Genomic DNA, 142810 nt, shown 5'->3' with positions numbered 1-142810 from the left:
CAGCGTGCAAAAAAGCTCTGTACAGATGCAGAGCACATGGCTCCCTTTTCACATAACCCGTTGAGTTGAATGCAATGGTACAGTGCCAGCACACATTTCCTGCTGGGAAACATACTTGTTTCGTTCTAAACCCCCAAACAATTAGTTTCCAGCTGGGGATTGGCCCGTGGACCATTCACAGATCGAACCAAAAACAAACTACGTATTTAAACCATAAAACTATGCAAAGTTAAAGAAACTCCAATCAAGTAGACAGTTTCATCTAACATCTTGTTTGTCAATATACTGCATTACCGTACAACACATGCAGTGCAGCAGATCATGGAGCAAGTCACTGAACCTCCTTGTGCTCCGTCTTTCGTGTGAGATTATTGTAAGTGATGCATAGTTCACACACCCTAGTCTCTGTAAGTCGCCTTGGATAAAGACGTCTGCTAAATAAACTAATAATAATAATAATAATAATAATAATAATAATAATAATAACTCTGCGAGGTAAAGCCAAACAGGATGGGGTCTGTGTTATAATAACATGTCTCTCTCTCTCTCTCTCTTCTTCAAAAATGTGAAATGTTTCCAATTTCAAAGCTGAAGAGGTTTTGGAGAATCTATAATTAATTTAACATAAACCCAGACTACATTTCAACTCTGTGGTTCACTTCAGTGTTCAGGGAGAATTATAGTCACTAAAGTTGACAGTCTAGTATCATTCACTGGTATCTCAATGTCATTTTATTTCCTGCTGACTCACTCAACTGTTCCTGATTAGAAAGATATTACTTCTCACAGTACAACTGGCTGTTATAAAAATGGAAGAGAGGATAAAAAATAAAAAAACCTGCTGTACTTAATAGCCATAGGAAGAATCTCTGAAGGGACAAGCAGACTATTCAGTGAAACCACAACTGTTCACATAAAAATAAACATTCAAATCAATTTTTTATATATGTGTAAGGAGGCCTACATTAACAATCTGCAGATAAGGATCTCTTGCCTTGAAATAAAACCTTTTAAAACACTAAAATCTCAAATAAAACCAGGCTTCTGAAAATAGATGTTTTAAAACTGGGAAAGTAACTTGGATGAGGCCGAGGGCAGACAGTCTTGTTATTTATGATACAGTAGCTAATCGCTTTAACTAACATTGAATTCCCTTTGCACTGGTGTAGCTCTCAACAGGCAATTAGACCGGCAGAATTACATTACATGCTCCAGTCTATCCAGATGAGGGAACTCACATAAAAAGGGTCTTTTTATGGTGATCCAACAAAGCAATAGTTCTCCATTACATGTACATTTACAAAACTCCTGACATGCAATTAACATCTTCGATTTCTTTTTCTATATGTTCTTGCTTCCTGGTGCTAGTGAAACGTTTCCCTTCTCGGTATCCAGCGTTGAAAGCCTGTGTGCGGACGCCGCTGCTGTCCTGCTTACCTGTGGTTAAAGGCAGGTGAGAGCCGCTGTCTGGGAGGCAGGTGAGGGTGAGCCAGGTAGACGACAGAGTGGCTCCGGAGAACATCAGCAGCAAGATGAGCTTCAGCATGCCCCTCATAGAGTCTGCAAACCTGAGCCAGGGAAAAACACAACCCAAAAAATAATCTGGCAGCAAAAAAAATAACAGCTCCCAAACAAGAAGAGTTTAATATGCTGGACCGCCAAGTTGTAATTTTTATATTTCTAAAAATCATTTCACCACAAAACAGATCAGATGACAGACAGGATTCAACAGTGGCAGTGGTAAGTAAATTATCATCATGTTCACATCACTGCAGGTCAAAATAATTGGTTCTCCTGCACAGATTTCACAGCATTCACTTTTTCTGCTTTTAATGTGTTTCTAAATAACGAAAACTCAAGCCACAGCAAACCACAGAACCCAGCGCTGAGAAACCTCCAATTACAACCCAACAGGTGAACAGAGACCTGTGGCGGCAGATTCTGAGGACACATTTCAGTTTAACGCTTTCTTCAGTGTACTGAGCGCAACTGGTTAATGGCAGTGGTGGGGTTTCTAAAGCATTGGACATGTATTTGGATTGGACCCTCCCAAGTAAAGACAAGGTAGGGAGTGGGGTGGAGAATAACAATGTATTTGACATCGCTGACTGGATGTTAAGTCCACTGTGCCACCCAAACGCCTGCACTAAGCCACCTGTTACAGCCTATCTTTCAAAGATATAAATGAATAATAATAATAATCCTGGCAGCTGAAGATGACATCGATTAGTGGTGCTGATGTGGATGCCATTGTAATTCCGCAGCTTCAATCACAGGCTTTGCCTAGCTGGTGGAAGGATGAGGTGCTGTACATTGTTAAACTGAAGACAGGATTTCAGGCTTATCAGGACATCGCGACACAAGAAACATTATGCAAGGTCTCCAAAACACTGCAACAGGCATACTCGTCAGAAACCACTGCAACAGGCGTACTCGTCAGAAACCACTGCAACAGGCATACTCGTCAGAAACCACTGCAACAGGCATACTCGTCAGAAACCACTGCAACAGGCATACTCGTCAGAAACCACTGCAACAGGCATACTCGTCAGAAACCACTGCAACAGGCATACTCGTCAGCTGGAGGCTTTAGTGAGAAATGTCCTCGGAATGAAATCTCCTGCTGATAATACATCTATTGGTATCAAACCCGTGGCTCTCTCTATCCTACTGAAAACCTCATTATGGACAATGTTGCTCTAAACCTCTATATGAGAAGTACAGCCATTCTTCTTGGAAAGCTGCTGTGAATGTTTAGGTAAAAATCGTGGAAGACTTGTTCCATTTGTTAAAACCTGAAAAGTCTTGTTTATGAAACAGATATCAGATTCAAAGCTGCATTCATTTTAATGCTTTATTGTGTTATTTTAATAAACAGATTATTGTTTGTGTGTAGAGCGTCATGCTGGGGTTAATTTATTACTACCTGGGCTGCATGTGACGAGTCTCATCCCTGCACTATTTGTTTAACTGTTTTTATCGTAATTCACCACATAGGTTATTATTTTTGAAGTGATATACAATAAAAGCTTTTTTTTTTATATCCTCATGAAGACATAAGACCTCTGTGGTTCTGCAGGGTGTCAGCAGTGAAACAAACAGGTGTACCAGTCTTCAGAACAGACACACAGTCTATGCAGTCATCACTTTAAGAGAATGTATACTCCGGGGTACAGAGGCGCCAATCAAACCAGAGCAACCTACATTAATTAAACTTACAGGAGGCACAAAAAAGTCACAGCTGTCAAGAGGGATGAAAACTGTTGACTCTGGACCCTTCTAGCACGTAAATTTACAATGACACTCAGTGCTGGAAAAAATGACAGCTAAAAAATTGGCTTCCTGCTTCCACAAGACTCCTAAATAACACTGCAGTTTATCAAGCCATCACATTTAACAAGAATTATTACTAATTTTCCTAATTAAAACTTCAGCAGATTAAAGCAAGAGATGTCATTGATTCAACCATGGCTTGAAACTGCTGAGCAGACCCAACAATGAACCTCCATCCATCAGAAGTGACAAAGAGCTCATTTTGCAAAGTACACAGTTTAATACATGCTACTTGTACAGTGGCATGGAAAACTATTCAAACAATACTGTATTTTTAATGTCCACAGGTATTCTGTAAAGATGGATTCAGTGAGTTACAGGAAAATAATTCCATCTCGGGTTTCTGAGACCTAACACATAAACACGAGATGGGATTATTTTCCTGTAACGCACTTAAGCCTACCTATTATTTTTTATAATACTTGGTTATTAGTCTCTGTAATAAAAAAAGACAAACGGGTGTTAAGGTTCAAATTGCAACTGAATTTAATGAATAATAATAATGTAAATTAAGTCAATAATGAAGAATCTTAAATGTAATTTTCTTTTTGATAATTCAGGACCAGTGAATGCGGTATGTTTTTTGTTTTTTTTGTTTTTTCTTAGTCGCTGTCAGAGTAGAAGATTATTTGTCTCGCTTGCTTGTTTGGTGCTCCCGTTGGTGGAGGATGACTGTAAATCTTCACAGGAGACAGGTTTGTTAAAAGTGCCTAAAAACCACAAATTGTGGGTGTTGTCGAGTGATTGAAAACGAGACATTTTGTGTTTGAAAGTGGTCTCAGGGTGCACAGGAGTCATATGGTTCAAAGGGCAAGGATAATGCCATTTTGAAGTCACTACTGTGGTATTATGCCTTTTTTTCAAATGGCTCAGGATGGAAATATAGCCTTCATCCATGTATTTTTATATATATATATATATATATATATATATATATATATATATATTAGCTCAACGAGCCAGCTGCCCTGTCAAATTTACAATCGGGTAATATTTTCAATAAATTATTCAAGTTTAATTAAACACACTTTACATCTGGCTTGGAGAAGCTTCAAAGTATTTGAACTAAAAATCCAGTGGTTAAAGAAAAGGGCTTGTTACCAGGAGGTTCCAAGTTCAAATCCCAGCTCAGCCACTGACTCACTGTGTGTGACCCTGAGCAAGTCACTTAACCTCCTTGTGCTCTGTCCTTCGGATGAGACGTAAAATCAAGGTCTTATTGTAAGTGACTCTGCAGCAGCAGTTGTTGATGCATAGTTCACCCCCTAGTCTCTAAGTCGCTTTGGATAAAAGCGTCTGCTAAAGGACTCATTAATTAATAACTAATTAAAAAATAATTGTGTTTACTGGGGTGTTTTATTAATGGCTAATAAAATACAGTATACTGCAGTAAACAGGTTTTCAACAAGACAAAGAACAAGAATAGTATATTTTCCACATTTTGTATATAAAATAAATGTGTGTATATGTACATTATATATATATATATATATATATATATATATATATATATATATATATATATATATATATATATATATATATATATATATATATATATATGAAGTGCATGAGACTTACCTGGCAACTCCAATACCAACAACACAGCCTCCGACTGTAGACCAGAATCCGATCCAACCAGCATCCACCTGCAACCCCACACAGGAGAGCATGTATTATTACAGACCACTACTTTACATAACCGATCCAACCAGCATGCGCCTGCAAACCCTCGCATGAGAATTGCTATGAGTTTAGGCTTCCTTACCTGGCTGACTTTGGCAGGTGTCAAAATCATGTCCAGGACTCCTGACCATCCGGCTAATATACCAAGCGGCACGGAATAAGCCAGAGCGATCATCAGAAAGCGGAAATTGCTGAAAAGCAAAGATTAAAAAAGCAGCAACTTGTCAGACAAATCCTGCTTTTATTTTCTTCTTCTTCATGCTTTCTTGATCAAATAAAATAAACACAGGACAGCAAACCATCCTGTTACTCCATGTTCTAACCAAAGGTTTTAAATACATTCCTTATTAACACAAGCATCCTTTGTTTTTTTTCTTGTGGCAGTAACACTCCTATTGCATAACAGTGTCACCCATTCCAGGTTTAACTACGAGCTTGATTAGCAACAGTGTGTAGGTAACAAGCTCAGGTGCATCTTACTAAATGTTTGTCAACTTGTTTTATTATTATTTATTTTTTTATCCTGGACTAAAGGTTTTTAGAATTGGGATGATCATTTAAAAAACAAGAAGCTTTCTTGCAGCAGAGCATTGCAAGGGCAGCAGTGTACAGCAGCAGGGCCAGCAGCTTTCAAAGGATTATTAAAGCTGCAAGGGAGCATTTGCTGGTAATGGATTAGTATTAACTTTAGGAAGTGTAAGTGTAACTGCAGGTGAGAATTTGATGGAGGGAATCTAATTTATGGTAATAATTAAAGGATTACACTGTTGTTGGTTCCCAGTTTTATTAAGATGCAATTGTAATATATTCAGTGTGTTTGTTAAGAAGATGGAAATAAGTGGGACTTCTCTCTACAGTGCTGTTTTGAGAAATATATTACACCAAGCATATTTCCATTTGAATGCATGAATTCTGGTACTGCACTGCACGGCACTGTTCACTTGCCTTACCTGCATGGAAGTCCATTGCTGTTTCACTTCAGCAACGATTTCTGAGCAAGACATTTTTCTGCCGGCAAAGCATGTCAGTTAATAGAGAACCCAACCGATTGGACTGATTGGACAACAGGAAAGAATAATATTGTAATCTGCCAAGTGTTTAACCTGTAGTATTTTGTACTTAATCATATCCTGATGTAACTATCACTATTTAATCATATCCTGATGTAAATATCACTATTATCTGCTGTATTATTGAATTGTGGTTTGTCACACTTGAACAAAAATTATTGTATTTCTTGCTCTTATTGTATTACTTGTATTGTAACACTTGAATGTATTTGTATTTGCTTGCGATTGTAAGTCGCCCTGGATAATGGCGTCTGCTAAGAAATAAATAATAATAAATAATAATAATAAAGAAAGCCTTTCTTGCAGAACTGCACATTTGAGACCAGCAGTATATAGCCAATGGGTTATTATTTACAGCAGCTGTTCAAACCACTTTCGGAGTTGCCCTGGGCTTGCTTTTTGGCTAGGATGGCAGTTAGTCCTTGCAGGAGCACATTTCCCTGGGACACATTTTTCCATTAACCTTGCTGCAGTGTAAAATCGATATTAATGCACCTTTCAAACAGAAATCTGCTCTGTGTATTAGAGTAAATAAGTAAGCAGGTCTTTGTAAAAATATTCCTGAAAGCCACAGCAGCAGCAGCCGCATGATCAGCTAAGTGCCGCTTGTCCATGGCAGGTGGGACTCCTGTGGTGCTCAATACTTCATAATAGCACAGTTTCTGGGGTATGATGTCACTGAGGCAGCCCCCAATCTCCATATGCTATACAAAAACCAATCTCCTTCAAAGATGTCAGCTGTTTTTTCGTTTTTTTTTTCAATTTTCACAGGTTTAACCTTCTTCTCCATGTCCGTCAGCTTCACAGAGCTTTATGGACAACCTGTCTCGGGACTCTTCAAACACATTTAAAAAAAAAAAAAAAACTTCAGATCGGCAGCTGAGCAAAATATAAATAAAAAAAGAGTTTTAGGCCTAGGTTTACAATATTGATTATTGATGTCATTTTAATTCCCTTCCATTACTGGCCTTTTAATCTTCAGGTTATCAAGAGAAGATCATTTGCTTATCTCAAAGTACAGGCTGAGACTTTAGAAATGCATGTGTGATACAGATTAAGAGGCGGGGAGAGCTAAAGACTGTCCTCACCAAGTTTCCTAACAGGGTAAGCGGTTCACAAGGATATATGTAATGTAAAGTAGGACTACACTATTATCTGAGGGGATAACAAACTCGAGGCATATGAACTCCATCCAAATAGGGATCTACTTGTGTTCTGGTGGCAGTTCCCTCCAAATCACACGTCTTAGAACAGGGGCGGTCCCAAGCTGGCCCTTCCTCTCCTCAACTCACACGTCTTAGAACAGGGGCGGTCCCAAGCTGGCCCTTCCACTCCTCAACTCGCACGTCTTAGAACAGGGGCGGTCTCAAGCTGGCCCTTCCTCTCCTCAACTCACACGTCTTAGAACAGGGGCGGTCCCAAGCTGGCCCTTCCGCTCCTGGCCTTTGTTCCACCCACACGTTATAAATTATTATTATTATTATTATTATTATTATTATTTATTTCTTAGCAGACGCCCTTATCCAGGGCGACTTACAATTGTTACAAGATATCACATTATTTTTACATACAATTACATTATTTTTTACAAATTATTTTTACATATAATTACCCATTTATACAGTTGGGTTTTTACTGGAGCAATCTAGGTAAAGTACCTTGCTCAAGGGTACAGCAGCAGTGTCCCCCACCTGGGATTGAACCCACAACCCTCCGGTCAAGAGTCCAGAGCCCCAACCACTACTCCACATGACTGCACTGAACCAATTAAACATGCATCCAGTCCCTAAAGTAGTTCATTCTATCACTGTACCAGTTAAACCTGCAGTGGAAAGGCTCCCAGGACCGTGATTGGACACCCCTGTCTTAGACCATGAACAGTATCAAAAGAGCATTTTATCTGGGTGTTGGATAGCAGAGGGAACCTCACACTCACCTGAGGAGTCGGCAAAAGCTGCTTCGATAGCTCAGTCTCTGGCTGGCTGCAGCCACACTGGGGGGGAGAGGGGGCCGAGACGGGAAATAGGCCACCACCGCGGCAAACAGCAGGAAGACCATGGCAAACTCTGGAAGAGAGACGCATACAAAGAGCAATCACACAGCAGGAAGACCATGGCAAACTCTGGAAGAGATACGCACACATAGAGCAATCAAACAGCAGGAAGACCGTGGCAAACTCTGGAAGAGAGACGCATACATAGAGCAATCGAACAGCAGGAAGACCGTGGCAAACTCTGGAAGAGAGACGTGTACAAAGAGCAATCAATCAAAGAGAGGTTAACCAGAGCCGTGTCCACATGCAATAATAACACTTCAACACAACACGTGAGAAAAAGAGGCCAACCCACACCATGTGCACGCTTCTCAGGGGACACTAGAGACAATATCCGGGAGCATCTAATCTCCATCACCCAGAATCCAGAAAGTCAAGAGACCAACAGAATCAATACACTTAAATGACCGAAACACATAATTAGACGTCTTGAAAACAAAACAGCTACCGGAATGCTAGAAGATAGATACTGGGTGAGAGTAATTCTTTCATGACCTCTAAAGCCTTCAGATCAGAACTCTGTCACACAGTTCACTCCTAGGAATTAAAACCAAGATCCCAAATGCAAAAAGACAACTCCGGAGCTTAATCTATTATTAAAGGAGTTTAAGACTACTTTAATTTTCTGAATCAGTTAACCAGAACATGCCTAACGTAGCTCAGCAGTTTTAAAGCAGCTGCATCTTTTAAAGCTGCACTGTCAGGGCACACTTCATCTTCCACTGTTTGAGGAGACTGGATGTACAGAACGTTTATAGCTCAGGTTTTTTTGTTGGCATTAAATATTTTATTTTATTTTTTGGAAACAAAACTTTATGCTCCTTGTATGCCTTTTTTATCCAAGTAAATGTCTTAAACATATTCTAATGCAATAGATTATAAATAGATACAGGGATGGAAATGAGTCTCCCATTGCATAGCTGTTGAACCATTCCTGGTTTTGCTAGGAGTTTAATAAGACACACCTGAGCCTTATTCCCATCCCTACGGCCATGTCATATTACAGTGCTTGACATTATAAAATGAAATAAAGAACTGGCTTTTGGTAGCAATGGCTGTAAATTATGAAATCAACAGCCCTGCATTAGCACACGCAGTCAGACGAAGTCATGAGGAATTGTTAATTTCCCATCAGACCTTGACACTGCTAAAAGGCCTTCTCACAGTGTATGCCCTGTCTTAGAAATAGGCTATTATTAGTAGGAAATTAACTGCCGTCATTAACCTTTAAAAGGACCATAATCATTTAGACTTGCAGCAAGGAAAAATTACACTACACAGAACTTATATATTATTTAAATCAATAGAGAATTTTCTGTTACATATTTTAATAATACGTTAGTCAGAACCGGTATATTTAAACACTCAGTCGTAAATTTTGAAGTGAAACTATCACAAAACGTCAGTCAAGTTGTAAAATGCCTTTTTCAGTCTATTTAATTACCAAAGAGGAGGCGGTTCCATTGATTCTCTGTTCTAACCTCGTGCCTGGTCTTCTCCAAGGACACAGGTGTTGCGTGCAATGGGTGTGTCTCACAATGGTTAGCAACATACAACATTCTGCCTCATGAGTGATTGGCACAATCCATGCTTTGCACAATACTGTAAGCATTTTGCACAATACATGCTTTGCTCCAAAGCTGATTAGCTTATTATTATCATTTTTTTAATCTTTTAAGAACACCAAACATTTTCATAACAGCCTTGAATTTTGGTACAAGTTATATTTTTTCAGGACATCTCATCACTGTTCCAGTGGTTCAGATACATTCATGTTTTCTGTGTAATCCTGTACTCCAATCAGGGAAGCATGTCACACCAATGGAGTTTACAGCAGTCTTTTTTATACCGAGACCTCCTGGGTGAGGGATGCATTTGTAGAATTATTCACAATTAAAAAGTATTTGAACAGAACATTGTATACAACAAGTAGCTCATTTTATCAGCAGAGTCTACAGTACCTGCATACAGTACAATCTGAACACGATCCCTTATATGGGCACTGCTCTTGTCTGCCGAACTATGCGGCAGTGCTGTCTGATTGGGCGCCGGCACCACTAGGGGACCAATCAGAAACGAGCATGCACCTCCCAGGTAGCTGAGCAGAGCTGCAACAGCAGTGGCCGTGGCCCTTTGATCAGGAGCGAACCACGTTGTGGAGAGCAAAGGGGGAGCACTCATAACAGTTGGGCCGGCCAAACCATTCAGTAGCTGTCCCCCATGGATCAACCTGTGAGGAGAGATAGAGGGAAAGGAAAACAGCAATTAATTATGAACCCCCTGTCTCTGAACTGAATACTTACAGGGGTCTACTTCATAATGATGGGCAGTGAGCAGCGGTGAAGCTACATACATTCAACCCCAGTGGTGTCTTATTGGCCCCTGCATTATTAAAATTCCTGAATACAATAAAGACAGAGAGAAAAGGCAGAAGTTAGAGCAGGCTTCGGACCTTAGGGGTACTGCATCTTTATACTCAACTGTTTAGATTACAAGAGAGTCTACTATTGGAGCAATTCTATGACTACAACACACACCCTTTGTATAACATGCACCCTGTTTAATGTGCACTATTGAGCAGCTTTGGGTTAAATCACTTGTATAATGTGCATCTCTTGTATAAAGCACACCTATAGAATGCTGTCCTACCAAAAACTGTATACTGTATACACAGCGGACGCAATCTGTAGAGAACACACTGAAATTCTGCCAATACTGGTAAAACATGCTTATACTCTGAAAATTACAGTACTATTACTTATGCGACAAAAATAAATAAATAAATCTAAACGTTCTTCACGCAGCAGGACTGAAATGAAATGAGAATGAGCCTGAATTTTCAAATACAGTGTAGCTGTCAAAAAGTAATCTATTGGCCATCTCTATATTAGACAGCATATTATCTTACTGACATATAAATATGTATATATATATTTGGGATTGATGCTTGGTGCCTTAACTTACATAATACACAACACCAGTCACTGATTAGAAAGGGGTTAGTCAGGTTTAGAGAACAGCCTTTCAGAAAATGATTTTGCTTCAGCTGGATTATGGAGAAAGTAATCCAAATTGTATACAAAAACAGGCAGACTATATACAGTACAACAGACTGACTTGCTTTGTTTTGACCTGTGCCGAAGGATCTCTTTCTTTGATAAAAGTTTTATGCTGTAGGGTTTCCGTCTCCATATTGCCAGTCTCTATTGTCCCTGTTTATGTCTCATACAATCACTGACACACAGTGCCTCAGTCTCTATTGTCCCTGTGTATATCTCATACAATCACTGACACACAGTGCCTCAGTCTCTATTGTCCCTGTGTATATCTCATACAATCATTGACACACAGCGCCTGGGATTCATTCTACAATGTGTAAAGCCTCACTCTACTGTTCGCCAGTACATTTTGAAATGTTTTTTCAATGTATTATGTCAGAATACAATTATATAAATCAGAGTGGAAGGTGGCACTGGAGTATTGAAGAGAAAGCAAACCCACGTCACAGAGTGTGAAGCAAACCCACCATCAGAGTGTGAAGCAAACCCATCATCACAGAGTGTGAATCAAAGCCATCATCACAGAGTTTGAATCAAAGCCATCGCCACAGAGTTTGAAGCAAACCATCACAGAGTGTGAAGCAAACCCACCATCACAGAGTGTGAAGCAAACCCACCATCACAGAGTGTGAAGCAAACCCACCATCACAGAGTGTGAAGCAAACCCACCATCACAGAGTGTGAATCAAAGCCATCATCACAGAGTGTGAATCAAAGCCATCATCACAGAGTGTGAATCAAAGCCATCATCAGAGTGTGAATCAAAGCCATCATCAGAGTGTGAATCAAAGCCATCATCACAGAGTGTGAATCAAAGCCATCATCACAGAGTGTGAATCAAAGCCATCGCCACAGAGTTTGAAGCAAACCCACCATCACAGAGTGTGAATCAAAGCCATCATCACAGAGTGTGAATCAAAGCCATCGCCACAGAGTTTGAAGCAAACCATCACAGAGTGTGAAGCAAACCCACCATCACAGAGTGTGAAGCAAACCCACCATCACAGAGTGTGAATCAAAGCCATCATCACAGAGTGTGAATCAAAGCCATCATCACAGAGTGTGAATCAAAGCCATCATCACAGAGTGTGAATCAAAGCCATCATCACAGAGTGTGAATCAAAGCCATCATCACAGAGTGTGAATCAAAGCCATCATCACAGAGTGTGAATCAAAGCCATCATCACAGAGTGTGAATCAAAGCCATCATCACAGAGTGTGAATCAAAGCCATCATCACAGTGTGAATCAAAGCCATCATCACAGAGTGTGAATCAAAGCCATCATCACAGAGTGTGAATCAAAGCCATCGCCACAGAGTTTGAAGCAAACCATCACAGAGTGTGAAGCAAACCCACCATCACAGAGTGTGAAGCAAACCCACCATCAGAGTGTGAAGCAAACCCGCCATCACAGAGTGTGAAGCAAACCCGCCATCACAGAGTGTGAATCAAACCCACCATCACAGAGTGTGAATCAAAGCCATCATCACAGAGTGTGAATCAAAGCCATCATCACAGAGTGTGAATCAAAGCCATCATCACAGAGTGTGAATCAAAGCCATCATCACAGAGTGTGAATCAAAGCCATCATCACAGAGTGTGAATCAAACCCATCGCCACAGAGTGTGAATCAAACCCATCGCCACAGAGTTTGAAGCAAACCCATCAACAAAGTGTGAAGCAAACCCACCATCACAGAGTGTGAAGCAAACCCACCATCACAGAGTGTGAATCAAAGCCATCGCCACAGAGTGTGAAGCAAACCCACCATCACAGAGTGTGAAGCAAACCCGCCATCACAGTGTGAAGCAAACCCACCATCACAGAGTGTGAATCAAACCCACCATCACAGAGTGTGAATCAAAGCCATCATCACAGAGTGTGAATCAAAGCCATCATCACAGAGTGTGAATCAAAGCCATCATCACAGAGTGTGAATCAAAGCCATCATCACAGAGTGTGAATCAAAGCCATCATCACAGAGTGTGAATCAAAGCCATCATCACAGAGTGTGAATCAAAGCCATCATCACAGAGTGTGAATCAAAGCCATCATCACAGAGTGTGAATCAAACCCATCGCCACAGAGTGTGAAGCAAACCCATCAACAAAGTGTGAAGCAAACCCACCATCACAGAGTGTGAAGCAAACCCACCATCACAGAGTGTGAATCAAAGCCATCACCACAGAGTGTGAAGCAAACCCACCATCACAGAGTGTGAAGCAAACCCACCATCACAGAGTGTGAAGCAAACCCACCATCACAGAGTGTGAAGCAAGCCCATCATCACAGAGTTTGAAGCAAACCCATCAACAAAGTGTGAAGCAAACCCACCATCACAGAGTTTGAAGCAAACCCACCATCACAGAGTGTGAAGCAAACCCATCATCACAGAGTGTGAAGCAAACCCATCATCACAGAGTTTGTCCCGATAGAATAACTGGAGGTAATTTCATGGAGTTCTCGATTGTTGTGACCAGCATACTGACAGGGTGAGGATGATTCTGTGCTGCTTCTATCCAACCAATGACTAGAAACTCAAAACGTGAGCATTGATGAGTTAAATCTTGCAGATTTCTCACGTATAATATTTCAATAGTTATGAATATCAAACTGTATTTTATTCATAAAAACAGAATCCCTATGTAAAAACTTGCAGGTTAAAGCCGTGTGAACAGGGCTCAGATTGTTTACTATCCAGAGTTTATATTTGGATAAATACACAGAACAAGCTCACATTGTAATGTAACCCCTCACACAGCCAAAGACTGTTCACTGCACATCTACTGCAACAGGGCACACTGCACAGCTACTGCAACAGGGCACACTGCACAGCTACTGCAACAGGGCACACTGCACAGCTACTGCAACAGGGCACACTGCACAGCTACTGCAACAGGGCGCACTGCACAGCTACTGCAACAGGGCACACTGCACAGCTACTGCAACAGGGCACACTGCAATCAAAAGACATCCTTACCATTTCTTTATTGACAGATCCGTAAGGGGGATGCTCCGCACCCCAGTCCCAACAACCATCAGGAACGCAGACAGCAGCATTGTAACACGGAGACCTAGGAAGAGGACAAGCATTTGTTTTCAAATCTAAGAGGCACGTTATACCCCTTAAGCAAGTCATCAACACAACAGAGTACTGAGCAGTTCAGTTCAATTACAATGGGCTACAGAGGCGACATACATCATCTAAGAAGTTAACATCTTGAAATAATTAAAAAAATTATTTTATTTATTTTTTAATTAAACATTAATCTCTAAACGCTACATAATGCGATACAGATGCTATTACAGTGGGAACCTTTATGTAATAATAACATAATCATTGTGAAGCCCTTGTAAAAGCTGGTCCTACTGCACCCCTCAGCATGCACTGCTGTGCAGGATCTCCGTGTACATCAGCTGCAACAATCAAAGGCCCACTGTTTAATTATGGAAATATCATTAGCAATGATGGGCTTTAAGAGGAGTTGCGCTCTGCTTTTTTATATTTCATTTCTCCAGCCTCCGATTACAGGACACCTGTAATAATAATAAACAACAATAACAATAATGTCTGTATTTACTGCTTCCTTTTTAAAAATACACTGGGGGGCGCTGGAAACTGGCAAATTCCATGGTGGTCAGTTTGAAGACCCCAATTCATTTCAGCGCTGAATCTGGACATGCATCAGGAACAAACTGGTGTTGCCTCTGCTCCCTGGCTTCTCCAGAACGTGTCAAGCTACTGCAGTTTCAGAATAATGTCATTTTTTGACATGGAGTGTTATAGTATTTATTAGATTTGAGGTAGTCAAAGTGCTTTTTAGTTGCATGAAAATGACAATATCGATAATCAGTTTTATTTTATTTTGAATTTCAGGTACAGTATCCTAAATGCTGAAGTTATTTTGGTTTCACAAAAAGTCTCCATGTGTCCTGTACTTCACAAATGAACGACAGACTGAAGCGGTGTGTCTTTTTCAAGTTACGTCAGTCGCAAGACTCAAGCCTAACAGTAAGCACAAGGAATGTACTGTGTGGGTATTGTGAGGGCAGTACAGATCTCCCCTGTTATTTCACAGGGTACTGTGTGGGTATTGTGAGGGCAGTACAGATCTCCCCTGTTATTTCACAGGGTACTGTGTGGGTATTGTGAGGGCAGTACAGATCTCCCCTGTTATTTCACAGGTACTGTGTGGGTATTGTGAGGGCAGTACAGATCTCCCCTGTTATTTCACAGGGTACTGTGTGGGTATTGTGGGGGCAGTACAGATCTCCCGTTATTTCACAGGTACTGTGTGGGTATTGTGAGGGCAGTACAGATCTCCCCTGTTATTTCACAGGGTACTGTGTGGGTATTGTGGGGGCAGTACAGATCTCCCGTTATTTCACAGGGTACTGTGTGGGTATTGTGAGGGCAGTACAGATCTCCCCTGTTATTTCACAGGGTACTGTGTGGGTATTGTGGGGGCAGTACAGATCTCCCGTTATTTCACAGGTACTGTGTGGGTATTGTGAGGGCAGTACAGATCTCCCCTGTTATTTCACAGGTACTGTGTGGGTATTGTGAGGGCAGTACAGATCTCCCCTGTTATTTCACAGGTACTGTGTGGGTATTGTGAGGGCAGTACAGATCTCCCGTTATTTCACGGGTACTGTGTGGGTATTGTGAGGGCAGTAGAGATCTCCCCTGTTATTTCACAGGGTACTGTGTGGGTATTGTGAGGGCAGTACAGATCTCCCCTGTTATTTCACAGGTACTGTGGGGGTATTGTGAGGGCAGTACAGATCTCCCCTGTTATTTCACAGGTACTGTGTGGGTATTGTGAGGGCAGTAGAGATCTCCCCTGTTATTTCACAGGGTACTGTGTGGGTATTGCGAGGGCAGTACAGATCTCCCCTGTTATTTCACAGGTACTGTGGGGGTATTGTGAGGGCAGTACAGATCTCCCCTGTTATTTCACAGGTACTGTGTGGGTATTGTGAGGGCAGTACAGATTTCCCCTGTTATTTCACAGGGTACTGTGTGGGTATTGTGAGGGCAGTAGAGATCTCCCCTGTTATTTCACAGGTACTGTGTGGGTATTGTGAGGGCAGTACAGATCTCCCCTGTTATTTCACGGGTACTGTGTGGGTATTGTGAGGGCAGTACAGATCTCCCCTGTTATTTCAAGGGTCCAGCACGTTGACATGTACACGCTCCTCTTGCCTAATTCACTGATTCCAATGTTTCACAATTGTTTATGATGTGGAGCAATACGACGGAAACCCTGTATAGCAAGTTTCAGGAAGTTGAAAAAAGACAGAAAGCGAGAACTGGGTGAGCTCTGTGGAGCTCTGGATGGTACGTCAGTTACAGCAGAGCTGTCATTTAAAAATGCCAAACTGTTTCACTATACATTACGCACAAAAAATTATTTTTTATTAATGACATTGTATGCATGCATGCATGCCTATATCTGCCTACAGCTAAGACACAGTATGTCCAGGTTTGATAACCCTAACCCTGCAGCTCACACAGCATGTCCAGATTTGATATTGCACGATTGCGCTTTTGTATCAGAGGCACCTTTTGGTGAAACTAATCAAATTTCATTGAGAAGAAAGAAAGGTTCCTTCATTATTTCCCCCTCTGCATGCAGTTGTAGGTTTTGCATTAAACTGCTCTCCAGTACATTAAGCAGGCATACGGCATGCCTTTGCTTCAGGTTTCCCATTACAACAAGTGAAGGCTGAATAGCTCTGTTCTCTCCGGTTAAATTCACTGAAGTGCCATGAAAGGAGCAGCAGAAAAATGATTTTCACAACTTTTCTTAGCTATTTAACAGTCTCAAAATATTACCTTTTTTTTTTTTTTTTTTTAAATCCTGCTACCACGCTACAAAAGTGACTTCCTGTGAATCCCAGCTGAGCAGCACAGGTATAATGCACAGGAAGTGAATTTATAGTGAAAATAAAGTCTGAAAACCAACAAGCTATAGAATCAGAGCTAATGAGGGGCAGCAACAAACATCTCGCTGGAGACTTGATTTTGAACAAATGATTCGTTGACAGAAAAATAAATGCATTTGTTCCATTTCACCAGAGATTGTGTTAAGATGCGAACCTGGTTCTAAGAGAGCTCTTTGTTGACCACACACCACCTGGTGGACATCTGTCGCTACTACATCTAAAGAAGGGTAAATTCCAATTCCATTTCCAATTCCTTTTTAAAATCAATTTACAATTCCAATTCCTTCCATGGAATTGGAATAAATATTTTAGAAACATAATAGTTATTGTGATTGTTCAACTGTTTTCATTTGAAGCCAACTTAACTGACTAACAGTGACTTCAATTTAAATGATTTGTTGCCACTGTGAGAAGCTAATTTTATTATTATTATTATTATTATTATTATTATTATTATTATTATTATTTATTTCTTAGCAGACACCCTTATCCAGGGCGACTTACAGTCATAAACAAATACATTTCAAGAATTTTTAACAGAATACTGCTAATTGCAATTTTGATTAATGATGTGTTTGGATTGTTAAAATGGAATTGAAATTGGAATTGGAAGTAGAACTGGAATGGAATGGAAATACATGAATTGACCCCAACCCTGGTTTTAGGGTACCTGCTGGACAAGATGAAATGTGGAGTGCGAAAACAGTTTCTACTTAATGGGAAGTCAGGGTTAAAATGTAAATCATCTTGATATTTGCAAATCAATCCATAATTGAGGTTGTAGGTTGCAGTGGATAATAAATGCATTGTGTCTAAAATTCAATTACCGTACATGTCATGTTGAGCTCATATCGGCTTGGGTGACTTTATCAGTGCAGAGAGTTACTGCAATAACTCATGTACAAAATAAGCAAGCGCTGCATTTCCAACATACTGCAGTGAGTCATTAGAAAAGCATGACAACACTGATACGCAGTGAATCTGTTAATAAAGCAGAACATGGTTTGGGCAATATTACCTGAAACAACATCACTTACTGAGAAAAATGAAAACAGATTTAACCTACAGTTTCACGTTAAACGTTAAAAATGCCAAGATCCTTGTAGGACCGAAATATATTGAACTGCGACAAAGAGGAAAATAAGAAAAAGATGTGATTCATTTACTGTATACCCCTTTGACTTTGTCCTGTCTGGTGTATTTATCATTGATAATACATTTCAGGCAGGTATATCTATAAATTGTAATTCATTCAACAGCCTTCTCATTTCCAGCTGGCGGCCAGCTAAATTGCCGTCTACTTTACCAGATGAGCCGCCTGAAATTATTTCAAAGAAAAAGAAAAAAAAAAGTTTTTACAGTGCTCGTATGTTCCAGTGAATAGTATTCAAATTGTTTATTTTCTTCCAGTAAAATAGTGGCAATACGAACTCAACTTTTGAGAGGTTAACAGTTCTCGGTAGCGTTTACACAAGCGAAATGCAATGTAATCGTAACGCTTGTCCTCTCGTTGCGGAATATATGTGCAAGTGTAAACACACCTATTCAAATTGAAATTTATGTTCAAACTTTGTACAGTACGAATCTCTTCTTCCTCTGTCTCCACTGTCTACTGCGCGTCGAAGAAAAAAATAGGGAAGCACTGTTGTGTCCAGGCCTTTATGGTGCTATAAGGCATGGTGCAAACATGGATACACAGCATATCAAATGTAGGCATTAATGAATGGGTTAACTCTATTATTATTATTATTATTCATTTCTTAGCAGACGTCCTTATCCAGGGCGACTTACAATTGTCACAAGATATCACATTATACATTATTTCACATTATACAGATATCACATTATTTTTACATACAATTACCCATTTATACAGTTGGGTTTTTACTGGAGCAATCTAGGTAAAGTACCTTGCTCAAGGGTACAACAGCAGTGTCCCCCACTGGGGATTGAACCCACAACCCTCCGGTCAAGAGTCCAGAGCCCTAACCACTACTCCACACTGCTGCCCCACACTCTGCGTTTGCTTTCACTTTAAAACTTGTATAGTTGGCTCATCGATCCGAGTGCCTCTCGTGGAACACAAGTTCTTGCAAAATTGAGCTGGAAACGGTATTACATTGAAAGTCTTAAATAGAGTGTATACAATCTATGTTAATAACTTTCACCCTTTTCCAGGGTTCTACATAAACAGTAATGTGATTTCTACAGTAAGCAGTCATACTTTAATGTAATAGAAATTAAAGCTAGTAAGCCGTGTATTGCAGTGTTTTGTGGCAGACAGTGACCGAAAAGGGAAGCTTCTCCAGATTTCATATAGTAGCTCATGCTAATCTACTGAGGAAGTGGTATTTTGGTTTGTGCTAATCTGTATTAATAAAATGAATAAGAAATATCCAAAAACATTTGTGTATATAAACGTAATTTGTAGGCCAAAGTGATTTTCCGTTTCAACGAATCTTGGAAGACTACAAATAAATGTAAGGACTGGTTGGTTCCATTAATATTTTTAGAAACTTAAAATTGGTCTTTTTTTAATATAAAATGCAAAAGAAAAAATGAAATACATGAAAAAATAGAAAACAAAACACAGCTTACACTTTCCTTTCCTGTACTCAAATTTACTACCAATTAATACTGCTTCTTCTCTTCTGTCTTTAATTTAGAAATTGCTTCACACTGTTCTCTTCTGGCTCACTTGGTATTATGGTACCTATATAATGTGACATTGTTTGTTTTTGTGCCTGAAATATAATTTCTCTGTTTCATTGGTGTCTGGTTCTGTCTTTCACCACTTTTACTTGCTCTTTGAATCTCTTTAAATCAGGCCATGAAATGAAGAGCCGAGCAGTTTGAGCAGAATCTGAGGTTATCCCTCAAAGGCACTCTTTCTATAAGGAAGCCGTTAAGCTGTCACACTAGTAAATTAGAAGGCGTACTGGTATTCCAGTCTTACACCAAATCAGAACCTAAGAAATGATATTTACAATGCAACTGACCCAGTGACTTGGGCAAAGTGTGCATTAAACAGGAAGGAAGAACAACAGCCTGGATCTCAAAAACCCTGATGTGTGAAACTTTACAACTGTGAACCACAAGTGAACACTGACACATCCTGTTACTTTTCATAGAAATAATTAACTACTTCATTTAAAGTGTAACTTCCATTAGATATGCCTAAAGGAGCAGATTAATGTGACTGTACTGCAGCAGTGGCAAAGCATGCATTACTGAGCAATGATTGAACCCATTATTCCAGAAAGGAATTCAACAATTTCAACTTTATCAAACCAGCCAATATCACAGAAACCAACTGCTGGCTCCAATCTGCAGCTATGTGGCCTCTTGTTAGATTTACAATAGTGATGTAAATGAAAAGCAACAAAGCTCTGAGTATTGCAGGGGTGCTGTGGAAGATCCACATGTCAAATAGACAAACTGATCACTGACAGAGATTCATATTCTATCAAAGTGCTAGTGGTGCAAAACATCACATAAAAAAGAGGAAAGTGAAAAAAAGGAATTTCAGGACAGTTCTTACTAATTTTGAAGATTTACTTGCAGAAATAGTGTTGCATGCAATGTTCGTACTGGGGCCTGTGTTGTCAAAAGACAAAAGGCTGCGCTGAAACCAGGTCTGAGAGACAGCTAACTGTTAGCACGGGAGGGCGATCACATGGCAGGTTCGGAAGTGACTCTTGAGATCCTGCAAAACCAGGGAAACCACACGGTGCACAATCATCAGGAGAGCCTGGTGCAGCAGTGATGCACTAATCCTGCAGGTGACGAGCTGCTCTACATTCAGCACAGGGTGTTACCTGGACAACGTGCCCCACGGAGCCATGCTGTTCACACTGATCAATTCACTTTCACCAGCCAGCATCCTTTACAACACAAAGAATAGCATGGTGGAGAAACACACAGCAAACAGACCATTGTTAAAGTAATTAAAAAAATTAAAAAAAAAAAACTTGAACTTTTCTTGACAGATGCTAGGCACAGAAAATTATTCAAAATGAAATCGTATGTCAGTCCTGAATATTTATTCCAGGCAAGAAACCACTATGGGCTTAAGGGAGGAGAGAAAAAAATAAATAAATAAAAATTCTACAGGGAAACAAAGTGCTGTGAATCTTTTGTGAGTGAGTGAAGTAGAAAATGAAAGGAGCACAAAATGAAGCTCCAGCCGCTGGGGAAGTGGAATTCCAATTAGTAAAAGCAGGCCTGCATTGCAAAAACGAACAATGTGAACAAGGGACCGACTGGTTTGTGGACAGAGTCTGGTATCTTCACAAATGCACGACAGAACTTCCTGTTCAGTGCACAGCTAATCGTGTTGCAAAGCGTCCCCCCCACGTCTGTGTAATTTCAATACCCAGTACTTTATTGGATGTGCTGTTGTATGCAAATAGTATTATCTGTCATTTACAAATGCCTACAGTTGCCATTTAGAATAACATTTGCATCTAGGCATAAATATATATATTTTTTAATAACAAATGTAATCCACTAGGCATCATAATTTATAAAGGATGTTTCCTACTTTGTAAAAGAATCTGTGCCTACAACAATAACAAAGTTCAGTGAGACAGAATAGAACTATGCCTCCAGTACAGTATCTAGAGAGTGAAGTCTAGTAGATAGTAAGACGGAGTCATGTGTAAATGGTTTTCTGTATGGGGCAGTCAGTGTGTTCATTTGGATTGTAAGTGGCAGTGGAGTTCCGGTGTCTTACTCCATTCATTACTAAAGCGAAGTTGTTTTGAATTGCTATGAATATACCTGCAGGCACATTGGTTTCAATTACTCACAATGACTTCACTATTCTGGATTGTCCCACTTCCCTTTATTAAGTTGTGTTGAAAATGACTCTTCATTTAAGTGAAAAATCCTGTATATGGGAAATGCATATAAAATATGAAAACATGCATGTTTTTACTTAATTGAATACAGAAGCAGCACAGTGGAAACCAGGCTCCACTATTCATTCTTTCAGTAGTCACCACTCGTCTTCCTTTGAGGGCTACTATACTAAAGCTAGTAAATGAGTTTTGGCCAATTGCTAAAAGTTTGGTATTGTTCTATATGGAATCATATGCAATTATTTGGTGTTTTGTGAAATTGGAGGGGATAGTTTGTTCCACATACTGTATGACTATTTGTGAATGTGAATATATATATATATATAGCAGTTTGATCCATTCCTGGTTTTACAAGTTTAATAAGGCACACCTGAGCTTGTCTATACACACTGGAGCTAATCAAGCTCATAGTAAAACCTGGTATAGGGGGAAACTGCTATGGAATAGGAGTCTTATTTCCATGCCTGCAATCCTGTTGGTACAGACAAAATGGGTAGATGAAAGTGAAATCTGAATGTGCCGTGCTTGGTGTTCATCTACAGATTCTGTGGTCTGAGCAGAGTATCTATAATCTTGCATGAGAGAGTCAGGTTGCAACACCACAGCTCTCTTACTTACTTTTTTGCAGAACCATTCAAGCCCATGCCATTCTTAAATTGTGCAACTATTGCCCTGCCACTACAGTGAAGAGGACGTGTTTCTGCAGGTATGCACTTGGATGAGTTCAGTGAAATGTGTCTGGGTTTGTGGATATGGCATGAGAGCCAGCTAACCAGTAAGTGCCATGTGTTTAAGTGCAGCAGTGAAACTGGGTTCCTCTTCCATTCTTCTCTTTTAAACTTCCTCATGCAAGAGGCAAGAGGTTAAAGGAGGGGTCCCTTTGTGACGCTGCTGATCAACTCATTTATACTGGGAAAGCAAAGCTAACCTCTTACTTGTGCATAAATACAAATAATAATATAGTGAGGCTTTATGCAGACTGCCAGGCATTCATTTCTTAAATTACCCTTACTAGGAACAAATCCATTACCACATCCATGGTTCCCACTTTGCTAAGAAGAAACACCATTGATTTAGCACTCAAGGAACACACCGTCATATCACTGATGAAGGAAGTGCAAAAAAACACAGACTAAATTAAATGTAAACTAATAGACAATTAAAAAGGAAAATGCAACACATTAATAGGCAAGCTACCATCAATATTTTATGAATGGAACTGATTACATGAATTAAGTTTTATTTTTAGTTGCAAACTTTAGATAACTTTAGACCTGTGCGATTACAAACCACACAGTTAAAAGGGATTATACATCATCAAGACAAAAATGAAGACAAAACAAAAGCATTCAGCCTCTCTTACCCTTTTTATCCATCAGCCACATGAACAGGAACCAAGGAATGAACCCAACTGGACCGCACAGCACAAGCATGGCAATGTCTATGCTGGTGAAGCCGTAGGCTTGCTTGGCAGAGTTCTGGATCGGACCCCAGGTGTTCCACACCATTCCCTGCATGAACCCCAGCAGAGAAAACAGGCCCAACACCAGCCATCTTCTGCTGTACACCCGACTGGCTGGCTGAACAAAACTCGAATCAGACTGCTGTGTTGTGTTCAAAAGTGGCTCCCTTTCGTCTTCTGTGCTACTCGAAACAGCACCCATATTTTTGGGTTGAACGTTCGAAGCGTGTTTTTCTTCTGGCCCGTGTTTAAAGCTCTAGAGTTATTGTTGTTTTTAACAACCGGATGTTTTTTACATATTTTTTTGCCAGTCCTTCACGCAAACACAACCAAAACAAGCTGCTGTGGACTCTCAAAGCTCTACAGCGCCTGCGCAACACGGGAACAGCGCACGGGTTATAAAACTGCAGCGATGTCAGCGCCATGTTGGCTCAACTTCCCCTTGGTTTGAACGCGATGCCGGTTGTATGGTGGAGCCCGAATGGCGGCAGTTTCGCGGCACGCACGAGATACTCATGTGAGTTTGTTTACAGGGAGCAGCTGTGAGTCAAGCAGAGCAAGAGCGATTGCGTGGAGCTAGATAGCCTGTTCACTCACTTGTCGTTAACAGTCGTCAGTTTAGGGGCCATATTTAGTAAACGTTGCCGACTGTAATGTATTTACTGACACTTTAAAGACTAGTTTGGTTTTCAAATAAAACATTCTGTCAACTATTGTGTAAGTGACGTGTTTTAAACGCGACGGTGAACGGAAATAAAAAATAAAAATAAAAAGCGTGTGGCCAGCTGAACTTGTTGTACACCAATCTTATTTTTATATGTACAAAAAACATCACTACCGGTGGCACCTTTATCGGAAAATAAAGACGAATTTGAATCAAGTCGTAAGTTACTGATGGCGATGAAAACAAAAGTGGTTCGGTACGTATGTTTTCGGATTCCTTTTGGTAATTTCTTCTGCTGAGCAGTTCATAACTTAGTTTAATGCGTCCGCAATAAAAAATAAACGTGCCCCATGTCTCTGTTTTGCAGTGTACTACAAGGCGACTTGTTTCAGTAAAGGCAACCTCTTGCTACACATCTGATTGATTATTCAAATACCGTACCAGCAAGTAGTAACTATACAACGGTCCCGCGTGCGTTGTGTTTGATGGTTTTTACAATTATTATTATTTGTTTATTTAGCAGACGCCTTTATCGAATGCGATTTACAGAAACTAGGGTGTGTGAACTATGCATCAGCTGCAGAGTCACTTACAACTACGTCTCACCCGAAAGACAGAGCACAATGAGGTTAAGTGACTTGCTTTGGGTCACACAATGAGTCAGTGGCTGAGGTGGGATTTGAATCGGGGACCTCCTGGTTACAAGCCCTTTTCTTTAACCACTGGACCACACAGCCTCATAATGCTTTCACTATGATTTTACTGTAAAAATGTCAAACAGCTGCTGTATGGAGTAAGAGCACATTCATGGTTGGATTGTTTGTGAAATCCAAATTAGAACTGTCGATTTCTGGATGCATTTGACTTCCAAAATGTGATTGTTGGGAACTGTTTCTATAGTGCAGTGCATATTGCAAACGGTTTGATTAAACCTAGGGCTAGGTGGTACTAATCAGGCTAATGCACTTTCCCCATTGGAAGACGTGGTTGAAATCCATCTGAGGTCCTAAGTGGAGTAAGTTTGGATGGGGGTTTCATCTTACCACAAAACCACCAAGCAGCCCTTTATTTGTGTGAATTTACAACATGTGGATACAGATAAGAAGGTTTACAAACGAGAGGAGGCTATTCAGCCCATCAATTGTTTGGTTGTTAGTAGCTTATTGATACCAGAATCTCGTCAAGCAGCTTCTTGAAGGATCCCAGGGTGTCAGCTTCAACAACATTACTGGGGAGTTGATTCCAGACCCTCACAATTATCTGTGTAAAAAAGTGCCTCCTATTTCCTGTTCTGAATGCTCCTTTATCTAATCTCCATTTGTGACCCCTGGTCCTTGTTTCTTTTTTCAGGTCGAAAAAGTCCCCTGGGTCGACATTGTCAATACCTTTTAGAATTTTGAATGCTTGAATCAGATCACAGCATAGTCTTCTTTGTTCAAGACTGAATAGATTCAATTCTTTTAGCCTGTCTGCATACAACATGCCTTTTAAACCAGGGATAATTCTGGTCGCTCTTCTTTGCACTCTTTCTAGAGCAGCAATATCCTTTTTGTAACGAGGTGACCAGAACTGAACACAGTATTCTAGATGAGGTCTTACGAATTACAGGGGGATACAGAAAGCACCACACGCGACAGACACAGTCGACCAGCAACTGCAGGGAATACAGAGGGGGTAAAGGAACACAATACAACAGGAATAACAGTACAGTACACAAGACACAATTACATAGATGCACGGATTGCTACAGTACTCGTTACGTGGAAGTTGCGATGCAGATTTGTGACCATATCTGTAGCATTGACACATCTTTCAGATACAATGATATAGTGCTTTCTCTACAATATTAGGGATCATTAACTTGGAGTCGTGGTTATCACAATATTTAGAGTGTCACTGGTTCAGTGCAAATCTCAATACACAATTGTTAAATGCAGGGTATTTTAATTGTTAAATGCAGGGTATTTTGATTCTTAAATACATGGTATGACTGAAAGCTGAATCAACAGAACTGCAAATATCAAACATTTCACCATAGAAATACATGAATGCTTGCTGTGCTCCAGTTCACCTTGTAGCTGTGCTGAATGCTTGCTGTGCTGCAGTTCACCTTGTAGCCATGCTGAATGCTTCCTGTGCTGTTTTCTGATGAGATGGCAGCTCATTGTAATAACGTGTGAAAAGGGCCCTTTGTCAGAAAGCTGTGCCGAGTCTCTCATTGCATTGTCTTTTGCTCCAGCTGCACAAAATCATATTCAAATTCCCTTCATTGTTCAGCACCCAATGTGTTTAAAAATGGAAAATATTTGTCAAGAATTCCAATATCTCAGGGGTCCTATAGTAGAAATCCCCACAAATGCAGCCCCTGCGTGAGACCCTGTTCTTAATCTCTATAAAGCAGGGTTACCAGGCATGGTTACAGTGCTCTTTAAGATAGATGGGATTGCCCTGGGTAGTTAGAAGTCATCACATTTCATGCACAGCTCATGTACATTCAATTGCAGGTTTCAAAACTCAAGTAGATGCACACTCGCTGAAAGGCACTTTTCTACCACATTGTTTCTCTTTCATTTGACAGAAACAAGGAGTACAAAACGTTTTGTGTTTTTATTTCAGTTAAATTGCCTCATTCAGAGCTGCAGTTTTAAACAAAAAATATTTTAAAAGTTAGCTTTTTTTACTGAAAAACCAGCTGGTTACTTTTGTATTTATTTTAGTTTATTTCTGCTCATACCTGTGTAATCAGAGCGCAGGGATGGAAATAAGAATCCTATTGCAGAGCAGTGTCACCCATTCCACGTTTTACTACCAGCTTGATTAGCTCAGGTGTATTCATTAAACTCAAAGTAAAACCAGGAATGGATCAAACTGCTGTGAATGGGAGTTTATTTTGATCCCTTATATATAATGTGGGACTGCAAGATTCTAATTTGGTCTAATTTACCATTTATTCACACATAAACACACACTTGAGTAGATATTTGTTAATTCCAGATTTGTTTTTTTAAGACACCAGTGAAAGTGTTGCTAATATCACAGCCTGAGCTCAAAGCACAAGACCTTGTAAGGAACTGCAGTCTCCAAGTTCAGAGAGAGACTAACACGCTCTCTACTGTGGCTCCCTGTGCTTAACAGATATTTTATATTTACTCAATAGGACTCGCTGAACCACCAGAGTTCATTACGTACGACACCCCCTGAAAACTCTCTCCTGATTCCAGTTCTTCCACAGACATGAATACCAAACCCTACAGTCCTGAAGAGGCCCGGGGCATTGTGGGCTCGTTGAAGCAGCCTGCAGTCTTCTGTAACATGGCTTGCGATTGGCCAGCACTGAAGTGGAGCGTGGAGTATCTGTCCAGTGTCCTAGAAGATAAGCCACTCAGGTTCCGGATTGGAAAGAGACAGACAGCAAAAGGTTAGATCAGGGCTGCTGGGGAAAAAGCATGTCCACCATATAATACAACACAATACAATACAACATGTGTTTGAGCACAAGCCAAGCAGAGTGTGTAGGTCTGTATTCAATGATGCATTCTGACATTCACAATATAATACAACACAATACAATACAAGGTGTGTTTGAGCACAAGCCAAGCAGAGTGTGTAGGTCTGTATTTAATGATGCATTCTGACATTCACAATATAATACAACACAATACAATACAACGTGTTTGAACACAAGTCAAGCAGAGTGTGGAGGTCTGTATTCAATGATGCATTCTGACATTCACAATATAATACAACACAATACAATACAACGTGTGTTTGAACACAAGCCAAGCAGAGTGTGGAGGTCTGTATTTAATGATGCATTCTGACATTCACAATATAGTACAACACAATACAATACAACATGTGTTTGAACACAAGCCAAGCAGAGTGTGGAGGTCTATATTCAATGATGCAGTCAGGCATTCAACTATACACTTACTGCGTTTCACTCCAGGGATGTGACTGGGGCATGATTTCTTGAGTCTTTGTTAAAATCACAAACTGCAATACAAATACAGCTGGAGAGGTCTGCAAATTAGAGCAGGTCTACCAATAGCAGGCTGGCAGTTTTAAAATCCAGCAAAATCCATCTTTTACAAGCAAAATGGTTATCATGCCACATTTATCTCACACCCAGAGCCAGACCTCCACATGCATCAGTATATCTGTTTGTGTGGCTCTGGGTCAGTATAACAGACCTCCACATGCATCAGTATATCTGTCTGTGTGGCTCTGGGTCAGTATAACAGACCTCCACATGCATCAGTATATCTGTCTGTGTGGCTCTGGGTCAGTGTAATTAGCTGTGCAGTGTTTCACAGATCATTGTGCCTAGAGCTGCAGGGCACGTCTGACAGGTCGACACTGCATTTCAGAACAGGGTTGGATGTGATCATGAAATCAGTGTGTACACTGGGTAACGATGCAACAACCTCGGTGCACAAGCTTCAGTTAACCAGCCCCAATTAGAATGTGTTTAGAATCCATACAGTAATTTTGTGCTAATTTAATTACCATTCATAAACTGGCTGTGCCGTTGACATAGTCCAACCAAAGCATTCAAATGTTGAACAATATCTTTTTTTTCTATTCTGTATTTTTGTCTTTTTAATAATTGTTTTTTTCTAAATAAAAAGTTTTAGGTCTATCAAAAAATAAGTGAATGCAACTTTAACAGTCAGGCTGGAGGCATCTGGCCAGATTGTCAGTGTCGGGTGTAGAAGCTGTCCTGTGAAGATCAGATTCTCAGCGTCCGGGTGTAGAAGCTGTCATGTGAAGATCAGATTGTCAGTGTCCAGGTGTAGAAGCTGTCATGTGAAGATCAGATTGTCAATGTCCAGGTGTAGAGGCTGTCATGTGAAGATCAGATGTCAGTGTCCGGGTGTAGAAGCTGTCATGTGAAGATCAGACCTCTCATTCTTGTTTTGGATGCTTTCAAAGAGAGTTGATGACACCTGCCATATAAAAGTCAAAGCAAAGTTAAATCTTTGGTTGCTCTGGGCCATGCTTGATCATCATTCCTTGTTTACTGTGCAGCAGGCTTTCCTGTAATCTTTAACGTTCTCTCCCTAGCTCCTCAGTTTGAAACCCAATGCTGTTATGCCGAGGCTACGCTGAGTGAATTTCTAGCTTGGACCCAAGGACAGCCTGACGCTGCTATCGGACCGTTCAGTACCTCCCCGTACTCACAGTGCTGGGCCTATGCTGACTACAAGTACATTGCCATGCTGTTTGAAGAGGAGTCAGCAATGTTTCAGGTACAGTGCGTGACACTATGGTGTGCTGTGTTTGTACAGTACGTCTCCCAGCCAGGGTTTGGGTCAGAGTTGCCATTTGAAAGTGTCTGGTTTGGGGACTATTTTCCACAGCAGCAGTCCTGAGTGTACAAGTGACTTTGATCACTCTGGGTTCATTGCAGCCTCCTGTAGGCCACACATCTGTAATTCATGCCAGTCACCCTTCTTTGTAAATAGAAACAACAAAGAACTGGCAAATGGGTAGGTTTTATGAAAATAAAACAACAATGGCGCTCTTTGAGTATTTTAAATCCTTACATTGCACTGTTTATCATTTACAGTTGCCTGAATATAGTAATGATTTCATTATCCACAGCGTTGATTGACAGTTATAAAGGCCGGCTGATTTAACCAAGTGTGTTATCATTTTAAAGAGAAAGTTGGTACAAATATACAGAGTTTTATATACTTTCCTGCAAGCTAGTGGCTTAAACAGTAGGCATACAACCTACATTAAATTTGGTAAGGATCAACCCACTACAAGGATCAGCCCCCTCCGAGGATTAACCCCCTCCAAGGATTAACCCCCTCCAAGGATTAACCCCCTCCAAGGATTAACCCACTCCAAGGATTAACCCACTCCAAGGATTAACCCACTTCAAGGATTAACCCGCTCCAAGCATATATTGAATGATCCAGTCTATAACCTATAATATATTCCAGAACAACCCACCTACAGTATATCCAACAAGGCAAGCTGTGCCCTTCCCATACATTCTTAACCTCTGTAGCCTCCAAATCTAAATGTGCAGCTCACAAAAGTAATGAGTGATAAATGGTTAAGATGTTGTGTGCTCAAACACAACATACTGACATTCCTTTGCAGTGACATTTCATTTTCCAGAGGCCCCATTTCCAATCTGTTTCATAGCTGATTTATTTTACTGCATTGGCTTAGCAAACACATTGTCTGTTTTTCGATTAATGCTTTTTACCCCCGGGTGCAATCTACATACATCATGCAAGTCATGTTACAAAACTAATAAGAAGTCTTGACATTACCCTCCCGAGGTGCCGTTCACAACTTTTGGAACATCCACAAATGGTGTGTTTTTGTTTTATTGTCCCTCAGTGATTCACGTAAATGCCAGAATTGTGCCATTGAAATGACTAGCGTATGTATTTCTTTGTCTTATTATTATTATTATTTATTTCTTAGCAGACGCCCTTATCCAGGGCGACTTACAATTGTTACAAGATAACACATTATTTTTACATACAATTACCCATTTATACAGTTGGGTTTTTACTGGAGCAAACTAGGTAAAGTACCTTGCTCAAGGGTACAGCAGCAGTGTCCCCACCGGGATTTGAACCCACAACCCTCCGGTCAAGAGTCCAGAGCCCTAACCACTACTCCACATTGCTGCCCCACTGCTGATGTACTTCCACGACAGGAGGTTCTGGTGAAGACAAAATAACAAAACCAAAGCTTGAACTCATTTGGCATTCCGGGATTGTCAAAGAATTTGATGAGGTTGATGAGGTTTTACAGCTGCTTGTTTCTTATAGGATGTGGTGTGGACGGACTTTGGATTCCCAGACAGAGACGGGAGGGATAGCACTCTGTGGATTGGCACAGAGGGAGCCAACACTCCTTGTCACCAGGACTCGTACGGATGTAACCTGGTGCTCCAAGTACACGGAAGGTAGCCAGTTAGAAGCGTGTTGTGTTTGCTAACGGTTACATGACCCACATTTGTAGCCCTATCGAAGGTTTGTTTTTCATGCCTTGTATGTTGTTCCTACAGAAAACGATGGCACCTCTTCCCATCAGAAGACACCCACTGCCTGTACCCCACCAGAATCCCCTACGAGGAGTCCAGTGTGTTCAGCAGGGTCAATGTGGTCAATCCAGATTGGAATCGGTTTCCTGCCTTTGCCAAGGCCAGTGCCCATGTGGTCACACTGAACCCAGGACAGGTATCACTGCTTATCAATACTATTGGTGACTCAATTTAACACTGCAAGGACACAGGAGGCGTCTGTCCACTACTTCAGGACATTAACATTATTTCATGATTAGTGTGTTCTGCCCTCCCTATTCATATGAAAAACTCACTAAATAATTCAGATCGTTATAGAACAGGATTCATGAAGAATTACGTAATAAAGGTTTTAAATGCCATTAAGGTGTTTAATGCATCACCTTGTCCTAATCTTAAACTGTGGTGACTTTAAGCAAAGTATCTTTCCTGACAGGTGTATCCATTTCTCAGTCATGATGGATATGTTATCATCCCAGTATGGGGCCGGGTCATTAGCCTGTTGAACCTTCACCTGTTCTATTAGCCTAAGTGATCTTTCTGATTTATAATAAAGCATGAACTCAGACAATGGTGACATCACAGCACACCTGCTTTCTTTTTATGAATGCATATATTCCGTTCTCCTTTTCTAAACGTTATGGTTGGACAGCAGTTAAAGAGCAGAAATCCTACTGCACCATGAGATAAGATACTGTAACATACTGGGGCAGGCGGATTTCAGAGGTGTCGCAGTGCAGCTAAACTGACGCTATGGATTTCAGAGGGGTCACAGTGCAGCTAAACTGACGCTATGGATTTCAGAGGTGTCGCAGTGCAGCTAAACTGACGCTGTGGATTTCAGAGCGGTCACAGTGCAGCTAAACTGACGCTGTGGATTTCAGAGGGGTCACAGTGCAGCTAAACTGACGCTATGGATTTCAGAGGTGTCGCAGTGCAGCTAAACTGACGCTGTGCATTTCAGAGGGGTCACAGTGCAGCTAAACTGACGCTGTGGATTTCAGAGCGGTCACAGTGCAGCTAAACTGACGCTGTGGATTTCAGAGGTGTCACAGTGCAGCTAAACTGACGCTGTGCATTTCAGAGCGGTCACAGTGCAGCTAAACTGACGCTGTGCATTTCAGAGGTGTCACAGTGCAGCTAAACTGACGCTGTGGATTTCAGAGGGGTCACAGTGCAGCTAAACTGACGCTGTGGATTTCAGAGGGGTCACAGTGCAGCTAAACTGACGCTGTGGATTTCAGAGGTGTCACAGTGCAGCTAAACTGACGCTGTGGATTTCAGAGGTGTTGCAGTGCAGCTAAACTGACGCTGTGGATTTCAGAGGTGTGGATTTCAGAGGTGTCACAGTGCAGCTAAACTGACGCTGTGGATTTCAGAGGTGTTGCAGTGCAGCTAAACTGACGCTGTGGATTTCAGAGGTGTCACAGTGCAGCTAAACCAGGTCTTTAAAACACAAACATGAGCCAACAGGTGTTTGTCAAGATTAAAAAATAAATTCCATGCACAAGCAATTTAGTATGGTGAGACATGAGTAAACATTCAGTATAGCTTCATGCAGTTTTCTTAGTCAAAGCCATTCTGTGAAATTGTAAAAATTAGTTCCATTAAGTCTGCTTTGCTCGGTATGTCTTTTTTTTTTTCCTCCTTCATATCATATCGAATTTACTTCAGCTCAAAGTGATTTGTTTTTTGTTTGTCTTTTTTCAGTTTAACTCTGCATTTGCCTGTTTATCTGGGGGATGTTTTAAGTAAAGGGGAGGAGATACTGTCTGTTTTAGAGAGTTAAACATGTGTATTAGTTTTAATACTGGTTTCTTTTTCCTTTTAATACTAGCAGGAACATCTGTGAGCTCCACAGAAGTGAATTATTACCCTTTTTAAGGACCAACCAGAGGGCTATCCTGTGTACCAAGTGAAAGCTTTTCCGACCGTGCCAAATAAATGATATCGCTGGTTTTCCATTTAATCCCAAATACCAAGCCCATGCATTGACTTGTCGGTCTACTGCAGTCAGAGCTGTTAGACATTTGCATGTTCAGTATACCGATGCTATCTCATTATATCCCACAAGCTAACAGCGGCAACAAATCACAGCACCTTGAAATCAGCCTTGAAATCAGCCTTGAAATCAGCCTTGAAATCAGCCTTGAAATCAGCCTTGAAATCAGCCTTGTCCAACATCAGAAGGTAAACTGGACTGGGTCCAGGCCTGTGAGGCCTGCCTGTGCTCCAGGGGCTGGTGCTGGTGGCCCAGTACAGTGTCCTGCTAACAAGGTGTGCTTACCTAACTGAGATTATCAAACAAGATACCGTTGACTGGCCAAATGAACATTCTTCATCTCCGGAGATTTCTCTTGCATTGGCATTCTGAGTGTAAAATAATGTTATCTCCAAAAGTGGAGATAAATATATAAATATACACACACACACACACACACATTCTGCATGATCTACAGTACATTATGGGATAATGTGTTGCCATCAGTTACCTTTGTGATGTCATAATAAACATTCCACCTCCTGGAAGCAGAGCTGACATACAAATTATTACCAGGCAGGTTTTATATAGATTCCACGGTTTCTAACAATAGCTCCCTTCCAGCACACCCCCTTTCCCCTACATACTGTATGTTTAGCCCTTCCACCAGACTTGTTTTCTTTGGAAGCATATGGTGAACGTAAGGAAATATTATCCTGAGGCCCAAGCCGTGGAATTTGCTTTTTTTTCTACACATTCACACACAGATTGCTTCCTCTTGCTTTATAACGTCAATGTTTGCAGAGCCATTGAGGAGCATAACCCTAAAAGCCTGTTTGACGTCTGGGGAAGATTTATAATTGAACAAACATACTTGAAATGGCAGGACTGGAAAGACAAAGTGTGCTTCCTTGCTGTGTCACAAAGTGATTTCCTTCTTTGTTTTATATCCCATGATCAGGTCCTTTTTGTTCCTAGACACTGGTGGCACTATGTGGAGTCCATTGATCCAATCACTGTCAGCATCAACTCCTGGCTTGAAATGGTAATTCAGAAGAGTCTCTCATGTTCACTGTACTTACAATATTGCATCTGTGGTGCTGTATGTTGATTTTTTCTGAAAGCACGGATAGTTGTTTTTCCTTGTATTTTTATCATTTATGTGTTAATGAATGGTGTGTATACTGTATGACTTGCACAGAACGAGTTATAAAGCTGTATGACATAATGCCGTTCCACTAGCGACTGCACTCTAGTCATAATGACTGGTGTGTATACTGTGTGACTTGCACAGAACCAGTTATAAGGCTGTATGACATAATGCCGTTCCACTAGCGACTGCACTCTAGTCATAATGACTGGTGTGTATACTGTGTGACTTGCACAGAACCAGTTATAAGGCTGTATGACATAAATAAATAATAAATAAATAATTTATTTCTTAGCAGACGCCCTTATCCAGGGCGACTTACAAGATAATGCGACTTACAAGATAACGACATAATGCCGTTCCACTAGCGACTGCACTCTAGTCATAATGACTGGTGTGTATACTGTGTGACTTGCACAGAACCAGTTATAAGGCTGTATGACATAATGCCGTTCCACTAGCGACTGCACTCTAGTCATAATGCAGAACACAAACAGCCAGGCCTCCTAACTGTTCACCCTGACTGGACTGAAGCGTTACAAAGGACTGCATTGTGTATCATTGTTTACAGATTCTTATTGTCAATTCCTGGTAGCTGTCACTGCGGAATAACAAAAAAAAACTATAGGATTAATGAATAGGCTGTCATGAACTATAGGATTAATGAACAGGCTCTCATAAACTAGGATTAATGAATCGGCTCTCATAAACTAGGATTGATGAATAGGCTCTCATGAACTATAGGATTAATGAATAGGCTCATAAACTAGGATTAATGAACAGGCGCTCATAAACTAGGATTAATGAACAGGCGCTCATAAACTAGGATTAATGAACAGGCTTTCATAAACTAGGATTTAATGAATAGGCTCTCATTAACTAGGATTTAATTTATAGGCTCTCATAAACTAGGATTAATGAATAGGCTCTCATAAACTAGGATTAATGAATAGGCTCTCATAAACTATAGGATTAATGAATAGGCTCTCATGAACTATAGGATTAATGAATAGGCTCTCATAAACTATAGGATTAATGAATAGGCTCACATGAACTATAGGATTAATAAATAGGCTCTCATAAACTAGGATTAATGAATATGCTGTCAAACTATTTATTTGTTTATTTTTGGGGGGGGGCTCAAATCAAGCAAACTATTGCAATCACAAAAAACAATTCTCCCTTTGTATGTCTGTGCTTCTTGGTGTGCTGTGGTTCTAAGGGCCCCTATTTCCTCTATCCTCAGGACGTCGATGATGAAGCACGTGTGGGAGAGGCCCTCACTAAAACACTGGTCTGTGCCCTGAAGTCTGCTCCGAGCCCTGACAATTCAGATAACTGGTTAAATCCCACTGAGGTATATTTGTATTGTGTAGGCAGACGCTTCGCTCAGAGATCAGCCCTCTGGCTTGAGGCAAAAAGACCCCCAGTGCCAGGGCACAGCAGAAATCTCACAGCTAACCACTGCGGCTAAAGAAGCCCTGGAAGTTATACTAAAGGAATACTGACCAGGCAAAACGTTAAGATAATGGCTTCTCAAATGCAAGCGATATGCTCAAAACCTTAAAAGCAAGGCTGGTGTGATGCGCCATCAGCAACCTGGACAGACAGTGAGCTCCAAAGACAGGAGAAGCACAGCACGGAGCTGCTCACAAGCAGAGTCTCTGTGTCCATTCGGAGGGGGAAGAGAGTGCTAATGCAGCTCAGTTTCCAGCCCTATCAATCAGCAGAGAGTCTCTGTGTCCATTCGAGTGCTCTAATGCAGCTTGGCTTCCAGCCCTATCAATCAGCAGAGAGTCTCTGTGTCCATTCGAGTGCTCTAATGCAGCTTGGCTTCCAGCTCTATCAATCAGCAGAGTCTCTGTGTTCATTCGAGTGCTCTAATGCAGCTCGGTTTCCAGCCCTATCAATCAGCAGAGTCTCTGTGTCCATTCGAGTGCTCTAATGCAGCTCGGTTTCCAGCCCTATCAATCAGCAGAGAGTCTCTGTGTCCATTCGAGTGCTCTAATGCAGCTCGGTTTCCAGCCCTATCAATCGAGCAGCTTTCCTATAGAGTACATGTTATCCCAAATTATATGACAAAATGTAATCCCCCAGACAATAAAAACATTTCAATGGGATTTCCACAGTTCTGTTCTCGCAGGGTAACAGCATGTGGATTCACATCGTAAGTGTCCTCTACAGTCTTGATAAAAATATGTCACAAAGGGCCCACAGCGATAGCAGCCTGCCTTCGAGCTGAAGGAAGGTTACATTAAAATCCAGGACCTTAAAAAGGAAAGAGCAAACCACTTAGCATTTAACAGCTATGACTAGGCATCTCTCAAAATAGGGAGACATTGACCTGCTACCAAACTCAGGATGCTGAGAATGGAAAGCAGGTTGCCCTGGTGGTTCTGACAGCTGGGACAGAGCCAAGACAGTTCAGATCTGATTCCCAGCTTCTACCCTGATTCACTGGGTTACCTCCCTGTGAGTCAGTCATCCAGCTGGAGAATTGGGTAGCAGTAGTACCTCCCCACTGGAACCGAGGGAATGAGTCTCTGTAATGACTTCCAGAAGATCAAAAAAATAAAAATGCATTGAGCTGACTCTTAATTACTCTGATATTTTCCTTATTATCCAGGTTGAAGCCACATCACATGAAACGAATCTGCGGTACCTGAGCCTTGCTGTGCAGTCATGCCTGGGCAAGCGGAAGGACCTCTGTAACGAGACCTTGTCTGTGAATCCTGGGGCAGCGGTGAGCTCCCACACGAAGAGGAAACGGGATACCGATGGAACTACGGCAAATAAAATAGGAAGAAAAAATCATTGTGAACCTCCGCAGTTTACCTTCGGACCTCACCTGATTCCCGTGCCTCGGAAATTAGACGAGCAATCAGCAAGTCCTGGGGACAAAGGAGGAGAGCGGTGCAGCTGTAAGCACTCTGATTGCAGTGCACCCAGTAATAAACTTGAGAGGCACCGCTGTGAAAAATGCAGTCCCAGCAGTTCACCTGAAAGAGACAGCACTAATGAGGCTGTGCTGGAGGAAGATAAGAAGGAAGCAGACACTTTAACAATCACTACCAACGACCTGCTAGATTGCCTGCTCCAGCCACAGGTTGTCTCTTTAGTTGCTAAGCTTCTGTTCGATAAACAGGGCACGTTTTGATTTTTGTTTGTGTTTCAATAATGTTTGTAATAAGCTCATCATTGTTATTAAGTGTCCATCTGTTCCTGCCCTCTCTGTTTATGTAAGAAAGTTAAACATATAGTCAAAACTTTACCACAGTATTTTTGCACTTTTCCCATGCTTACACAATGCATTTACCACAGTTTACCCTGGTTTGCTATGTTTTTTAAATATGCGTTATCATACCTTTCTGGTCTTTACAATGCTTACCTATGCTTCACCATGATGTCACTGTGCTTTATTACACTGCTGTGCTTTTAATATGGGAAACTTTTATAACGGTAGGCTCTCTGCCAGTTTGAACCCTGCTGGTCTGAAATGAGCTACAATCTGAACACTGCTGGTCTGAAGTGAGCTACAATCTGAACCCTGCTGGTCTGAAATGAGCTACAATCTGAACCCTGCTGGTCTGAAATGAGCTACAATCTGAACCCTGCTGGTCTGAAATGAGTTACAATCTGAGCCCTGCTGGTCTGAAGTGAGCTACAATCTGAGCCCTGCTGGTCTGAAATGAGCTACAATCTGAGCCCTGCTGGTCTGAAATGAGCTACAATCTGAACCCTGCTGGTCCGAAGTGAGCTACAATCTGAACCCTGTTGGTCTGAAGTGAGCTACAATCTGAACCCTGCTGGTCTGAAATGAGCTACAATCTGAGCCTTGCTGGTCCGAAGTGAGCTACAATCTGAGCCTTGCTGGTCCGAAGTGAGCTACAATCTGAGCCTTGCTGGTCCGAAGTGAGCTACAATCTGAACCCTGCTGGTCTGAAGTGAGCTACAATCTGAACCCTGCTGGTCTGAAGTGAGCTACAATCTGAACCCTGCTGGTCTGAAGTGAGCTACAATCTGAACCCTGCTGGTCTGAAATGAGCTACAATCTGAACCCTGCTGGTCCGAAGTGAGCTACAATCTGAACCCTGCTGGTCTGAAATGAGCTACAATCTGAACCCTGCTGGTCTGAAATGAGCTACAATCTGAACCCTGCTGGTCTGAAATGAGCTACAATCTGAACCCTGCTGGTCTGAAGTGAGCTACAATCTGAACCCTGCTGATCTGAAGTGAGCTACAATCTGAACCCTGCTGGTCCGAAGTGAGCTACAATCTGAACCCTGCTGGTCTGAAGTGAGCTACAATCTGAACCCTGCTGGTCTGAAGTGAGCTACAATCTGAGCCCTGCTGGTCTGAAGTGAGCTACAGTCTGAACCCTGCTGGTCTGAAATGAGCTACAATCTGAACCCTGCTGGTCTGAAATGATCTACAATCTGAGCCCTGGTCTCACAATGAAACGCAGTCTGTCAGCAGCTGTGGAAACCAAAGTTCAAAATCATAATTCTGTGATGAGTGTGTAAGCATTTACTGCTATCTACATTTTTGTTTAAACATAAAATATTGTAAAAACATAAAGCATAGATTGGTACAGCTTCCTATCAGAGCACTGAACAATCCCAACGGATTTGCTTTCGACAGAATCTACTGTACTTGAGTTTACTATTGAAAATGTAAAACATACAGAGTTGCTAGAAGATTCTCAAAGGAGTTCTGGGGCACTGTTTGATGAGCCCATGTAAATATTCTCACTGCTGCAGTTAACAGTCGAGATGTTTTGCATTGAATTCTTGACTGTTTGCAGAGCGCAGTGTGCAGCTTTTGAAATTCATGAAGTTCAGTGCTTGGCGTGTCAGCCTAATGTCTCTTGCCTTTGCTGTCATCCAGCTTTGTTTGTTAGTAGACTGCAGACTTGAAATCTGAAGTGCAGTGTCCAGACCTCAGAGAGTATTCCTTCAGGATATAAAAAATGAATGGAGTGGCGCTGTCTCTAGAACCTCTTCTCAAGGGCTTTTTAAAACATGTATTATTCAGGTATTCGTGAGGGAAGGAGAGAAAGACAATTCCTATGCACCCCCACCTCCCCTTGCCTTAACAATGGGAATATTGGGTGTCCTCTCAGTATGTGATCTTCAAGGCTACCTTTTTCCTTATTCATAGAGTTCATGGTTTTAAGATTACATTTCACAACCAGCCGACCCTAGATACTCCTCCCAGCTCTGTAGCTGTGAACTGCCGGACAGTCTTGTTTTTGGATTTAAGAAAAGGCTAGAGCCCTGGAACACAGATTTCGTCCGTGTCATATTTGGAAGCATGGAAAATCATTGAGAGCAAAGAACATGAAATGGAATTTTGCTACTGGTAATTGTCAGGTATTCTTTGGAGAAATAAAACCATGATGTGTGTGTGTGTGTGTATATATAGAGACAGAGAGAGAGAGAGAGAGATTGAAGAAGTGAGGTCTTAAGTCCATGCTGGCACCTGTGCTCTGGCTCAGAGACTTCCAGACACACTGCAGTACAGAGTAGGCCAATCCTTAAAGAGACAGTGATCCACAGTCACAGCTGATCACAGTACTCTCTACCTTAACCACAAACAAAAGGGAGTTTACACAGCAATACACTTGCAAAATACAAGAGAGAGAGAATGTGTGTTACATTCCACCATGCTGCTTTAACTATAAGACTTACAATCAATACCTCTACTTAACAGCTTTGTACCTTCTCCAGGATATATTTCAGATTTCAAAGGGGAGGGCTAGCACAGAACCCAGGCTAGCACAGAACCCAGGCTAGCACAGAATCCAGGCTAGCACAGAATCCAGGCTAGCACAGAACCCAGGCTAGCACAGAACCCAGGCTAGCACAGAATCCAGGCTAGCACAGAATCCAGGCTAGCACAGAATCCAGGCTAGCACAGAACCCAGGCTAGCACAGAACCCAGGCTAGCACAGAACCCATACGGGCTTCAAAATAGAAAAGCAGAAATAGAAGTGGAAGATCATACAGAACCAGGAAAGCGCTTTCTCAGGGGAGACTCCACCACCTTTGCCTGAAAGTGTGTTATGAGAAAATAAAATAGGATTCAGTCTCACGTAAAACAAATCTTAGCCTCAGAATGAGGAAACAGAGAAGGCTGTGCATTATAGACAGTGCAGAACACCCATCTGTTCTCAAGGGAATGTTAGTGCCTTGAGCGCAATGTTGTTACTCACGGAGAGAGATCCAGTCAGCATCCCAATGAGAGCACTTGAAACCGGAGTGAAGGAGGGAGGAAATTGCACTGCCTGAGTGAACTTGAAGGAGGAATCTCTGTTGTAGGGTTAGTTTAAACCCGGTAACAAACTGGGACAGCGGGCAGGGAATTGTACAGCAACGTTCTGAATATAATGCACATGGTGTATATAACACATATTCACGAGCAGCCCTGGGTTACATCCCTTGAACAACGTGCGCCTCTTCAATACTACTCAAGCACCTTTGTGTGCAATCTAGTATACGATACCCCTGTACACTACATGCCTTGCACACAGCATGCAGTCCGTATACAGCACTTGAATTCTAAGATTTGTGTATTTGTACTTAATTCTCTAGGAGGTATGGTAATACTCCAATCCATTGAGAGTACAATAGCTTATAAATATCAAAAACAACTGTGTGTGAAGCTGTTTGCACTCCCATGAGCTCAGATCCCTGAGAATATAAAGTATCTGTGCTGCTGGCTGATATTTAGCTAAACTGCTGACAGAAATGTAGGTGCTTTGACCGCTGCTTTTTTTTTTTTACCTGAACAAGGTTAGGAAAGCATCATGCTAATATAAGTGGATGCTGTTCACTTGAAGACTGGTGTTTTTAATGAAGTCTTTGAAATGTTCTGTGCAGGGAATCCAGCTGCCCATATTAAAGAGCCTTTGTAGTGATTGATGGACTCCTTTCTTTAAAGTTCAGGAGAGCTGTGGTTATTGCCTTTGGCTCCTCCAATTTAAACCTGAATTAATCCTGCAAGCCGCTTCTTTTGCAGTTTGCTGCCAGTGCCGAGCACAGTGTACTTCCACGCATTCATGAACAAAAACATGGGAAGCATTTATTAAAAAGAAAAGCAATACAACATGTTTTAATCGTAAAACATATATAAGGAAATTGACAATAGTAATGTGTGAAGTAATATCTTCCCAGACCAGTGCACACTAGTAAAATGGTCTGCTTACTTTTTAACTGTATAAGATTATCCAGTGTGGTTACAGAGTAGTCACTCTTTCTTCTTAAGTGTTCTGCTGGTGATTGATGATTGTGGTTTGCTGATTAGACAATTAGACAGGAGCAGGGGATAACAGTGCGAGTTCAAGAGCTGATCTTGGATCATTGTTGTTTGCACGTGTCTCTACTCCGAACATGTGTGGCTACATTTTGGTTTTCTTGAAGGCATCCAGCTCCTGGTATCCGAGCTCTTTCTCTTTCTTCTTTGCTTTTTCTTCCTCTTCTCTCTTGTCTTGCTCAGCGAGCTCCTCCGGGTCCACATAGGTGTAGAAATACGCCATGATTGAGAAGATGATACAGACCCCAAACAGGAGACAGGAAAACAGAACAAACTCTACCCACTGGAAGAGAACACAAGACAGCACAGTACATGAAATCCTTCATGAAATCCTGTCTCATCCTCTCTCCTCTCTCTCATGAAATCATGTCTCATCCTCTCTCCTTCTCTCTCTCTTGAAATCCTGTCTCATCCTCTCTCCTCTCATGAAATCCTGTCTCATCCTCTCTCCTCTCTCTCATGAAATCCTGTCTCATCCTCTCTCCTTTTCTCTCATGAAATCCTGTCTCATCCTCTCTCTCTTGAAATCCTGTCTCATCCTCTCTCCTCTCTCTCTTGAAATCCTGTCTCATCCTCTCTCCTCTCTCTCATGAAATCCTGCCTCATCCTCTCTCCTTCTCTCTCTCTTGAAATCCTGTCTCATCCTCTCTCCTTCTCTCTCTTGAAATACTGCCTCATCCTCTCTCCTTCTCTCTCTCTCTTGAAATCTTGTGCCAAGGAGACATAGTGGAGGCAGTCGTTCCTACATACGTACGTACAGGGGGTGCCCTGCGTGTTTTGTATTATAAACCACACAGATCATGGCTGGTTCCAAGACACATTAGTCATTATCTTATGAGATGTCTCTTAAGTTGGATTCACTGACATTCAGACAGATGATACTCTGGCAGAGGCTGGCCTGCATTACATAGATTGATTGAACTATTGAACAAGATTGCCACCTAGTGGATTAAAACAGTATCTCGGATAGAAAGTGACTTATCAAGAAATAGTTAAAAATCAATACAACAGTTTCAATGAGGACAACAACTTCTGTGACCCCTGAAGAGAGCTTAAAAAAAAAGTGTCATTCTACGACTAATATACAAAGTCAAGTTATCTAAAAAATAAACCATATATAGTGTAGGGGTATTATACATCCCAAACACAGACTCTAGAGTGATGTTCATGGTGAGGACACTTGATGTACCGATGTGCCTCCTCCCCAGCCAGTCCCCCTCCATACCTGTTCCAGCACTGCTCCCTGAGCTACAATCAGCACAATCACATTCCCGAAAGCCACGGTCATCAGCCAAGCAGCCTGGAGGACCGCCTTCATACTGGCTGGGGCCTGAAAGAGAAACAGTGCCCGAGTCACCACTCACCCAACCGGACTCGACTTCCAGGTCACTGGCACTGTAGTGCAGAGCTGCGGAAACCAACCAAGTGTGCCTGATAATGAACACAGTAGCGTTGAGAAAGCCATAGTAAATTATATAGTTAAAGCCTATCTGCACCAAATACAGTATAAATAATGCATTTGTAAGAATCATTCCATTTGCAAAATACGTTTCGGTTCCAAGCAGATTCTTTGAAGAGTTTCCGGATCCCTTACCTGCGAGTAGAACCCAAGCCCCTCCCCCTCCGGAGCCCTTACCTGCGAGTAGAACTCAAGCCCCTCCCTCCGGAGCCCTTACCTGTGAGTAGGAGAACTCAAGCCCAGTGATGGAGAACAGGACCTCACCGGCTGTTATCAGCACATACTGCGGGACCTGCCAGCCTATGTGCAGGCTGTTTGCAAGGATATCTTGGGTTGTGTTGATGTGGACAGTAGTGGCAGAGGTCTAGCAGAGACGATATAACACAATTGTGTTCACAAGCTGTGCATTGTAATAAACTATGGTAGATTTAGGTTCACACTTTAAAATTAAAAGTATGCATGTTTTGATTTTATATATAAAGTTGAAATACCACACTGACTTTATCAAAGCTTTAAAAATCTACTGGTTTCGCTGCTGTCGTTGGCATTACAGTGGTGATGTGCCCAAAAGGTGCTGTCCTACCACTGGTGTCTAGGTGCCTGCCTGCCTGCCTGTCTCCCTGCCTCTCTGCCTGCATCCCTGCCTCCCTGACTGCCTGCTTGCCTGCCTGCCTCCCTGCCTCCCTGCCTGCCTCCCTGCTTCCCTGCCTGCCTCCCTGCCTCCCTGCCTCCCTGAGTAACCATGCCGTTTTGGTTACGCTGCTGTTTTGATTGTAAAATCGTCAATAGCACATTTTTTCATATATAATAAAACATAACAAAATTTTACAAAAGATGTTTTGTTGGTTTTAGAATTGTAATTGGTGTTGCTCTAATGACGATTCGATGCGAACAGCTTTCAGAATGTAGCTGGTTGAGTAAGCAGAGGCAGCCCCTATACTAGCACTTCCTTTGTTGGGATGAGGCTGGTAACTCACCCCTGTTATAATAACAGTGTATGAGGCACCAAAGTCAAGCAGCCCCAGTCCCACGTCAAGGCTAGTCCCACTTAAGCCAACTTTTATTTTTGCACTGTACCTATAATAGAAAAGAAGAAAACATAAAGCACACGCAGCAAAGTAAAAGTTTTTAATGTGACGCTATCTTCAAACATCACCATCATGTTTTAATACTGAGCCCATCTCATAATGCTAAACCACATTGTGAAGACTGAAGCTGTTGAAAGACGACGCTCACATGAACAGTCTGGATATGCAGTCTTATTAACATGACTAATGAAACAGACATTCAAGGTGCCTCAGAGTGCATGCTTGCTTTTCTACTTACTCTCCTCTCTCGAGTGTTCTGTAGGGAGAGACGTCACAGCCCGTCAACACTGCCCCAAAGTCTTCTTCACCCACGGTTATGTTAACATTCTCTGAATGGCCATTGATAAATCTGTCGAAGGGAGATCGTGCACAGACGAGCTAGAATAACTTACATCTTTAAAATGAAGATGGCATATCCAGTATAAAGTTATCCGTTCCATAAAGACGGGAGCCTTTGCAGATCGTATAACCGATAACCAGGTTCATTAAATAACTCAGCTGAAATATTTTAAGCAATCGCAATTAGAAGCTCATTTTGTGCTTCGAATTGGGAAAAAATGCAAACACTTCCAAACTGCCGTTGCAGAAAAGCTTCATAAGCTAATTCTAAGGGCCAGCTGGTTTATCTAGCAGTGTAAGACATTCCCAGTCAAAATGATTTCCAGTGCAGTGTCACTTTCAAAACAAATATATCTCAGTGTGTTTTTTACATTGATGGGAATTGCTATTGTCAAATATTTCAGCTACAATAATGAAAAACAGCCCGGGTTAATCAGTTTATCAAACTATAATAATGGACTTCATTGAATTTCTGATGCTGTGTCTTCATTTTATGAGCACACAGCGTGATCTTCTATCTGCCTGGATGAATGTGGATTGCTAAACTATGATGTCACTTGATCTGATTTGTAGCAGAAACATGCTTGTGAGTTGAATTTCCCACCTTAAAGCTGCATGTCCATTGGCAGGCTTTTGAATTTCATCTTGCATCTAAAAAAAAATACAAAAATGGATACTTTACATTTAATACAGTATTAGATACTGGATTGTAAAGGTTTTCTCAATTGTTCTGGGCATTTTCAAGTCATTTTATTATGGACTTTTAGCAGTGTATATGTACAACATATTGAAACATTGGGCAGCTGGCTCTTTGAACAACAATACATATATATATATATATATATATATATATATATATATATATATATATATATATATATATATATATATATATACTGCTGTGCAAAAGTCTTAGATGTTGCATTTTTCTACTCTGATGCATTATGGGCATCAACAATTTACTCAAAGCCTCCCCTAGTGTTTTCTACTATTATAACAACCTTGACTTGCATAAAGAAGGAAACACATTGAGTGAAATAGCTTGCATCACTCGATTTTCAAGGTGTGGTATCCGAAGCATAATCAACAAGTACAGAGAAACATCATCTGTAATTGACAAACCCAGGACTGGAAGACCGAAAAAGCTGTCTAACAAGGATGAGCAATACTTGAAGATAATATCCTTAAGGAATAGAAAGAAGACAAGCATTGAATTGACAACAGAACTGGCAGAAGGCAGAGGTATCGTTGTCCATCAAATCAACAGTTCAAAGCATCTTTGACCATTGTTCCATAGTCCAATTTCTGAATTCTTGTGCATATTTTAGCCTTTTAGTTTTGATCCCCTTTCTTAACAGAGATATTCTTACTGCAACACATCCTTTAAGTCCTGATTTCAAGAGTGACCTTCGTACTGTTGATTTGATGGACAATGACATCTGTGCCTTCTGCTGGTACCCTCATCTCACCTCACCTCACAATCAATAGATAGATAGATAGTAATGCTTAGTAAAACATACATAGAATGATATCCTCATAGAATGAATCGTTTCACTTACAAGTTTGCATGCAAGACCTGTGCTATCGTTGTACAGCACTAAACTGTATGCTTTTCCTCCAGTGAAGTGTTGGCTGCAAGGAAACGTTGTTTCTTTGTACGTCACAGTGAAGTTCAGGGTTTCAGAGTCTGCATTCAGCTTCAGCGTCTGGTACTCTAGAGGATCCTATCAGTGACAAACACAAGGCAATTCAACAGCGTTCAGCATGTCAATGGGAACTTTCTGACAAGAAGAAAACTGTGTCAGTCCATTGGGTTTATATGAAATATTGATTAGAGGACTTTCTCAATGTGTTCAAGGTGTTAATATGAAGCGAGGAGCAAGTCCAGTCCATCGGGTTTATATGAAGTATTGATTAGAGGACTTTCTCAATGTGTTCATGGTGTTAATAGGAGGCGAGGAGCAAGTCTTGCTGTGCCAGCCATATAATAAGGGGTTTCTGTAAAACACAAACTAATTCAAAGAGGTGAACTGGTGTAACAAAGAGCACTTCTTAACCACCATGTGAAAGAGCCGGGCTTGTCTTCATCCGTGTTTCTAAAGCTGTTACCGTCATCTCACCTCATGACAGGTTCTAAAGCTGTTACCCTCATCTCACCTCACGACAGGTTCTAAAGCTGTTACCGTCATCTCACCTCACGACAGGTTCTAAAGCTGTTACCCTCATCTCACCTCACGACAGGTTCTAAAGCTGTTACCCTCATCTCACCTCATGACAGGTTCTAAAGCTGTTACCCTCATCTCACCTCACGACAGGTTCTAAAGCTGTTACCCTCATCTCACCTCACGACAGGTTCTAAAGCTGTTACCCTCATCTCACCTCATGACAGGTTCTAAAGCTGTTACCCTCATGTGTCTAGGCATGTCAGACAGAGATGAAAGATTCCCACAGCCACTTCGCTAAATAAGCCACCTGAAAAGGATGGATTGGATCTCCAGAGAGGGCGCTCCCCGGGAGGTGAGCGTGAACGCTGTCCTCCGCCAGGTTCAGGATCTGAAGCAAACTCTCTCGGGCAGCTGGTGCTGGGATCACCGTTTCCTAAGAAGAAAAACATGATGTACTCCTCTTCTACTGGTGAATCAGGCCATCAGAATGGGCTTGTTTATGGAATGTGATCATCTCTGAGCCTAATTGTATTCCAAAACCGGGACTGGGATCAAATAAACAACGTAGAGCGCGGCTTTATCACTATTCAGTCATCATGGGGTGAACACTCCACAGGCTGTTAATCTACCAATGAGACATTGGCTTTTCAACAGCCTTCAACGTTACAGCAATTGGCTGAATCACTTTCCCAACACCCACTTTTCCTCGATGGCGAGATCAGCCCACACTTTAAAATACTGCTTTTCATCAACAGTCACAGGACTGTACTTTAATACAATGATAAAACTGTTCAAGTTTCGCACAGTGATAATGGATTACAAATTATATGCAATGAAAAGGGTTTAGTTCCTACTCTCCTACATTGAAGATCCTTACATTGACTTTTATTTCCACCAGCGCTGCTGCTGCAAACGCAATTGCTGCCAGGACCATGCCGGTTGTCATCCTCTTAAGAGGCCTGTAGGACACAAGAGGTGAATGATCGTCAGTCCAGCCGGCAGCACTGCAGTTACCCTCTGCTCAGGGTCCGCACAGTCTCAGGTGGAGACAAGCAGACAAGGCATTCCTATATAAAGAACGCTACAGACAACACAGCACATAGCATAAGCACAGTACTGCAAGTATGGACAGATGGACACCTCTACGGTATCCTGCTGGGAATAATAGGAGCATAGGTCCTTTAACTAAGATGACAATCACTAACTACATTATTAGTGTCACGTGATTATACATCAGGAGAATCCCTTTGAAAAGGTTACTGTGGTACACCCTGGTACAAGCCCACCACATTGTAGGGAAGCAGAGTATAACAGGGATGGAATTAAGACTCCTGGTGCACAGCAGTTTCACCCATTCCAGGTTTTACTACGAGCTTGATTAGCCACAGTGTATAGGTAATAAACTCAGGTGTGTCTTCTTAAACTCATAGTAAAACCAGCAATGGATCAAACTGCTATGCACTAGGAGTCCCCGCATGAGCACAGTGAAAGCAAGGTAAAGCACCCCTGCACATCTATCACAGTAACCTTTTTATAACAGCAACCCAGGAAGATAGCATCCTGCTGCAGGATTAGCCTCATTATAAGACTTCAAGCAATGCTGTCTAAATGAACAGCATGTGGTTTTGCATGGCCCGGATCTTTGACAGGGAAACAGAAGTCTGAGTAGGCATTGCTTTTGAAAACTGTACAGTTACCATGAAGAAGAATGGAGATGAGCAGAGACCAGACACTCACGTGAACTTTATGTTGCACAGCCCTACCAGTGGGTAGAGGCCCATATCAAAGACAGGGATGAAGAGCAGAATCAGCAAGGCATTCAGAGTCTAGGGAAACACGGTACGTTCCAGTAAACTGAAGCAATCCAAACAGCATGTGACACAACGAGGCAGACTGCAATGCACAGATTAGTATGCTGAATCTTTGTGGGGTTTTTATACAAAACTAAACTAATCCAAACAGCGTGTGAAAGAACGAGGCAGACTGCAATGCAGCGATTGGTACAGTATGCTGAATCTTTGTGGGGTTTTTATACAAATGGCCCTCATTACATTTATTTTGTAATATATACAATCTGCATCTTCCTGCTGCAAAGCTGGTAGGAGGAGTTTGGTGAGACAGTGTTCTGGCAGGTGTTTCTTATCTAAGCCCCGTAGAGAGTGAATGAAAACGAATACCTGCATTTGATCAGGCTGTAACACAAACCCGCCCTGCAAGAATGAGAAAAGGCCATAATCAACACAATTATATTAACAATCCTCCATTCACTCATCGTCCTCCTTTGTGCATTTCCCTTGCCATTGCTTCTTTGGTTGCTCTTCACAACATTTGCATGTGTATCATGTCTGCATCATATGAATTGTATTGCATGTCACAGTTAACAGTCAATACGTGAATTCGGTTTTAAGGTCTGGTTTGCTATCCTTAGTGCTTCGGAAGCATTTTCACTGCCCCCCTGATCATTGTTTAGTGTGATTCAAATAACTATCTTCACTTTGGAACATGTAAAAACACACCAGTAAAGTATCTTATTGTAACTGTGTGTGGAAGAGCTACCTCTAGGGGGCTGATATAGATACTGGGTTCTTCAGGGTTAGAAAATAAGATACATTTCAATTAAACCCACTCACAAAGTCCATGTTCATTCTGGCAGCCTGCAGAGTCCAGCGGGTTCCCTGTTTGAAAAGCAAAGAGAAATAAACCCTGATCTGCTCGTGACTTTGCATTTGTTGACTGTTTATAGAAAAGGAGTTTTCTATCTGTTTTCTTCTCATGCTGTGCAGGGTTAAACAATCTCATACTGTGTGCTCCCCGGGTTAATGCTTGACTGCTGTATACATACAGCCGTGTAATTTAACTTGAGTTTAGTAATGTAATTAGTTTGGATTCATTTCATTCCTACTGTAAAGCCCTATAACACTTCACGCACTGTTACAAACTCCCGGTTTGCTGACACTTGAAGTGTGGAGTAAATCTTTTTTTTTTATCATCTCAAACTCCACCTTTAAAAGAGCAGCTTGCTCACGGTCACTGGCACCCAATCCGTGCTGACAACACAAAATAAGGATACGATGGGAGGACTTTCTGCTCATTCATTGATCTCTAGTGCGTTTTTCATCTCTAAAAGATCTGGAAGAAACTGACTGGTTAAAAAAAAATAGACCTGGCAATAGCTTTATTCAGCGTGTATTTAGCCTTACAGAATAGTAGGCTTTTTTACAATAAACTCATTACCAACCAACTAACTAGCTAACAAGCTAATCAACTAATGGACTAGCTAACGAGCTAATCAACTAACTGACTAAGGTCAGTTTTTGCAAGTGTTCTCACAAACGCAGCCATTTTAAAAGAAGTCAAAAGATATCTCTTCACCTGCTGATCGAACAGAGCCCAGAACATTGGCAGAGGGATGTACAGGAACAGCAGCCTGGAGACCATCTTAATCTCTGTGATCAGAGGCTTCTGTGGAAGAACAAACAGGGAATGTACTGAGTGATGGTCCTGCACTCTGACCCTGGTCATCTAATGAGCCTAAAAACCAATCTAGCACTCTGTGTGTGCGGGTGGCTGTCTCTATAGCTACGTGTATGTATTCAGTATCCATTAACAGCCTGTCTGATAATCAATACTGTTATCAGTCTTCTTCCTGATTCTGATCAGTGGATTAGATGCTTAGCTGCATCTCTCCTGCTAACCCTGAGGGTGGCTCCCTTGTCTCTGCTGAGCGTGGCTTTCTTTACCCGAGTATGTGTGACCTGCAGCACGTCCTGTTCATGGATTTCTAGTTTTGTTTAAGCATTCCAGGGTTAAGCAGAGGTCAGGTACCCGGGGCTGGATTTTGTATAGAAAAATAAAACCAGGAGCCAGAAATCTGATAACCAGCAAGTCACTGTTAAAGGCTTCCTGTAAAAGGATTTCCTGCTGACTGCACCCAATTGTTAAATCCAAGAACTGGGTGTTGGTTAGTTGTTTGGAAATGAGATAAATACATTACCTGGTACTTTTCTTCAGCCCAGTCAAGCCAGTGCTGCCTCTTTGGAAAATGACTAAAACGATGCTTCCAGCGATTGCTTACTGCAAACTAGAGAACCAAACGACACAAGAGAATTGTGTGCAAGCACCTTTACAACACAACGTCTCTGAAAGGAACAGCGTCTATAGAAATAATAACATATTCTATCATTTATTTACAATCATAACCAAATTCTTGATTAAGTAAAAAGCAGATTCCGGGCCAACAAAGCGAACATACATCTTAAGATGACGTAGACTGTAACATGCTTTATTATTGAAGCTACTGTAGCATTGTATAGTACATAGCTAAAGCTAAAAAAAAGTCTTTGAAGACACTGAGAAAAACAAGTAGTTTGTTAAAGAATTTGTATTAGTAAATAGGTAAGGATTGAAAATGATTAGAGCCAGTCCCCTCAGTATGTTAGTACAGTCAGTAACTTACTCCAACACATTTGCAGACATCCACTATAATGTTTCCTTGTGGAGGACGCTTCTTGTACATTCCACTGCCAGCAATAAACACAACTGAAGGTATAAAGAGAGCCGAGTCAATGGAAGCCCAGCCGCTTTAAGCCTAACTGGAGCCCAATCAATATTACCAGTTATTACTGCACAACAGAGACAATGGGAGGCTGTCGATGACCTTACTTTGAATTGGGTCATTCCTGTTCATTATTGCTTGGCACATTTAAAGCATATACATTTTTGTTAAACATAAACCAGAAAGTCATCAGAAACGTCCAAACCCAGTAGATGTTTTACCATTTAAATCTGTCCCTTTCTGTACTGAGTTTATGCAAAGCAACATCTCAAGCAGTGTCTGATGTGAATGTGGTTGGATGATGTCTTATCTGTTCAGACAGCATCTGTAAACCTTGCATCTCTCACTATACAGGAGTGTATGGAACTCAATTGTTCTAGTACTTGCATCAGCTTGTACTTGCACTGAACTGCTCCAGTATTCTACTACTGCTCTTAATTCTATCTACTTCCTGTGTATTTGATTTTACTCTTCTAGGTGTCCGTATTCATGGTTTTTGTAATCGCTCTTATTTGAAATTGTTCTTATCCATTTATCATACTTGCTACATGCTCTTAATGGACTTTACTCTTATAAGTAAATCTTTACTATCAGTTTAACTGCTCTCAGTCAAACTCACTCTTAAATGTGGTTATTTACTAGATACTTTATTGTGCTCTTATTTGAATTTGACTTTATTTTCTACTGATTTTACTGTACTTTATAACTGCTCTTATCTGTAATGTGATATTCTGTAACGCGAGTCGCCCAGGATAATAATAATAATAATAATAATAATAATAATAATAATAATAATAATAATAATGTCTAATTCCAGGGAGAGGCCTCAGTAACTCGTTTGTACCACGGCAGTCTTTGGATTCAGCATAGTTCAGATCACTAAAATAAGGCCCCGTGCCTGAATAGAAGTAATTGGGAGTCTATGCTTTCTTTGTCAAGCGGTTTGTGTTTTAGGTCATTAATATGGAACAGCATGTTGCAAATACATACTGTATCAACAACAATCCCATTGGTATCACTGCAGATATGGTCTAATTTCACTCACCCAGCGCAACAGCCATCAGAGCGGCGGGAACGCCAAACGCAAGAGCGTAACAGTCCCCTCCAAAGCACTGGACATTACCTGAGGAGAGGCCACTTTCATTAGCACTGCAACAATAGCACTATACTACAATACTACTGATGATAACCACAGTCACAATCTCCATACTTTCCTCTTTTCACAAAGTTTGAACTCCTGAGCTATTTGAAGGGCTGATATTTATGAAACAGTTCTCTGCTGTTGTTAATGACGCCATCAACAGCCCAGAACAGTTTCAGGAATGTCAAACTTGACTTCATTCATGAAAAACAGGCTTTGAAAAACATTCTTGAACTAACTCACAAGTTAAACATTAATAGTTAATCAATATAGAAAGAATTGTGTGCTAAAACTTGTGAACAGGATACAGGTAGATAAATGACCACAGAGACGGTTAAGAACTTCAAGCTGGAAGTCATTTCTCCACTGTGGAAGGTGGAGGGTATGATTGCATTACTAGGATGTGCTTTTTCTGTATTGACTTGCAGGGATGCTTGAAACTGTACGTTTCGTGATCATTACATTTAGCGGCACTTCCACAGATATGATAATGGTGGTAATGGTCATCATTGGATCACGCAAATACTGGGTTAGCAATGACATAAAGATCAGAAGAGCAGACAAACCTCGTAGCAGAGGGGTGACAAACGTTGATATCACACTTCCTGCATTAATGGACAGATAGAAGATTGAAAAGAACTTTCTCTTCTCATCCACCTGCAACAAATCATCAATATAAACCCACATGGAAGTACTTTTGGGTAGTATACATTTTTTTAAATAGAGGAAAACATATAAACTGTAAATAAGTCCATTGTTTTGCTGTATTGATAAGGCTTGACACTACTAATTATTTATTACAAACTGGAACAACACAAAAGAATCATGCGAAAATGGGTGAAACTGCTACGGAATAGGAGTCTTCTTTCCACCCCTGTAAAGTGTCCTCCTGGGCAGTGCATGAAGCAGCGAAGCAGCGAACATGAAGCAAGCTTTCTTACGTGTTTTTCTTCAAACTGGTCTCCTCCAAAAGCAGCGACACAGGGCTTGATTCCTCCCGTCCCGAGAGCTATGAGGACCAGGCCGACCATTGACAGGACTCTTTAAGAGATAAAACACGTTCACTTCAAGGCATGGTTATCATTACTGCCAGCAATACATTTCTCAGCACAGTTATCATTACTGCCAGCGATACATTTCTCAGCACAGTTATCATTACTGCCAGCGGTACATTTCTCATTGAATCACAGCAAAGCAGAGAATCATGGTTCCCAAAGAGCTGTATTGCTAAAACAAATACATTATAATATCTAAACAAAGTGACTGTGGCTTTTCTTATTGATAATAATAATAATAATATCTAAACAATGTGACTGTGGCTTTTAAACAATGTGAACCTGGATCCAGGACTGAAGGAGAGATATGTGTCGAGCTGTTATGAGCAGATTGCTCTCAGCGACCCCGTAGCATATAAAAACCATTGCAACATGTTGGTTTGGTTGATATGGACCAGCTGACCAAAGGTCACCAAATCAGTTCCCAGTGTGATAAGCCACTTTGAGGGGGTTCTGACGTGCTGTCTACGAGGAATCATAGACAACACATTCACTATAATTCACCTCAGTTTCTTAGCCCAAGAAACAAGTCAAAGAGCCCTATAAGTATATGTATTGTATGTATATATACACTCACACATGCATTGTCTGGTCTCCCACTGTCGGTATTGAACCAACAGACTTGATGATGTGTCCAGTTACATAAACAATGGAGAGGTATATGATAGTTCTGTGTAGAAAAAGAAACAGAAAAATAACATTTTAACTTTTGTTTTACACATGGTGCACCAACGCTAATGTGCAGAACCACAGAATGACTAATTCCCTTGTGGTGAAGAATAATAATGGTTCTCTTACTTAAATTTCCCAAGGAACGAGTCGGCTATTAGAGCTCCAAAGAGGGGTGTGAAATAGCAAAGGCTGGAGAAGGCATGGTAGACAGCTGTGGACAGGTCCTTATCCCAGTGAAGAAAGTTCATGAAGTACAGGGTCAGCACAGCTTCATGAAACAACGTGGAAACATGTTACAAGACGCTTCACACTCAAGCTTTCACCACAGCCTTTCAACTAACAAAGAACAATTGTGAAATGATCTCCACACAGACCTTCCTACAGTGGATAGCCAACCTGACTGTGAATGATCTCCACACAGCCCTTCCTACAGTGGATAGCCAACCTGACTGTGAATGATCTCCACACAGACCTTCCTACAGTGGATAGCCAACCTGACTGTGAATGATCTCCACACAGACCTTCCTACAGTGGATAGCCAACCTGACTGTGAATGATCTCCACACAGCCCTTCCTACAGTGGATAGCCAACCTGACTGTGAATGATCTCCACACAGACCTTCCTACAGTGGATAGCCAACCTGACTGTGAATGATCCCCACACAGACCTTCCTACAGTGGACAGCCAAACTGATGCAATGTGTCCAGTTGGTTAACTGGTGGCCCATCCATCAGATAATGGCTTACTAGTTCCCAGTCTGCATTTCACTTTTTAAATAGTCAATAGCCAACTGGATACAGTTTGGCTAATAGCCTGTCTCGAAAAGTCAACTGGTTACTATAAAATGCATGGGGATGGAAATAAGACTTTTGATCCATTCCTAGTTTTACTATGAGTTTATTGTTACCTATACACTGTGGCTAATCAAGCTTGTAGTAAAACCTGGAATGGGTAACTCTGCAATGCAATAGGAGTCTTATTTCCCTCCCTGAATGCACAGTGTTCTGCACCGTACCTTTCATGCCATAATAAGAGAAGCGTTCGCAGAACTCGTTCACCACGATGAAAGCGATGCTCAGGGGATAGTTGGTTCCACACAGCCTCTAAAATGACAATGCAAATAATCACCAAATTTCAAGCATTGGGCTACTGCTGATTTTATGTTGTTTTGTTTTTCTTCAGTGCAATAAATAACAAGCATTTTATCTTTTAATTGCTGTACAGAAGGAGAACTCCCTCAAAGCAGGTCTTATTCAGAGATGAAGGTGATTTACAGCAGCCTGTTTGGGGCTAATCTATCAAGTCCTGCCAGCTCCCCCTAGACCTTTCCTGTAACCAACGTCCTGCCATGTTAGTGGATCTGCCTAGAAAACACGAGCAACCCTGAGAACAGGGACTATAAGATTGGGGTTAGGGTTAGATTAGGTGAGGTGTTGATTATTACCAAGCTGATTTCTGACTTTAATCATTACAGAAAATGTTATTTTTTTACTCTACTGTATACTGTATGCATGCATTCCCTTGATGACTGTGTGTTACATTTTAATGACAATTCAGGTTCACAGATGCAGTGTCAACACTTTGGACAAATGAACATTTTCAGCGTTGCATGTTCACTGTAGTAAACACCAGTAAAGCTGAAAGTAAAACAAACAGCCCTGGTTTAACTGGGTTCCAGCTGGTGGATATTTAAACAACTTACCGGGACTTTCTTTCTGGCCGCTGTGACGTCATTAAGTGCTCTGTCTGGGGAGAGAAAGTGGACGCTTTCTTTGGTGTTTTGTTCATTGCAAGTCTGCATGTTCCTGTAAGCTACTGGAAGTCCTGTGCTGGTTACGCTGCAATGAAGAAAGCAGCCACAGGCAGGCAGTCTTGCCTCTGTACACACACTCCCTTATTGTGACTACTTTTGAACCTGATTCAGCCAGTCACTCACAGTATAACCGTTGACTGCAGCCAGGCTCTACTGTAAGAAGCAAACCAGCCACAGCGTCCCTCACCAGAACCAGAACTCTTGGTTCTGAAGGACTTGGATTGCAGATGCTGCTGGTATGCAGTCCCCGCTATGGGGTTCCATTTTACACTAACTGTAGAATTAATGGGCATCGGGTCACTACATGCTGCCATTGCTTATCTTTCTTGTGCAAGCTTTCAGTAAGCAGGCCTTGTTTACGGTCCAGTTGGTTTACACCCTGGCTTAAGGATTCGGTGACCCGAGACTCTAGAACCAGCAGAGCTGATATTTTCCCCCTGGGCTGGTAGGGAAACAATCTTCTTAATAAGTACAGACTAGACATCGTTAGACAAAGTATTCGTTTTGAGGAGTCCGCTGGGTTCAACAGCAATGCCTGTTTTATAACAGAGCTGCATACACCTAAATTGAGTCCACTACTTATTGCATCTGCAAAACAGTGGGAGAATTGGTGTTACCAGCAAAGTTAGCCCAAGGATAATTTAGCTTGCAGAATACAGCTGTGCTCTTACAATTATATATTTCACAAAAACACAGAACAAATTCTGTACTTTTTTTAATTACATGCCCAGACCCAGTAGAGATGTGCTGTGTTGACCACATAAATACCACCATATGACAAAAAAAAGTATGCGCGGAAAATTCGCTCCGACAGTATTTCCATTACATTTGTGCGCATCATTTATCGTACAGGAAACATTTTTATAGGCATGAGTATTAGCGCATAAAAAAGTCTTAATGGAAACATAGCTACTGTCTGTCAATGTGCCGGTTTTGTGTTGTGGATTAATATTCACCGGAACTTAGATTGAGACCAATAAACTCCTTTCACTTCTGACCTGAACCACATTTCAAAATGTGATGTCTTCCAAAAAAAAAGAAGCAGGTTATCATCTTAAAAATTGTTCTGATCTACTGCATCTTTACTGCAAATGGGATTTTAATTCAGAATGATAACATTGCTGCTCTGTGTTGAATGCTGCTGTACTAATTGCATGTTGCAGTCATCATAGCCCTATGCAATACTGTAAAATCAGATTACTAAATGGAGTGAGGCATGTGCACATGCTGAGTACCATGGATACAGGGCTGCACTAAAACACTGTGTTTACATTGAAAGATTCACAACCATGCCTTAACCGTTGAGACTACCCACTGAGATCCATTGAGACTATTTGAGACCCATTGAGACCTGTTAAGACTATTTGAGACCCACTGAGACCTGTTAAGACTGTTTGAAACCCATTGAGACCTGTTAAGACTATTTGAGACCCATTGCTCCATGTGAAATATCAGCAATAAAAGGTCAGAGCTGATGCTGAGCCCAATGTGACTGGCACCCTAACTCCTACTGCTGTACTGTGATTCTGTTTTGTGTTTCGTTTCATATTAGCCTACCTTGCTGGTCTTTCTTTTCCATTTTGCTGGAGCAAGTCTTCCTTTTCCTTCTGCAGAACTCCCTGGGTGAAGTTTTAGTACAGCGAATGATATCCAGGCTGCCCTTCGCTCTGCAATGTGTGACTGCGAGGCTCCAAACCCAGCATTATAAAACATTTTCTATTGGTTAATGTTTCACTTTCAATCCGCACCCCCTCCTAGTTACTGACGAACCTTGTTTTTTTGTTTTTGCTCATCAGGATAGAAGAAAAATAGCAAAAGCGAGCAGCCGTAAACCTTCGAACCGTGAGGGCTGTGTGTCACTCTCAGGACACTGTGCTGTAAACCACATCTTGCACTCACACAATGGGGTTCTTGTGTGCTGGGGCCTCATTGGAATTCCTCTTGCCAGGATCTCAGCGCAGTCCCTGTTAATTCTGATTTTGTGTAGTCACAGTGTGCCCTTGTGATAGTGGGGTAGCGCAGTCCCTGTTAATTCTGATTTTGTGTAGTCACAGTGTGCCCTTGTGATAGTGGGGTAGCGCAGTCCCTGTTAATTCTGATTTTGTGTAGTCACAGTGTGCCCTTGTGATAGTGGGGTAGCGCAGTCCCTGTTAATTCTGATTTTGTGTAGTCACAGTGTGCCCTTGTGATAGTGGGGCCAGCAACATGTCATACAGGAAAAAAAATACACAACAAATACGCTGATTTCTTTGATTAATTCAGCTGGCAGCAGTGCCAGTGCCACTCAGGACCACCCACGGCTCAAACTCTTTGATGTTTATCGTGTCTACACTTCAAGTTTTATTAAAATTCTCAGTATTACTATACAGCAGGGCTGCCCAACGTTGGTCCTGGTCTTTGTTTAAGTGAACCAATCAGACCCTGAAGTAGTTAATCATATAATTTTACCTGTTAAACCTGGAGTGCAATGGCCCTCCAGGACCGTGATTGGACACCTCAGCTATACAGGGGCTGGACACACTAGAAACACCAGCCACAGTCCTGTGATCTGGGTGTAGAGCCAGTGTGGCAGCCAGGGCTGCACTGATTTGATGCAACGAGTCTGCAAGCTATCTGAATGGTTTTGGGGGTCAGTGATAATTCTGTCAGGGAAGTTAAAGTGGAAATCTCAAAACATCAGAAATGTGTTACAGTTTTCTATACAGGATCCCCCTGCCAACAAACCAGAAATAAGAAATGATACAGTATTTAGGGTCTTGCAAGGAGTCGTAAGATGTTTATAATTTTTTTTTTTCTTTTTTTTAGTGGGATGCTAATGGAGTAAATCGCATTCAGAATTGAGCTCAAAGTCCCCTCACAGTCTGAGAGTCCCTCCGTCCATAGCAGAGAGGCATTCTCTTCAGCCCACCAAAGCACAACTGTATGACTGACAATGCCTTACTAGGTGGAGACAGAAAGAGTCAAGGAACTCAGTGCTCACCTGTTACCCTTCGCACAAGCACAAATAAAAGCATTGTCACAGCATTTGGAAGGAAGTGCTTAAAAAATAACCCTCTATCTTGCAGGCTATCTTGGTGTCTTATTGATATTGCCCAGATAACATATCAGCAAAATTCAATCCCACAGATCTATAAAACAAACCCTTTATCATAGTTTATCATTTCTCTGTGAAGGTGAATGCCTTTAACTTCGCAGAAAACAAAGATCCTTCTGGAAAACAACCACACCTGTGTGATATAGCTTAGATCTGTACACACTGTCATAATTGCACATACTCTTTTTATTTATATATTTGCGATGAGCACACTCTTAAACTCAGGGGGGACGTTTAAGGAGGACAGAGATGTTTTAAACGCCTGTAGTGGTTTTGTTCATGCACTGGGCGGGCTATATGTCCAGACAACTTTTTAATAATCAGGAAAATCACACAGACTCATTTAATTTGAAGTTTTAATGAATCAGAGCAGTAGTAGTGCTCTTTTGGTTTATTAAATGCTTTAAAAATTGAATTGGTTGGTTGTGCAGACCACCGTAAATCCCAAGTAAAAAGCAGCCTGGACGATCCAGTGCTTTGGTTTAACAGCATTAATAATTCAATACAGTAATACAGATATGGTTATTATATGCTTAGCCTTCAGGCTAGCCATGCAAAAAGCTAAAGCACCCACAACTAAGTTCTAAAACATTCAATATATCACTCTCTTAAAACTAATATATATATGGAAGTATAGTGTAGGATATATTGAAAAATAAGAACTGTCTTCAAAAGGCAGAGACTTCTGAATCCGACCAAACAGCAATCAGTTTTTCCTAGATCCTCAAAGCATGGACCACGTTAGCTTGCAAGATCAAAATCAATGGTATCGAATGGGGTCTTGCTCTGGGCTTATATAGGATTTTCCCTCCATTGAATACATCAGGAGTCCCAATTAAATCTGATCAACAATCTGCCTTGACAGTTCGTATCTTTGAGTTAATTATATAGTCTAGAAGAATCCAGTCAACTCCTTTTTAAAACTAATTGGAGTTATAAAAACATTCAAAATGAATTGGATATAACTCCTTTCCAAAATATTGGAACATGATCTCATGGTTCTCATTTTCAACCCCTCCTTTCTCTAAAAAGTTAGGTGAACCAAATTTCACAGGAACCTTGCTATAATACAATACAATACAAGTTTATATGTGTATTAAAAGAGATGATGTTTTATATATATATATATATATATATATATACATTAACTTTTTGTTTGATTATACTGTATCAACCTTGGTCTACGATATATGTCCTTCTTAGCCAAATATTATGTCACATTTTCAGTGTGTTGTCAATGGGTCAGTTTAACTTCATATACAAATGTGTGTTAACAATGTATTTGACAAAGAGTGTAGGGGTTAATCTTAAGCCTTTGAATAAAACCACTAAGCATACAGTGGCCAGTCCGGTTATTTTCATTTAAATTCAGGTTATAATGAACATGTTAAATATAATAGTCTCATATTAACTGTATCATGCTTGGGCAAATCCTGACCTCTCTCTGTTTCTAAAAAAAACCCTGCACAAGCCTCAGACACCCTGTTTACTTGCCAAGGCTAGTGTTTGAATTAATATGAAACTGTACAATTCACCGCATGAAATTTCATTTTTGGCTCACAAACATCCCAGTTAAAGTCGCTACCTTTCTGATAAGAACTGATACTGTAGGCAACTTTTCTAATTTAAATGAAATGCTCATTTTCGGCTGCCAAGTTTTCATTCATTTCTATAATATAACGAAGAGAACGGACCTTGCCCCATATACTCCCGTATTCTGGTACCAAAAGATATTTCATGTGTTAATATTAACGAGATCGCTCATTATAGAAAGGACCTTGGCTTTTAAGTTGCTGATCACCAGAAATCCCATTTCAATAGCCAGAATTTATTTGTCATGCCCAGTACTTCTTTTGCTTAGAAGCAGGTGAAGAAGGGGTCACAAAATTAGTTATATTCCTTCAGAGAGTTTACTGTATACTAAAGTTATTAAATACAGTTTACACTTTATTGTCTTATATTCAGACTTAACAGTTCCTGTTTTTTATTGCAGTAAAACTTTATATAAACTAAACATTTATATTATTTAGTTTAATTGATATTGTAATGTCTAAAATACTTTTTGTTTTGTTGAAGACAGAAACAGAACTAATTCTTAAATTGATTAAATTAAATGCTCGCTCCTGCTTTTACAGTCTATTTGTATTACAGTAGAGCCTTAAACAAGAAAAGGACACTTGTTAGTTTAAATATTCTGTTTCCATTTACTTAAAACATTCTCTTCAGAGAGTTTTGTCACTCTATTGATAGATCAGAATACTTTTTTCTATTTAAAACCTCTTAGTAACAACACAATCAAATAAAATCAAATAGGTATCATACAGCTGCTTTAGTTTTAAACATGTGTTCTGTCTAGAAAGGGTTCCTTTTTTCTTTTTGTTAAGTTTCAATACCTAGCCTCTGTTTAGCTCCCCCAGATGCCTGCTTCTGCCAAGATAATTTAACATTATCTCAAATGTGTCTTAACAATTTGTTTACAACATTGTCAATGTCAAGCAGATCAACTCTTCTGTTATAATAAACTTTGAATCTGTCCTTTCAACAGTTTAACTTTAAATGACTTTATTACATGCATTTCTAATTCAGGTACTTCAATATAGCAGTCTCTCCTAGAAAATGTAATTCTATTTTACTCCATTGGTATACACAGAAGGCAAGAGGTTCATTTTAATTAGACACCTGCTTGGCAGCAAATGCAACCTTGAATATTAAAACTTTGAGGACTGCTATACTTTTACTTAATGTTATTTTATTAGGTTTCTTGTTTATTTAAATAATGAGAGTTTGCCATTCTGCTCTTGCTGGATCAGAATGTTTTAAGGCTCCGAGTCTAATTAAAAAAGATGCTTTTGCCTTATAAGGGAGGTTTGGAACTTTCAGCAGGTCGGCCTGACTTTCAATGCAATGAACTTCTTCACACAGGCCTTACACAGATCTGCTAATAATATTTTCTACTGGTTTTACAATATTTGTTGCAGTTTCAAAAAAGTTCAATTTGTATCCCGAAGATCGTCCTGCTTCCAGTAGCGGTGATAGTCTCTAAAAGAATAATACCTGCAAAAACTTCAATCTTGTTAGCTGGGCTCCCATCTCTACATTCTCATTCCCACCGTCAGTGGGAAGACTTCAAATAAATGAAACTGTTTCTATCAAAGAGCCATGCATCTCTGCCGCATACACCTTTCACTCAAGAAAGGTGCTGGCACCTTGTACAAGGGAAGATGGGTTTTAGGGTCACTCTTGACAACATCATAACTATTATTACAAAATATTACTGTCATTGAACTGAAAAACACAAACAGTTCCACAGAATCAAAAAAAGCAGTCCAGTATATCTGAAAATGTCATGTTGTCTGTGTGTGTGTGTCATTATATTGTACTATAAAAGGTTAACGAGAGGCAGGGCTTTTACAATCCCCATTCCTTGGATTACCTGGACTTTCGCTAGAATGTCTTTTTTTTTTTTTTTTTTGTTATGGTTTTATGACATCGATGTTTCATTTGTATTTGAACTATTTCTAAGAGCATGATGCATTTAAGAGCAATGGGCTGGCTGGGTAAATGATTTGAGCAAAGTTTAACAAAACAGGAAAAACTATGTATGAACAGCACAATAAACTACAGCAAGCGTTTGTCTGGGTGCAGAATTAAATCTGAAACTGTTTCAATGAAATGCAGAGCAGGATTTTTACAAACGTCATGTTAAGGACTGCCAATTAACCAAGAGTGCAACTTTTCACACTACTGCTATATAACTGAAGCTGACCCCGTGTAGCATACATAGCACCTTCAAACCATGCTCTTGAATCTCACACACAGATAGAACTGCAGCAGACCCTGTGTAGCATACATAGCACCTTCAAACCACGCTCTTGAATCTCACACACAGATAGAACTGCAGCAGACCCTGTGTAGCACACATAGCACCTTCAAACCATGCTCTTGAATCTCACACACAGAACTGCAGCAGACCCTGTGTAGCACACATAGCACCTTCAAACCACGCTCTTGAATCTCACACACAGATAGAACTGCAGCAGACCCTGTGTAGCACACATAGCACCTTCAAACCATGCTCTTGAATCTCACACACAGAACTGCAGCAGACCCTGTGTAGCACACATAGCACCTTCAAACCACGCTCTTGAATCTCACACACAGATAGAACTGCAGCAGACCCCGTGTAGCATACATAGCACCTTCAAACCATGCTCTTGAATCTCACACACAGAACTGCAGCAGACCCTGTGTAGCACACATAGCACCTTCAAACCACGCTCTTGAATCTCACACACAGATAGAACTGCAGCAGACCCTGTGTAGCACACATAGCACCTTCAAACCACGCTCTTGAATCTCACACACAGAACTGCAGCAGACCCTGTGTAGCACACATAGCACCTTCAAACCATGCTCTTGAATCTCACACACAGAACTGCAGCAGACCCTGTGTAGCACACATAGCACCTTCAAACCACGCTCTTGAATCTCACACACAGATAGAACTGCAGCAGACCCTGTGTAGCACACATAGCACCTTCAAACCACGCTCTTGAATCTCACACACAGATAGAACTGCAGCAGACCCTGTGTAGCACACATAGCACCTTCAAACCACGCTCTTGAATCTCACACACAGAACTGCAGCAGACCCTGTGTAGCACACATAGCACCTTCAAACCATGCTCTTGAATCTCACACACAGATAGAACTGCAGCAGACCCTGTGTAGCACACATAGCACCTTCAAACCATGCTCTTGAATCTCACACACAGATAGAACTGCAGTGTTGTGTGGTGGGTGCACTGCTGTTATTGTATGAAAGCTGTAAAAAAACCACGAATGCAGATGAGCCCGGCTCTTTCGCACTGCGGTTAAGCGACTTGCTTGCGGTGCGCGGGGTCACCCGTTCACACCCAGCCTCCACCCTGTTACAGACCTGGGCACTTTAAAGAGATTCCTAACCACACCTGACGTCAGGCATTGTGAAGCTCAGTACTGAGCATCAGAGTGACATTCCTAACCACACCCGACGTCAGGCATTGTGAAGCTCTGAGCACGTAGCTCTGCTTGGGAGCACAGGGCCCCGTGGGTGGCACAGAATATTTGAAGAGGCTCCAGGTGTCACTCATAATGACAGCTTTTAGAAGGTCTGCCCTCAATTATACCTGACTGAGCTGTAACCCTCGCAGCACTGACAGCTCTCCACTGCAGCACAAGCACAGAGTGGGATTGGTCCTCTAGCTTTCCTATATCTGGAACACATGTCTGTGTGTCCAGTGACTCTGATTTCCACACATGCCAGGAGGTGTCAGCAGTAAGATTTGCTTTAAGTAAAAATATATATATATGTTATTTTTAATAATTATGGTAAAAAAAAAAAAACGTGCGTTAAAAGACAATAAATGCATGGCATAAAGAAAAGGTATTAACTTTTATATTCCCTCATCTTACACCCACATCCACAGGTCAAATTACTATTTGTGAATCAATAGCAGGTAATGTCCACTAGGTGGCAACCTGTACTCATGTTTTCTTTCCATTCATTGTATAATGTCCTTAGAATAGATGATAAAGAACATGACATAATAATGGGTCCACATGTTATTTGTAAAAGATACTTCATATTTATTGATTTGTGTATTAAGCATTCATTCCTTTGTGTTAAAACAATGTAAAACATAGGACGGTATTAAAATCCAATACAAATGAAGATACTGTTTATACCCAATAGAAATAGCTAAAAACACTGGCCTCTACTCACACCTCAACACACACACTTTGATTTTCAACAGTGACCATTTGCATATACTGTACATTGCTCTCAAGGCACAGGAATCTATATAAGATCAATACATGTTCAATAAGTTGTCAATTAAAATGATTAAAGTATACAACGGTGCTAAGTGTAAGAAATGGCATTAAATAAAATGTTAGGAGGCAGTGGAATTAATTGGCGTCTCAGATCATTGAATTGAAGGGAAAGGAAAGGGCTGGACGTGAATCACAAAGCACCCGAGTCAAAGAGGAACGTCTTACTATTCAACTGAAAGAGCTCTGCAGTGGAGAGATAAGGGGGGCTCTTAGTAACTCATCAGCCACTAGGTGGTCCCTCCACATCACAGAATGTGCTTTATGCAAAACATTTGCTCCCTACTATTACTGAACATGTCACTAAAGCGCATACTCGCTGTTTGTAGAAGGCAAGATATTATTATTATTATTTTACAAAAGGACTTCATAGTTTAGTCGCAAGTTCAAAGCGAAGCGTTGTTCTGTTACTCCATGTGAAAGGTCAGAGAAAAACAATTCAGACCTTGCTTGTATCGCTGTTACAGGTCCTGAAAGACGTCATTCTAATTATGGAAATACACACGTTTTTTGTACATGGAGTAGTCACATGAATTACTATATTAGATATTATCACTATATTAGATATTATCACTATATTAGATATTATCACTATATTAGATATTATCGCTATATTAGATATTATCACTATATTAGATATTATCCGATTACTTGGATTACTTTTTTTTTAATTGTTACTTTCCGGTTTGTTTTGTGGTACGTCTTTCACATTGTGGTCAAAGAAACACAAAAGCTAGTTTATCAGCCAATCAGTGTCGCCTGTCACTGTTTCCAAGTGCTTGTCACAGCTTCCAAACTATTTCGATGTGCTGTCTTGATCTGCATACGTTTTAAAATTACAACATTTTGGTGAACAACACGTTTCTAAAAATACTGTTACATTTGTACAAAAATGCTCCAAACCTCGTACACAGTAAACAGTGCATTTGTAAAATTTACCAATGCTAATTTGAATCCCAGTGCACCACTAAAATCTTATTCTGCTAGGCAAATATTATTACTAATGTCATTAAATGTTTTGGCCATAACTGTATTTAATTTATTTTCTGTATTACGTATATTTTAAAAAATAGTCAGTGCTGTAAGAGTTTTAAAAAGTGAACTCTCTTTGCTTTAATGTATGTGGGGTTTTTTTTCTTCTTTGATTTCCATAAAATATGGCAAACATGTTTGTTCTTTTTTTCAGATTTTAGTAAAGTGATTTAATAAATAATTAATTTAACTAACTGTGACTTACTTTTTAAAATTAGTTTCTACTCTTTAACACTGTTTTTCATTAAAAAGTCTTTGCCGCAGAAGTTTGCAGAAAACAATCTTCTCGTGGCAGATTTCCATGGGGACTAACTCAGAGATTCATTACAATGGCTTTCTTGTTTGTAGCTGAAATAATGGATGATTTAAGCAACATCCTAAATTAATACAATGGGAGTTTCTCCTGACGAGATGGCAATACAGTGACACTGCAATAGCAATGCACCACATGGACATACAGTGACACTGCAATAGCAATGCACCACATGGACATACAGTGACACTGCAATAGCAATGCACCACATGGACAGACAGTGACACTGCAATAGCAATGCACCACATGGACATACAGTGACATTGCAATAGCAATGCACCACATGGCAATACAGTGACACTGCAATAGCAATGCACCACATGGATATAGTGACACTGCAATTGCAATGCACCACATGGACATACAGTGACACTGCAATAGCAATGCACCACATGGACATACAGTGACACTGCAATAGCAATGCACCACATGGACATTCAGTGACACTGCAATAGCAATGCACCGCATGGCAATACAGTGACACTGCAATAGTAATGCACCGCATGGACATACAGTGACACTGCAATAGCAATGCACCACATGGACATACAGTGACACTGCAATAGCAATGCACCACATGGACATACAGTGACACTGCAATAGCAATGCACCACATGGACATACAGTGACACTGCAATAGCAATGCACCGCATGGCAATACAGTGACACTGCAATTGCAATGCACCACATGGACATACAGTGACACTGCAATAGCAATGCACCACATGGACATACAGTGACACTGCAATAGCAATGCAGTATTGGCACACGGGCAGCTACACGAGTTAAGTCGATTACATGGGACACTATTCATCGTGACAATGACCACAGAAACCTTTACATAGCTCACTGAAAAACTAAATAAAACAAAACGTCAGTTTCATATCTTGCTGTAGCAATGGTCCCACCATAGTGTGACTGTTTGCAGCCTCTCTGCACTGTATCAGTGCCGGTGTACAACACAGGTTTGAAACCCACTGCGTTTCCATTGCTGGTAATGCACTGGACAGCTAAGGGTTCTGCTCATCTGGGCAACATGATAAACAACAGTTAATACAGTGAATGAAATCAATCCTGAAGTCTTACCTTGAACTGTGTATAACCAAGTGTTTAGAAAACAAGCTTGTTCATTATAAACAATGCTAGCTGGCTCTTCCAGTAGTTTGTATCCCTTCTAGTTTATTCTGCTAGTGTGTACCCCTTGAACACCTTGCCACTGGCCAGTCAGCAGCTTTCTCTCATGAGCGCCACGCTTTCAAATCCGTGACATGCTTTCACCCAAACAGGATAGCAACACATAGCATCTTCAACAGGGAAATACAAAGGATGCATGACAGGTAAGAGTTAGGAATGAGAATGAGTTTGTTAGCTGTAAACCCTTTCGAGTAAAACCTGTGACGTTAATGGAAGATCAATGTCCAGCAGAGCTCTCTCCACAGCTTTGAACTTCATTGTTGACTATACATATTATGTGCTTCTATTGTATGGGATTATTCAGACTGTTTTAATGATGTGAGTCTGTTCAGTTTTATATATAAAGTGCTAATTACATTCAATGATTAAAAATTTGAGAGGCACACAACAAAAAAAAGGGTTCCTCTATTTCCTGTCCAGGAACTGCAGGTTGATCGGAGTTCCAGGAATCATCAGCGTCCTGGTCTTTGCCTTCACTGTCTTCCCAGAGGGATCCGGACGCACTTCAAACTGTTTAATCAGCTTCAGTGGGAAAGAAACAGAGAAGAGAAGTACATGAGTGAAATGCACCCTGCAGAGCTGCGCTCTCACAATCAGAGCTGCATTCTCACAATCAGAGCTGCGCTCACACAATCAGAGCTGCGCTCTCACAATCAGAGCATGATTTTCACAATCAGAGGAGCTCTCACAATCAGAGCTGCGCTCACACAATCAGAGCTGCATTCTCACAATCAGAGCTGCGCTCACACAATCAGAGCTGCATTCACACAATCAGAGCTGCACTCACACAATCAGAGCTGCATTCACACAATCAGAGCTGCGCTCACACAATAAACCGAAGGGGTACTAATACTACTCTGATTCGTTAAAACTTCAAATCGAATGAGTCTGTGTGAGTTTCTTGATTACTGAAAGTCATCTGGATACGTTGCAAGCCCAGTGCACAAACGATCCACTTACAGGAGTCCGAAACATCTCTATGTCCTCCTGAACGTCTCCCCTGAGTTTAAGAGTGTGCTTACAGTATATATATAAATAAAAAGAGTGAATCTGACAATACTGTACCCTTGAAAGCACACAGTACACCTCCAGCACAGATACTGTACCCTTGAAAGCACACAGTACACCTCCAGCATAGATACTGTACCCTTGAAAGCACACAGTACATCTCCAGCACAGATACTGTACCCTTGAAAGCACACAGTACACCTCCAGCACAGATACTGTACCCTTGAAAGCACACAGTACATCTCCAGCTCAGCCACCCTCCTCCCCAAACAGGCCCGAATTCCAAACCCGAATGGGATGGAGCTGAACGGGTGCTGCTTCAGCCTGTCCTCCCCGCGGAGCCAGCGCTCTGGGCGGAAGACGTGCGGCTCAGGAAAGTTGCTCTCCTCATAGGACACGGCGTAGTGGCAGAGGTGGAAAAGGGTCTGGAACAACAACAAGAGCTGGACTGAACAAACGACTTCAAACACACAACCCTGCTGAACCGTGTTTCTACACAGAACACACAACCCTGCTGAACCGTGTTTCTACACAGAACACACAACCCTGCTGAACCGTGTTTCTACACAGAACACACAACCCTGCTGAACCGTGTTTCTACACAGAACACACAACCCTGCTGAACCGTGTTTCTACACAGAACACACAACCCTGCTGAACCGTGTTTCTACACAGAACACACAACCCTGCTGAACCGTGTTTCTACACAGAACACACAACCCTGCTGAACCGTGTTTCTACACAGAACACACAACCCTGCTGAACCGTGTTTCTACACAGAACACACAACCCTGCTGAACCGTGTTTCTACACAGAACACACAACCCTGCTGAACCGTGTTTCTACACAGGACTATCCACTGAGTGAGCAAATGCTTTGGACAGGGGGTGGGGGCATCCTGTTGTCACTTTGAAAATGCTGTTTGAAAACAAGTCTTGGGGATTGTAAAACAATGCTGACGTACCCCTGAAGATTATTTAAAGTATCTAGGGTGAGGTGGGGAGGGTTTGGAATGGGTTTCCCCCCACTACGAATCACTAGTAATCTTTTAAGACCCCACTTGACCAAGATCAACCAGCTACCAGGAACCTGACAAGCATTTCTTATGATTTGCAAGAAAAAGATACAAAAAATAACGTTTTACTGCAAATGTATACAGTCGCTTACTGACATAACCTAGATACTTAACAGGCCTATCCTTTGACAGACACCAAAACCTTCAAAAGCCCTGCACAAAAGTGACAAGCTTATATCTTATGACCTACCTTCTTGGGGAACAGATATCCCCCAACTACTATTTCATTATCGACAATGACCCGCGCATTACCTGGAACCACTGGATACAACCTAAAGAGAAAGGAAACAGCTTCAATATACGTTGTATCTGCCCAGGCTGGGTCACTATATCACCATGTTGCTGTTTGGGGGGGTGTAAAAACAAGATTGTTAGGGGACGGCTTTCTCAAGCAGGTTCCTCCGGGATACTTGAACCAAGCCCTTACTGAGATCTGCATACAGGGAACATGTCTTAAACCAAGCCCTTACTGAGATCTGCATACAGGGAACATGTCTTAAACCAAGCCCTTACTGAGATCTGCATACAGGGAACATGTCTTAAACCAAGCCCTTACTGAGATCTGCATACAGGGAACATGTCTTAAACCAAGCCCTTACTGAGATCTGCATACAGTGGAAATGTCTTTAAATGTCCCTTATGACGAGGTGTGTTAACCCTTTCCCATGGATTCCTAGGACTCCTCACTCTGAGAAGTTCAAGACCCAGCATGGTATACACACAGATCTATATCCCTGGAGCAGTTCCACACACAATTTTGCACCTCCCCCTACAATTAGCTGATTAGAGATAGCAGCTAGGTGCATGGCCTACTAGGAAGACAGTCTTCTCAGAATGAGTGACCTCAACAGCGATCGAGTGGAGCTCATCACGTCTCTGAGGTACAGCTGCTCATCACGTTACTGAGGTACAGCTGCTCATCACGTTACTGAGGTACAGCTGCTCATCACGTTACTGAGGTACAGCTGCTCATCACGTCTCTGAGGTACAGCTGATCATCACGTTACTGAGGTACAGCTGATCATCACGTTACTGAGGTACAGCTGCTCATCACGATGATGAGGTACAGCTGCTCATCACGTTACTGAGGTACAGCTGCTCATCACGTTACTGAGGTACAGCTGCTCATCACGTTACTGAGGTACAGCTGCTCATCACGTTACTGAGGTACAGCTGATCATCACGATGATGAGGTACAGCTGCTCATCACGTCTCTGAGGTACAGCTGCTCATCACGTCTCTGAGGTACAGCTGATCATCACGTTACTGAGGTACAGCTGCTCATCACGTTACTGAGGTACAGCTGCTCATCACGATGCTGAGGTACAGCTGCTCATCCTGTCTCTGAGGTACAGCTGCTCATCACGTTACTGAGGTACAGCTGCTCATCACGTCTCTGAGGTACAGCTGATCATCACGTTACTGAGGTACAGCTGATCATCACGTTACTGAGGTACAGCTGATCATCACGATGCTGAGGTACAGCTGCTCATCACGTCTCTGAGGTACAGCTGATCATCACGTTACTGAGGTACAGCTGATCATCACGTTACTGAGGTACAGCTGCTCATCACGTTACTGAGATACAGCTGCTCATCACGTTACTGAGATACAGCTGCTCATCACGTTACTGAGATACAGCTGCTTATTCATCACATTAATGAGGTACAGCTGCTCACCACGTTACTGAGGTACAGCTGATCATCACATTACTGAGGTACAGCTGCTCATCTCGTTACCTAGGTACAGCTGCTCACCATGTTGCTGAGGTACAGCTGCTCATCACGTCTCTGAGGTACAGCTGATCATCACGTTACTGAGGTACAGCTGATCATCACGTTACTGAGGTACAGCTGCTCATCCTGTCTCTGAGGTGCAGCTGCTCATCACGTTACTGAGGTACAGCTGCTCATCACGTCTCTGAGGTACAGCTGATCATCACGATGATGAGGTACAGCTGCTCATCACGTTACTGAGGTACAGCTGATCATCACGATGATGAGGTACAGCTGCTCATCACGTTACTGAGGTACAGCTGCTCATCCTGTCTCTGAGGTGCAGCTGCTCATCACGTTACTGAGGTACAGCTGCTCATCACGTCTCTGAGGTACAGCTGATCATCACGATGATGAGGTACAGCTGCTCATCACGTTACTGAGGTACAGCTGCTCATCCTGTCTCTGAGGTACAGCTGCTCATCACGTTACTGAGGTACAGCTGCTCATCACGTCTCTGAGGTACAGCTGATCATCACGATGATGAGGTACAGCTGCTCATCACGTTACTGAGGTACAGCTGCTCATCACGTTACTGAGGTACAGCTGCTCATCACGTCTCTGAGGTACAGCTGCTCATCACGTTACTGAGGTACAGCTGCTCATCACGTCTCTGAGGTACAGCTGCTCATCACGTCTCTGAGGTACCGCTGCTCATCACGTCTCTGAGGTACAGCTGCTCATCACGTTACTGAGGTACAGCTGCTCATCACGTCTCTGAGGTACAGCTGCTCATCACGTCTCTGAGGTACAGCTGCTCATCACGTCTCTGAGGTACAGCTGCTCATCACGATGCTGAGGTGCAGCTGCTCATCACTGCTGGAGCTCAATGAAGGGAAGCATGTTCTGTGGAGCCCTACCGTAGCGTTTCTTTAACTGTTGCCTTTAACCACGCCATCTTGGCAATGTCTTCGGCCGTTGGTATTTTGTCTCCCGGGCACACACTCTTCACTTCCTCGTAAAGCATCTCCTGAATCTCCGGTTCTCGAGCCAAGTGGTACAGAGCCCAGGAGATGGTGTTGGATGTCTGTAGGAGCGCAGTATTTAACAATTCAATTGCATACAGGCAGCATAATGTGTCTGGAGGATGTAGCTCGCCTTCATACAGGATGCGGACACTGTGTGGTTCATTAGAAACAAACTGAAATAACTGAAGCAGGAGCTGCAGCAGCCAGAACAGTGCACAGGGAGTTGCCCGGGACCCAGTATGAGGAACCGTCTGCATGCACAGGAACTGAACTTACCGTGTCCACCCCAGCCAGCAGCAGCTCTGTGATGCTGCCCTGGATCTCTGTCACTGACATCTTGTCACTGGTCAGCAGGTGGGTTAGATACTCCCCTTCCACAGACTCCCCCTTCTCCATCTTTCCCTGGATCTCCTTCACCTTGCTGTCAATCAGCATCTTGGCTGGGTGCAGAAGGAAACAGGAAGATTGCATTTAACACAGGCATGTAATTGGGATTAGGTGGCACAGCAGGCTAACTACCCTTGCATGTCTTTCTGTTTGGAGTCTGGGTTTGTGCTTGATCCAGCACTGAGAGCGTTCCTGTTCACACTAAGGAGGCTCAGCACAGGGCCAGACTCACCGATTCTGAAGAGATGATCCCAGACTACCACAAAGTGTTTCCAGAAGGGCAGGTAGGGCCAGAGGGATTTAGGGAAGAGCACGACCACCGGTGACAAGCGTAACATCTCGCCCACGGACTCAATGAACTTCTGCGTTTCTTCAGGGACGTGGTCATTAAGGCAGCCCATTCTGGTTTCAAACAGGACTGAGCAAATACCTTTGAGAAATAAGAAGAGTATCAGAGGAACAGTACCAGGGCCAGGGGGCACAGTGATGAGGCCAGGGGGCACAGTGTTGAGGTCAGGGGGCACAGTGATGAGGCCAGGGGGCACACTGATGAGGCCAGGGGGCACACTGATGAGGTGCAGACAGACCCAGGGCAGAGGGTCAGACACACTTCTCTACACAGAGAGTGCCGAGGGGGTGGAATGGGTGGCTGATGCCGACACGATGACTCAGCTGCTGGACGAGGACGAGCACTGGGGAGTGGAACTGCCTCCTCTCACTCACAGATGGGTTTACTGTTCTCAGTGATATATAATGACCTCAACTGAATACTCAAGCTTGCACAAGATTTATCAAGGCCTTTGCTCCAGTGTGCCTTAGTTGTTAGGAACCAGTTTTTGCTTTAAAAAAAAAAGTGTTAAGTAATCATCAGTTCAATCTTTTGAGCTGATGATATGTAGCATTGGTATTTTATGCAACTTGATTTCCTACCCCGTGTTCCAGGAGAGCTGCTCAAGAGTCTGCAGAAACCGGAAGTGCAATTCACGCAGCTCCCAAGTGCTTTGCAGTGTGTTTGCTCTGCACTTCATACAGTGTGCTATAGAAACTGCTGCTGCCACTCTGCTCAGATGCCAAGTTCTCAACCCGGTTACTCTCAGACATTGGTTAACAGTTTACAGCTCTACTGCAGTCCTGGCTCTTTTCAGCTGTGTACAATCTCTCAGGGTAACATTTAAACCTTACCCTATCTAGACAAAGCACAAAGGTCAGGTAATATTTGATCAACTCAGCAGCACAAAAGTGACATCTACAATGTAATCTCCTCAAGAACAGTCTCAGTGTGGCTGTTTTTAACAAGGTTGGGAGCTCGTTAACCCGATATCAGGGCGGGGGGGGGGGGGGGGGGGGGAGAATCTGAAGCTATTGTTTGCAGCAACAATGGTTAATAGTTTGCTTTTGCTTATTTGAATGGCTTAACACCAGCACAGTGCCAAGCTGGAATTAGTGTAAGGTGAGATCTTGTTTTACATCCTGCTTTCCTGCTGCTGATCGTGAACCTGACACTGAAGATGAAAATCCTTATTTAGAAAAACTCCAGCAAGGTCCTGTGTCTTGATTATAATATGTGTGAGAACTACCAAACCAGCTTTTACCATGTCATCATCTGTGAAGTGTTAATCCTGTACACCACAGGGAGTTTCAATCTCTTCAATAATAATGAGCAGGGAACAGCACCCTAATAGAAGCTGTCGTGCCAATGTCAAGTTTAAATACCAGCGACGGTAATCTGTTCTTGTCCTGAAGGTGGCTGGCCTGAAAACTCAACTGAAATATCGTGTCACCAGTACAGACAAGAGATTAACAACAGACTATCTGCAACAACAACAAGAGATTTCCTGTAAAACAGTCTACAGCACGGTATGCTGTGCAAGCAAAACAAACACACAAAAAAAACCAAAAACGTATAATTGGGCTAAAGGAATGTCTGTCTGGAACAAGATTAAAACAAGATTTTAATACAGTAGCTTACTGACATAACCTAGATACTCATCAGGCCTACCCTTTAGCACAATATTTGTATGATTCGATTTTTTTTTTTGAAATGGTAATGGAGGGCAGCTCCTGGCTACTAAGAAAGCCACCCCTGCTGCAGTTTCATACCTTCAAATGCAAACCTGTAGAGCTCCCCGGCCATGTCGCTGACCAGGAGCCCGTCCCCTTGCTCATCCCGGAGCCGCTGAATCCTCAGGATGAAGTCCGTCACCACCTGGTTTATGGCAGGGGAGTAGTTGGACACGTGCCTGGGCTTCAGCATCCTGGGGTTCAGTATGCTGCGGATACGCTGCCATTCAGGCCCCATTCTGAAAGCAAGGGCAATGCGTTGCATTTCTATAGTGCCTTTCATACCACAGTACCCCAAAGCGCTCTGCATGTCACTTACAGCAGAAAGAGGCATGCAGCATCAAGAAGTGGCACAAATAAATGAAATAATATTAATAATAATATCAATAAATACTAACAATAACAAGCAGTTCATGAAAGAATGGAGGAAACGCCCAGGGCCACTTTGACATTTGACTCTTGTTTTGTTCCCTTCCATGCACTGTGAATCACCAGTGTTGGATCTGTTTGCAAAGGTTAGTATACTGAGCATCAAAAGAAACGTATCACTTATATTTGAGCATCAAAAGAAACATATAACTTATATTTGAGCATCAAAGGAAACTTATCACTTAGGCTATATTTGGATAAAATTCACTAGATGTGATTGAAAAATGACAAACTCTGTTTTAGAGCAGGTGCAGTGGCTTTTTATTGTGCTGATTAACAATTGACATCACGAAGATGCAGCAAAATGATCTGTCGATCTCGGGCAGGTGTTGTGACTCTTGGTCTCCCAGTTCGTGGCCTGTCATTGACAGAGTGTCTGGTTATACCGTCTCGCCAGGTTTGAAATTGCTGGCTGTGAGCACAGAAGATGGCGAGCCACAGCACGCTGCCCTAGTCCAGCCTCCAACATGCCGATTGCACGAAGGTGCTGCTCTCTTGACAGACGTGGCATATTTCTGTGATTTTCTTTATTGCTTTTATTGAAGCTTGCAATTCAACAGCTGAAATCGCTCCATATCCACCATCCAAAAAAATAAATGTGTTATAATAGTGTTAAGTTTCTTTTGATGCTCGGTATATAAACAAATGTTTTGAACTTGTTTTTCAGGTATATGAGCTTCATCCTAAATTAACCCTACAATCTAAAAATGGGACACACTCCCTAAAGGAAGTTGTGGAAGGGTAGTGGGCAATCCACCGACACACACGGGACACAGAAGGTTTAATTGAAAACACCGCACTGGTGCCCAGTTTAATTATTTTCTATATTTTCTGTTAGCCCGCAGAGGGCGCTGTTGTCCGTGGCTTGAATACCGGCAACGGCAAACAGAACCACAAAAGGCGACAGAAAAGGGAAAATAAAACAGTAATAAAACTACAAAATAAAGGTGCTGCTTACGCAGTGCCCCCACTGCCGCTAAGCTCGGGTCTCCGTACTACGCTGTTATGCACTATACACTGGGGTGGCCAAGGTTCCCCTTCTATTTATACACATTTCCTCGGATACGTAACAATGTATTTTCTATATTATTTCCTTTCTGTAGGCTGGCTGTCTTCCTCAGGGAATACACAGAGACGCTGGATGAGAAGGCCAGTGTAAACACAGACCAGGCCCTTGGACTGTGTGTTTAAATAGCGTGCCTGTGTTTATATATGTGTGTGCTTGATTCTGTCTTCCACCACGGCAACAATATAGACTGTAACCCCTCTCATCTCATTTCAAAAACAAGTAGAGCTGAAGACCAGCCAGTAAACTTGGATTGTGGGGTATACCGCATTTCGCATGATTAGCTGTTTAAGTTGGAGATTGCAACTGCTAAATTAGCTTATTGAATGTGTCACTAACTGAACTAAATAGAAAAGTCACAGAATCCAGTAACTTCCTAACCCTGATTTTTCTGTGGGTTAGACGGGACTATGTGAAGTTGCTTTCCCTGTGTGATGTACACTCACTCCGTGAGGGGCCCGTAGGCTTGTCTGCGCAGCTGCCGGTACTCTCTCCAGTGAGGCATGTCACTCCGGACCGGGAGCTTGCCCTCCTGTCGGAGCACCTGCTCGATCAGGTCTGCCGACGCCACGTTCACAACCAGCAGTGGACCGTACTTGGACTTCCACAGAGGGCCATAGATCTTTTTGTGCTCAATCTGATTGGAGAAACCCATGGTTATAATTAATTTAAAGCCATATTCACTCAGTTTGCTGTTTTACTACTAGACTAGATGACTCATTAGCACTAACACTGTGTTAAATTTGTAATAGTAACCTCCTCCCTAAAATTACATTTCAATCATATCACATAGATACGATAAAAGTTATTGTATTTCTTGCTCTTATTGTATTACTTGTATTGTAACACTTGAAATGTATTTGCTTACGATTGTAAGTCGCCCTGGATAAGGGCGTCTGCTAAGAAATAAATAAATAATAATCTCTGGGTAATAAAACACATTTCTGTCAGACATGAACTTACTTGCATTTCGTGCGTTATGTAAAAATAGCCTTTGCCGAAGAGCCAGTACAAAGACGTGAGAAAGCTTGGCCCGTGCAACTCCTCCATCGTTTTCAATGTTTTATTCGCTAAATCGCTGGATGATGAGCAGTGTCTTTTCATTTCGTTGTTTCTGAGAAGAGATACAGCCGCTGAACTCACTCCAAAACCCGTGGGTGTTCTGCATATTGTGAGACTTCCAGTTCGCAATAAGGATTTACAGAACATTTTCAACACAGATTCGCGTACGCACTTACAGCGTGTACAGTATTCCTCTGATTCCGAATTCTTGCAGGATCGACCCCTAATGGCTCCTTCACCAGCGTTCGACAAGAACTAAATTGTGCAAGAATGATGAACCCCGACAGACCTCAAACAGATATCACTTACAAATGTAAGTACACTTCGGTTATCACATGGGGCGCACCAGTACACGTGTGAATGCAAGCATAACTTTAAAGTGTACCTTGTTGTTTCCTTGTAGGAAGTGGTCAGGAATACGTGGAAAGGAGTGTGTTGTACTAATTAAACACATGTTCAGTGTCACTACAGCACCATGGTGCCTTGTAGGCGCACGTTCCTTGAGGAAGGAATCTATGAAAAAGACCAGGAGTTTATGTTGACTCAGAAATGTCTTCATCTAGACAATGTGGGGAAGCTATAAAAAAAAGGCCAACAAGATGCTCGGATATATTGTGAAAAGTGTTGAGAAGGGAAGTAATGTTAAAATGTTCCAATGCATTAGTAAGACCTCATCTAGAATATTGTGTTCAGTTCTGGTAATCTCGTTACAAAAAGGATATTGCTGCTCTAGAAAGAGTGCAAAGAAGAGCAACCAGAATTATCCCGGGTCACAAATGGAGATTAGATAAAGGAGTATTCAGAACAGGAAATAGGAGGCACTTTTTTACACAGAGAATTGTGAGGGTCTGGAACCAACTCCCCAGTAATGTTGTTGAAGCTGACACCCTGGGATCCTTCAAGAAGCTGCTTGATGAGATTCTGGGATCAATAAGCTACTAACAACCAAACGAGCAAGATGGGCCGAATGGCCTCCTCTTGTTTGTAAACTTACTTATGTTCTTATGTTTTAGTCACAGTCTCTTTCTCAATGTCCAGCACATTGCATGTACGTTAATAACATCATATCTGGATCAAGGTCGGGTGTAAGGGGTGCAATCCAATTCTTTTATTTAAATTACTGGGTTTTTGGGGGGATGTTTGTGTTTTTTTCTAACCCCTACATCTTTTTTTTCCAGGAGGAAGAGAGGCTGAATATGGCTGTTGAATATGATCCAGGTCTTGTGAAACCTGTTGAGGGTTTCATTTGTTTCCCACTTCAGTCTTTGCGATGCTCTCTAAACGCCTTGGCATTCCCAGGTGACAACACCCCCTCTCCAATCAGACCAATGAAGATGCAGTGGGAAGTAACCCAGAAATACAGCGTTTGCTACCAATAAAGCATGACTGGCTGAGACACTTGTTTCTCATTTACCCTTGGGAACGTGGCTTGGAACAGACCCTGATACCCTCCATTTATTTCTATTCCCTTGCCATTATTTTCCAAGCACAAATACTTTTACAGCACTTTACCATAATTTGGTGTGCTTTACCCTGCCGTGGGCATTCACTAGATCAACTGCAGGCTGCTGGGTGCTTCAGAGGTAGCAGATCAGTGAAAGACTTGAAAACAATGTTTAGAATAAAGATGTGCATGAATTGTTTTATTTTTTATCACCGTGCTGTTCCTTTGTTTCTCTACTGCTGCACTTTTAATTCCTGTTAATTGCCCTTTCTGTCTACTGGGCACAAAATCGCCTTTACGATGCTTTAGCAGGGATCTCATGTATACTGAGCATGTTCTGTTTATGAACTCCCCCCAAACACATAGCTACAGTATAGCATCATCCATGGTTAATGCATCATGAATTGCAATCCAGATTGTAGTATGTTTATGCAATAATGACACAGCATGATAATATATTAATAAACAAGACATACAGTATGTTAAACACTGCAGTAACCTGTACATTGACTTGCATATTTCATTATATCTAGTAACAGAATGATAAAACAATATGATGAGGGGCATGTCAAATGAGATGGGGTGATTAGGAGGGGCAGTTTCCAAGATACCAGTGACAGAGAAATCTGGAATACAAAAAAAAAAAGACTCCCACTGAGTAGCAGTTTAATCTATTGCAGATTTGATTAACTTTTATTTGCCAAAGTAGTATAGTAACAACCTGATCGTGTCTAAACAAGCTCACAGTAAAACCTGGAGAGGCTCAAATTGCTATGCAATGGGAGTTTAACTTCCATCCCAGTCAATTAAAAAAAAAAAAAAAAATCTAGATTTTTGTTTTTAATGCTTTACTTTTGATAAATTGAAGCAAAAAAAATAAAACAAAACACAAATTCAAGTACCATCATTGTTAAGAGGCGTAACCAGGAAACACAGCCTTAAAAGATCAATGTAATCATTGAAAATAAACATAACTATCCTTCCCCCGCCCCCCAAGAAAGTCAAGTTCCAGGTAGTAGTGCAGTTGGCTTCTGTCTCCGATATGTTAAGAACACTGTGGGGGACATGTAGGCTGTCCAGAAAATAAATACAAACATCATTACAGACTGAGGATTCTTCATACAATGAAAACCTTGATGTGCTAATAAAACAGAGTAGAAACGATTCAATGACCCTGCCCTTCGATGGTCGATATGGTTCAGTCATCATCACTTTCACTACTGGACTCGCTCAGCTGCAAGTCATTTTCTAAAAGAAAAAGGGGAAAAAAACACACATTGTAGCTCTGCGCTAAACACCACTCAAAACAGATGAGATCCTTAAATTCTGCTTGCACGAGACAGACAGCATCATTTTCAGTATGCAGTGCCTTGTGTCACAAAGCTTCAGATAACAAACTAGGATTCACATTCTGTTTAAATCTAAAAACACACTTAACCCCGTTGAGCACCTCCTACTCCCAATTCTGATCCAGCTGTGATAACACACAGTACTTACTAAGTGTGTTCATTAGGTGCCCAGTGCCCTCTCCGGGTCTGCTGTTCATGCCCCCCGGAGCAGGCATGGCTGATAGAGCTGGCATTGATGGCTGGGGGCATGGCAAGGTGGGAGGTCTGGTGGGGTTGGGGCTCTCCTCCTCGGAGTCGCTGCTGGAACTGTCCTCGCTGCTCGAGGAGGAAGAGGAGCTGTCTCCACTGCTCATCTGGGACAGAACACGGGCTTCTGCCATCAGCTCTGGGAAAGACAAGAAACAAACAACTACCCGCTAGAACCACAGCAGAACCCAACAGCAAACCTTGTTATAAGGGAGGGATCTAATGCACTAGTGTCTGGCTGCAAGCTGACAATGGGCAATCCTTTCTTCGGTGAACTGGACTAGGCAGCACTGGTAATATTGCATTGCTCCATGAAGGACACTTTCTGGAGCTTGCAAGTGCAAAAAGACTGGTGGAACCAAAGCAAATATCTGTAGGAAAACGAGCAAATGTACTCTGCAAATAAAGCACATGTGCAAAAATACAATGTGCATCTTGTTTTATTTGAGGTTATCCAAGGAGGTTTGTGTGGTTCACTGGTCTTTGTAAGGTGCGGGGTGTGAGTGCACAAGGAGGTTGTGTGGTTCACTGGTCTTTGTAAGAGGTGTGGGGTGCGAGTACACAAATAGGTTGTGTGGTTCACTGGTCTTTGTAAGAGGTGCGGGGTGTGAGTGCACAAGGTGGCTGTGTGGTTCACTGCTCTTTGTAAGAGGTGCGGGGTGCGAGTGCTCATGGAATCACCTCTCTCAATGTCGTCCATGGGGGAGGCTGGAGACATCTTGTTCTTCGGAGGGGAGCTCTTGGGGGCTGAAGGGGTCTTGCTGCTGCTGCTGCCGCCTCCCCGTGCCTGCTGGCTCAGCCGACTGGTCTGCTGCTCCAGCAGAGACTGGACTTTACTGCTGCCTTCAGCCCTGGACAGAAGAAACACCACATTTCCATTTATATGCAGAATCTAACGGGATACAAGCTACCCAATCGATCAATCCTCTGTTCTTTCTCAAATTGAAGCACATGGCCCCATCAGCACCGTCTGTTAACATATATCAGAAATCATGTTGGAACCTCACGGGACTCCCTCACGGGTGGTGGATAAATAAAAGTAAATCCTGTTCTCATGTATACTCAAAAAAAGGAGTTTATTCTGCAACTCAACAAAAATAATCCCGGAGCAAAAGTGTTGAAATGTGGTACCTACAGGAAGCTGCTTTACTTTCAGGTAGGCTGTTCCTAGGGGAGCGTGCCCTGATCCTTCACGACGCACCTGGTTTTCTTCACAGCAAGGTTGTTGCTGAGCTTCTCCAGCCGGTACTCTCCTGTGTCGTGGTTCACAATGAGGACGCATTCCCTCATGTACGGCCTCTTCGAACCCTTGAACACAGTCACTGGGGCAGTCGACCCCTAATCAGGAAAAACAAAATGACAATAAAAAAAGATCAGATTAACTGACAACATTGGTGAAGCAAGCGTGTATTTTATACACATCAGGAATATTGGACCCATTTCTCAGCAATACAAACTTATAATATACCAAAAATGAACAGGTGTATGATTAAAATGCAATGAAATGGAAAAGCTTGTTAAATATTCAGAAAACTAACAAGAAAAGTCAAACATTAAACATCCTAGTCTAGCTAAAAGGGGGTGTGTCCGCTGCCTGTGAGAGTGTGTGTGTGTGAGTGTGTCTGTGTGTCTGTGTGTGTCTGTCTGTCTGCTGCCTGTGAGTGAGTGAGTGTGGATGTGTGTCTGCTGCCTGTGAGTGTGTGTGTGTGTGTGTGTGTGTGTGTGTGTGTGTGTGTGTGTGTGTCTACATGTACAGTATGTATGTACATATGTAAGTATGTATGTGTGCAGAATCTGTCATACCTCTAGATTTGGTAGTGTTATCGTCACCTGTTCACCTTTGCCCACCTCCAGATCTCCTTCACAAGCGGTATCGATGGATGCTGGTTTGAAGTCATCTATGAAATAAAAGGATTTCACAGTAATACCCTGTATACCGATGAGCTGTTCACATGAAGCATTTCACAGTAATACCCTGTATACCGATGAGCTGTTCACATGAAGCATTTCACAGTAATACCCTGTACACCGATGAGCTGTTCACATGAAGCATTTCACAGTAATACCCTGTATACCGATGAGCTGTTCACATGAAGCATTTCACAGTAATACCCTGTATACCGATGAGCTGTTCACATGAAGCATTTCACAGTAATACCCTGTACACCGATGAGCTGTTCACATGAAGCATTTCACAGTAATACCCTGTATACCGATGAGCTGTTCACATGAAGCATTTCACAGTAATACCCTGTATACCGATGAGCTGTTCACATGAAGCATTTCACAGTAATACCCTGTATACCGATGAGCTGTTCACATGAAGCATTTCACAGTAATACCCTGTATACCGATGAGCTGTTCACATGAAGCATTTCACAGTAATACCCTGTATACCGATGAGCTGTTCACATGAAGCATTTCACAGTAATACCCTGTATACCGATGAGCTGTTCACATGAAGCATTTCACAGTAATACCCTGTATACCGATGAGCTGTTCACATGAAGCATTTCACAGTAATACCCTGTATACCGATGAGCTGTTCACATGAAGCATTTCACAGTAATACCCTGTATACCGATGAGCTGTTCACATTATCTCTCTCATCTTAGACTTAACCCAATGTTGTTCAAAAGCCACGTTTTTACAAAACAGAATGCGACGGTTTCAGTATCAGAGCTTTTATTCATTGGCTGATGTCAAAATGCGTTGGTGTTTTAGATTCATGTACTTCTGTACGCTATAATGGAATACTATAAAATCGGAATACGTGCAGAAAGACGGGTCACGCCGTTTCCCTGGTGCAGAATGACGAGCCAGTTTAAAAATGTACTACAATCTTTGTAAACACCTACATGAAACGTTATCTTTGAGCCGTGGCTTGTTGTCGAGATCATTATATATATATATATATATATATAGTATATTATCATGTTATCAAGGCGTTTAAAAAAACAGAACAAAAATAACTTACATCTGACAGTGTGGAATGCGCATTTCGGTTGTCTCTCAAAGCTTTCCCCTAGTATCAAGACGTGCTCTTTTGTGTCAAAGTTAGAATAAGATGATCCATTCATTCTAACAGAAGTTTGCTACCATATGTAAAAAGTAACTATGCACTTTCGATACCTTCTTTGGCAGACTGTTACAGCTTTAAGGACTGGCTGATCGGTCTTAGCTTTCTTCTAATTGGTACAGTTTCCATGAAGGCGGAGCATTCGGAATGTGCCAACGTTGCGATTGGCTGCCTGGAAGGTCAGTTTACAGAACGCTTCCAGGCGGATGTGGATACAGTACTTATTTAAAACAGTAACCCCATATGAATCTAGCACTATATAAAGAAGGATAGGAAAAAGATGGCACAAGTGGGCGGATTTAGTAAAAAAGTGGAGCCATTTCTGGAGCCCGTAGAGCTCTTTAACAGCGCTCTGCGGGCCCTGACAAAATGATTCTTGACATAATCAAGCATTAATTCGCATAAATAACAGTCAGTCACTTTACATTAACGATATTTTGTATTGCTATTAAAATAAATACCGGTATGTCCTGGCGCTGCAACACAGCATCGCCGCAATGTATTCAGTACTGAGTGGGCTCCACAAATGGCGCCTGTAATTGAGTACCGAACTGCATCACGGGATTGACTGTCCTATCCCTCTTTATATATTCCTAGATCTGAATTTTGTTCCCTACATTTCTCTGTTTTTTTAGGAAAACAGATTCGTGTTTTTTTTTGTCACGATAGAAAATGCTAGATTGACAATCGTAAGCCGTATTAATCATCAAGGAAACGAAACAACGTTGCAGATTTCACATTTTAACAATACATGTCAAATGTGTCTTTCTCTTTCGCGGTTGAATCTGCTGATATGAACTCCAGTCCTCCTTTCTTCTTTTTTGTGACGCCGCAGTGACGTTTTCTTCTTGTTGTAGAAACCAGAAAGCGTCTCAGGCTGTGAAGGCGGTTTATGTTTTCATGTTCTATGAAATGCAACGAAAGTGACTTTGTATAAATGGTAAGTTGCAAAGCTAAGGTATTTTTAATCTAGCAAAACAGACTTAAATTCAAAATGTCGAAGTTTGCAGTGAAGATAGACAAGATTCAAAACTGAGTCGGAAATCGGTAGAAAAATACGCCTTCATTCAACTGTTATTTTGGTGTCCAGAGTTTTGAAAATGTTGCTTTGTGTTTTATTTATTTAAGAATACTTTACGATTCACGATGTATTTAAATGGACCCTTTTCTGTCTATACTTCACAGAAGCATTTTGCACACAGATGCACTGTTTGAATTGGGCTGCGTAAATTCACTGTGTTTCCCCGATGTCTTACAGTGTTGATTGAAGACACACACCATGAGACCGGACGAATCTTCAGACGTCAATCCCAGAATATTGTCTTTAGCGGCAGAAGTCGCTGACAGCTCAGAGCAGTATGTACCTGTATTGCTGTTACAGTTAAAAGGTAAAAGGAAAATTTATGACTTAATAAATGAGAGATCTGCCCATTCATGCACAGGGCATTGACCTGGAAAATATACGATAATAATAATAATAATAATAATAATAATAATAACAACAACAACAACAACAACAACAACAAACTCAATATATTGAATGTAACCACCATAAAGCCAAATTATCAATTAAATCACCACATATTTGAATAAACTTCTCACAAAATGACTTTTTCAAAGTGACTTTTTCAGGAGCAGTGGCTTGAAACCTGGTTCCAGGAGACCGGGAGATAGTTTGAGGCAACTTTGCTGCATCAAACCCCAAGTCTCCCTGGTTTGCCATGCAGTGAAGCCTAGTCTCCTGAATCCAAGTTCCAAGCTACAGAGGTGTTGTGTCCCTCGGCTTCATGTGTACCGTAATGTTTTCTTTCTCTGTTTCCTTCTTTTCCTGTAGAAATCCTAGAAGGGGTGTCTGCAAGAGACAAAGAACTGAAGAAACTGAAGCAAGATGTTTACGATTATGACCTCATCCAGTACTGCGTTTTAGTACTGAAGCAAGATTATTCTAGAATCCAAGGGGGCTGGGCAACTGCTGCCCAGTTAGCTGAAATCCTTAGGTAAAACATTTGCATTTGAACAGTTATTTATACAATGCCAGGTCCTAATACTGGCCTTATTCAAGTTTACCGTGATCATTCTGCAGTTGCCTTCCCCATGGTTATACTGTGCATGTATCAAGAGTTTACTGTGCGTTTATCAGAGTTTACTGTGCGTGTATCAGAGTTTACTGTGCGTGTATCAGAGTTTACTGTGCGTGTATCAGAGTTTACTGTGCGTGTATCAGAGTTTACTGTGCGTGTATGAGAGTTTACTGTGCGTTTATCAGAGTTTACTGTGCGTGTATCAGAGTTTACTGTGCGTTTATCAGAGTTTACTGTGCGTGTATCAGAGTTTACTGTGCGTGTATCAGAGTTTACTGTGCGTTTATCAGAGTTTACTGTGCGTGTATCAGAGTTTACTGTGCGTGTATCAGAGTTTACTGTGCGTGTATCAGAGTTTACTGTGCGTGTATCAGAGTTTACTGTGCGTGTATCAGAGTTTACTGTGCGTTTATCAGAGTTTACTGTGCGTGTATCAGAGTTTACTGTGCGTTTATCAGAGTTTACTGTGCGTTTATCAGAGTTTACTGTGCGTGTATCAGAGTTTACTGTGCGTGTATCAGAGTTTACTGTGCGTTTATCAGAGTTTACTGTGCGTGTATCAGAGTTTACTGTGCGTGTATCAGAGTTTACTGTGCGTGTATCAGAGTTTACTGTGCGTTTATCAGAGTTTACTGTGCGTTTATCAGAGTTTACTGTGCGTGTATCAGAGTTTACTGTGCGTGTATCAGAGTTTACTGTGCGTGTATCAGAGTTTACTGTGCGTTTATCAGAGTTTACTGTGCGTGTATCAGAGTTTACTGTGCGTTTATCAGAGTTTACTGTGCGTTTATCAGCGTTTACCATGATTTGCCTTTTTTATATATATATATATATATTCTTTACCATACCTCTATGCTTTCACTTATTACACCATGCTTTATTACACTTTATGCTTTCACTGTGCTTTATTACACTATGCTTTATTACACTTTGCTATGCTTTCACTGCTTTATTACACTATGCTATGCTTTCACTGTGGGGAACCATTATAAAGCTGCTGCCATTTAACTCTGTATTCAGTGCACTGTTGGCGATGTAGGTTTCCATAGCCTTGATACACCCAGAGCCCTTTTTAATGCTCTGAATGGGGTCTATATTCAGCCCTGTCACTGCTGTGACTCCCCTCCACCTGTGTTTGAGAGGGACTGTGTGAGGTGTGTTGGTTTTCCTGTCTGTATTCAGCCCTGTCACTGTTGTGACTCCCCTCCCCCTGTGTTTGAGAGGGACTGTGTGAGGTGTGTTGGTTTTCCTGTCTGTATTCATCCCTGTCGCTGCTGTGACTCCCCTCCCCCTGTGTTTAAGAGGGACTGTGTGAGGTGTGTTGGTTTTCCTGTCTGTATTCAGCCCTGTCGCTGCTGTGACTCCTCTCTCCCTGTGTTTGAGAGGGACTGTGTGAGGTGTCTTGGTTTTCCTGTCTGTATTCATCCCTGTCGCTGATGTGACTCCCCTCTCCCTGTGTTTGAGAGGGACTGTGTGAGGTGTCTTGGTTTTCCTGTCTGTATTCAGCCCTGTCGCTGATGTGACTCCCCTCTCCCTGTGTTTGAGAGGGACTGTGTGAGGTGTCTTGGTTTTCCTGTCTGTATTCATCCCTGTCGCTGATGTGACTCCCCTCTCCCTGTGTTTGAGAGGGACTGTGTGAGGTGTCTTGGTTTTCCTGTCTGTATTCATCACTGTCGCTGCTGTGACTCCTCTCTCCCTGTGTTTGAGAGGGACTGTGTGAGGTGTCTTGGTTTTCCTGTCTGTATTCATCACTGTCGCTGCTGTGACTCCTCTCTCCCTGTGTTTGAGAGGGACTGTGTGAGGTGTGTTGGTTTTCCTGTCTGTATTCAGCCCTGTCGCTGATGTGACTCCCCTCTCCCTGTGTTTGAGAAGGACTGTGTGAGGTGTGTTGGTTTTCCTGTCTGTATTCATCCCTGTCGCTGCTGTGACTCCTCTCTCCCTGTGTTTGAGAGGGACTGTGTGAGGTGTCTTGGTTTTCCTGTCTGTATTCATCCCTGTCGCTGATGTGACTCCCCTCCCTCTGTGTTTGAGAGGGACTGTGTGAGGTGTGTTGGTTTTCCTGTCTGTATTCAGCCCTGTCACTGTTGTGACTCCCCTCCCCCTGTGTTTGAGAGGGACTGTGTGAGGTGTGTTGGTTTTCCTGTCTGTATTCAGCCCTGTCGCTGATGTGACTCCCCTCTCCCTGTGTTTGAGAGGGACTGTGTGAGGTGTGTTGGTTTTCCTGTCTGTATTCATCCCTGTTGCTGCTGTGACTCCCCTCCCCCTGTGTTTGAGAGGGACTGTGTGAGGTGTGTTGGTTTTCCTGTCTGTATTCATCCCTGTCGCTGCTGTGACTCCCCTCCCTCTGTGTTTGAGAGGGACTGTGTGAGGTGTGTTGGTTTTCCTGTCTGTATTCATCCCTGTCGCTGCTGTGACTCCCCTCCCCCTGTGTTTGAGAGGGACTGTGTGAGGTGTGTTGGTTTTCCTGTCTGTATTCAGCCCTGTCACTGTTGTGACTCCCCTCCCCCTGTGTTTGAGAGGGACTGTGTGAGGTGTGTTGGTTTTCCTGTCTGTATTCATCCCTGTCGCTGCTGTGACTCCCCTCCCCCTGTGTTTGAGAGGGACTGTGTGAGGTGTGTTGGTTTTCCTGTCTGTATTCATCCCTGTCGCTGCTGTGACTCCCCTCCCCCTGTGTTTGAGAGGGACTGTGTGAGGTGTGTTGGTTTTCCTGTCTGTATTCAGCCCTGTCGCTGCTGTGACTCCTCTCTCCCTGTGTTTGAGAGGGACTGTGTGAGGTGTCTTGGTTTTCCTGTCTGTATTCATCCCTGTCGCTGATGTGACTCCCCTCTCCCTGTGTTTGAGAGGGACTGTGTGAGGTGTCTTGGTTTTCCTGTCTGTATTCATCACTGTCGCTGCTGTGACTCCTCTCTCCCTGTGTTTGAGAGGGACTGTGTGAGGTGTCTTGGTTTTCCTGTCTGTATTCATCACTGTCGCTGCTGTGACTCCCCTCCCTCTGTGTTTGAGAGGGACTGTGTGAGGTGTGTTGGTTTTCCTGTCTGTATTCATCCCTGTCGCTGATGTGACTCCCCTCTCCCTGTGTTTGAGAGGGACTGTGTGAGGTGTGTTGGTTTTCCTGTCTGTATTCATCCCTGTCGCTGATGTGACTCCCCTCTCCCTGTGTTTGAGAGGGACTGTGTGAGGTGTGTTGGTTTTCTTGTCTGTATTCATCCCTGTCGCTGCTGTGACTCCCCTCCCCCTGTGTTTGAGAGGGACTGTGTGAGGTGTGTTGGTTTTCCTGTCTGTATTCATCCCTGTCGCTGATGTGACTCCCCTCCCCCTGTGTTTGAGAGGGACTGTGTGAGGTGTGTTGGTTTTCCTGTCTGTATTCATCCCTGTCGCTGCTGTGACTCCCCTCCCCCTGTGTTTGAGAGGGACTGTGTGAGGTGTGTTGGTTTTCCTGTCTGTATCCAGCCCTGTCACTGCTGTGACTCCCCTCTCCCTGTGTTTGAGAGGGACTGTGTGAGGTGTGTTGGTTTTCTTGTCTGTTTTCAGTAACTGCTGTGTGGGTCTGAATCCTGAAGAAGAGGCGGAGGAGTTTCACAGTAAAGTCCTCCCTTCGGCTGCAGACAGTCTGCTCATCCTGGCAAGACGTTTACAGGCACGCTTCACAAGAGCCGTCAAGGTGTTGTGCCACACTTTCTTTGACATTATGGGTCCTTATTTACAAAATGCAGGCTTTATTTAAAGAGTGTTTCAGAGATGGAGATAAGACTCCTATTGCATAGCAGTTTAACCCATTCCAAGGTTTTACTACGAGCTTGAGGAGTCCCAGTGTATTGGCAACAAGCTCAGGTGTTATTAAACTCACAGTAACACCAGGAATGTATCAAACTGCTATGCAATGGGAGTCTTATATCCAACCTTGTGTTTGCAGATGTTCTCTAAACCCTGGAAACACAGCAAATAATAAATAAATACAAAATATTTTATTAAGGGTAAAAGTATTATTACTTGTACCAACAATCGTGGAACTAAATACAACTCTGTCATTTTTAAAATGTTTACACCTCTTAGTATGCTTAAATAATCACTTATGTATTTTTTTAAAATGTCTATTGAAGGATGAAGAGAAAACAGATTATTTCCGTAGCTTTCGCACAGTGACAGATTCCATTTGCTGGCTTTTTGGTGGGCATGTCCAGCTGACTCAGCAAGGTAAGCAGCAGGCAGCTCGCAGTCATTCTGCTAACACAGTCCCGGTACAGTTATTCAGCGGTGTTAAACATCTGTGTTTCTCAGCTGTAAAAATGTTTCAGTTACACCAGACCTCAGAGGGGAGTTCCCAAGATTTTGCATAGCCTTGTTTCATACATATACATTTCATATAGCAGAGCAGTTCCATCTTGAGCACAGTGTACGAATGCCTTGACAGAGGAGCGGGTCTGTTTTACAATATTAACATCTTCAAACCACCATCTCCTCAAACTCTAGATTTTGTTGTTTTTTCCTTAAAGATGAATTATTGACCCCCTGATTAATACTGTATCACGTAATACAGTACAATCACAAACTAAACATAAGCTCCCCATAGGGGGATGCTTAGCAAGTAGAAAGAAGACAAACCGTGCTGAAGGAGTCCTGCTCATTTTAAGGTGGCCTCTTTTTCCCCTTTGCTAGTGATGCAGTCAGGGCACTTCCTGCAGTTACTGCTCACCGATGATGTTGAAACAGAGGCCGTCATGATGTCTGTGTTGCAAAACATCATCAGAGTTAACAGGTAAGAGCTGCTGGATCAGTAACATTATTAAAACAAACACCACGTTGTGACAGAATAGCACAATATAACCATATAGGACAGTGTTTGCTGTTTCTTTTATTCTCAAACATAAAAGAAAAAACATTTAGCAGTCATTTCAGCTTGTCTGTGTTTGTCTTCCAGTGTGGTGTTGATGAAGACAGATGAGAAAACTGTTCATGCAATTTTGGATGAGCTGGTTTACAAGCTCTCATCATCTACCAATCCTGTAATAGGGATCGCTGCCACGAAAGCCATGATATTGATTGCAAATTGCCACCAGTCCATTGTGAAGAGCATTTGCAACCGATACAAAGGTATGCAAATAACAAATTGAATGAATATACATTACTCATTATCTGATATGTCATGGTACATACTTTGTATCTAAAGATGCATGTGTCAATAGACATGTGTTTAGAAGAACAAGGTAGAGTTATACAGTACATGTTTGTTTCTTAACAAGATGATCCCCCATACTAATGTATGACTCTCATTGTATAGGATACCGTAGTTTGTAGCCATGCCAGCTTTTAATGTGAGTAGAACTGGAAATGTCTTGGCGTAACCCAGGGATGGAAATACGACCCCATTGTATAGCAGTGTGATCCATTCCTAGTTTTACTATGAGTTTAATCAGACACACCTGAGCTTGTTACCTGTAAGTTGGGGCTGATCAAACTCATGTCAAAACCTGGAATGGGTACCTGGTTTAAACACATCCACCGTGTACCTTGAATAATTAAACAAAGGCTCAAGGAAAACATGGAATGCCTGAAAGCGCTATTCAATTGGAGTTTAAATTATTAATATGTGTAATAATGTAATTCAGAAAATGATTGAATGAATTTGTCTGTGTCTTAAGGTTTGAGGCTGCTGCTGAGTAAACAGTGGACTGGGAAAGGGTTCGATAGAGAACTTGGGCAGCTTTTGGACCTCCTGTATTCCAGGACCTACCAGCAAAACCAGTCTCAGGTCATTCATTCATCTCTCCTGCATGTTTTTGAAATCATTCTTTCAATGCACATACCATTCAAATACAGCTAACGCATATTTATGAATATTGTATAATAACTTTGTAATATTTTGAACGTGGATTTGACGATACCGCGTGTGTCACAATTGAAATGGGTGAATGGTATCTGACTTTGAAGGACGTCCCCATGGCAGATTGATCAGGCGCCTGTGCTCTGGGAGTGGGGGTTTCTCTTCGTTGATGTTTATGTCGTCTCATACAGGTTTGTAAGCAGTAGTAGAAGGAAGTAATGCTTGTGTGCTATGACAGTGTGAAGCGAGTGCTGTTTTTAATGTTGATTTGCTGATTACTTTGTAGAGGTTACATCATGCAGCCTGTGTGATCCAAGCAGCGTGGAAAGCATTCCAAACTAGGAAAAGGATCAAGAGACTCCCGAAAGCTGTGTCTTCCCTTCAGAAGAGCTTCAGGTAAAAAAAAAAAAATGTCATCCTAACTCTGTGTAACAGGACACACTGATTTTGGTATGCAGTTGCAGCTTCAAACAACAAGATGGTGCTGGTGTGTTAAAAAAAAATGCTGCACTATAAAGTATTTGGAAATCTAAAAAGTTTATTGTCACTCGTTGTTATTTTTAAACCTGTTCCTCTGCAGGATCGAACAAGGATAAGAATGGAATAACATTCCATAGGCTACCCGTAGATGCAATGAGCTTGAACTGGTATCCCATGCGAATGAGCTGGAATTAAATTGCTGTTTGAGCTGAAAACTGTATATAGACATGTACCTGCACTTGACTGTAGGAATAATGCTGTGTTTCAGAGAGAAAAAGGAGAGGCAACTACTGCTGCTGGAGAGGCAGAGAGGGGAAGAGGAGCTCAGACGCCAGCTACAGCTTCAGAGACAGAGAGCTATTCGAGAATTCCGACAACGCCAACTGGACATGCTGGAGATAGTACCTGCAAGTAAGAGTTTTAAAATGATCTGTATTGATAATGTGGGTGTGTGCTAAACCTGTTGATGATTGCTGAAGACATGTCTCGCTGTCATATAATTATGTGCATATAGAGTTCCATTGTCTTTGATCACAAAGGGTTTTACCATGTGCTGTTTATTAACACCTCCTAAAAACATTTTCTAAAATACTAAATGTTGGTTAGGGCTGTGTGTAAATAGTTAATGAAATCAATTTTGGAAAGCTTTATCAAGTTGTGATGTATTACAAATGAAATGAAAGCTTAAAGGCATGTTGTTAGAGTAGGTATTTTATCAGCAAGCTCTTGTTCTCGTCCTAGGTCTGGTGGACAGGCACATGCGGGAACAGGAACGGAAGGCTGTAGTGCTGATTCAGAAACAGTGGAGGGGACACAAGGAGAGGAAGGGTTTCCATCTGCAGAAACAGGCTCTGAAACAGTTCAAGGCAGCTGTCACCTTACAAAGAGCAGTAAGTCATTCCAGGCTTCATAGTGAAAGAATAATGGAGTGATGTACTGTAGGGTTTGGACTAAAGATTGATATTGTACCTATTATTATTATTATTATTATTGACTTGATTATTAATAATAATAATAATAATAATAATAATAATAATAATAATAATAATAATAATGTTGTTAATTATTTTTTGTTGAGTTAGATACAATTTCTAATTTTTTTTTGCTAGATTTTCTTGACTTTTACAGTTCTGGGTTATGCATTTAGGGCAGGTAAATACTTTAGTCACAGCAAAAATTCAGCTATTGTCATGTGCTTTCCCACTTTGGACAGGCTCTTCGGTTTCTGGAAAAAAAAAGGAACGCGAGGAAAGTCCTGTCTCCCTGGAAAGGCCCTAAAGGACTGACCGATGCACGTCGGCTGGAGTTAAAGAAACAAGTGGAAGAACATATTGCACTGCATCCAGTAAGTGGGCTTTACTTCATTCTGTGCTTTGTATGTTAAAGAAGGCTCCAGAACTCAAAACATGCAAAAAAGGGTAGTTAAGAAGGTAAGGCAGTCTTGAAATTTAAAGCACTTTGCAGAGCTTATATTCAATAAACTAAATACAAAAATAGTAGTACCTCTTTCTGAATGGTTATTTTTTATGTGATTTAAGGTATTGATAGACAGAACTGATTTAGTGCTGGAATGTGAATATATTCTGTAATTTTTTCTTATTTCATGGCTATAGGCTCCATTATTATCGGAGCAGAGCAGTAAGGAACTCCATTTGAAATGTCAAGAGATGCTTGCACAGCGCTTGATGAAGAGACACTTGCACAGAAAAGCAGAGCAGCACAGAGAAGCCCTCAGAGCTCAGATCAACACTGACATTGAACTACTGATGAGTAAGAGAATGTTTCCTTCTGAAGTGAGCCGAGTTCAAACACATAACCCTGCACATTCTGTATCTACTGAGGAGTAAGAGAATGCTTCATTCTGAAGTGAGCCGAGTTCAAACACATAACCCTGCACATTCTGTATCTACTGAGGAGTAAGAGAATGCTTCCCTCTGAAGTGAGCCGAGTTCAAACACATAACCCTGCACATTCTGTATCTACTGAGGAGTAAGAGAATGCTTCCTTCTGAAGTGAGCCGAGTTCAAACACATAACCCTGCACATTCTGTATCTACTGATGAGTAAGAGAATGCTTCATTCTGAAGCGAGCCGAGTTCAAACACATAACTCTGCACATTCCATAGCTCTTGCTACTGCAGCTTGCACAAAGTAAGATTCAAATCTACATTGCTGTTTGCAAGGTAGCTGACACAGCTGTTTAGCTTGATTTACTTTCCTTTGGAGTTCAAAATATATTTTCACTTTAAACCTGCAGATGCTCCGGGGTTAAAAGCAGCCACAGAAAAGGAGCTGGACGTTTTCACGAGCAGATCCGTCCCCGTGGCGGCGCGAGCGAAGCAGTCCCACACCACCATGCTGCAGTTCACACGCTGGCCTTGGTGGAAGAAGCTGGGCGATGAATTCATGGATCCTGAAAATATACCCGATGACAATCTGGACATTGAGTTTGAGAGCTTGTATCTGGGAGGCAATGAAAAAGTATAATCTATTTAAGAATTGTGACAGATCATTGCCTTCTTTTCCTACTGACTCCTGTAATAAATTTCTATCTGAACCTGGAGCTGTTTCAGTGTGGCCACAATCTGGTAACCCAGCGTGACTTCCTTTTTTGTTTACCAGGTTTTGCTGTGAATGACAGACTGACTGACTCATGGTTTTTATTCCATTTTGGGCTGCTTATGACTGTACCTGCAGTAAAGAGGGGCAGCAAAGCAATACTTTGAACACAGGCTAACTTTCTCCTTGTAGTTGAAGCTTCACATCAACTGCAAGGACGTCATGATTTGTTTTTATTGTAATCAAAATATTTTCAAGAACAGTCTCCTTTTGAGCATCTCGAGGCCACAGAAAGCACTGCTTTACCAGCCCCACGACCACGACCGTGACCTTGCACACTCAAGTTGTGTCAGATTGATTCACTCAGCTGCTGTGTTCTTGTTGTATATATAGAGCACTTCATTATTTCTTTATGTATTTTGCAATAACCTGAAAACCCCACAGATTGTTTGGCATTTCTCAAGTTAAATTTCCCAATGTTATGTGTGGTTTTGTTATACTTGGGTTTGGTAGGAAGCAGAGATGACAGCTGGGGGCTGCTTCTGAAAAGACTCCTATTTCATATTTCTCTAAGTGAAGTGCTTTTAAGAATAACCACAATGGCTGTGCATCTGTAATCCGTGCGCGTTCAGCAACAGGGGGTTATTAGATAAATAATTTGTGTACACAATCTGTGACTGGGAGGGGACAGACATTACAGCAGCTTTTCTTAAGAATCGTGTTGCCCATCAGCCTTTTTTTGCTTTGTGATAGATATAGATAATTTTTTTTTTTTCTTTCTGCCACACAACAGGCACACAAAGCAATATGAAAATGCTTCTTCTTAGGGCTCCCGAGTGGCGCATCCAGTAAAAGCACTCGATAGAGTGCAAGATGCACTCTATAGCCTGGACGTCGCGAATTCGAGTCCAGGCTATTCCAGAGCCGACCGTGGACGGGAGCTCCCAGGGGGCGGCGCACAATTGGCCGAGCGTCGGCCGGGGAGAGGGAGGGTTAGGTCGGCCAGGGTGTCCTCGGCTCACCGGGAACAAGCGACCCCTGTAGTCTGGCCGGGCGCCTGCGGGCTTGCTGTAAGCTGCCCAGAGCTGCGTTGTCCTCCGACGCTGTAGCTCTGAGGCGGCTGCACGGTGAGTCTGCAGAGTGTAAAGAAGCGGGCGGCTGACGGCACACACTTCGGAGGACAGCGTGTGTTCATCTTCTCCCCTCCTGAGTCAGCGCAGGGGTGGTAGCGGTGAGCTGAGCCTAAAAATAATTGGGCATAATAATAATAATAATAAAAAAACTAATTAGCAACGACTAAATTATTAAAAAAAAAAAAAAAAAAAGAAAAAAGAAAATGCTGCTTCTGCCACTTCTTACATTTAAGCCAGCCTGTAGCTGAAAGGCAAAAGGGGGAATGGTACTTACTTCAGTATCACTAGACTAAAAAAGGCCAGGGTTTAGTTGGCATAAAATCTTTATTTATTTATTTATTTATTTATTTTAATAGCAACAGATTTTCAAGTACAGTATACAGACATCCTGAGGGGCTGATAGGAGGGAGCGAGTCTGCTCAGTGTCTCAATCACCCTGAGGGGCTGACAGGAGGGAGCGAGTCTGCTCAGTGTCTCAATCACACTGAGGGGCTGATAGGAGGGAGCGAGTCTGCTCAGTGTCTCAATCACACTGAGGGGCTGACAGGAGGGAGCGAGTCTGCTCAGTGTCTCAATCACCCTGAGGGGCTGACAGGAGGGAGCGAGCCTGCTCAGTGTCTCAATCACACTGAGGGGCTGACAGGAGGGAGCGAGTCTGCTCAGTGTCTCAATCACACTGAGGGGCTGACAGGAGGGAGCGAGTCTGCTCAGTGTCTCAATCACACTGAGGGGCTGACAGGAGGGAGCGAGTCTGCTCAGTGTCTCAATCACACTGAGGGGCTGACAGGAGGGAGCGAGTCTGCTCAGTGTCTCAATCACACTGAGGGGCTGACAGGAGGGAGCGAGTCTGCTCAGTGTCTCAATCACACTGAGGGGCTGACAGGAGGGAGCGAGTCTGCTCAGTGTTTCAATCACACTGAGGGGCTGACAGGAGGGAGCGAGTCTGTTCAGTGTCTCAGTCACACTGAGGGGCTGACAGGAGGGAGCGAGTCTGCTCAGTGTCTCAATGTGAGTCACGCCACTGTGCAGGATATCCACTGCTCTCACAGATTGTATTTCAGGTTTTGTGTAATGGAATACAAAACCCAGTGGTGTCTCCGTTACTGGCAGAGGTATCCAGTAACTATCTGATCCCTCAAAGGGACACTCTGTCATTGTAAAACAGCCAGCAGGGACAGTACCGTTTCTATAGTGAGTGGTAAATAGGGAAATATAGTGCCAAGGTATAAACTTCATTTTGTCTTGTACAGTTTTCACTAAACTACTGGTGACTGGAGAAAAAGAAAAAAAAAAATCAAGAAACAGCAGCTCCATGTTTTATTTATTATGCGGCCTGATAAGGATAAGGATAGGGAGGTGATCCATGAAATTACAAAAACTAGCGACCTTTCAACTTGCAATAATATGTCACACATGGAGGTCCCAAATCTAAAAATCAGTTTGAACTAAAATCAATTCCTGTTCGATTTATTTGGTGTTCTGGGGCCACAAAACAATAGTCTAAAAGAAGAACAGCAGCAAATGTATAATTGCACAAGGTAATTAGGAAACTGATTTACATCCCATTGAGTTTAACACAGTAGAATAACTGGTTACTGTCACACTATCGTTTCAAATTGTAGGAATACCCCAGGATGGTTACAGTTGCATCTATTTGTGTAAAATATAAAGATGCACATGCAAAGGTTATATTTTTCCTAAATATAACAACTGGGTACAGTGCTTTAAAACACTCCCATTTGGCAGCAGTCTATTGTTTACATACTGTAGTCTAATATTGTGACCAGCCTAACACAATGAGTTTTCCATTGCCCAACTCTTCTGTATTAAACCCTGCAGATTAATTTAATAGTGTGGCTTCAGTGCAATAGATCTGAAAGGATTTCAGAGGCAGTGAATGGCTGGATAGCCTGCGTGAGTGTCGTCTGCGTTGGTTTTCAGTGGATTTTCTGTAATTTAAGCAGAGCCTACTTGTTTTTGCAACATTACCCAATCAGGTCCACAGCCGTAGCTTGTCTTGTACAGTTGCCAAGGAGACGGGCCGCGCACAGGCTGTCTCACTGCCCCTCACAGGGGATGTGCGCTCATTTGCCATGCAAAACAAGCGGTGCTGCCGGAGAGCCAACAACAAACAAAGGAGAACTGAAAAGGGTAAAGGTGCTGCTGTTAGCACCAGGACTACACCAGTGACAGAAAATCATTGTGCGGCAAAGACTAGCTCATCTGTTTTCCACATTTAGCCATTTCCAAATGGGCCTCCGGTGCTTACAATTTTATCTCTGGATATTACGAGTGGGTCAGAAGAGGAGCCGTAGTGCCGGTCAGTGTGGGATTTTGGGACTTTTAATTGGTAACTACAGACAGTAAGTGAGGATTGCAAAGGGTAAGTGAAATGCATACACACACACACACACACACACACACATATATATATATATATATATATATATATATATATATATATATATATATATATATATATATATATATATATATATATATATATAAAATAAAAATGAAGCGGTGTTTGTAAAACTCTGCTCTTTGCTCTGAACGCAGCAGCCTATCGGACATTTGTAGGTTTGCGCTGAGTTGAATGTATTGTCTTCTTTTTCTACTGGAAAGTGACAGCGCGTGTTATTGCAACTGTATCCATTTTGAACCACCGTCTCTGTGAAACTGGATTCATTCATCGTAGTCGACAGCAGCACCCGCTGTGCACGCATTGTCGTGCAGTTCCTGCGTGGTTCGGTACCGGTGTAGCTAATGCAGAATGACGTGTGTAAAATAACCTGTACGTTGTGGTACAGAGCCCAGTTGAGAGTGAAGCCAGTACCAGGACTGTTGGGAGATCTTGTGTGAACGATACATGAATGAGACGCGAAATGTCACTTTCACATTCACAAAGGCATTGATCATGAAAAGATTAATTTCATTCCCGTACAGATAGCTCAGCTGGCAGTAGTCTTATACCTGATAGGATAAAGTCAAGAAACAACATTTCTCCTTGTCTGTCAAGCTACATCGATATGAAATATATCGAGTGCTACATTATTATAAAACCAGCCATCCCTTTGTTGTGATTTCTTTTTGTGACATGCGTTAAAACAATACATTGCATGGAAAGCTCAATATGCTATTTAATTAGTAGGGACACTTTTTAATAAGCGCCAGTAATTTAAATACCATTATTTCTGACACACAAATGAAGTAAACAGCTATTCAAGACACATTTCAGTGTTAATCAGAAGTTTGTATTTAATACTGATGAGCAGGGGCCCAGGCCAGTCATCTAAGAGTGAGTTTAATTATTCTCCTAAGAAAGGAAATACAATGGTTAGATCAGGGTGCTGAATTGAGATCTTTCTTTACCTGCCTGATTTTATGTTTGAAAACAAACATCTCTTTCAGGCTGATACTCTTCATTTTTGCAACCATTGTCAGTTGATCGATTTTAGTATGTAATTGCAAGCTGATACAAATCATTGATCTTGCAATATACAGTAGAAATATGAAGCCAATTCCTCTTTGTTTTCTCACATCAACACCCTGGGCTATCATGAAAACTAATAAACAGATATAGTGCTAAAAAAAGCAATAAGTAATGGATCACAGCCTTGAATGCAGGTTCCTGGGAGGCAGAAGAAGACACAGCAAAGCCCACGCTTGTGAAGGGGTTGTCTGCCTGCCTGCTTGTGTTGTGTGGTCCCTTCTCCCTTCATTTTACACCCTACACGGACCATGTGACTGTGTGTGTACCGATGAAGAGGCCATGCTGACTAACTCATGGCTTTGACTGCATTCCGGGCTGCTTTGACTCTATAGTAAAGGAACGGACCATGTGACTGTGTGTGTACCGATGAAGAGGCCATGCTGACTAACTCATGGCTTTGACTGCATTCCGGGCTGCTTTGACTCTATAGTAAAGGGACGGACCATGTGACTGTGTGTGTACCGATGAAGAGGCCATGCTGACTAACTCATGGCTTTGACTGCATTCCGGGCTGCTTTGACTCTATAGTAAAGGAGAGGGAGCAGTACTTTAAAACCAGCCTTACTGTCTCCTTGCAGTTTAAACTGTCCGTTGAGGGACAGTGTTCGACCCGGGAGCTCTGGAAGCACCCCCACGTCTCCCAGGTAGCTCCATGCTGCTGGGCTTCATAGTGGCAGAGGGAGGGCTTAGTAGGGCATTGCATGTAGGAAGTGGTTGGCACCAGCTGGCTCCTAGCTGAAGAGAATGACAAAACAGGCAAGGCAGTGGATGGTGACTTTCTTGAGGATTATTTGTCCGTCACCGCTGTTTCTGTTGGCTTGGTATTGTACTGTCTTGAATGCAAGGTGTTTACAGGTACTGTGAAACTTTACAACGCTGCAAATTCAAGTGCGTTGCCTTTAGACTGCCGATAGGGTTACAGGATAATAAAGAAAACGCCACCCGGATAAGAAAGTGGACACAATCTTCTTTTGAAAGGAGTAAATTCCATGTTACAAAATGAGAAGTAATTCAAACCACACAGTGCTAAAGAGACCTGGAATTGTTATTATTCAGTTGTTTTGGCTCCAGTTTTGTAAAACAAACTGGTGTTTTGTTTTTTTCTTCTTTCAAAAAATAGGAGTTAATTAAAGACTGGAGTAAACGCTTTGTCAATATGACCCATTGCATTGTGGCTTTAGATGTTTGAGATCAAGAGGTGTGTTAGGGTTATCTTTTGATTTCAATTGTAAAAGCATGGGCCCAGCCCAGGACTGGCTTTCTAGATGGCTGCCTGTCCCTGGGGAGGCGCTGTCCCACTCACAATGAACACTCTTGTGATGCTCTCAGGGTAATCCCAGGAGCATGCGCAGGCCATCTATCCACCGGCTCATCCCTGTGAGTGGGAGGGAATGCCCATTGTTTCCAGAACGACCAACACCTCCACACAGCTGAGGACAGGAATGCCCTTTCCAGAATGAGCAACACCTCCACACAGCTGAGAACAGGAATGCCCTTTCCAGAACGAGCAACACCTCCACACAGCTGAGAACAGGAATGCCCTTTCCAGAACGAGCAACACCTCCACACAGCTGAGGACAGGAATGCCCTTTCCAGAATGAGCAACACCTCCACACAGCTGAGAACAGGAATGCCCTTTCCAGAACGAGCAACACCTCCACACAGCTGAGAACAGGAATGCCCTTTCCAGAACGACCAACACCTCCACACAGCTGAGGACAGGAATGCCCTTTCCAGAACGAGCAACACCTCCACACAGCTGAGAACAGGAATGCCCTTTCCAGAACGAGCAACACCTCCACACAGCTGAGGACAGGAATGCCCTTTCCAGAACGAGCAACACCTCCACACAGCTGAGAACAGGAATGCCCTTTCCAGAACGAGCAACACCTCCACACAGCTGAGAACAGGAATGCCCTTTCCAGAACGAGCAACACCTCCACACAGCTGAGAACAGGAATGCCCTTTCCAGAACGAGCAACACCTCCACACAGCTGAGAACAGGAATGCCCTTTCCAGAACGAGCAACACCTCCACACAGCTGAGGACAGGAATGCCCTTTCCAGAACGAGCAACACCTCCACACAGCTGAGGACAGGAATGCCCTTTCCAGAACGAGCAACACCTCCACACAGCTGAGGACAGGAATGCCCTTTCCAGAACGAGCAACACCTCCACACAGCTGAGGACAGGAATGCCCTTTCCAGAACGAGCAACACCTCCACACCTGGATGTGTCTTACCAATATAGTGAACAGAGGTCAGGTAACACTGGTGTCAATTTGATAATCTTCTTCAGTCACCCTGAGCATAGCCCTAAAGCAGCAGCAGTCAATAGAGTTATTAGGCAGAGTAATTCCGTAAGGGAAGCTGTGTGTCTTGCTGGCTGATAGGGAGTCAGTCCACAGCATGCTGCTAATGTTTACAACATGAGGCGTCTTAACAGCAATGTGCAGGTTATGCACTGCAGTCAAAAAAATATGTTACTACTGCTTCTTACTCCTCTCATTTAATCCAGTGCAGTACAAGTAGTCGCTCTGATTTAACAGGTCCATGCGCACAATTTAACAGGTCCATTACGCATGATTGTAAAAAAAAAAACCCAAACCCCCCCAAAAAAAACCCAAAAAACATTTTGTTCTCCTGATCAGTCGTATAGCCGTGGTTAGGGTTGTGTTCAGAGAGCGTGATCGTTATTTACACACTCTTTCATTTGTCCTTCCTTCCGTTTTAAAAGCTGAACTCTGTGAAAAGCAGGCATTGAAAATTGCTTGAAACTGAAATTAAAGGCTGACTTTAAGGGGGATTCTCATTTGAGCTATTGACTTACTTTCAGGTAGGCATGTGCCCGCTGCATTCTCAATTCTGATTGTTTTTGTGATGATTCAGTCATACTGCTACTTCTCTGTTTGGGATTGTACAATCAATTCTTAAGCTTGCTCTGCCCATTACTAATATGCACCGCACTGTAGAGTTTACCTCCTTTGTGACGATTAGGAGTAAATAACTTTGAGAATTGAGCCCCTTATCGCAGTCAGAGAGGTTGCTGAGTTTGCACTGTATTCAATGTCCAGGATGGTATAGCACAGCTGCCATGTGATTGTGATACCATCTGCAAAGCAGTGGATTTGTCCTGCAGTATTTGAAGTAACACCTCATTCTGTTGTATTGTCAAACATTTCTAAATGTCTTGGATGTTGTCACTAGATGAGATGTGTTTTCATGGAGGCTCCTGAGTGGGTCTCATTGTGCTGTGTGATTGTATAGCTGCAGCTGGCTGGGCTCCGGAAGGAGACAGAAAGACAGACTCACTGTGCTGCATTATGTCGCAGTCTTCTTGAAGAGAACAATGTAATATAATGCGCTCCCAGCCTACTATCCTGCTTCACTGCTCATTGTTCCAATGGCACACAAAGGGCATTCTGTCAGCTCCGATGTTGCACCATGAGATTGAATAAGGCTGCACGCGGCTGTTTGTTTGTTGGGCTGCTGGTGATGACTGCTGGGTCAATCTGACAGACCCTCCATCTCAATCTCGTTGGGCAAAAGTGAAAGCAAAATTGTTCAGTGATTGTTTTCCCTGCTTCTGTGACAGACAAGAGCCAATTACTGCTAGTTTTGTACTGAGCACAATAGGGAGTGTGTTGCTTGCTTTGGCTCTAGCACGGTGAGTGATACAAATCTACTACCACTTATGTTATTCCTTGAAATAAAATGATAAATGTTGCATTCGTTGTAATAGGGGCTACATTCTTTACCTTCAGGATGTATTTCAATGTCCAGACAGGGCAATGTTGTATGCCATGTGATTGCCCTTGCATTTACTCTACCACATTTGTCCATGTTTTTCTTTTCTTACAATGCTTTAGAATCTCTTCTTTCACACGTTTCTGTGTTTTCACTGTAGTACAAAAAAGGTAGATCATAGGGCCAGTTCAGAATTTAATAACTCGAGACTCAGGGTAAACCGACGTCACAAAATCTGTTCACATGATCAGTTCTAGAGCTTTCAACCTCATCTCTCCGGCAGGGTGTGAGAGTCTGTAACTGCAGCTCATCGCACAGCACTGCCTGGTACGTCTTCGATGAGCGGACCTCGAGGCACTGTAATAAGCCCTTGTTCCGTGCACTGGAAGGGCATGAGGTGCAGTTGTGACAGTACTCTCTGTGTGAGGAGAGTAACAAGGCTTGAAATGAGCAGTGACAGCATCTCATTTGTTCCTGCTCTTCTTTCTTTCACAGGCTTATCTCAACGTAATGTGTGGGCACCACAAGAGCTTAACATCATTAATAAGGAAGAGGAAAGATTTCACTAGCCTCTGTCATTGCATTATCTGAACTCTCTTACCATTCTTCAGCCTAATGGGCTGGCGTTTGTGGCTGGTGTGGGTTGTACAATAGCTTCATATCTGGACACATTCAAGGGAATCCATTAGGAAACAAAGAACCAAACATTAAGCCCCAGGACAGCTGTCTCCACCACATGGCATTAGAGGAGCCTTCCGTTCTGTTCTCTGATGTGCTGTACAGTCCAGCAGCCTACTGTCATTGGTCATGTTTTACTTTTCTCTTTGTTTTGTTATGTGGGGGGGTGGGATGACCGATGCGTTGACTACAGCAATGCATCAGCAATCCAGGCTTACGAACAGGAACTCTCATCTCTCCAGGCTGAATTTCTCATTTGAATGCACCTTTTGTACAAAGAAACCTGATTAGGATTTGGAATGGATTCTGTAGTTAAGATGACTGTAGGGCTGTGTATCTGAGATGGCATTGTGGCAATTGCATATGCGCCTTACCACTGCTGAAGCAACATCTTAAGAAAGCATTTTTTTTGCAATGGTTGTTATAATTGACCAGATTTAGGTTACCCTTGAGAATTTTGTATTTTTTACACTGATTCTCAAAAAGAACAAGTTGCTGAAAACTGCATGCATTCTACCGGTATGTAAAACCCTTTCCCTGGGAGGCATTGTACATGTCAGAATGAAGATTGACAAGGTATTTAACCATTTGACTTGTTAGAATATGAAGCACGTACGTTCATCTGGCACTGAACCGACAGCAGATTCAGACGACATACACAAGTCAACACCCAGTGCTGTAATTGCAGATGACAGGTGTGTGAAGTGGCTGCTTTTTTCTTGTCATTTTTCACCACCGGGTTAATGACAGCTAGTAACCTGATGTGTTAATAATGACGTTGTTTTGCACACTGTCCAGTAATTCTATATGCTTTTAGAGTGCTCCTCTCCATAACACACTGGCCTATGCAAGGAGGAAAGAGGTGGGGCCGGGGTTGCCATTGGTTTCCCCACTGTCTCAGCGATACTTCTCTAATTCACCTAGTGTCATTAACTGTGTCCCTAGAACCCCACTCACACACAAGAAGCGCACTCACAAACAACCACAGGCATGGAACCATTTAAAGCCATTCTCCTCGTAAAATAGGCTTTGGAATCCAACAAAAACAATGACAAAACCAGCCGTCAGGGTTCTTCTCAAAAAGTACAAACCACAAATATAAAATCCCTGTTTCGTTAGTATTTAAAGTTCAAGGTCCAGCTCCCGTGTATCGTTCCTAATCAGGGTCGGGGTCAATTCCTGTTCTTCAACTGTTTCCATTTCCAATTCCTGTTCTTCAACTGTTTCCATTTCCAATTCCTGTTCTTCAACTCTGTTTCCATTTCCAATTCCTCTTCAACTCTGTTTCCATTTCCAATTCCTCTTCAACTCCGTTTCCATTTCCAATTCCTCTTCAACTCCGTTTCCATTTCCAATTCCTCTTCAACTCCGTTTCCATTTCCAATTCCTCTTCAACTCCGTTTCCAATTCCAATTCCTCTTCAACTCTGTTTCCATTTCCAATTCCTGTTCAACTCCGTTTCCATTTCCAATTCCTCTTCAACTCTGTTTCCATTTCCAATTCCTCTTCAACTCCGTTTCCATTTCCAATTCCTGTTCAACTCTGTTTCCATTTCCAATTCCTCTTCAACTCCGTTTCCATTTCCAATTCCTCTTCTACTCTGTTTCCATTTCCAATTCCTCTTCAACTCCGTTTCCATTTCCAATTCCTCTTCAACTCCGTTTCCATTTCCAATTCCTCTTCAACTCCGTTTCCATTTCCAATTCCTCTTCAACTCCGTTTCCATTTCCAATTCCTCTTCAACTCCGTTTCCATTTCCAATTCCTCTTCAACTCCGTTTCCATTTCCAATTCCTCTTCAACTCTGTTTCCATTTCCAATTCCTCTTCAACTCCGTTTCCATTTCCAATTCCTCTTCAACTCTGTTTCCATTTTCAATTCCTCTTCAACTCCGTTTCCATTTCCAATTCCTCTTCAACTCTGTTTCCAATTCCAATTCCTCTTCAACTCCGTTTCCATTTCCAATTCCTGTTCAACTCTGTTTCCATTTCCAATTCCTCTTCAACTCCGTTTCCATTTCCAATTCCTCTTCAACTCTGTTTCCATTTTCAATTCCTCTTCAACTCCGTTTCCATTTCCAATTCCTCTTCAACTCTGTTTCCATTTCCAATTCCTGTTCTTCAACTCTGTTTCCATTTCCAATTCCTTTTTAAAATCCAGTCCCGGTTCCCATTCCCATTCCCATGTAATCAATTCAAACACATCACTGATCAAAATTACAATTTGCAGTATTCTGTTAAAACAATCTTCTCACAATGGCAATAAAATTACTTCAGTTAAAGTTACTGTTAGTCAACTGGCTTCAAATGAAAGCAGATGAGCAATCTAAAATATCAAAGGAATGGGAAATGGAATTGGAATTAGAATTTGAATTGAAGAACAGGAATTGAACCGACCCTGTTCACAATCCATAGTCCTCATTAGAGGAATGTGCTGTTCTATTTGCTTTACCTACGCAACACAAACGCTTCCTCGCTTTTCTATGTTCCAATTGCATTTCTCATAGCGTTGCTCCTTTCAAAATATCTTCAAGTACACACATCTTGGCAATATTGCAATGTTTTATTTGTTAGAATGAAGCTGTCAGTGTGCGTCAGTAAGTGTCTCTTATGGTAGACTAGTTTCCTTGTGGCTAGGTTTCAGCCCCCTTTGAGAAGTATTTATGGTACCTAGTCATAGCATGGACCTGTTAAATCCTATCCCAGCCACAAAGCTGGATTCCATTATAATGCAGTGTCTATTTATGAGTCATACCAGCTCCCTGTATAGACTGTACTTGCTGCCTCTCCTCAGCAGCTAAACAGACTCACAGAATTATAGTCGAAGGTAAAGGGGTCAGCAAGCGAGTGCATTCCAATGCTGAGAGGGTGTGCTGCAGCATATTAAAAACCGTTTTTAATCCCATCACTCACTTCAGACTCTTGATTTATAACCTTCGCTACAGAAACATCAGTCTGGCTTTTCCCACTCCCAGTGTGCTGTTACGTCAACCCCAGTCTAATAATCTGCATTGGAAAGGCAGACAGTCGATGCCTGGGATTTTATTAAATGCTTTAATTGATTTAACATCAAGGCAAAATTAAAAGGAGCTACTTTGATTCAACACAGGTCAGCATCATGACTGTTAAACTGGCTTGTTAAACTGAGTACTCAAGTGGGCGCTCAGGCATGCAGATTACAGTCCATCAAAATAATTGCACTTTGTGAGCACATCATGTCTGCTCTCCCTGTCTATGTTAATACATACAGCATGTTCAATTTGTGCATTTAAGGACCTACTGTTTTATCCCTTGTTTAACCAGTGACATGTTTAGAAATGTTTAGAAATTGAATGTTTCCTCTATACCTCCTAATTTATTTAATGTAGAATTCCCAACAGCAATTGGTTTTACATCCTATTAACATAACCATTAGGTTATTGTAACTTATCTGCATGAATTAGTCTCGCTTTATGAGCGTGCGTTGAATTTGTGTAAATCCTTGTGTTTTATCCCATCCCCCATCCCCCACTCCCTGCTCCCATTCATGAACAAAAGATTCTGTGCCTGTAAGTTGCAATGGTGAGGAATGTAGCTTCTAACTGAAGGCCAGCAGTATTGTATTGATTCAATTTCACAGTGTCTCAAACCATCATGTAAATAACAACAGTGGCTCATCTGTTACAGTAGAAAAACAATCAATAGTTTTTTATTAGCCGGGCCATGTGACGACAGAGACTTATTAATGGGATTACCTGCAAGGCGCTGATTCACTGTGTCAGTGTATCTGAAAGGTTTAAAGAGACTCGTGAAGAATGGATTGTGCAGTCCTGTTCCAGCACAGAGGTCAAAAGCTGCACTGGCAAATAAAAGCAGCCATGGCCACGCTACCTTCGGGGGGCACTGGCTCACACTGAATCCCATTCCGCTCTGGGACTGGCTCACACTGAATCCCATTCCGCTCCGGGACTGGCTCACACTGAATCCCATTCCGCTCCGGGACTGGCTCACCCTGAATCCCATTCCGCTCCGGGACTGGCTCGCACTGAATCCCATTCCGCTCCGGGACTGGCTCACACTGAATCCCATTCCGCTCCGGGACTGGCTCACACTGAATCCCATTCCGCTCTGGGACTGGCTCACACTGAATCCCATTCCGCTCCGGGACTGACTCGCACTGAATCCCATTCCGCTCCGGGACTGACTCGCACTGAATCCCATTCCGCTCCGGGACTGTGTGTGTGGAGGGTTGGCCTCTGTGTTCAGTGGATAGTGTGTGTGTGTGTGTGTGTGTGTGGAGGGTTGGTCTCTGTGTTCAGTGGATAGTGTGTGTGGAGGCTTGGTCTCTGTGTTCAGTCTGTAGTGTGTGTGTGTGGAGGGCTGTTCTCTGTGTTAAGTGGATAGTGTGTGTGTGTGTGTGTGTGTGTGTGTGGAGGGTTGGTCTCTGTGTTCAGTCTGTAGTGTGTGTGTGGAGGGCTGTTCTTTGTGAAGGCCTCTGTGTCCAGGGGATACAGTATGTGTCGGGTCGACTCAGTTTAGGTTTATGCCTTGGCACCTGTCCATCAGGTGGGCGAAAATCCTTTTTAAGCTGAAGGAACACAAAGCCACTTTTTGAGGAACAGGCAACTTTGCTGTATCAAACCCCAAGTCTCCCCTTGTGCCTTGCAGTGGCCTGAAACCAAGTTCCAAACCACAGTGACTTTGTGTTCCCTCAGCTTTAGGGTTAAAAAACGTCCAATAGAGGGATTAACACTATAAGTGACTGAGAAGGTATTACTGTCCTTCCCAAAGCTCCACTGCCAGAGAGGAGGTGAGTGTCGCCAGCAGCAAAGCATGGGAAAGTCTCAGCATTTCACTGTCTGTAGGACTTGAGTGGCTCCTTATAACCAGGGACCAGAGTCGATTAAAACAGTAGCTTGGGTCACGGAAATGCATATATTGGCTCCACAATGCATGTTCAAGTGTTGGATATGGTGCTTTATACAGTAGAGAATATATTTCAGATGTATATTGAATAAAAGTATGTTGAGCGATGTTGGTGCGTTTGTTTTTACCATGAAAGATTGTCTTTGTTTTAGCTGCATTGAAGGCTGCAGTAAATATGTGAAGGATATCTCTAAGTTGAGATTGTACAGTAGCAGGTGCATGTTACATAACAGGTTTGGTTACCAGCTTGTTTTCAGCTATGTAAAATTGATTCGGACAGTTTGCAATTGGGCCGAAGGTGGCCTTCATAAAACCTGAGACCTTGCACAGCTGACTGTCCCTGACAAGGGCAGACAGCTATGTGCACTGCTATGTTACAAGCAGTTCCATTGGGAAAATGGATTACTATTACATACCTCCTTCCTGCTTTTGAATTATTCTGCATAATGTATCTCAAACTTCAATGTCTTGCTTGGCTGGAACTGTTCGTTCGGAGTCTCTATGCAACAAAAGATATTCTGTACATTCTTACTTTCTGCCAATGCAATGTATTACCATTGAAAAGCATTTACAAAAATGATGTCAGCCTGGATCCACAGCATTCACAGCACAGTATACTCTAGAGTACCATGGGACATTACAATCATACTGTACAGACCAGAGCTCTATATGAACTGCTGCTGACACCCTGTGCATTGGAGTTCAGCCATTTCATGAGTCCATCCAACTCCAATGCAAGCAGCTCCCAGGGGCACAGCAACGCAGGGCTCACAGGTTCCCATCTACAGGGTATGGGATTAGTGCTTGCATAACTGGAACACCAATGGTAAAATAGATCTGCAATCAATTTGACTTGCATTTCAAATGAAAAAATGAATGTTAATCAGAGGGTTGAGATATAATGCAGTGTCATTGTTCTTCTCTGTGATAGATGCTTTGAGACGCACAGCTCCTTCATGATGCATGCTATACTGTCGAGTCTTTAAAAAATGATATTGATTGTTCAAACACAGCAAATGAATGTCATGTTTTTATTGATTGAGAGGAGCACGGGTAATGCAATGTTCATTGCTGTTAAAGAAGTGGAAGCAGGAAACATGGTGACAGTCATGCAGAAATGATTAGAGAGAAACGATCTGTATTAACGGCTGCAATCAGTGATCATTTTAATCAACTAGTGCAAATCAGATTTTGTTTAAAAGACTATTGAGGTTAGGAAATATGTTCTTGTGTAGAACCAAAGACAGACATCCATCCCAACCTTGTAAGCTACAATGTGCAGCACCAAAGAAAGCATATCCTGGCATCTGACGCTACCCTGTCATGTATTCAGGTACATTGAAATGACTCAGAAATGGCTTCATACATCAGACTGGAAAAATGACCTTGTCTTGTCAAGATAACCTTTTTTTCTTCCTCATATATTTCAACTTGTGATACATTCAAGACAATATGGCTTACATACATCTTATATACAGGCAGCACTGTATCGCTGTACTGGTACACTGAATAAAGAACAGATGTTTTATGGCTGGGTAAATGCTGTAGCTTTAGGCTACTATACTTTAAAATGCCTACAGGGACGTATTTTTTATCGAATGCCTTTTTAATAGAAAATCTGAAAAGCAGCCTCATTTTATGAACAGTATACTTCTTGTAGTAGACCAGATGCTGAGATTAAGCAAGGAGAGTAATCACTGCTTTGCTTTCTGTATTGACTAAACATTTGACAGATTGCTTAGCAAAGCAGTAAACACAAAGAGAGAGACGTTACCCAGTCCTCAGTCTGTTATTCTATGTAATCCGTTTGTAACTCACAACGGAACAGAGCTATTGTATTAGATTAGAGGCTTTGTTAAAACATGAGCCTGGTTATTATAAAGCAAGCTTGCTGTGAACCTATTTATTGATTTTACAGAATGGAGGCCCGCAAACAAAAACTTGTTGTGTTTGGTTTTTCTACATCATTCCTGTTACAGTACGAGAGTCAGGTCAGTTTAACTGAGTCATTCCTGTTACAGTACGAGAGTCAGGTCAGTTTAACTGAGTCACTCCTGTTACAGTACGAGAGTCGGGTCAGTTTAACTGAGTCATTCCTGTTACAGTACGAGAGTCAGGTCAGTTTAACTGAGTCATTCCTGTTACAGTACGAGAGTCAGGTCAGTTTAACTGAGTCACTCCTGTTACAGTACGAGAGTCAGGTCAGTTTAACTGAGTCATTCCTGTTACAGTACGAGAGTCGGGTCAGTTTAACTGAGTCACTCCTGTTACAGTACGAGAGTCGGGTCAGTTTAACTGAGTCATTCCTGTTACAGTACGAGAGTCGGGTCAGTTTAACTGAGTCATTCCTGTTACAGTACGAGAGTCAGGTCAGTTTAACTGAGTCATTCCTGTTACAGTACGAGAGTCAGGTCAGTTTAACTGAGTCATTCCTCAGTACTGAGATGCCAGTTCATTACAGTATGTAGTAATGTGGGTTTCAAAGCAGGTCTGTACTGTGTCTGTGTCCGTGCTTACAGAACCTCAGAATAAAGGGTTCGGAGAAAGGGTGCGCATGTTAAACATGCATAAACACCCACGCTCAGCACAGAAAATGATGACATTCTCCACAAATATTCCACCTGTGTAAGTATGCCTCTCCACTATCAAGGGCACTTGAAAAACAAAAAATAGAATTTCAAAAGAATTTGTAGAATGGAAAATGAGGATTTACAATGAGATTCCTTTTGTAGACATTTTCATTAACAATTACACTTCAGAATAAGTTCCTGTTCCTGTTCATTTTAAATGTTGATTAAAAGGGTTCTTATGAATCAGTGCTACTATTAAACAAACAAAAAAGTGTATACTTTTAACACCGGTACTTTATTTTCAAAACTTTATCTGCCATTATTCAATCATCTATAACTTTAAGCAATCATAGCTGATATAGAATTACTTAAGAGAAACTTGCAACACATAAAGACGTTTATTTCTACATTTCTTTTACTAGCTAGCCAAGATTTCCTGACTTTCAAACCACTACTGCCCATCCTTATTATTAGAATAAAAACTTTGAGTACAAATCGCGTCTCGCCTCACGTTCAACACTAAATGAGATGTCGGTGGGTATATAAATGACATTGGAATTCCTTAAACTGAAGTTCAATCACACTCTTTTGCTATACTGAGCATCAAAAGAAACGTATCGCTTATATTTGGATAAAATTCACTAGATGTGATTGAAAAATGACAAACTCTGTTTTAGAGCAGGTGCAGTGACTTTTTTATTGTGCTGATTAACAATTGACATCACGAAGATGCTGCAGAATGATCTGTGGATCTCGGGCAGGTGTTGTGACTCTTGGTCTCCCAGTTCGTGGCCTGTCATTGACAGAGTGTGTCTGGTTATACCGTCTCGCCAGGTTTGAAATTGCTGGCTGTGAGCACCGAAGATGGCGTAGTCCAGCCTCCGACATGCCAATCGCACGAAGGCGCTGCTCTCTTGACAGACGTGGCATATTGTATTTTTTCCGTGATTTTCTTTATTGCTTTTATTCAGGCTTGCAATTCAGCAGCTGAAATCACTCCATATCCAGTGTCCTATCAACTGTCTCACTAATTAGGTGATTAAGTGCATATGCTTCAGTCACAGTCACTCAAGCGTGTCATGGTCAAGGACGAATGATTGAGTGATTAAAAAGAAATCAGAAACATTTTGTCAATGTCCATCATTTATATACCTTATTTTTATGTGTAAATCAATGTGTTATAATAGTGATACATTTCTTTTGATGCTCGGTATATATCAATGCATAACCTTAATCGACAACACAGGCCCCTACCTGCTTAACACACCCCTAAGTGTATTTCAATCAACTTCAGGCGATTTACATTTTTATATTAATGAAGCTGTTCATTCTGTAGCTAACCCAAATGGTAAGTCTCAGTGCTGGATACCTGTCTCAGTGCTGGATACCTGTCTCAATGCTGGATGCCAGTCTCAGTGCTGGATACCTGTCTCAGTGCTGGATACCAGTCTCAGTGCTGGATACCAGTCTCAGTGCTGGATACCTGTCTCAGTGTTGGACACCTGTCTCAGTGTTGGACACCTGTCTCAGTGCTGGACACCTGTCTCAATGCTGGATACCAGTTTTCAATGCTGGATACCAATCTCAGTGCTGGATACCAGTGTCAATGCTGGATACCAGTCTCAATGCTGGATACCAGTTCAAACTGTACCCAATCCCCAGCCTGTTCACAAGCACTGGATATCTGGGATGTGTTGCAGAGCAGCAGATTGATTATTGCACTGGATAAAACTCCTGTTTCCTGTGGAAGGGTTTTGCATTGATATCTTTTCTGTTTGCTCTTTCAGCCTGGATCAGATCAGGACACTCCAGACCATGTACCTGTGTGCGATGTCAGAGACAACTCCAAAGCACTTCAGCAAGTCAGATGCTTGGGAGTGAGTCAGTAACCTGATACAAAACCAGAGCCCCAAAGCACGAGTGCAGGACCGGATTACAATGGGGTGAGTACAGCAAGCATGCAAAACCAGAGCCCCAAAGAACGAGCGCAGGATCGGATTACAATGGGGTGAGTACAGCAAGCATGCAAAACCAGAGCCCCAAAGAACGAGCGCAGGACCAGATTACAATGGGGTGAGTACAGCAAGCATGCAAAACCAGAGAGACCCAAAGAACGAGCGCAGGACCGGATTACAATGGGGTGAGTACAGCAAGCATGCAAAACCAGAGAGACCCAAAGAACGAGCGCAGGATCGGATTACAATGGGGTGAGTACAGCAAGCATGCAAAACCAGAGCCCCAAAGAACGAGCGCAGGACCGGATTACAATGGGGTGAGTACAGCAAGCATGCAAAACCAGAGCCCCAAAGAACGAGCGCAGGACCGGATTACAATGGGGTGAGTACAGCAAGCATGCAAAACCAGAGAGACCCAAAGAACGAGCGCAGGATCGGATTACAATGGGGTGAGTACAGCAAGCATGCAAAACCAGAGCCCCAAAGAACGAGCGCAGGATCGGATTACAATGGGGTGAGTACAGCAAGCATGCAAAACCAGAGCCCCAAAGAACGAGCGCAGGACCGGATTACAATGGGGTGAGTACAGCAAGCATGCAAAACCAGAGAGACCCAAAGAACGAGCGCAGGATCGGATTACAATGGGGTGAGTACAGCAAGCATGCAAAACCAGAGCCCCAAAGAACGAGCGCAGGATCGGATTACAATGGGGTGAGTACAGCAAGCATGCAAAACCAGAGCCCCAAAGAACGAGCGCAGGATCGGATTACAATGGGGTGAGTACAGCAAGCATGCAAAACCAGAGAGACCCAAAGAACGAGCGCAGGATCGGATTACAATGGGGTGAGTACAGCAAGCATGCAAAACCAGAGCCCCAAAGAACGAGCGCAGGATCGGATTAAAATGGGGTGAGTACAGTAAGCATGCAAAACCAGAGCCCGAAAGAACGAGCGCAGGATCGGATTAAAATGGGGTGAGTACAGCAAGCATCGAAGAACAATAAATAAATGGTTTAGTCCACGTGGAATGCAATTGACAATCAAATAAATCTGATCTCTACAATTGTAAAGAATATATTAATATATCATATAGTGATAACATTTTCATTCAGCAATAACATAACTAGTGCTTTTCAACCTTAATATCCCAGAGATGATTAACTGCACTGAGACAGCAGAGCTGGAGCCAGCCGATTTATACCAATTACAAGAGTGAATAAGTCAAATGTGCTCTGTTGTGTTTTAATCTGCCAGTCACCCCTGATTCATTCACAGAATGCCAGAGGCTTTACTTGCCATTTGTAAAATTGCACTCTCTTTGTCTCAGAAACTTGCTGATCTACAAAATATGTGGTGTTCATTTTTTGTGACAATTCGAAACACACAGGGCTGGATTCTCAAAGCGATTTACTCCGAATCGTCATTAGCGCTGTAGCAGGGCAGCGGCAGGAAAGAGACGCAGAGACTTACGAACTGCAGTGAAAAGAACAAATGTGCACTTTACTAAATGAGACAGAAACAAAAGAACAAATGAACAGTTTACTAAATGAGACAGAAACAAAAGAACAAATGTGCACTTTACTAAATGAGACAGAAACAAAAGAACAAATGAACAGGCACACGGGCCAAAACAGAAAGGGTTAAACAAAATACAAAAACTAACAAAAAAAACACAAGACACAGTAACAACACGAACTCTAACTCACCAACGGCTCTCCCTAGGGGAGCCCTGGGCTCTCCTGTTATAAGATGGGGCTGCTCCCAATTATCACCAGCTATTCCATTTAGGAGCAGCCACATTCTCACATGTTTTTGGCAGGGACAGTCCCTGCCAACCACCACCAAAACACACACAAACACCAACACTATTTACAGACAGCACTCTGCATATGACATGCCTTTTAAACCCGGGATAATTCTGGTTGCTCTTCTTTGCACTCTTTCTAGAGCAGCAATATCCTTTTTGTAGTGAGTTGACCAGAACTGAACACAATATTCTAGATGAGGTCTTACTAATGAATTGTAAAGTTCTAACATTACTTCCCTTGATTTAAATTCAACACTTTTCACAATATATCCGAGCATCTTGTTGGCCTTTTTTATAGCTTCCCCACATTGTCTAGATGAAGACATTTCTGAGTGAACATAAACACCTAGGTCTTTTTCGTAGATTCCTTCTTCAATTTCAGTATCTCCCATATGATATTTGTAATGCACATTTTTATTGCCTGCGTGCAGTACCTTACACTTTTCTATATTAAATGTCATTTGCCATGTGTCTGCCCAGTTCTGAATGCTGTCTCGATCATTTTGAATGACCTTTGCTGCTGCATCAGTGTTTGCCACTCCTCCTATTTTTGTGTCGTCTGCAAATTTAACAAGTTTGCTTACTATACCACAATCTAAGTCATTAATGTATATTAGGAATAGCAGAGGACCTAATACTGATCCCTGTGGTACACCACTGGTTACCTCGCTCCATTTTGAAGTTTCTCCTCTAATCCATGTGCATGCATTTCCTTGAATCCCTACTGCGTTTAGTTTGAGGATTAATCTTTTATGTGGGACTTTGTCAAAAGCTTTCTGGAAATCTAAATAAACCATGTCATATGCTTTGCAATTGTCCATTGTCAATGTTGCATCCTCAAAAAAATCAAGCAGGTTAGTTAGACATGATCTCCCTTTCCTAAAACCATGCTGACTGTCTCCCAGGATACTGTTACCATATAGGTAATTTTCCATTTGGGATCTTATTATAGTTTCAATAAGTTTACATATAATAGAAGTCAGGCTTATTGGTCTGTAGTTACCTGGTTTGGTTTTGTCTCTCTTTTTGTGGATCGGTATTACGTTTGCAATTCTCCAGTCTGCATGATCTTGGTTAGCGGTTTGTAAATAACTTCTTTCATTTCTTTGAGTACTATTGGGAGGATCTCATCCGGCCCAGGGTATTTTGTTATTTTTAGAGCTCCTAGTCTCTTTAACACTTCTGTCTCTGTTATGCTAAAGTTATTTAAAACAGGATAGGATCAGGTCGACATGTGGGGCATGTTGTCCGTATCCTCCTTTGTAAAAACTTATGAAACGTAATCATAAGTTGATCTTGCTCTGCCACAAGCACATTTTCTATTCTGAAAGAAAAAAAAAGTTTTGCATTTCTAAAATTAATAATACACAATTTTATACAAATCACAAGCCATTGAATGAAAGGTCTGAGTATTTCTGGATCGGTAACTTTGCTGGTGTGTTTCTACAATCTGAAACGGTCATGCTCATGGCAGTTTGAGTAATGGGGTTTAAGAACCCAGCCCTTGTAACAGGGAACAGGTTTTTAGATTTGTGTTTGGGGTCACCGGGGTTAAATGTTTTTGTGCATTGAATAGCTTTAATCGATTCAGAAGTGCTTGCTACTGTATCTTTATACCCGATTTCATTTGTGGATTATACTGGGGCTTTGAACAATAGATGAGAAGAGACGGGTTTGTTGTCTTCAAATATTTCATTGAAACAGGAGACCTAGAATCAGATTGTGCTCCTTATGAAATGTAAGATTTATCTTTACACTGCATTGATCTTTTCATTTTCTTACTCTTTACATTGCCTTCTAAACTGTGTAACATGTTCAAACTTTTAATAACATGTCCCTATTGTGCTGCTGTCGATAATAGTAATAGTAATAAAACTCCCTTTGTTTAAGAATGTATGATGTAACAGATGCATCCCGTTCATTTGTGTTTGTATTTTCCATCTTCACAGGGCATTTGTCCTCTGGGTTTTCTTGGAATTATGGAGTCGAGGACTTCAGCAGCCTTAATGCCAGATGTGAAAGCCACACCATGTGACTGCTCAGCGGCAGGATCTCCTGCTGGCTGCAGCATTGACTCTGAGAGATGTCTGAGCAACCTGCCGGCGTCCTTGTCTGTCCTTGGAGATCCCTTGTCCACCTTCTCCAGTCCAGCTGCTGTGCCGTACAGCAGCCTGCACAGAGAGCTGGGGCAGTGCCAGGTCATGCTACGCTGCCACGGCCTGGGTCCGAGGTGCTGTTCCACGAGCAGCGTGCACGGAGAGCAGGGGCAGTGCCAGGTCATGCCACGCTGCCACGGCCTGGGTCCGAGGTGCTCTTCCACGAGCAGCCTGCATCCTGTAAAGCACGTTGACCCGCGGCTGCTCCCTGTAGAGGAGTATGCTGCCAAGTGGGCCAGCCTATGTGTGAACAACACCAGGAGCAGGTTGTATCGGAGCATGGAGAACATTCACTGGACCGCCGTGTCAGACTCCAGTCTGTACAGTTTCAGCCCTCCATTAAAAAGCGTGGACAGCGAGTTTATCTTTCATTGCACGGCCACCAGCCACTGGTACAACTCCTCCTCCTCCGAGGGACCTCTGGGGTCCGCTCTGGACAACACCCCCTTGTACTCCCAGAGAGTGCCTGTGCGAAGAGACCTCCCTCTGTTTACCAGGGCTCCACAGTGGCTCTTTCCTGCGCTGGATGAGAAGGTCATGAACGGAGATGCCATAAGAGGGTTAAAGGAGAAGCTAAGACTTCAAAGCATCAAGGTCTCAGAGCCTAAGAAACCGATACGCCCCCCCCAAGCTTCCTTGGGTGAGCCAGTTGCTAAGGATTCTATTGAGAATGGGACTCCCAGGAAGTGCAGCAGCGGTTGTTCAGTAGACTGCTGCGAGAGGCCTGAGGAGCGCTCCTCTCCGAGTCAGTGCAGCACTGCAGTGAACAGGCAGACAGCCTCGTTTGCCCGCAGGATAACCAGCCCCGAGGAGATCAAGCAGGAGGTTAGGAGAAGACTGCAGCTCAGGAGGCAGAGCAGCACCCCAAACCTGAACCTCCACTCAGTGGAGCAATGTGGAGAAGTAGTGAAATCCCAAACGTCCGAGTCCATTACGCAGCACAGCAGCAAAGCAGAACGCAGGGAGCTGTCACTGACGGCTGCGGGCAGGAAGAGGTACTCAAAGGGACGGCTGCACATCCCTACTTTTGAGGAGTTCAAGAGCATGCGAAAAAGAGAGACCGGTCAAGCCTCAGCCGTCGAGGGGACGGCTCAGAGACCAAGCGAGGGAGGCTCCTGGGCAGAGGAAGGGGCTGCTGGTAAACCAGTCACAGAGCAGACGAGTGAGGGGGGCTGCCAGACAGCTCCACAGGAAAACCTGAACAACGTGCCTCCTGCAGACCCGGGATGCTGCTCAGAGAGGGTGGAATTTGAAAGCAGGTCATGTGACAGCAGGGGTCCTGCGGAACAGCTCAGTTGTCAAGAGGACAGTGCAGCCCCTGACAGCACCTGTCAATCAGAGAGTCTAGTCAGCCCAATATGCACAAGTCCGATACCGAGGTCTCCCTTACCCCATGGGGGAGGGAGTGGGGTAAACCAACATCAAAGCAAAAAGAAATTTAGCAAAGACTTCTCCTCTCCGGATGAACCTCAGGCAGCCGAGACCCAGTCTACCTGCTGCCCGTCGCTGCTGCTCGAGGCGACCGATCTGTCCAGCTACGGGGCTAAAATCTGCAAAATGAAAGAGGGGTTCATTGGCTCAGCTTTCGATCTGATCAAGAAAAGGTAAGTCAAGCAAACTGCAATAAATAAGTGATAACCAAGAAAAAGCTTTCTGTATTGAAGTGCGATCTAACAAAACTGGAATACTTACAATCAGGTTACTGTAACTATAAACTGATTGCAACTATTCCAGTTCAAGCAATTAGACTTGAAGTGAAAAACATTGCTCACACTCTCAGCTGACCACCATTAAATGCAAAACATTTCAGCGTGATCTTTATAACACAGCTGAGAGACCCACCCCTATTTGGGTAGAGTGCCTAATTGTAATTTCCATCACCTTCAAATATGTAACCAATTTAGATAACAGAAAACCTCTTGATGGAATCCCATTCAATACAGAGGTACTCTAGATGTGGCCATACATACTGTATACCAAGTTGATTCAATGGACCTGGAATTACAGAGTTCTACAGCCAAAGCATACCAGTTGTATCAGATTTATACAGTTCAAACCCTGCAGGAACCCTCCTGCTTTATTGTATTTGTTCTCTCTGTTCATTCAGGTTCAATAGTTATGAACTGGCACTCACTAGTGTGCTCACTATCATTATTATTCATGAGAGCTGACCATTGAACTTTAGCAGTGACTGCTTATTCAGTTTACATCCGCCTGAGACAAGATTAGGAAATGCTCACGCCACACTGCGTTTCCAGGATTTCTTGTGATAATCAGTATGTACGGTGGCGTTCAAAGCAGTCTTAAAATGTGTATGTGATTAAAATCGGCCCTGGAAACGATGCTATTTCTCTGTGTTGGCGTCACACTGTAAACGATGCTATTTCTCTGTGTTGGCAGGGCACTGTAAACGATGCTATTTCTCTGTGTTGGCGTCACACTGTAAACTATGCTATTTCTCTGTGTTGGTGTGACACTGTAAACGATGCTATTTCTCTGTGTTGGCGTGACACTGTAAACGATGCTATTTCTCTGTGTTGGCGTGACACTGTAAACGATGCTATTTCTCTGTGTTGGTGTGACACTGGAAACGATGCTATTTCTCTGTGTTGGCGTCACACTGTAAACGATGCTATTTCTCTGTGTTGGTGTGACACTGTAAACGATGCTATTTCTCTGTGTTGGTGTGACACTGTAAACGATGCTATTTCTCTGTGTTGGCGTGACACTGTAAACGATGCTATTTCTCTGTGTTGGCGTGACACTGTAAACGATGCTATTTCTCTGTGTTGGTGTCACACTGTAAACGATGCTATTTCTCTGTGTTGGTGTGACACTGGAAACGATGCTATTTCTCTGTGTTGGCGTCACACTGTAAACGATGCTATTTCTCTGTGTTGGCGTGACACTGTAAACGATGCTATTTCTCTGTGTTGGTGTGACACTGTAAACGATGCTATTTCTCTGTGTTGGCGTCACACTGTAAACGATGCTATTTCTCTGTGTTGGTGTCACACTGTAAACGATGCTATTTCTCTGTGTTGGCGTGACACTGTAAACGATGCTATTTCTCTGTGTTGGCGTCACACTGTAAACGATGCTATTTCTCTGTGTTGGTGTGACACTGTAAACGATGCTATTTCTCTGTGTTGGTGTGACACTGTAAACGATGCTATTTCTCTGTGTTGGCGTGACACTGTAAACGATGCTATTTCTCTGTGTTGGCGTCACACTGTAAACGATGCTATTTCTCTGTGTTGGCAGGGCACTGTAAACGATGCTATTTCTCTGTGTTGGTGTGACACTGTAAACGATGCTATTTCTCTGTGTTGGCGTGACACTGTAAACGATGCTATTTCTCTGTGTTGGCGTGACACTGTAAACGATGCTATTTCTCTGTGTTGGCGTCACACTGTAAACGATGCTATTTCTCTGTGTTGGTGTGACACTGTAAACGATGCTATTTCTCTGTGTTGGCGTGACACTGTAAACGATGCTATTTCTCTGTGTTGGCGTGACACTGTAAACGATGCTATTTCTCTGTGTTGGTGTGACACTGTAAACGATGCTATTCCTCTGTGTTGGCGTGACACTGTAAACGATGCTATTTCTCTGTGTTGGTGTGACACTGTAAACGATGCTATTTCTCTGTGTTGGTGTGACACTGTAAACGATGCTATTTCTCTGTGTTGGCGTCACACTGTAAACGATGCTATTTCTCTGTGTTGGCGTGACACTGTAAACGATGCTATTTCTCTGTGTTGGCAGGGCACTGTAAACGATGCTATTTCTCTGTGTTGGTGTGACACTGTAAACGATGCTATTTCTCTGTGTTGGTGTGACACTGTAAACGATGCTATTTCTCTGTGTTGGCGTCACACTGTAAACGATGCTATTTCTCTGTGTTGGTGTGACACTGTAAACGATGCTATTTCTCTGTGTTGGTGTGACACTGTAAACGATGCTATTTCTCTGTGTTGGTGTGACACTGTAAACGATGCTATTTCTCTGTGTTGGCGTGACACTGTAAACGATGCTATTTCTCTGTGTTGGCGTGACACTGTAAACGATGCTATTTCTCTGTGTTGGCGTGACACTGTAAACGATGCTATTTCTCTGTGTTGGCGTGACACTGTAAACGATGCTATTTCTCTGTGTTGGCGTGACACTGTAAACGATGCTATTTCTCTGTGTTGGCGTCACACTGTAAACGATGCTATTTCTCTGTGTTGGTGTGACACTGTAAACAATGCTATTTCTTTCTTTCATGTGTCATTTTTCTAAATTGGTTAAGAAGCCCTCAATATTTCCTGGTCAGATGGGTACAGACAGTGTACAGCTTTGTTGTTTTGGGGAAGTAGTCCATTAACATCTCTAATACCTGGAATAGTAATAATAACACATTTATGCATCAGAGGATTTCTTCTATGTGAAATACAACACTGTGATTGTGATCATGTTTTTTGTCCTGTATGTGTCCCTGTGGACAGTGAAATACTCTTACTCTGCAGGAACAGATGCATTTCTGAGCTCTTTCATGAATTAGTTTTAATACAAATGCAACTTGCAACCTATGAATCATTAATGTGTCTTGGCTGAATGGCTCGAGATTATCAAAGCTGTGAAAAACACGATGAATTGCATCCCATTGCGTGAATCCACTTTGAAATGAGTTTCAGGCTAGCTGAGCGTATCTCTCCCTGTCCCTGCCTGTCTGTCTACTTATCTACCTGGGTAGCTGTTTGTCTCTGTTTTTACCTAAGAAAAACAGATCCAAATTAGTTCATGAAGATGTAAGATCTGATTGATTTTTCATCACGCAGTTGATGTTGAGGATGACCTTTCCTCCTAATTGTAATGTCTATTGAAAGAGCCGTGTGATATTGTAATGTCTATTTAAAGAGCAGTGTGGTATTGTAATGGCTATTCAAAGAGCAGTGTGATATTGTAATGTCTATTTAAAGAGCAGTGTGGTATTGTAATGTCTATTTAAAGAGCAGTGTGGTATTGTAATGGCTATTCAAAGAGCAGTGTGATATTGTAATGGCTATTTAAAGAGCAGTGTGATATTGTAATGTCTATTTAAAGAGCCGTGTGATATTGTAATGTCTATTTAAAGAGCAGTGTGGTATTGTAATGTCTTGTTGGTAGAGTGATAATAATTCAGGGCCTGCTATCTTATTGTCCCCAGCTGCAGTGCAGAAACCGCTGCCGAGGCTCCGGTCACGGCCTCACATGACGTTGACAAAGCTGACATCACTGCTCAAGGGGAAAGCAATCAATCCAGAGCGGTTTCCATGACGATGAGGGCCTGCAGCATGGAGACAAATATCCAGCCTTCTGGAGCACAACCTGCAGAACCATGTGTAAGAATGCTTTAACATTATCAACTACCTGGGGAGACACAACCCAGCCAGAAAGCTTTAACAGTATCAACCTTTACCTGGGGAGACACTGCCCAGCCAGAGAGCTTTAACATTATCAACCTTTACCTGGGGAGACACTGCCCAGCCAGAGAGCTTTAACATTATCAACTACCTGGGGAGACACTGCCCAGCCAGTTTAAAAATCGAACAGCAAAATGATCTGGTAATGCTAGGGAAGTGGCACTCGGCTCTGTGGCAATGTGTTGTATTGTGCAATGCATGATCAGAATACATGATGAGAAGGTGACAGACCATAGAAAGCGTCATCTTAAAGAAATCTCTCCTTTTCTTTTTCATTTCTAAAGCACTGTAAACTGAGACTCTCTGTAACTCTGCATGCCTGTGCCGTCTGATTTCAATCTAAGACATGTCATCAAATCTGTAAAATCCGTACAACAACGTAATGACTAAGCTTAGGGGTTTTGTTTCATTCGCTTATACTCATGCGTCTGCATGCATACTGCCACCGATAAAACAAAGGCATGCTTGTCCTCTCCTTATCCAAAATGATTTCTGTTTTGCAAAACTGCCAGTATGGGTTAACACCTAGATCTGCCTGCCAGGCACTGAAACAGGTTTCCAAACATTGTGTCGACAGTGTTGCATAGAGTAGGTATTGATCTAAAGAGTCATACACACACACACACATATACATACGTACAGACAGACAGACATATATACACCTACAGAGAAACAAAATAGAAATCTTTACCCTGCAGAACTGCTCCCTTTTCAAGGTGTCCCCTCCACTGTATTTGTCCTTTCAGCACCCCAGCCCTGCTTGCCGGAGGTCCAGCTCAGACGCTGCCTCTGATGCCCCTGAGTCCGTGAAGGCTCAGAGAGAGTGCCGGCTGCGGCCCCACTTCAGCGACCCCATGCCTGCCGACGCTGCCAAGAGGAAGCAGCTGGAGATGAAGATCGCCGCAGCAGCCCGGCTTCACAGCCAGCGAAGGCACCAGGAGAGAGAGGCTGGTACGAGCTGAAAGCACAGCGCAACACAGTGGAACAGACAAAGGCAGAGTGTGCAATAGTCTGGGGCCTCTCTATGCAGTGTATGATAGTTTTGTGATGTGGACAAATAGACACCAAACTCACCGTAGTTGTGACCTTGAGCCGGATTCTTTTCTAGACCAATGTTTGAAATGGGGAAGAAAGTGCCGGTACACACCACTCCGCATTCTATATGCCACTCTGCAATCTACCTGCAGTTAACATGCAGCAATTGTTTTAATATTCTTAGAGGCTGTGGTCTCACTATACAGCACTGTAGATGCTGATTGTCTGTATTGCTTTCACTATTGCCTGATTGCAAAAGTAGAAACCCTTTTAATTCAAGTCCAGAAAAAACTATTAAAGTGCACCTGCTTTCTCCCCAGGTCCGGTTGTGGCCAAAGTAAACAGCGTTCACAGCTGCGGGTCGGAGCCCAAGACAGGGCAGGACGGGGGCAGCCCAAACACCTCCCACCGAGCCAAGCAGCGCTGGAGCAGCCTGAGCAGCGACAGCGGGGTCGTGGGGCTGGCCGACGACAAGGAGGAGGAGGAAGCGGAGGAGCCGCGGAGCGAGGTGGAGCGAGCAGACAGCGGCATCAGGACAGCCATGGCCAAGAACTGGAGGAAGAGGCAGACAGACATCAAGGCCTGGGAGTCTCACAGACCGTGCTCGGACTGCGGGGAGCGGGACTCTGTGTCGGAGCCCGGGGCAGGCAGGCGGGACAGTCTGTGTGATAAATGTGTGAAGCTGAGGATCGAGCGCAAGGAGGCCATCCTGGAGTTCATGAACACCGAGTGCAGCTATGGGGAGGATCTGAGGATCATCAGGGAGGAGTTTTACTTCCCCATGCAGACGGCTGGACTCCTGACCTCCGAGCAGCTGTCTGTGGTGTTCAGCAATGTCCAGGAACTCCTAGAAGTGAATGAGAAGTTCACCGAGCTTCTGCAAGACGGTATCGATCAGGTGAGCTGGCAACACCATACTCTGGATTTTATACTGCCAATAAACCAAAGAGAATTGCATTCATGTATTTTTACAATCAGTGTTACACTCTAACAATACACAGAATACAAGCCAAGACAAAGAATCGTGTTTTCTACTGTATAAAACAAATCTCAGATGGTGGTCTGATCCACAGGGTGGTCCAGTTACATTATTTCTCATTCTCTGGAGTGCTGTGACTCGCTCTCTTCAGTCCTTACAGTGTGTCTGTCACTGTTTGTTTGTTTGTTTTTGTTTTTTGCAGGGAGATGAAGATCTTCTGAATGTGTGCATTGGCGAGATATTTTTAGAGTTTGTCAACATGCTTCCAGCATTTCAGACCTACTGCCTCCAGCAATCCACTTCAATCAACATGCTCAACACCCTGGAGAAAGAGAAAGAGCTGCTCAGGTGTGGAGAACTAAACCACACTGAAAGTCAGGCTTCAATTACAGTGCCTATACAGAATAGACTGTGCTTAGTAGTAAGATATTTTGCCTATCCATCTTTACTGCTGTATTTATGATCAGAATACTGTGTTGTTTTATTACTACAATATAATTTTTTCGATACAATATTATTTCATGTATAGTTGATATAGGTACATTTCATGAATTGTTATCATAATTGTTGCTGAATTCATGTATGTTACATACTGTAGGGCTTTACTGGTAAAGCTCAGCCTATTGTTTGTGTGTAAACAGATCTAATGGAGTCATCATGTGCAGGATCACTATTGAACCCGACGCTACGCTATTAATGTCCTGCTTTTTTTTTTTGTTGTTGTTACAGGATCTTTCTCGACGTCTCCCAAAACGATAACAGCGCTCTGCGGCGCATGAACCTGCGGTCCTTCCTGATGGCGCCGCTGCAGAGAGTCACCAAGTACCCCTTACTGCTGAGCCGGATCAGCAAAGCCACCACAGAGAAGCACCCGGACCACAGAAGCCTGCGAGAGGCCAAGAGTCGCGTGGAGTCCCACCTGGAGCACATCAACATGAAGAGCAAGCAGGAGGGCGGCTCCTGGTCCCTGCGCTCCTTCCGCCGGGACAGCCGCAAGAACAGGGATGTGATCAACATCGAGATGAGGGAGCTTTCCATGAAGAGCGCGGGCTGGCCACGGGAGAGCACACGCTTCGTCATGGAAGGCCAGATGCAGCTGTCCCAGCCTGCAGACGGGCAGTGGGTCAGGAAGGGCAGCAAGGCCCTGAAGTTCCAGAGCGTGCACGTGCTGCTGATGGTCCACATGAACCTCGACGGGGGGGCGTCTTCGGACAGCCTGGCCCAGCGGGAACCCGTGAGAGAGGCCGTCCTGGTGCTCATCAAGGATAAGAGCAGCGGGAAGTTGGCGGTGCTCAGGGAACCCGTCCGTCTCAGCAACTGCGTGGTGTCTGCAGACCCGGACTGTGACGACACCTTCGAGCTGCTCGACATCCAGCGTGAGGCCTTCGTGCTCCGAGCGGCCGAGAGGTCCCGGACGCTGCAGTGGTTCCGCCAAGTCAAGAGGTACTCCCGCGAGCTGGGTTTCTGGAAGAAGAGGCGCAATGCCCTGCCGAACATCATGATCAGCACTGTGCATACCCGCTCCTAATACCATGATCAGACCAGCTCCTAACATCATGATCAGCACTGTGCAGACTGGCTCCTAACATCATGATCAGCACTGTGCAGACCCGCTCCTAACACCATGATCAGCACTGTGCAGACCCGCTCCTAACACCATGATCAGACCAGCTCCTAACATCATGATCAGCACTGTGCAGACCCGCACCTAACACCATGATCAGACCAGCTCCTAACATCATGATCAGCACTGTGCAGACCGGCTCCTAACATCATGATCAGCACTGTGCAGACCCGCTCCTAACATCATGATCACGCTGTGCAGACCGGTTCCTAACATCATAATCAGCACCGTGCAGACCGGTTCCTAACATCATGATCAGCACGTGCAGACTGGATCCTAACATTATGATCAGCACCATGCAGACCGGCTCCTAACACCATGATCAGCACTGTGCAGACTGGCTCCTAACATCATGCTATCCAGGAGACTCAGGATATGATATAACACTGGGTCCCGAGACCAATGGAGCACAATGCAGTCGCTACTTTTTTAAATGGATATAAAGTAAGAAAGTGGAGGAAGTTGGACCGTTAAAAGAAATTACAAGAGAGCACTCATTAGAATTAAACGCAAAACAGAAAACGCAAATGAATGGCATAGTTCTGGGCCCACCTGGAATTGAGCAGTTTCAATGTTCTCTTTGACAAAACTAAACAATTACTGGCTGAGACCATGAATGTGGCTTTTGGTGTCCTGTCCCGTTGGCGAGATGAGGTTAAAAGCTCATAACCACGAATGCAGATGAGCCCGGCTAACGTTAAGACACTCCCTTGCGGTGCGCCCAGCCGTCGCCCTGTTACACTGACATTAAAAAAAAAAACAAAAAAAACCACATTATTTTACCTTTTGGAGAAGGAATAATGAAGAACAAAAAAGTTCTATTCTTACTGTTGGGTTTCTGTGTTAAATTCTTAAACGATAACGCATGAGTGATAATTAGTAAGGGGTAACAATGTTATTTTGTGAACGTGCACAAGCTACTGAAAATATGTTATGGAGCATACTGTACCATTATGAACTGTGACACTAAACCCTTCTCTGAAATTTTATTTTTGTTTGTCTCACTGCAAATTTGTTGGAGTGTTCATGATACCTGATAAAAAGAAAGTCAATTCTGTTGACTGTAGTTATGTCTACTTTTATCACTGTATTTAGCAATAATATTTATTTTCATGTGTTGCATCTGCAGCAGAATCTGGAAAAAGCGTAAAAAAAGAAGGTATTTCATCCAACATAAATAATGTAAAAAGTACTGTGAACCAAAAGACACGACTGGTTTAAATGAATGGGCTCAAAGTATTATAGAACACCCCTTGATTTATGTAACATTCTGAACATACTGTTTTGTTTGCAAATTCAATCGCGTTACTGTTTTGATGTTGTTATTAATCCAAGGGTCATAAATCCACTGAGGGATTGCTCCTGAAGCAATCTTACTGAGCGTTATGCCCTATAAGTTAACATTGCCTTTTGTGTGAAATATTGTGAATTATATAAAAAGTGAAATGTAAACATGTTTTGTCATAAATTTGAAACCCTTCTGGAATACAAAGAGAGTATTATCTTGCCAGTGTCCTCGGTTTATATGCAAATATGACAAGAAGAGTCTATGAACACAACAGCTTGTGACCCAACCTGACAACTGGAATGATGCTGCAGCTGGAGGCAGGTTTTATACACAGCGCAGCTATGGGTGGGAGCTCCTTGTTTCTTTAGTGTATTACGGCAGGGATGGCCATGAGACTCCTATTGCACAGCAGTTTCACCCCTTCCAGGTTTTAGTATGTGCTTGATTAGCCACAGTGTATAGGTAACAAGCAGCTCAGGTGTGTCTTATTACATTCACAGTAAACCCAGGAATGGATCAAACCGCTATGCAATAGGAGTCTGACTGGCAGCAGCACAGCAGCCAGTGTGTGTGAAGCATGTACGGTCTCACACTGAAACAGCCAAGCCCACTGTCTGCCAAGTTTACTCAAGCCACCAGCTTGGAACGCTAGCAGAATTGTATTTCGTATTGTGTAGCCTGACATGCACAGAGTATCTCAGAGCCAGAAAGCACTGCCTTTTATGCATGATGGAATATTTCAAAAGATTTTAAATGAATATTTAGGACTTGGTTGGACCTCATGCTTATGGTGTTTTGTGGTAGCAATAATAACAGAGGGGTTCGGATACAAGAGAAAAGCTTCACAACACCAGGAGGCGCAATGCACAATGAAACAATGTTAACCCATCAGTGGATTTTGTTTAGCTTGTATTATCCTGAACCAGGCTCAGACCGTTTACTCAGCTTCACATATCTTTTATTAGAGGCTTTTTCATTACATTTTTGAACAGGCATTAAAAATCAGTCAAAAAATAGTAGAACATTAAATCTTACTGCTGAAAACACACCCCGATAACAACTAGAGCACTTCCTAAAACAGTTTAAACCATTTTCACATTTACAAAAGAACAAAACAGAAATAAAGCATTTCTATGCAATTGAACAGAATGGTCTCTCAATGTCACACCAAGTGCTTCTATGAAAAGCTTTTTACATTTCTGAAGCCCTTTCATTGTTACGTGCACGCACTGCGCTGACAGGAGAATCACAGCAGCCTCCTGCTTTTCATTTAGTTTCTTTAAACACAGCGTTCCTGTTGTGCAGTAGTGGAGTTTGTACCAAGTGAGAAACAGCCACACAATGGGCCTGGCTGATTCGGGATTAGCAGTTTCAAAAGTATATAATAGCGTTCTCTTAAACAGATACATGATGTTATTGAAGCACGTATGCATATGGCTTTTTTTAGTTTCAGATCTTTATTGGTGGAGATTCCTCAGCCTACGTTACCAGGCCCTCACTGCACAAGCTTCCTTACTTTGCATGCAATAGAAATAAAAAGGAGAGCTGTACAGTGAATCACTGCATTGCTGTGTAACAACACTGCAGCAGCAGCAGCAGAGCCCAAGCACTGAGGCCACTCTAATGCCAAGGCCAAGGACACACTGTTTAACTAGGAATTGAATACGAGATTATATAGAAGATACAGATCTTTTTTTTTGTTTGTTTCTTGTAATGTATTAAGACTTTAAATATAACTTCAGTGTTTGTTTTCTCAGAAACTGAAAGCAAAACAAGAACGAACACCAGACAAGTTATAAGTAAACATTTATTGTACTGCAGGTACCCAAACTGTTTTTTTCTGTTGACTAAAAGAGGGATTTGCATTCTTTGGAACTCGTTTCTCTCTCTTGTCATCCAAAGTTGGCACACAGATTTGCTGAGGTAAGGATATGAACAATGACACTGTAATTCTAAGGTTCTTGGGCAGTAATCAGTTTATAAACACATGGCATTGATTGATGTCTCTTTTACAAGCACATTATACAAGTTCAAAATCATACAGTTCATGTGACGAAAACAAAAACAAACACTTTGGCATACATTATAATTTCAAAAGTAGTGTTACTGCCATGCTTTTGAGGATCTAAAACAAACTAATGAAATAGAGCACATGTAAGATAAACAGGTTTCAAAGAGGGGATACGGTTTCCTTGAATGTGCTAAATACACAGTAGCCCTGCACCAAGGTGAAGTAACAAGATGCCTCTTTCTAACATGCCCAGTTGTGTAAAACTAAAACAATACAACACATGAAAGATTCTGTATCAAACCATTTAAAAAAATCTAAATGTCACTCTAGGAACTGTATCGCTGGACGTATTCTGTGATTTTGAAGTGCTATAATAGCAGTAAATGAGTGTCGTGGAAGATGACATGGTGCATGACAAAGACTCTAGAAGAGTTAGTGTGGACAATAACTACATCGTATTCAATACATGCATGCCTACAGTACATGTTTAAAGGGCTACTGTTTGAGATTAACAGGAGCATTTCTAAAATGCCATTTATAATGCACCAGCAAATCCAGACTGGTGCATCTTATAAAAAAAAACAAAAAACATTTTGAAATATGGCTACACTGAATCATTATTACAAACACACACCAGTGACCCTTGCAACACGTGCACTGCAGAGTGCTGCATCAATTGCTATTGTTTTCCAATGCACGATGAAGCTCTTGTGAGATGTAGCATGGGGTTATTGTGAAGCCCCGTGTGTTATTTGTATTCACTATCATTACCTTTTCTCTTGAACTGAAACGCAATAGGAAACACAGAGAAGAGTTACTGGTCTACTCTGGCGATGCACGACGACTAAACGGCTGCGTTCTGAGTTTCTTCTGAACGGTTTCCTGGATAACAGCGAGGCGACCATTTCAAAAACGTTCTTAACACCATTCGCAAATTACAAGTCAAATGAACAGAGCAATGTAAAGAGAATGCGTCTTTATTCTGAGAGAATGAGGCTTTATCCTAAGAGAACGCGGCTTTATCCTAAGAGAACACGCCCACCCCTTGTTTTGAATACTGGCTCCTATCGAACACAAAGCCGAGCAGACGAGCGATCGCATTCCCGGCCCCCTCTCGTGTTTCTATTCCTCTCCGCCGCTCCCCGGCTCCCTGGCCAGCCCCCTGATGGAGAGATCGTACACCACCTCCTCGATCTTCTTCACGTCGTACTTGAGCCCGTCGTAGCGCTTGCGCAGCGGGTCGTTCTTCAGGTTCAGGAGACGGAAGCCCGAGTCCAGCTCGTTGATGAAGTTGGAGATTCGCAGGGGCCGGCTGTAATCTCCCGCAGTGACGCTGTTCACAGCCAGTCTGGACTGATTGAAAAAAACACACAAAACAAACAAACATGGGGATGCTTTCGCCGCTGTGCATTACAATTCCAATGCTCTACAGCCCAGATATCAAATGCTTTTTTTCACAATTAAGAGCTTCTTACCAGCTCACTGGCCATAGTCAGAACACCCGACAGATAATCCTCAATGTCAAGGTGAAAGCCCTTTTCTCTGTTCACTTCAACTGCAAGGGAAACAAGCACAGCCATGAGAAGAGGACTCCTCACAGTACTGCAGGGCGGTCGGCACGGACTCTATTGAAATGGTAATCAGTATTTTAAAGTAAGCATAATGAAGGCATGCAAGCGCTTTTTAAAAATCATTTATGGTCTCCTGATATTACAGTGGAAAATACTAACAGAGTGATTAATAAGGCAAAAGTAGATCAAACATCACCTTTTAAAAAGAACATCATTAGAAATAATCTGATTACCACTGAGGGTGGCTGATCCTTTTACATTTAGATTAAAGCACCAATTGAATTGTATAGAACACAGACTGAAGTGAACTTACTGCCTAGTATCTGTGTAACCTCTTCTCGAGTCACTAGCGTTTCACTTTCCAGATACACAACGAAGGCTGCTAGAAAAGCCAGACGCTGTAAAACAAACCTCCAGTGCTCATGAAACCTTGAGAGAGAGAGAGAGAGAGAGACAATAAATACTCTCATTACTGAATTTCTCTCATTAGAAGAACCAACGAACACAAAAAACAAGACTGCAGCGACATCTAGAGGTACTACTGGGAATGACACTTTAATCAGCTAAAAAAACAAACACAGAACTGAGAACCACCCGCTCACCCCAATGTGTCTGATCCTGAACACACACAGAACTGAGAACCACCCGCTCGCCCCAATGCGTCTGATCCTGAACACACACAGAACTGAGAACCACCCGCTCGCCCCAATGCGTCTGATCCTGAACACACACAGAACTGAGAACCACCCGCTCGCCCCAATGCGTCTGATCCTGAACACACACAGAACTGAGAACCACCCGCTCACCCCAATGCGCCTGATCCTGAACATCTGAACACACACAGAACTGAGAACCACCCGCTCGCCCCAATGCGTCTGATCCTGAACACACACAGAACTGAGAACCACCCGCTCACCCCAATGCGCCTGATCCTGAACATCTGAGCACACACAGAACTGAGAACCACCCGCTCACCCCAATGCGTCTGATCCTGAACACACACAGAACTGAGAACCACCCGCTCGCCCCAATGCGTCTGATCCTGAACACACACAGAACTGAGAACCACCCGCTCACCCCAATGCGTCTGATCCTGAACACACACAGAACTGAGAACCACCCGCTCACCCCAATGCGTCTGATCCTGAACACACACAGAACTGAGAACCACCCGCTCACCCCAATGCGTCTGATCCTGAACACACACAGAACTGAGAACCACCCGCTCACCCCAATGCGTCTGATCCTGAACACACACAGAACTGAGAACCACCCGCTCACCCCAATGCGTCTGATCCTGAACACACACAAAACTGAGAACCACCCGCTCACCCCAATGCGTCTGATCCTGAACACACACAGAACTGAGAACCACCCGCTCACCCCAATGCGTCTGATCCTGAACACACACAGAACTGAAAACCACCCGCTCACCACAATGCGCCCGATCCTGAACACACACAGAACTGAGAACCACCCGCTCACCCCAATGCGCCTGATCCTGAACATCTGAACACACACAGAACTGAGAACCACCCGCTCGCCCCAATGCGTCTGATCCTGAACACACACAGAACTGAGAACCACCCGCTCACCCCAATGCGTCTGATCCTGAACACACACAGAACTGAGAACCACCCGCTCACCCCAATGCGTCTGATCCTGAACACACACAGAACTGAGAACCACCCGCTCACCCCAATGCGTCTGATCCTGAACACACACAGAACTGAGAACCACCCGCTCACCCCAATGCGTCTGATCCTGAACACACACAAAACTGAGAACCACCCGCTCACCCCAATGCGTCTGATCCTGAACACACACAGAACTGAGAACCACCCGCTCACCCCAATGCGTCTGATCCTGAACACACACAGAACTGAGAACCACCCGCTCACCACAATGCGCCCGATCCTGAACACACACAGAACTGAGAACCACCCGCTCACCCCAATGCGCCTGATCCTGAACATCTGAACACACACACAGAACTGAGAACCACCCACTCGCCCCAATGCGCCTGATCCTGAAAATCTTAACATAGACAAGGAATTGAGCGGCCGTTCAAACAGTTTCTTCTGAAATTGCATTTGAAAGTGACTCAAATATTATTTGAGGAGGGAATTGACCATTTGGATGAGCAGATCCAGTCTGTCAGTATTTTATTGCAAATATAAGAAAGTTAGCATCATTTTATATTCATGGGACACATTTGTCTCTTGTACCTTAAAGGGTTAAATGAAAGACTGGAGGTGCTTGATAAGCCTCACCTGTAATACTGCTCTGCAGGAAACTTAGTCTTCAGGTCTCCCAGGTGACTCCTCACTGTGCAGAACAGCTCCCGACCCCTTTGGCATTTACTAGGAACTGGGGAACAAATGAGTTACAGGCTGTGTGATCGCTGATATTCCTGAATGAGTTACAGGCTGTGTGATCACTGATATTTCTGAATGAGTTACAGGCTGCGTGATCACTGATATTCCTGAATGAGTTACAGGCTGCGTGATCACTGATATTCCTGGATGAGTTACAGGCTGTGTGGTCACTGATATTCCTGAATGAGTTACAGGCTGTGTGATCACTGATATTCCTGAATGAGTTACTTGCTGTGTGATCACTGATATTCCTGGATGAGTTACAGGCTGTGTGATCACTGATATTCCTGAATGAGTTACAGGCTGTGTGATCACTGATATTCCTGAATGAGTTACAGGCTGTGTGATCACTGATATTCCTGAATGAGTTACAGGCTGTGTGATCGCTGGTATTCCTGAATGAGTTACAGGCTGTGTGATCGCTGATATTCCTGAATGAGTTACAGGCTGTGTGATCACTGATATTCCTGAATGAGTTACAGGCTGTGTGATCACTGATATTTCTGAATGAGTTACAGGCTGTGTGATCACTGATATTCCTGAATGAGTTACAGGCTGTGTGATCACTGATATTCCTGGATGAGTTACAGGCTGTGTGGTCACTGATATTCCTGAATGAGTTACAGGCTGTGTGATCACTGATATTCCTGAATGAGTTACAGGCTGTGTGATCACTGATATTCCTGAATGAGTTACAGGCTGTGTGGTCACTGATATTCCTGAATGAGTTACAGGCTGTGTGATCACTGATATTCCTGAATGAGTTACAGGCTGTGTGATCACTGATATTCCTGAATGAGTTACAGGCTGTGTGATCACTGATATTCCTGAATGAGTTACAGGCTGTGTGATCACTGATATTCCTGAATGAGTTACAGGCTGTGTGATCACTGATATTCCTGAATGAGTTACAGGCTGTGTGATCGCTGGTATTCCTGAATGAGTTACAGGCTGTGTGATCACTGATATTCCTGAATGAGTTACAGGCTGTGTGATCGCTGGTATTCCTGAATGAGTTACAGGCTGTGTGATCACTGATATTCCTGAATGAGTTACAGGCTGTGTGATCACTGATATTCCTGAATGAGTTACAGGCTGTGTGATCGCTGATATTCCTGAATGAGTTACAGGCTGTGTGATCGCTGATATTCCTGAATGAGTTACAGGCTGTGTGATCGCTGATATTCCTGGATGAGTTACAGGCTGTGTGATCACTGATATTCCTGAATGAGTTACAGGCTGTGTGATCACTGATAATCCTGAATAAAAACCAAACCAAAGCAACTCCCTGTAGTGCAAAAGTACTCCCTCTTCGCTCCATAAACTCGACTCAAGATTTCAATTAAGATCAATAATTGCGTTCCTTAAAAACCTCTGTATATTTCCCACAATGTCTCATGATAATAATATTATTATTCAGAGCTGAGCTGCACTGTGATACTCACTGTCTTTAAACCCAGAGGCCTGATGCACACTCTGGAGCACTGTAAGAATCTCCCTCGCAGTCTGCTCCAGTCCCTGCACGACTTTTCGGATATCCTGCATGATAACAAAAATCACAGAAACTTCATAGTCACACATATTACATTAACAACAGCCTCTCTGCAGTACAGCAGCAATAAATCCATCTAGTCATTCTTATTGTAGCGGCTACCTCTCGGACATCCTGATCCGCACTGAGGAATCCCTGAATGCCGCTGAACATTTCATTAACCGACATTTCAGTGGCACGGTTTGGAAACCAGACAGAAGTCGCTGAATCAGTGCTAATGATGGATAAAAACGAGTGTATTCGATGCGCCGCCCAGACAATACGAGCAACGACAGCAAGCATGCGGCAGCCCCGAGCGGTCCTTCTCTCACCTCGTCGCTCCCATTGATGTCATAACTATGCAACGGGAAAATACACCGCGCCGTACGGGAAAGCAATGTGCCACGTGTTACAAATGTAACTGATGTGATTCATCTGTGACGATTAGATGTTTTATCTTCAATAATGTGCTGTATATTACGTCAGGCATAGGCCATCTACCTTTATTATCGTTTTCATTTCCGTCCAATGTCGTACAAATAATGAGGCGAACGACGGGAAAACGTGAGCCGAGGATATTACAGTGCGTGTCCGAGAGAGCACGCTGCATAAATGCATTACAATTACATCAATACCTTTCCATTATTCATAATTTGCCATGTAATTGCAACTACCGGTAGCCTTTAATCTCATTTGTGTTACTATATTGTTAGCAGAATGGAATTGAACAAATGGCATGCTATTATTATTATTATTATTATTATTATTATTATTATTATTATTATTATTATTATTATTATTATTATTATTATTATTTACTTCTTAGACGCCCTTATCCAGGGAGACTTACAATCGTAAGCAAATACATTTCAAGTATCACAGTACAAGTAATAATACAATTAAGAGCAAGATAAATACAATGACTTTGGTTCAAGGAAGTACAAGTGTGACAAAATACGATTCAATAATACAGCAGATAACAGTGTCAGTGATTCTGTGCAATATTGCTCACCGTGTATAATGTATTCTAAATAATAATAATAATAATAATAATAATAATGCCTTGCATGACACAAATGTACTAATGTGTTACTGATATTGACAAGATTTCACTTACATAGAGAAAAATATGTGGATGAGGAGTGAACCCTTTCTAAAACCAGTTTTGTCTCTGGTAGATACATGTAAGTACGTATAACCATGAACAAGACAAACAAGAGATCCAGTAATAATGTTGAAAGGGAAATATATCGGACATTTATTTTCAGTTATTAACATTAATATTTGTAATTCAAAATGTCACAATCGTAGAATTGATACACTATACAAAGGGCAGAAACATCACATGTTTACATCATTTTACAGAGAACAGCCTTTTAACAATAAATTCACAAAATATTGATTTTGAGGATAAAGGTGTGTTTGGTTTTCAGGTGTATCTCTAACTGTGAACCTGTAAACCCCATTACCAACAGCGACCCCTGCTGGCAGAACTTTGTTCCAACTCAAGATTAACCTCATCTCACCTCAGCGACTGCAACCCTGCCCGTTACACAAGTCTACCATGCCATACAACAATGAACGTGTAAATAAAGTTACGTGCCATTTAATAAAAAGAAAAACAAAACAAAAAATAAATAACAAAACTGCCCTACCTTTAACATCTTGAGCAGGACAGTCCGCTCTGAACTCCGCCTGCTCGGGTCTTCCATTCACTGTAAAGTATATTACTTTTGATGACATTTTTTAGAAACAGGTGTCAGAAAATCATATAAGATCTGGCAGCTGAACTGTACTTCGCAAACATTGAGACATGGATGAGATGGTCATTAACTGCTGATTAGATGCTGAATAACTGAAACACGTGTATTGTAGCCACCCTTTGTAATAGCTACAGCATTCATGAACACACGCTTCTGTAATATTCATTTTACAAGCGAGTGTGTGTTATCATACAACGTTGTTTGCTATTTTGAGTTGTATTGAATGCATTTTTTTCAATCTTAACTAAATCGAATGAATTATTAGAGGGTTTTGTGTAAAACACGCACACAACAGAAGGTAATAACAGTCTAGACGTGAAAAAAAAACCTGAAAGTACTCCTCCTCAACGAATGAGGGCGCTAGCAAACCTGCTGTAGTATATTATATTCCGGACCCAGAGTTCTTCTGTGCTGTTTGGTTGTATCAGTCGTTGGTAGCTTGTTCTGGAAGTGAGTGCAGCAACGTGGTTGAAAGGTGCCGTGTGGATTTGCAGAGCTTCAGTTTCCAAAAAAGAAATACATTTGTCAAGCAATGACCGAATCAGACTCGACGTCCGCCCCTGCGGGCAAAAATCTGCTGTCTCTGGACCCAGCGCAGGAGACTGAATTTCGGAAGAAAGTGCAAGAAGTGAAGAAAAAACGACCAAAGAAGGTAGGGGCTCTGTACAGCGTGTATCAATCTGAATAGGGGCTCTGTACAGCGTGTATCAATCTGAATAGGGGCTCTGTACAGCGTGTATCAATCTGAATAGGGGCTCTGTACAGCGTGTATCAATCTGAATAGGGGCTCTGTACAGCGTGTATCAATCTGAATAGGGGCTCTGTACAGCGTGTATCAATCTGAATAGGGGCTCTGTACAGCGTGTATCAATCTGAATAGGGGCTCTGTACAGCGTGTATCAATCTGAATAGGGGCTCTGTACAGCGTGTATCAATCTGAATAGGGGCTCTGTACAGCGTGTATCAATCTGAATAGGGGCTCTGTACAGCGTGTATCAATCTGAATAGGGGCTCTGTACAGCGTGTATCAATCTGAATAGGGGCTCTGTACAGCGTGTATCAATCTGAATAGGGGCTCTGTACAGCGTGTATCAATCTGAATAGGGGCTCTGTACAGCGTGTATCAATCTGAATAGGGGCTCTGTACAGCGTGTATCAATCTGAATAGGGGCTCTGTACAGCGTGTATCAATCTGAATAGGGGCTCTGTACAGCGTGTATCAATCTGAATAGGGGCTCTGTACAGCGTGTATCAATCTGAATAGGGGCTCTGTACAGCGTGTATCAATCTGAATAGGGGCTCTGTACAGCGTGTATCAATCTGAATAGGGGCTCTGTACAGCGTGTATCAATCTGAATAGGGGCTCTGTACAGCGTGTATCAATCTGAATAGGGGCTCTGTACAGCGTGTATCAATCTGAATAGGGGCTCTGTACAGCGTGTATCAATCTGAATAGGGGCTCTGTACAGCGTGTATCAATCTGAATAGGGGCTCTGTACAGCGTGTATCAATCTGAATATGCAATTCGGCTTGGTGTGACCGAGTCGTGCGGACAGGCCCCGTGATGATACACACTGACAACATACACTTCACATGCAAAGGGCACGGTCGTATGGTACTGAAAAATAACTTTATAGAATGTAAAGGAAACGCGATTGAGTTTCATATATATTTTTAAAAGTTGAACTTACGTGTTTAGAGAAAAACATGAAGACGAATATTTGTCAGTAATTTTAGTTAATGTTAATGTTTGTAAAGAGTACTTCGGTACTATTTTAATTCAAATGAGTTGTTTCTTCGTTTTATTTAATGTTTTTCTTTTTCAGTATGAGAAATTGACACCTGGCGTGATTTACCTGGGTCACATCCCACAGGGTTTTTTCGAGCCGCAGATCCGGATTTACTTCAGCCAGTTCGGAAGCGTGAGAAGGGTCCGGCTGTCCCGGAGTAAAAAGGTAGCCCGTGCCCGTCTCGAGCGAGCCGCTGCTGGCAGACATGTGCAGCGATGGGAAATGAGTACAGCCTCCACACTCCAGGACAGACATGCCTTTGGTATATCCAATGCTAGGGATGGCAATAAGACTCCTGTTGCATAGCAGTTTCACCCATTCCAGGGTTTACCACGATTAGCCACAGTGTGTCTTATTAAACTCGTAGTAAAACCAGCAGTGGATCAAACTGCTATGCAAAGGGAGGGAGTCTTATTTCCATCCCTGAATGCATTTAGACATTGAACTTGCACTTGTGGCACCAGCATAAGAGAAGTGTCTTGTCTTACTGTCTCCTTGCAGCTACTCTGTGGTATTATTGGCATGTAAAGTTTTACTGGGACATTTCTGTTTCTGGCGATTGAATTGGCTGCTGGCTCAGCCTTAGCATTGGATTTGACTGAATTAAGTCTTGCAGTGAACATTTATTCAGCTACAGTAACTGTGCATGTATTGTATGTTCTGCAGACTGGTCGCAGTAAAGGCTATGCGTTCGTGGAGTTTGAGTGTGATGAAGTAGCAAAGATCGTGGCAGATACCATGAACAACTACCTCCTCGCTGAACGACTCCTCAAATGTGAGTACAGCAGGGATCTGCAAACAGTAACTGAAGCCAAGGCAGCAAGATCAAATGTGAGTACAGCAGGGATCTGCAAACAGTAACTGAAGCCAAGGCAGCAAGATCAAATGTGAGTACAGCAGGGATCTGCAAACAGTAACTGAAGCCAAGGCAGCAAGATCAAATGTGAGTACAGCAGGGATCTGCAAACAGTAACTGAAGCCAAGGCAGCAAGATCAAATGTGAGTACAGCAGGGATCTGCAAACAGTAACTGAAGCCAAGGCAGCAAGATCAAATGTGAGTACAGCAGGGATCTGCAAACAGTAACTGAAGTCAAGGCAACAAGAACTTTTATGCAGGCATATTTTACACAAGCTATGCACCCGGAAAATACAAAATTAGACCTTTAATTGCAAGGTACTGTGATGTGCTTGCAAGACCACACTATTTCTAGCAGCAGTTTTTCTAAGATGAAATTCTGTAGTTCTTGCTCTTGGAACAGCACTGGGAGTGATCACATATCGGGAGACACTCTTTCAAGATCACCAAGACTTCTCAGGAATATCACAGTTCCACTGATCAACAGGGTAGCCATGGTCAATACAATAGCTCACTGTTCTCTGCAACTCTCAATGCGACTGTCTAGTCAAATACTGATGCCTGTGTGACTATCTGTGTTAGTGATGTGCTGCTGTGTGTCTGATTTGTTTTGTGTGTGGTTTCTTTCCATTACATAGGTTGTTTTATCCCCCCTGAGAAGGTGAATCCAAAGCTTTTCATTGGAAGTCAAACCCAGTTTAAGAAGCCTTCCTTCCCGGCTGTTAAACGCTACAACAAGAAACGAAGTGTCCAGGAGAGAAGAAAAATGACAAGCAAGCTTTTACACAAAGAAACACATTTACGCAAAAGGCTGGCACAGAAAGGAATAGACTACGACTTCCCTGGATTTGTGAGTCCTCCGTTCTTAATCGTGTCTGTTATATATTTAAATAGACAAAATGCATTTGACTCTCAGTACCTGCTTAAGTGACACATTAGTTTCTCTATGGAATTGTTACACACTGTATTCATGTTTTTTTTGTAAACTTAAATTAGGTAGTTAATTCTCACAGTGGTTTTTGGTTAACTTTTTTTAAAAGAAGCACATTTTGATTTATGTAATGTTGTTTTCCTATGTCCAATAGGCTGCACAGGTACCTAAAAAGAAGGCGGCTGACATGAACACATCCGTCGGCAGTCAGGTGTGTTTGATCAGGACTGTTCTTGAGAGGAGCTCTTTCTCACTTCTAGGTTATGTTACTGACTACATTTGCATGTGTCCTGACCTGTTACATTCAGAATGGCTGGGCGGAGATTAAACTGTGGATTAAGCTTTGGTACAAGAAGCGTTTCCACATACTGCAAATGTAGTTTATTGCATTTCCAGTATTGATGCAGGGATGGGAATAAGACTCCTATTGCATTGCACTTTAACCCATACAGTGTGTATAAGTAATAAGATCAGGTGTGTCTTTTTAAACTGACAGTAAAAGCAGGAATGGATCAAACTGCTATGCACTGGGAGGCTCATTTCTATCCCTGCGGTGCCTGATTGACTTCTCTATTGGCTAGATCCCACGTGTACAGCTCTGTTAAACTTTGCATTTGATTCTGTTCGAAGAGGATTAAAGTCTTGATAACCTATTTTTTCCTATAGTGATGCACTTTCATGCAGTGTTTAACCCTTTAAGGTACACACAGAATTGAGCAGATCCAATCTGTCAGTACATTTTTAAACCAAGTTCCGTGCCCTCCTGCTTTATTTAAATGTCCAAAGTAAATGTCCAGTTTGAAATGAACTGTTATGTAACATATTGAATGTGTGACTGTAAAGTTGGATGATGGAAATGGAAATGTACCTATTCCTGATGTGTCATAAAATGCCAACAGACATGGTATTGGACATTTAATTCTGTCGAACGGAAGTGACATGTTATCCCAGTGGGTTTTAGACTGTCACATTTTTATGTGATCAGTATTTATCAGTTGCGTAATTACAGTGCAGTCAAATTGTGCTATTGTGTTCTGCATTGTGTAGGTTAAAGAACTCTCTTTGTTTGTTTGTAGGATCTTACTCCAGTCTGCACACCCACTGTAATAGAGCGCAGGAAATCAATGAAAATTGAAGAAGGCGAGGAGGACAGTGACACTGAAATCGTCATTAAAGGCATGCCTGCCCCAAAGAAATCAAAAAACAAAAAGAAAGCGAAGTCATCCTGAACAAACTAAACCAGAACAGCATAAAAACAGACTGCCTGCTAGGAAATGAGATTTCAATGACATACTAATTTGGACCCATTTTCAGCAGCACTCGCTGCTTTTTTGAAACAAACAAAAAGTAAATCCCTTTGTATAGAAATGCTAGATGTTGCCTCACCAGGGGGATGTGATGTGGTGTTCTGTGCATTGAGAAAGGACAGCTGGCTTTAACCTTGGGTCACCCTGAAAATGCATTGGAGTTTGCAGACAGGGTGTAAAATACTTTACAAGTGCAGCAGTTCCTGTGAGCTGGATTTGTTGAGTGTGTTATTTTTTTGTTTTTTTTAATTGAGCCATTTTCCTGTGTCTGATGCAAATTCTCTTCTTTCTGTGGAGATGTGATGCAGGACATGAGGTGAATACAGCCTCTAAATCAATTGGAGAATCTGTTGAGTTATTTAAATAGAAAAACCCATTTTACTGGAGGTGGGATGATGCAAGCAAAATGTGTCCCTCCCCCACTCCCTGGCTCCCGCTCCAAAAATGTTGAAATAACATAATTTTGTTAGTCAAGTGTATTTAAAGGGAATTGTTTTTCTTTTGTTTGTTTGTTTTTGTCTCTCATCCGACATTTTACTTGTATTCTGGTATGTAAAGGGTACGTTATGTAAGATACAGATATCATATTAAAGCAAGCAGAGAGAGTACAAATAAATAATCTCATAGTCACAACGTCACTTAACGCAGTCTCCTGGCAGCTAGCGAATCACTCAGAATCTCCTGAGCGTCCAACCCATTTCCAGACACTGCTAATGTTGTCTTCTCCCTCCCTTAGCACTATACAGATGGTTTTTATGTAATCCTCTTCAGGATTTTATTACAAGCTTGGTTAGCCTAAGTGTACAGGTAACAAGCTCGGGTGTCTCTTATTAAACTTGTATTAAAACCAGGAATGGATCAAGCGGCTATGCATTGTGGGAGTCTTATTGCCATCCCTGCCCTTCAGGGACTGCATGGCTTTGGACCGGTGCTTGTTTTGTTACTCCTGCCCCTACTCTGAGTTATCCCAATACTTGAGAGGTTTATACAGTTTAACATTACCAGAGGGTTGCTATCAGTTAGATATGCATGTCAGGTGGGGGGCAGTTGTCTTGAAGCTGAAGAAAGACTGGTGACAGAAGTACCGAGCCTCTGACTGTTACAAGACAAGGTTTCTGAACCAAACGAGGATTGGTCCTGATATGGCAAGCATTCTTTTAGCCTCCAGGATCCCTCCTGCAACAGGTCCCATTGGGGTAAAACAAACATCAAACAGACACTGCTTCCTTACCCTAGTGCACTGTCATCCAGAGCTGCAACGAGAGATGCTCAACTGGCCTCGAGCAACGACCACAAGGGGGCGCACCAGATTGTTTATTTTTGTCAAGAAAAGTGAACAGCAATCACTGACATCAGTGTGATACTACAGTAATTAATTTCAGGTGATATCCTGTGTTACCCTTAAAACACAATACATTACAAACCAGACCTTGAATCTAAAATATTTTCTACAAAAGAAAATCTGCATCCCTATTCTCATTTGTATCCATACGTAATGCTGTAATCCCCTAATTTGGAACAATATACCGACGATTT

The 142810-nt window shown here is 42.4% G+C and overlaps 9 protein-coding genes across 13 annotated transcripts in view; 4 read left to right on the top strand and 5 right to left on the bottom strand.

Annotated features, from left to right (window-relative positions):
- LOC117409996 (solute carrier family 49 member 4-like) overlaps positions 1-23689 on the bottom strand; it is a 38495-nt gene extending 14806 nt beyond the window's left edge. The window contains exons 1-7 of the mRNA XM_034016322.3: positions 23377-23689; positions 14183-14276; positions 10104-10372; positions 8026-8155; positions 5102-5210; positions 4915-4982; positions 1438-1568 (exon numbers count right to left, since the gene is read on the bottom strand). Of these exons, the coding sequence (XP_033872213.1) occupies positions 1438-1568; positions 4915-4982; positions 5102-5210; positions 8026-8155; positions 10104-10372; positions 14183-14276; positions 23377-23677 (1102 nt within the window). The 5' untranslated portion in view covers positions 23678-23689. The remainder of the gene's footprint in view (positions 1-1437; positions 1569-4914; positions 4983-5101; positions 5211-8025; positions 8156-10103; positions 10373-14182; positions 14277-23376) is intronic.
- Positions 23690-23910: 221 nt separating this feature from the next.
- On the top strand, positions 23911-37690 carry LOC117412346 (HSPB1-associated protein 1 homolog). Of its 3 annotated transcripts, none has more exons than XM_059032616.1 (8): positions 23911-23992; positions 27361-27557; positions 29207-29391; positions 30943-31079; positions 31182-31353; positions 34139-34222; positions 35574-35684; positions 36954-37690. In XM_059032616.1, exons 1-8 carry the CDS (start codon positions 23943-23945, stop codon positions 37482-37484), a joined length of 1467 nt encoding a protein of 488 aa, XP_058888599.1. In that variant the 5' UTR covers positions 23911-23942; the 3' UTR covers positions 37485-37690. The 3 variants fall into 3 exon arrangements, with proteins under 3 accessions (XP_058888599.1, XP_033876560.1, XP_033876549.1); XM_034020669.3 differs by lacking the exon at positions 23911-23992 and adding an exon at positions 24079-24395 and having other exon boundaries at positions 27372-27557; XM_034020658.3 differs by lacking the exon at positions 23911-23992 and adding an exon at positions 24080-24395.
- A 3700-nt stretch (positions 37691-41390) lies between these two features.
- On the bottom strand, positions 41391-57779 carry LOC117412341 (solute carrier family 15 member 2-like). Its single transcript, XM_034020645.3, has 23 exons — positions 57487-57779; positions 55819-55862; positions 55132-55219; positions 54242-54383; positions 54021-54113; positions 53330-53429; positions 52955-53045; positions 52293-52370; positions 51149-51231; positions 50687-50773; positions 50065-50154; positions 49323-49367; positions 48870-48902; positions 48430-48518; positions 47570-47651; positions 47000-47125; positions 46087-46251; positions 45132-45178; positions 44427-44537; positions 44078-44177; positions 43318-43464; positions 42867-42971; positions 41391-41924 (listed from the first exon to the last, which is right to left on the bottom strand). Exons 1-23 carry the CDS (start codon positions 57506-57508, stop codon positions 41727-41729), a joined length of 2166 nt encoding a protein of 721 aa, XP_033876536.3. The 5' UTR covers positions 57509-57779; the 3' UTR covers positions 41391-41726.
- Positions 57780-64633: 6854 nt separating this feature from the next.
- On the bottom strand, positions 64634-77652 carry LOC117411922 (sterol 26-hydroxylase, mitochondrial-like). 2 transcript variants are annotated; one of them, XM_034924451.2, is made up of 9 exons: positions 77166-77651; positions 76649-76839; positions 74747-74946; positions 72879-73076; positions 72536-72699; positions 72152-72318; positions 69707-69788; positions 68663-68866; positions 64634-67955 (listed from the first exon to the last, which is right to left on the bottom strand). In XM_034924451.2, exons 1-9 carry the CDS (start codon positions 77409-77411, stop codon positions 67839-67841), a joined length of 1569 nt encoding a protein of 522 aa, XP_034780342.2. In that variant the 5' UTR covers positions 77412-77651; the 3' UTR covers positions 64634-67838. The 2 variants fall into 2 exon arrangements, with proteins under 2 accessions (XP_034780342.2, XP_058888598.1); XM_059032615.1 differs by lacking the exon at positions 68663-68866 and having other exon boundaries at positions 77166-77652.
- A 1715-nt stretch (positions 77653-79367) lies between these two features.
- LOC117411931 (ELL-associated factor 2-like) lies at positions 79368-83494 on the bottom strand. The gene is made up of 6 exons (XM_034924452.2): positions 83281-83494; positions 82107-82201; positions 81505-81641; positions 80985-81154; positions 80206-80442; positions 79368-79956 (listed from the first exon to the last, which is right to left on the bottom strand). The coding sequence occupies exons 1-6, from the start codon at positions 83381-83383 to the stop codon at positions 79907-79909; spliced, it is 792 nt and encodes a 263-aa protein (XP_034780343.1). The 5' UTR covers positions 83384-83494; the 3' UTR covers positions 79368-79906.
- Positions 83495-83979: 485 nt separating this feature from the next.
- iqcb1 (IQ motif containing B1) lies at positions 83980-94326 on the top strand. Of its 2 annotated transcripts, none has more exons than XM_034924525.2 (14): positions 83980-84322; positions 84568-84770; positions 85217-85379; positions 88995-89124; positions 89564-89657; positions 90120-90219; positions 90382-90554; positions 91103-91212; positions 91571-91680; positions 92033-92175; positions 92506-92654; positions 92978-93109; positions 93378-93534; positions 94021-94326. In XM_034924525.2, exons 2-14 carry the CDS (start codon positions 84662-84664, stop codon positions 94248-94250), a joined length of 1800 nt encoding a protein of 599 aa, XP_034780416.1. In that variant the 5' UTR covers positions 83980-84322; positions 84568-84661; the 3' UTR covers positions 94251-94326. The 2 variants fall into 2 exon arrangements, with proteins under 2 accessions (XP_034780416.1, XP_033857388.1); XM_034001497.3 differs by having other exon boundaries at positions 83981-84322; positions 84641-84770.
- A 19309-nt stretch (positions 94327-113635) lies between these two features.
- On the top strand, positions 113636-127299 carry LOC117401219 (uncharacterized). Its single transcript, XM_059032614.1, has 7 exons — positions 113636-113643; positions 116556-118366; positions 121954-122128; positions 122956-123160; positions 123565-124142; positions 124426-124571; positions 124953-127299. Exons 2-7 carry the CDS (start codon positions 116586-116588, stop codon positions 125749-125751), a joined length of 3684 nt encoding a protein of 1227 aa, XP_058888597.1. The 5' UTR covers positions 113636-113643; positions 116556-116585; the 3' UTR covers positions 125752-127299.
- Positions 127300-128924: 1625 nt separating this feature from the next.
- On the bottom strand, positions 128925-135032 carry LOC117402785 (translin-like). The gene is made up of 6 exons (XM_034004241.3): positions 134750-135032; positions 134541-134634; positions 132991-133087; positions 131031-131146; positions 130622-130701; positions 128925-130499 (listed from the first exon to the last, which is right to left on the bottom strand). Exons 1-6 carry the CDS (start codon positions 134927-134929, stop codon positions 130269-130271), a joined length of 798 nt encoding a protein of 265 aa, XP_033860132.2. The 5' UTR covers positions 134930-135032; the 3' UTR covers positions 128925-130268.
- Positions 135033-136807: 1775 nt separating this feature from the next.
- On the top strand, positions 136808-142141 carry LOC117402761 (MKI67 FHA domain-interacting nucleolar phosphoprotein-like). Its single transcript, XM_034004203.3, has 6 exons — positions 136808-137041; positions 138216-138344; positions 138846-138954; positions 139675-139886; positions 140122-140178; positions 141044-142141. Exons 1-6 carry the CDS (start codon positions 136922-136924, stop codon positions 141194-141196), a joined length of 780 nt encoding a protein of 259 aa, XP_033860094.1. The 5' UTR covers positions 136808-136921; the 3' UTR covers positions 141197-142141.
- Positions 142142-142810: the final 669 nt, after the last annotated feature.

The sequence above is a fragment of the Acipenser ruthenus genome, chromosome 10 (genome assembly GCF_902713425.1).
Source record: "Acipenser ruthenus chromosome 10, fAciRut3.2 maternal haplotype, whole genome shotgun sequence".
NCBI lineage: Eukaryota > Metazoa > Chordata > Actinopteri > Acipenseriformes > Acipenseridae > Acipenser > Acipenser ruthenus.
This window is presented reverse-complemented; position numbering and strand designations above follow the sequence as displayed.

Excerpts from the sequence above, each read along its gene's own strand:
- LOC117412346 (XM_059032616.1), top strand. The coding sequence starts at position 23,943 with ATGGTGGAGCCCGAATGGCGGCAGTTTCGCGGCACGCACGAGATACTC. Across the intron at positions 29,392-30,942 it reads AGGAGTCAGCAATGTTTCAG|GATGTGGTGTGGACGGACTT; the intron begins GTACAGTGCGTG and ends TGTTTCTTATAG. Across the intron at positions 35,685-36,953 it reads ACTGGTTAAATCCCACTGAG|GTTGAAGCCACATCACATGA; the intron begins GTATATTTGTAT and ends CTTATTATCCAG.
- LOC117412341 (XM_034020645.3), bottom strand. The coding sequence starts at position 57,508 with ATGGAAAAGAAAGACCAGCAAG. Across the intron at positions 50,774-51,148 it reads ATGTCTGCAAATGTGTTGGA|TTTGCAGTAAGCAATCGCTG; the intron begins GTAAGTTACTGA and ends TTGGTTCTCTAG. Across the intron at positions 45,179-46,086 it reads CAGGTCTTGCATGCAAACTT|ATGCAAGATGAAATTCAAAA; the intron begins GTAAGTGAAACG and ends ATTTTTTTTTAG.
- LOC117411922 (XM_034924451.2), bottom strand. The coding sequence starts at position 77,411 with ATGTTCTGTAAATCCTTATTGCGAACTGGAAGTCTCACAATATGCAGA. Across the intron at positions 72,700-72,878 it reads GGATCATCTCTTCAGAATCG|CCAAGATGCTGATTGACAGC; the intron begins GTGAGTCTGGCC and ends TTCTGCACCCAG. Across the intron at positions 72,319-72,535 it reads TGCTGGCTGGGGTGGACACG|ACATCCAACACCATCTCCTG; the intron begins GTAAGTTCAGTT and ends GCGCTCCTACAG.
- LOC117411931 (XM_034924452.2), bottom strand. The coding sequence starts at position 83,383 with ATGAATGGATCATCTTATTCTAACTTTGACACAAAAGAGCACGTCTTG. Across the intron at positions 80,443-80,984 it reads CATGGACGACATTGAGAGAG|AGCTGATGGCAGAAGCCCGT; the intron begins GTGATTCCATGA and ends TGTCTTTCCCAG. Across the intron at positions 79,957-80,205 it reads GCACCTAATGAACACACTTA|AAAATGACTTGCAGCTGAGC; the intron begins GTAAGTACTGTG and ends TTTTTCTTTTAG.
- iqcb1 (XM_034924525.2), top strand. The coding sequence starts at position 84,662 with ATGAGACCGGACGAATCTTCAGACGTCAATCCCAGAATATTGTCTTTA. Across the intron at positions 84,771-85,216 it reads ATTGCTGTTACAGTTAAAAG|AAATCCTAGAAGGGGTGTCT; the intron begins GTAAAAGGAAAA and ends CTTTTCCTGTAG. Across the intron at positions 92,176-92,505 it reads GCTGGAGATAGTACCTGCAA|GTCTGGTGGACAGGCACATG; the intron begins GTAAGAGTTTTA and ends TTCTCGTCCTAG.
- LOC117401219 (XM_059032614.1), top strand. The coding sequence starts at position 116,586 with ATGGAGTCGAGGACTTCAGCAGCCTTAATGCCAGATGTGAAAGCCACA. Across the intron at positions 118,367-121,953 it reads TTCGATCTGATCAAGAAAAG|CTGCAGTGCAGAAACCGCTG; the intron begins GTAAGTCAAGCA and ends TATTGTCCCCAG. Across the intron at positions 124,143-124,425 it reads TGCAAGACGGTATCGATCAG|GGAGATGAAGATCTTCTGAA; the intron begins GTGAGCTGGCAA and ends TGTTTTTTGCAG.
- LOC117402785 (XM_034004241.3), bottom strand. The coding sequence starts at position 134,929 with ATGCTTGCTGTCGTTGCTCGTATTGTCTGGGCGGCGCATCGAATACAC. Across the intron at positions 133,088-134,540 it reads GGCCTCTGGGTTTAAAGACA|TTCCTAGTAAATGCCAAAGG; the intron begins GTGAGTATCACA and ends TTTGTTCCCCAG. Across the intron at positions 130,702-131,030 it reads GGTTACACAGATACTAGGCA|TTGAAGTGAACAGAGAAAAG; the intron begins GTAAGTTCACTT and ends TTTCCCTTGCAG.
- LOC117402761 (XM_034004203.3), top strand. The coding sequence starts at position 136,922 with ATGACCGAATCAGACTCGACGTCCGCCCCTGCGGGCAAAAATCTGCTG. Across the intron at positions 138,345-138,845 it reads GGCTGTCCCGGAGTAAAAAG|ACTGGTCGCAGTAAAGGCTA; the intron begins GTAGCCCGTGCC and ends TATGTTCTGCAG. Across the intron at positions 140,179-141,043 it reads ACACATCCGTCGGCAGTCAG|GATCTTACTCCAGTCTGCAC; the intron begins GTGTGTTTGATC and ends GTTTGTTTGTAG.